The 144,179-nt window shown below is 42.4% G+C and overlaps 2 protein-coding genes and 1 pseudogene across 5 annotated transcripts; 1 reads left to right on the forward strand and 2 right to left on the reverse strand.

The window, feature by feature from the left end:
- Positions 1-21,999: 21,999 nt before the first annotated feature.
- Positions 22,000-28,397, forward strand: CD8A (CD8 subunit alpha). Its single transcript, XM_080683440.1, has 6 exons — positions 22,000-22,504; positions 22,606-22,971; positions 23,564-23,677; positions 23,865-23,975; positions 24,695-24,725; positions 27,091-28,397. The coding sequence occupies exons 1-6, from the start codon at positions 22,456-22,458 to the stop codon at positions 27,140-27,142; spliced, it is 723 nt and encodes a 240-aa protein (XP_080539566.1). The 5' UTR covers positions 22,000-22,455; the 3' UTR covers positions 27,143-28,397.
- Positions 28,398-51,701: 23,304 nt separating this feature from the next.
- On the reverse strand, positions 51,702-114,993 carry RMND5A (required for meiotic nuclear division 5 homolog A). 3 transcript variants are annotated; one of them, XM_080683943.1, is made up of 10 exons: positions 114,348-114,990; positions 94,539-94,681; positions 80,730-80,864; positions 79,146-79,246; positions 63,268-63,434; positions 62,098-62,263; positions 59,533-59,635; positions 57,170-57,324; positions 55,906-55,993; positions 51,702-55,416 (listed from the first exon to the last, which is right to left on the reverse strand). In XM_080683943.1, the coding sequence occupies exons 1-9, from the start codon at positions 114,487-114,489 to the stop codon at positions 55,930-55,932; spliced, it is 1,176 nt and encodes a 391-aa protein (XP_080540069.1). In that variant the 5' UTR covers positions 114,490-114,990; the 3' UTR covers positions 51,702-55,416; positions 55,906-55,929. The 3 variants fall into 3 exon arrangements, with proteins under 3 accessions (XP_080540069.1, XP_080540070.1, XP_080540068.1); XM_080683944.1 differs by having other exon boundaries at positions 51,702-55,412; positions 114,348-114,989; XM_080683942.1 differs by having other exon boundaries at positions 51,702-55,993; positions 114,348-114,993.
- A 14,308-nt stretch (positions 114,994-129,301) lies between these two features.
- On the reverse strand, positions 129,302-130,968 carry LOC308256662 (large ribosomal subunit protein uL4-like; annotated as a pseudogene). Its single transcript has 2 exons — positions 130,369-130,968; positions 129,302-129,929 (listed from the first exon to the last, which is right to left on the reverse strand). The product of its transcript is annotated as a large ribosomal subunit protein uL4-like (transcript).
- Between the last annotated feature and the right edge of the window lie 13,211 nt (positions 130,969-144,179).

Raw genomic sequence — 144,179 nt, forward strand, 5'->3', positions numbered from 1 at the left:
TTATTGATTTGAGAGAGAGAAAGAGAGAGAGAGAGAGAGAGAGAGAGAGAGAAACATCAATGTGAGAGAAACATCAATCAGTTGCCTCCAGTACACACTCCAACCAGGGACCTAACCCACAACCCAGGCATGTATCCTGACCTGAAATCAAACCGTTGACCTTTCAGTGCAGGGGATGACAATCAACTGAGCCACACTGGCCAGGGCTATGCTAATTTTTAATATAAGACACATTTTTATTTTATTTTTATTTTTAAATATATTTTATTGATATTTTACAGAGGGGAAGGGAGAGGGATAGAGAGCTAGAAACATCGATGAGAGAGAAACATCGATCAGCTGCCTCCTGCACACCTCCCACTGGGGATGTGCCCGCAACCAAGGTACATGCCCTTGACCAGAATCGAACCCAGGACCCTTCAGTCCGCAGGCCGACGCTCTATCCACTGAGCAAATTGGTTTTGGCTATAAGGCACATTTTTAAATGTAATAAGCCTATGCTTATTATACCCAAAAAACTAAGTTTGTGTTAGACGCATTTATGACTAATTTTTTTGAGATTCATCCATTTATTACCCTTTTCATAGCCCAAAGCATGCACAGAGGTGTTATTATTCTCCACTTCACAAAATGGCTAAGTGGCTAGTCCAAGGTCACAAGTGATGAAGTCAAGATTTTAACTCAATCTGTCTGACACCAAGCTCTATTCTAATTCTTCATGTTCCTGTTTACTCCTTTTTTTAGATGTGGGGAATGAACAGAAAGTCACTGACTGGACTCTAGTGCCAGCTCTCACATTAGCTATCTTCCTCTTCCCCTCATGGAACCTCAATTTCTCTATCTGTAAAATGGGAAGATTCAACTGAATGATCTCTAAATTTGCCCGGGCCCAATCATGCTCTGAGCCTTTGCTTATCAAAGAAGGATTCTTAACCAGATATCTTAGACAAAAGCAGGCTTGTTCCAACTGTGCGCTCATGCTCCCCCTCTTTAAAAACTTTCATGTAACTGGCTTTACATTTCAAATAATGCTAAAAGGCATGCAATTACAAAAAGAGTTCCTGGCTCTGCACACTCTCTTCTATCCCTAAAGGAAAACCTGGTGACCAAAGCTAACGCTTTCCAACTCATTAGTTTTATTTCCTGAAATCCATCTGCTTTTCTATATCATAAATGTATATTGCTATTTCTTGATTTATAAATATTAGACATTATCTATTGATTTTCTGTTATGAGAAGTGAGGATTTTTTGCACATTTATACAACCTTTTCCTCTTCTCACTCTCTTAAGATAATCATCTCCAATTTTTAGTTGTGTTTGTGCAATGTTTTTATTGTTATTGCTTTGTATATACTGTTCACTGTTAAGTGTACTGTACATTTTTTTAAACATCAAGACTTTTCCTACCCCCTCTGTGTTGGATACTCCTTATTTCTTTTTCTAATCTACTCTCTTGTTTGGTGAGGCAAATCTTCTAGTAGTTTTCTGACGTAAATTTTTCTGATACCTTGAACTTTTATTACTTTCACATGTGATTGATGTATTGATTAGGTATAGAATTTTAGACTGAAATTTTTCCTTTCTAATTTTAAAGCCTTCACCTCACTTTCTTCCATGTTGCTACTGAGAAGTGTGATGGCATTCTGATTGATATGGCCTTTTTTTCATTCTCTGGAAACTGTCAGAAACTACTTTTCACCCTTGGTGTTCTGAAATTTCTCAACAATGTGCCTTGGTATAGATCATTTTTCAATTGAGCTTTTCAATTGAAAGAAAGATGTTATTTTTTGACACGTTTTCTATTAGTTTTTTAATATTTTCCTCCCCACCATTTTATCTGTTTTATCTTCCTGTTCCTCCTTTTATTGAAGTTTTGGATTTCATGGACTGAATCTCTAATTTTTGTTGTTGTTAATCCTCACTTGAAGATATTTCTTTCATTGATTTTTAGAGAGAGTGGAAGGGAGAGGGAGAGACAGAGAGAGAGAAACATCAATGTGAGAGAGACATCCATTGGTTGCCTCCTGCACGAGGCCCCAACCAGGGCCGGGGATGGAGCCTGCAACTGAGGTACGTGCCCTTGCCCGGAATGGAACCCAAGACCTTTCAGTCGGTGGGCTGATGCTCTATCCACTAAGCTAAACCAGCTAGGGCATGAGTCTCTAATTTAAAAAAAAAAAAATAACTCTTTTCTAGGGCCTATTGCTTTGTCTTTTTTGTTTGTTTTTCTTGTTTGTTTTTTTTTCAGGTAATGTTCTACATTTTATTTTTAGGTTTCTACTTTTTTATTTTGATCCATCCATCTATTATTAACTATTGAAGTTTTTTTCCAATTTTTTGTCATTACAAATTTGCAGTTTCTGTTCTCTGCATCTCCGTGAACATTCCCATACTTCAAACTTCCTCTGAGTGGCAAACCTACAAGTGAAAGCGCTGGGGTTGGGAGTTTGCAGAAATTGAGCATATTCATTTCTTTCTTTTCTTTTTTTTTTTTTTTTAGCATCTTCTTTTTCACTAGATATTGCCAGACTGTCTCCAACATTCCCATCAACAGCACAGAAAACTTCTTTGACCATTTCCTCACTCTGCTTGATATTATCAGTCTTGTTCATTTTTGCTAACCTGGGTATGAAGTGATAGCTGTTGTTTTCATTTTCATTTTTCTTATTTAAATAACGTTTAGCATCCTATTATATGGATATTGGCTTGTTCATGTATTTTGCTCATTTTTAATTGTTATGTGTGCTTATCTTATTAATTTGTAATAGTCTTATATATTATAGGTAATGATCTTTTGTTGTTTCTATGCATTGCAAATATCTTTTCCTAATTTGAGATTTGTTCTTTAACTTTGTACTTGCTGGTTTTTGTCCCACATTCTTTTTTTTTTTTTTTTTTTAATATGTTTGCCCTGACTGGTGTGGCTCAGTTGGTTGAGCGTTGTCCGTGCACTGAAAGGTCACTGGTTCGATTCCCGGTCAGGGCACATACCCAGGTTGCAGGTTCAGTTCCCAGTTGGGGTTTGTGTGCTAGACAACCAATCGATGTTTCTCTCTCATACTGATGTTTCTCTCTCTCCCTCTCCCTTTCTTTCTCTCTAAATCAATAAAAACATATCTAAAAATTTTAATATGGTAACATATTATCAGACCTTTATGGTTTATATTTTCTGTTTGATCAAGAAATTCTGCCCTTGTGTCATAAAAATATTTTTTCACAAAGTTTTAAAGCTTTCTTTTCACATTCAGTCTCTATTCTCCCCGGAATACTCTCATGAATGGCTGAGATAGAGGCCGAGTCTTACATTTTCCCCACATGGAAAGCCAGAGTTTACAGCACCGCAGACCAAACCCTTCCCCCACTGATGGGGACAGCCACTGCCAACCTTTTCATGTGTATCTTCTGAGCCCTCCACTCTCTTCCATTGTTTATTACTGTTTAAATTACTGCAATTTATAAACTATGATATTTGCCCCCTTACCCTTCAGCAAAATTACCTTAGCTATTTTAGGTCTTTTATTTTCATATACTTTCATTTGATAATCAGCTTGTCAAGAATATGTGGTTGCCATTTAGAGTGCACTCAATCTGTGATTACCTGGGGAAACTAACAGCTTGAAGTTTGAGCCCTCCTGTCAAGTTTCCATCGGAACAAACTCACGAGCATTTGGGACAGACGGGCCTATCCTCCAACTGAGGTGACAATATCAACCCTCCTCACAACTCCTCTGGGAGAAATTTTAAAAGCGTGAGGATGTATCCTGCAGCTATAGACCCTCACACCCTTGATTCCAAATGTGAGGAACCTAATTTGTAGGTCACAAACTACTGAAATTCACCTTGATTGACCACAGCAACAAAATCCAGAGTGATACCCAAGAGGGAGGGGTAGAACCCTCAGCCCACTTCCCCCAGTGAGATTAACTTGCTTAATTTGGGGGCATAATTACAGGAAGTGATTCTGTGTGTGCAATTTCCTCTGTCTGAGGATAATTCAAAAGAAACAGAGTTTGCTGTCTGCAAGGTCCCGAATTAAATGAGCTGGATCTTATTGTAACCCTGGGCCTAGTAAATGCTATAATCCTGGCTCTTTCTATGTGTAAACCAACACAACGTCTGACTTTTCAACTATATAACCGAGAAGATCATCTATCCTGTGACCAACAGACTGTGGCCGACTCGGTGCATGTACCGAAGCCCTCTGGTCTTTGCAGGGCCTCGAAGGGAAGGTACTTCAATAACTCCTGTCCCTTGCTGCCTGCCTGGAAAGCACAGCCATGCTGAGCTCTCAACCAGAGCTGCTTGGCCCCAAGAAGCACAGGCCCACATGGTGAGCTTCCACACTTGGACCAGATGCCCTCCCTCTCCCATCAGGGGTCCTCCAGCCTTTCCTGCCACCACCACCCCAAATCCTCAGAGGCTCTCCCTCTGCCCTGGCGAGCCCTGTCTTTGTGAGCTACAGGGTGTCCACCTTGACTCAGGTTGCCCAAAGTCCTAGAGAATGAGGGAAAGGGCAGCATTGGGATTGGCAAGAGCTTGGGGACATCTCTGCTCCCTGCATCTCTGGCCTGGACCACCAGGGCTGTGGTGCCCCCATTTCAGATGAGCAGTCCCAACACTGAGGTCAGAAAAAGGTCGCTCATGTCAGACACCTCCTTCAGAGGAAAAGCACTTTTAAGCTGCTTTTATTTTTTAAGAGTTTAATTAAAACCCGAGTGCCATATTGTTAGGGGAAAAAAGTAGAAGTTTTTTGCCTTCCCAAACCCACCATCACCACATCTGTTTGTAGACCAGAGCTTTCTTTGTGCATTTACACACAGACATTTACTTTTTATGTAAAAGGTGTATAATGTCTATATTACTCTGCACCTTATTTTCCACTTAACAACAAGTGTTAGATTTTGTCTTATTCCAGGACATGTGAATGTATTGGCTTGCTTTTAACTACTGCATAGTATTCCTTTAAGTCAATGAACCATAATTTAAATTCCCACTGCCCCATTGATGAACACTGGTTTTTCTCCCAAAATTCACTTTATAGGCAGTGTTGCATCACATTGTGTACAGATGCACATTTTGAAGCATAGAGCTACACATGATGTTGCTCAGGCAAGTACTGGAAAAATATTGATAAGCAATTATTTATATGGATGGAGCAGGAAGGAAAAAGAAACAAATAACTCAATTACAAGTGCAACAAATAGAAAACAGCTACAAACCCGATAGAAATTAATCCAACTACATCAATAATCACTTTTTTCTAGTATTCTATTTCTTTTTCCCCCCTTTTTTTGTTTGTTGTTTGTTAATCCTTACCCAAGGATTTTTTTCCATTGATTTTTAAAATATTTCTATTTTTTAGTGATTTCAGGGAGGAAGGGAGAGAGAGAAAGATAGAAACATCAATGATGAGGCAGAATCATTGATTGGCTGCCTCCTGCATGCCCCACACTGGAGATCGAGCCTGCAACCCAGTCATGTGTCCTGACCCAGAATCGAAGGATGACCTTCTAGTTCATAGGTTAACGCTCAACCACTGAGCCAGACTGGCCGAGCCTGAACAATCCTTAACAGAGGATTTAATTGACATTTTAGAATATGCCATTCAATAACAGCAATACACACATTCTTCCCAAGCTCACATGGAACATTTACCAAAACAGATTACATTCTGGGCCATAACACACATTTTAACAACTTTAAGAGAATATAAATCACACAAAGTATTCTTACACCAAGTGGAATTAAGCTAGAAATCAATAACAGAAAAATATCAGGGAAAACCCCATATTTGGAGATTAAACAACATACTTCTAAATAACACATGGGTCTAAAAATACATCTCAAGAAGAATTTTTAAATGTTTTGAACTAAATAAAAATGAACACACAACTTACCAAAATTTGTAACATGCAACAAAAACAGTGCTTAGGGGACAATTTATAGTATTAAACGCATATGTTGAAAAGGAAGAATGATATAAAATCCATCATCTAAGCTTCCACCTTAGGAAACAAGAAAGAGCAACTTGAGCCCAAAGCAAGCAGGAAAAGAAAAAGTAATAAAAATTAGAACAGAAATCAATGAAATCGAAAACAGGGAAACAACAGAGGAAATCAATGAAACTAAAAGCTGGTTCTTAGAAAATAGCAATACAATTGATAAATTTCTAGCCAGAGTAACCAAGAAAAAAGGAGAGAAGGCACAAAGTACTAATATCAGAAAGGAAAGAAGGGCCATCTCCACTGATCACGTGAACATTGAAAGGAATGGGGCCACTTGTGTGTGAAAAGGTGGGGCATTTCTCCTCTCTCTTAGTCCTGAAAATAGCAAAGACTTCAGCATCCCACACCATACCCTCTCCTGCTTCCCACCACACTCTCTTTATCGGACAAAAAAATCATGTGATCTCCTTGGGCATCACTTTCCCCCATAATTCACCCCAATCACCCTAAATTCTCCCCACTAAAAATAGAGTTAAGTATGCCCCAGCCGTAGGCAGCTGCCTAGGTTGCCTTGTACCGAGGTAAGTGTCACACTGCTGGGAGAACAGCAGCCGGAAGCTGGCTGGCATCCTGGGCCTGGTTCCTACCAACTCTGTTGTTAAGTATACCAGGATGCCCGCATAATTATAAACAAACAAATAAATAAATAAATAAATAAAAATAGAGTTAAGGAAGCCCTGATTTTATAAGCTTTAGACCCCACCAGCCCCTTCTTTCTTTGGGGTCACACCGAAAGGTCTGCTCAGGTCCAGGGGCAGCAGAGAGAAATGCAGTCAGGGTGCATTTGAAGTACCTAGTTTGATAGGCTAATTTTTTTCTTTTTTAATAATGTGTTTTATGGTAGAATAAACATAAACATAATTCCTAGAAGAACTGGGAGAGATTAACCTCCTCAAGTTAAAAGTTAGAAAACAGAAGCACAAAAGTACAAGAACAGACAATCCATACCTAAAAAAGAAAATTCAACTAATCATCAGACCTCCAGGGAGTGGAGTCAACTTCAATAAACACCAAAGAAAAAATTTTAAAAGTATCCCCATTTCCTGCATCTCAGAATAACACTGTCTTGTTTCTGTTTTTTATTTTATACTGCTGATGACCAGGGTTCCGTGAAGCAAGCAGTCTCAGGTGGCAACAAACAGTGGTCATTCTTAAGAGGCCAATTTGACTTTCAAAGCTATTTCCTTCTGAAAATCCAGTTCAAAAAAAATAATTCAATGTGCATAAAAATATATATATTCCAATATGTTTATTTTTTTATCACCTTAACAGCCATATGGTTTTTACACTTCACAATATCACTTTAAAATATGGAAATAAATGGTCAAAGGGTACACACTTCCCGTTATAAGATGTAATGTCAGCATGGGCGACTAGAGCCAGCAATACTCTATTGTATGTTTGAAAGTTGCTAAGAGAGAAGATCTTAAATGTTCTCAACTCATATACACACACAGAAATGTAACTATGTGAGATGGTGAATACATTAACTATCCTTATTGTGGTAATCATTTTGCAATATATAAGTATATTAAATAATTGGGTTGTATACTCCTTAAATTTATTCAATGTTACATGTCAATTACATCTCAATAAAGTTGAAACATTTTAATAAATAAATAATGTAAAACACAAACTGTTAAAAATATAACAGTTAATGAAATAATAAAGAAAATGGTAAGTCTACAAACATATTCTGAAAACTTACAGTTCTTTCAGAAATTATCAGGTCAAGTAGATAAAAATAAAGAACATAGCAGGTTTGGATAATATATTTTACCAAGCTTGATCTAATATATAGAATTTTATACTCAATTATGCATTCAAAACTATGCTTAAAGTTATATACAAATTCAACCATTAATCAAAAGCTCAACACATTACCAAAAAAAAAAACACATAAATACAGTCCACATTCTCAGACCACAGGGCAATACAATTAAAAGCAAATGGGGAAAATCTATTCACCTGAAAAACTGAACACCTTTTAAGAACTCTTAGGGTAGAGCCTCTATAATAAAAGCCTAATATGCAAATCGACCAAACTGCAGAACAACCAGTGGAACAACCGGTCGCTATGACACGCACTGACCACCAGGGGTCAGATGCTCAACACAGGAGCTGCCCCCAGCCCACAGGCCCCAGGCCAACCAAGGCGGGTGCCGGGGGGGGGGGGGGGGGGGGGGGGGGGAGGCAATTGCACCACAGATTGGCCCTGATCTCCGGCCAAGCCTAGGGGCCTTACCCGTGCACAAATTTCATGCATCAGGCCTGTAGTAAGAAATAAAAAATTAAAATTACATTCTATTTCGAAATCACTGTGTCATAATGAAAAAGTTAATATGACCTAAATGTCTAACTAACTGGAGATTAAATGGGCAAAATATGAACAGAATGTTATGCAGATACCAGGTGAGACTCCTGAAGAACATGTTACATGTAAGAGAAATGTATATGATGTAAGGATTTTAAAAAGCAGGCTGCAAACATGAATAGGAAATATAACAATGATGAAAAATATGTAAGTTTAGGATTAAAACAAAAAATAATACAAAGTAAATGCACCCAAATGTTAGTTAAGAGTGATTATAGCCCTGTTGGGTGGCTCAGTTTGTGGGGGAGTCCTCTCCTGCACCAAAAAGGTTGTAGGTTCCATTTCGGTCACGGTCCACACACATACCTAGGTTGTGGGTTCCATCCCCAGTCCGCCCCTAATGGAGGCAACACATCGATGTCTATTTCTCTAAGTAAACAAACAAACAAACAGACAAACATATCCTCTGGTGAGATTTTTTAAAGCAATTATAGTTCCATATTGCAATTATTTTTTCTTTTCTATTTTCTATTTTCCAAAATATTTTTAACCTAAAAAGAAGGCGAACGTTTTTAGGTTAAATACTGATATTGATTGTACACAACCTGAGGCAGAGAGGGATTTAGAGATTTGCTAAAATCACAAATTCAGTGCAGGTCCCAGGCACCCACTGCACCCCCACCCGACCCCCACCCCACCTCCATTGCTGTGTCTAAGGAGCTCAGGACTTCTATGAACCACCGACATCCATGCTTCATATCACCAGGAGTACAAGGCTGGGCTCCATGGCTTGTTAGCGGCTGACAGCAGGACACGTTTTGACCACCAGGGTCAGCACAAGAGCGGGTGACAGCCGTGCGAGACCAAAGGGACCTCAGAGGGGCCTGGTTCCTGTACGTCCGAGCTGCCCCTCAGCCAGGCCCGCCGGCCTGAAGGGCACGAGGCTGGAGCCGCCTGGGACCTTGCTCTTCGCAGCGACCTTGGCGTCTTGCGCAGATCAGGACCGGACACTCCACATGCCCCCAGGACACCCTGAGCACCCCGACCCCCTCAGCTTCCTGCCTGATGCTCCCCTCCTGCTCCCCAGGCCCCTGGCCCAGAGCCCCCCTCTCGGGGCTGCAGGTCCGAATGATGGAGCGTCCCCGCCGGGGGACCCGCAGACCGCGCCCGGGTCAGTCCGCGCGGGGCTCCAGGCGCCCGGGGACGCATCTGGAGTCCGGTAGCCCCGGATCATCAGTGGGTCCCTTCTGGGTTTTCTGAGAAGGGCGGTGGGCGCGTTGGGAGAACTCCCAGCCCGGCCAGGGGAAGAGTTCCAAAACTGGGGACTCCGTCCACCAGGAAAGCGCTGACATTCCTCCTATTTCCACGGATGGGGCGTTGCCCAGGCGCTTTAGGGCTGATTGGTAGAGACCGAGGGATTGGGGGAGGTTAGGAGTCTACCCGAAATATCCTCCCGCCCTCTCTTGGGCCAGAAATCCCATTTGTTTTTTTTATTAAAGTCATTGGATCCTGTCAAAATGCAAATCCCGCTCTATCACACCCCCATCCCACCAACAGTCAGCTCGGCCGCCAAAGAAAAGTAGGACTCCCCGGGGCATAATAGGACAGGAGCGGGGAATCCTGAGAGCTCAGGCCCCGAGCCCCGCCAGGTGGGGAGTGAACGGGGCAGGTGCCGAGCCGGGGGGGGGGGGGGGGCGGGAAGAAGGGGGGAAGGGAAGGAGGGAGAGGGGGGAAAGGGCCTGCGCGCGCTTCAGTTTGGCCTGGGGTCCGGCGCCGACTGCATTCCGATTCCTCGGACCTCGCGGGGCCCAAACTGGAACAACAGCGCCACCTGCTGGACTGGACCGCGCTTTCCTTTTACTCGGCGCGGGCACAGGGTGTGGTCGGCACGTCCCCGGCAGCTAGTCCCACCCGGTCAGGGGCTCCGGAGATATTTGCAAAATGTTCCTGTGCCTGGGCCTCCGTTTTCCTTCCTCTATAACACGAATGTGTCGGGCAGAGCTTCTCTAAATTCACTTCCAAGTCCCGATTCTAGATCCCTCCTTTACTTCCCCCTGCCAGGGGCCCTCAGGTGCTTCTTCCTCTTTCCCCGCACCCCATGGCCCTGCCCACCCCACGCTGGGACCCCAGTTTCTGCTTCGGTGCTGCACGCGGAGCTCTGTGCCCTGCGGGTGCAGCTGCGCAAAGCCAGGACCCGCTGCCACCAGTTTCCTGGGGTGAGAGAGGAAATGCACTGGCTGCCCCTGGCGGCTGGCCGCTGGTGGGGGCTGCCCTGCACAGAAAAATAACTTCCAGTGAGAGCGGGAGGGAGGGACACAAGCCTTGGGTCCACATGGGTGGATATTGTAGACCTGTGCAAGGCTGGCCCACAGGGCTGTGCAGAAGGAACGACTGAGCAGGGGAGGGAGTGTATGCCCCTTACGTGGGCTGCCGGGTACCGGCTCCCACCTCCCCTCCAGTATCAACCAGCCTAATCGGTGCTGTTCCCCAAACACACTGCGTGGCTTCTGGCCGTGGCGCCTTTGTAACAATGCCCGGCTGCAGCCTGGCTCCCCACCATTCCTCCTCCAGGCCTCCTTTAAGAGGAGTTCAGGCACAGGGGCTCTAGTTGCGCGGCTCACCCCTCCCCTTCGCCCCTGAGCGTGTCAGCCTGGGCTGGGCTCCTTTTGTGCCTGTCCTAGCTGCACCCACCACATCCTGGCACCCCTATGTGGGTGGTATCACGTGTGCCCTTGTCTGCCCCCACTGCCGGGTTGTCCTTCCGCACTGGCACCTGCAGAATGGAATCGGCTGGCCATGAAGTAGGACACCAACTGCAAACCCCACCCGGCACCCCAGCTCCGCGTGGCTCCTCTCCACCTCACATCCGCGGGGTGTGGGGTGGGGAGTGCCGTGCCGTCCGAGTAGGAAGCTGTGGGGATAGAGAAGGTCCTAGTTCGTGGCTCTGCCTCTGGACACATGTAGGAACATTCCAGATGGCCAGTGTACCTGGGTGTCTGGGGTATGGAGGAAGCAGCTCATTTCTCTCCTTTGCTAACTGGAAAAAGTGGATATCATCCTGAAAAATTCTCCAATCCCCTCATTCCACCCCGCCCAAAGAGAGAGAGGGAGGAGCTGGAGGACTAGCTGAGAGGGAGGGAGGGGCAAGGGCTTGGCTGCTCCACCTTCCCTTCTTTCCTTCCCAAGTTCCTCCTTTTCTGCCTTCTTTTCTCCAGGGCCACACCTCCTCTCCTCCTCTTTCCCGAGGTGAAACTCTCCTAAGGGGGTCACTGTGCTTGGGGAGTCGGAGCCCTTCCGCTGCCCTCAGGCTCTGGCGGTTAGCTGGTGGAAACAATTGCTCTCCCCTCTTGCAATGTTTCCATTGCTGCGTCCTCCAGCTTCCACACTCAGCCCACAGGCTCCAGAAGAGAATTGCTCAGATCCCCTCAGAAAGTTGCGCGGGGTGGGGAGGAGGGAGGGGGAGGGGGGAGGGCTTCCCACCTGCAAGGCCAGTTTATAAAATGTGAGGGTAAAAACCTTAAAAGCTTTATGGTTGACTTGAAATTACTTCATGGCTTCTCAGCCAGCACCCACTGCAGAATGAAATATTTTGTGCCAAAAAAAAAATTTTTCCACTGACTTTTCTATTTGGGGTAAACTGTTTCAAGACAAACTCTGAATATCTCTCTCTCTCTCTCACACACACACACACACACACACACACACACACTAAGAAGATGAAAGAAATGAGACTTTTGACAGGTTTATTTCATTTTGTCTCTGGATACTTTTGCCAGAGCCTTAACTGTAAATATAACAGGACTCAGGATGGCTCATGAACAAAAAGAGCGGAGGCTCATTTGGTTGTTGAGATTAGTAGTGCACATCCAGGAGCACATGAAAGTGTGCGAACATTTTTTTAAAGGTTTCATAGTAAGTTAGCCTTCCCCCTCTGCTTTCTGGAAAACTGATAGAGCTAGTGGTTGGTGAGTACAGGCCAAACCCAGACTTTCTCTTGCACAGTAGATGTGGGCAGGGAAAAGCATCGCTCAGCTAGCCCTGCTGGGGCAGGACTTTCCAAAACCAGGGTAATTCTTTATAGAAATGTGAGCACTGAATTTATATATTTTTTTTGAATTTATATTTTTAATAATAAAAATTTTAATTAAAAAAAAACAGGAAGAAAACTTACATGAATCTTAAAGTGAGTGAAGTGGCTGCATATTTTTCTTCTTTTGGTTTGGTTTTTCTTTTTTGTAGAAGAGATTTGAGATGGTACTCTATTCTAATCAAAAATAATCTTTTGGCCCTGGACGGTGTTTCTCAGTGGTTAGAGCTTCATCCCCTACCCGAATGAAGGGTCTCGGATTTGATTCTTGGGTTGCAGGCCTGATCCCCAGTCTCAGTCAGGGCATGTGCAGGAGACAACCAATCTATGTGTCTCTCTCACATCAATGTTTCTCTCCGTGTGTCTTTCCCCCTCCCTTCCACTCTCTCTAAAAAAAATCAATGGAAAAAAATATCCTTAGGTGAGGATTAACAACAACAAATTATAATCAGATCATCCCAACCCCTGCCCCATCCCAACCTGATTCTACTCGGTTGGAAGTTCCAGGCCTGCTGTCAGGCTTTCTGCTTGTTGGACCACCTGGTGCCCTTCCTGCAAAATGCATTCTGTGCAGCTGTGAACTGAGGGTGAGTCTGCAAGCTCTGAAGTGCAGGCCCCACCCCAGGAGAGCAGGCAGGTCCAGCACCCAGGGATCTAGGCTAAAAGCAAAGTTTTCATCTCAGCTATGAAGGTAGGAGGAGTAGGTAGTGGGACAGATTCTCACTCTCTGTTAATCTGCCGTGACCTGGGGTCTCTGGACCACCGTGGTCCCAGGTAAATGTGAATGGATATAGGTGTGTGAGCCTGTCCTCAGCCTTGATGCTCCCCAGCCCCCACCCCACCCACCCCAGGTCAGGGCAAGCTACCTAAGGAAGTCTCCTCCCCACCCCACACTTCCTTGGTCAGTGATCATCAAATTGGAGGAGAATCCCATGGAGCATGTCAATGTGAGATAAAATGTCTTGATTGTACCTGTTTGTGGTTTAGCTGTGTATCTTTAAAAAAGGAAATAAACTTGAAGATTATTTGTCATCATAAAAATGAAACAAAAATTAAAACATTTCTTGCCAGGCAAGAAAAAAAATTGGTAATGCAGTTGTTGGAAAGAAATCAGGTTCTCTAAGCACCAATAAAATTTGTATTTTAAATGATGTGCGATCTGGAAGCAGGGACGGTACCTGGTGTGTGGAAGTTACATTGCTGATGCCCAACATGAAGCAGAGGGCAAAGAGTGCACACAGGCACTTTGCAGAGAGGCGAGCTGAATGGCCTACATGTGCCAAGATGCTCACTCTCAACCTTAACTGGGGAGATGCAAGTTTAAGCATCAGTGAGATACCACTAACACCTATAAGACTGGCAGAACTGAAAAGACTGACAAAACCAAGAGTGATAAACCATGTAGGTAAATAGTAACTCAGTAGCTACAGGTGTGGTTGGTTGTTGGTGGTTTCATCTCTTTGTTTTATTAATTAGGCACAGGCCACCTAGGTGAGGAAGTTAGTCTACTCCTGTAAGTTTAGTTTTTAAAAAGTATGATTACGATAACCTAGCCAAGTACCAGCTACGTACGTACATGAACATATTCCTTCCCACAGGCTTCTGTGTTTTAAAGGTTACTGAATTATACTATAACCAGAATCTGTGATTCCATAATAATTTCCAGGTCAGAAAATGTATTCTCCTTCCAACATCATTATCAACACACAAATAGTAAAAACAGGTTGTTTAGCAAAAAGTTTCCCTGTAAAATACAAACCGCTATAACCAAGGTTGATCTCTGGTTTGGTTCTGCTCATGTAAAATGTTACCCTGTGGGGAAGCTGGGCAAAAGGTACAAAGGCTGTCCTGTATTATTTTCACAGTTTACTCTGAGACTATAATTATTTCAAAATTATTTAAAATAAAAACAAACAAAAAATGTTACTCACGAAAATGAGAGTAAAAATTGCAGCTCGGAATTTAAAAAGAAAACCTGACTGGCTGTAGGAGAGCTTGGGAATCACCTCACAGACACGATGCCTCAGTGAGAGGACCGTGAGGCCCAATGAAAAGGCTTGTTTATGGATAGCGCTCATCACTAACTCTGGCAGGGACACCCTTACATGGTCCTGCGCTTCTGCTCTCCGCACTCCCAGACCAAGAAGGCTCTGGATTCGCTCCAGCTACCAAGGAGCAATGTGAGAGGAAGAAAGGCCCCCTAATTTTGTGGAAGCCCAGCGAGAACACTCTGCATATGATTTATTTCAGTTACTCTGCACTTGAGGCTCAATCACACCAATTACACACTCCCAGGCGAACAGTCTGCCAGGCGCCTGCCAGGGCTGGGAGCTGGGTCGGACCTAGGCCTCATTGGGTTTCATCTCGGTCCCTGCGGACTGACTGCCCCAGCCAGTCGGCCTGGCTCAGGGCCAGCTTGTCCTTCTCCTTCTGCAAGACCTGCTGCTTCCATAGCACCTGACAGTCAGTAGGACCTGCTCCTTCCATAGCACCTGACGGTCAGTGAGCACCACCGGCTGATACTTCTCCTTGAAGAGCGCTCATAGGCCTCCGCGTGCCGCCGAGGGGGGCCCACGTGCCAATGTGTGGGCAGGTGGAGGAACTCACCCACCAGCGGCCAACGGAGCCCACGTCCAGGATCCGGTCCGGGATCTCGGCCCCGGGACTGCAGGTAGCGGCAGCGGGGCTGGGAGAGGCTGGCCTGGGCATCTTAGGGCGCCTAGAGCCCCGGTGAGCAGGCGCCCGCAGCCCCGCAGCCGGGCATCTGCTGTAGGGACACTTCGGAGTCGCGTTTCCCGTGGCCCGCGCCAGCAGCGGGAGGGTCCCCAACGCATCGAGCAGCGCCTCCTCCAAGGCCGCCGCGCCGCTCAGCAACCCCAAGTGCACGCCCGCCGCCCGGGCAGCCGGCCGCTCCGCCGCCGCCGGGTCCCCTGCAGCCGGGCGGGCGTAGTCCGGGTAGCGCACCTGGCTTCGCGGCTGCCGGGTCCCTGCCTCTCCGCAGCCTCGCTACCAAGGAATCTCAATAGCTACAGGTTTGAAGAAAACCATATGGATCCGTTATGCATCATTCTTTTTTCTCATTAAACTTACGAATTCTATCCCATTTCCTCCATAGAATTTTATTCTAATGTAATAGGTTCCTTTTTTAATGTTTTTATTTATTTTAGAGAGACGGGAAGGGAGAGAGAGAGAGACAGAAACATCAATGAGAGAGAAAAATCTATTGGCTGCCTCCTGCACACCCCATACTGGGGATCAAGCCCGAAACCCAGGCATGTGTTCTGACAGGGAATCGAACTGTGACCTCTTGGTTCAAAGGTCGATGCTCATCCACTGAGCCACCCCCAGCTGGGCTGTAATAGGTCCTTATGCTTGAAGATCTTTTATTGATCATTCTTCTTTGCCAAAAATGTATGTAAGTTGAAATATTAATTTCCTGTAACCATAAATTTCTAAGTTTTAAAAAGTTATTTAGATTACACCATCATTGCCACTATTAGTAGTGCACAGTTGTTTAAAAAATACCATAAATTAAGAATCTCAAAAATTAATTATTAAGCATAAAAAGTAACCTTTGGTGATATTGTACTATAGTTAAGGCAAGATATTACCACTGGGGGAAACTTCAGGATCTCTCTGCACAATGCTTATAACTGCAATGTCAACCTACAATTACCCCAAAATAAGGAATTTCAGTTAAAAAGTAACTGAGGAGAAATTCAGCTCTTAAAGAGCTGGATAGGTGTGGGTTGGGATGAGTGGAGGGGCGGAGACCACTTTGGGCAGTGTGGATGCCACAGGCACTGGGGACAAGAAGAGGGACTCGCTGGGGACCATTCTCAAGGATCTTGGAGAAATTCATTCAAGGCTGTTAGATCACAGATAAGCTATTCAAGGTGTAACCCATTATTTTGTGAAAGAATTTGAAGAAAAACATGGTCTTTGTGAAATGCGAGTTTTTGAAAATTTGAAGAATATAATCCATGAAACAAATGAACATACTCTTCCCTAATGTAGAGAAACAATGCAAGACAACTTAAACCTTGCTCTAGCTGGTTTGGCTCAGTGCATAGAGCGTCAGCCTGCAGACTGAAGGGTCATGGGTTCAATTTTGGTCAAGAGCACATGCCCGGGTTTCGGGCTGGATCTCCAGTAGGGGGTGGGCATGCAGGAGGCAGCCAATCAATGATTCTCATCATTGATGTTTCTATCTTTCTCTCCCTCTCCCTTCCTCTCTGAAATCAATAAAAACTTTTTTTAAATCTACATTCAACAGTCTAATTGAGGAACTAAGGTGACTTTTTATTTGCTATAAACAAAGCAAAATTAAATGCAATAATCTCAAGAGATTTATGGCAAATAGATTTGAGGTACAGATAAGCTTTTCAAATATTTTTTATTGCTCCTCAGCAAAAAAGGCACAAGAGGGAAAACATCCAACTCTCTCATGTATGTCAGTGATGCTAGTGCAGAAAAGTGACAGTGCTTGCTCATGTAAATTTATGGCTTACTATCAAAGCTGCATCCTTGGCGGCATGTTGAAAATCTGATTAAAGTTAACAGAGCAGATTAAAAAGGGAGTTGGGTAGATCCAATTAGTTAATGAATCCATAGCATAATATTATCCCAGCTTTCTCTGACATTTTGGGATGCCTTTCTCTCTTTGCTTTTGATGTCTTGTGGTTTACTCTGGAATGTTCTAGAAATGGATATATTTTCTTTTTTTTAATTTCTTTATTGATTAAGGTATTACATATGTGTCCTTATTCCCCCATTACCCCCCATCTCCCATTCATGACCCCACCCCCCTGTTGTCTGTGTCCATTGATTAGGCTTATATGCTTGCATATAAGTCCTTTGGTTGATCTCTCCCCCTTACCCCCCCCTCCCCTACCTTCCCTGAGGTTTCACGTTCTGATTGATGTTTCTCTGTCTCTGGATCTATTTTTGTTCATTAGTTTATGTTGTTCATTATAGTCCACAAATGAGTGAGATCATGTGATATTTATCTTTCTCTGCCTGGCTTATTTCACTTAGCATAATGCTCTCCAGTTCTATCTATGTTGTTGCAAATGGTAAGAATTCCTTCTTTTTTACCGCAGCGTAGTATTCCATTGTGTAGATGTACCACAGTTTTTTAATCCACTCATCTGCTGATGGACACTTAGGCTGTTTCCAAATCTTAGCTATGGTGAATTGTGCTGCTATAAACATAGGGGTGCATATATCCTTTCTGATTCGTGTTTCTAGTTTCTTGGGATATATTCCTAGAAGTGGGATCACTGGGTCAAATGGGAGTTCCATTTTTAGTTTTTTGAGGGAACTTAGAAATAGATATATTTTCATTTATTCTATTTGGCACTCTGAGAACACTTGTGTCTTTAATTGTGGAGAATCATCACCCATGATCTCTTCCAATATTCCTTCTCTACATTCCCTTTATTCTCCTTTTTCTGAAACCCTGCTAAACATTTCACAGTGCTGATCCACATTTCAACAGCTTCTCAAACTGCTTCTGTCTTTACTGCTTCTGCATTTACCTCCTGCTTTACATTCTCTGTGAATTCCTCATTGCTAGCTTCCATTTCACTAATTATCCCTTCAACTATGTCCAATGTGGAGTGTATGTTTATAGCTAAATTTTTCATTTCCAGTATGTTCAATATTTATCTTCATTCAGTTGTTCCTGTTTAATTTCTACAAGCTACTCTATTTTAGACTCTGTTCAGACTGTTACATAATTTGCATCTCTTCTGGAGTGAATTCACATCCGAATTTGAGTTACATATCCTTTTATAAAAATGTTATTAATGCATATATCTCCTCCTCTTCCTCCTTCTTCTTTTTCTTTCAACCATACCATGACTATGTATTAAAGCATAATATCGGCACCATCTTGACCAAGTCCAATGCCTCATTCTAACCAACCTCTCTCCTAATTTTAACCTTATCTCCAAACCAGACACTTTGTAAAGCCTTTCATGAACCCACTTACCTGAAATCAACTATCTCTACCTCTTCTGGCTTGCTGCGCCTGCTTTTGCTTTCATTTAGCATTTACCAAGCAAAGGTTTCTCCAAGACCAAGAGGGTGCCACGCCCTCTGTTAGGCACCACTGTATAAATATGAGCAAGACAAGGTCTCTTCCTCAAGGAACCAAGGGTCTGGTAATCAAGATGGATGAACAAACAAACTGTTGCTATGCAGCTTAAGTGCTGCAGTCCAGGGATGCCAAGGTCCAGGTGGTCTATACAGCACAGCAAGGGGAGGGGCAAGGAGCTGGGCCCCATAGGGAGCAGAGGCTTGAGCTGGGTCTTACTGAGCAGAGCTGAGGGCCTTCCTGGCTTAGAGAATAGCATGTGCAATGGCACTGAAGTGGAAAGGAAAAAGGACCCTTTCAAAAACATCAAGACGCTATGCCCACTACATGTGAAGAAGGCGAGCAGGAAAGGATGGCGTTAGGGCTGGAGAGCTGAGCATGCAGGGCCTCAGGCAACTTTGGGGACTACCCAATGTTCCCCTAGGGGCCCTGTGAAGCCCTTGCAGATTGAAGCAGGGGTTTGGCAGGACAAGGTTTTCACTGGAAAGGACCAGAAGCAATGGAAGGGACCAGAGTAAAAGTGGGGTGGCCAGTTAGGAGACCATTGCTAAAGTCCAGGCAAGAGATGGCAGCAGCCTACATGAGCTTGGAGGTTCCCAGGGTGGAGGGAAGTGGGAGTGGCAAAAGTGAGATAGAGTTGACAGGTACATATTTATGGCCAAGATAAAGCAAGGCCTTTTAAAGCCTTTGTAGGGCCAAACTAGCATCTCCTTAGGCAAGGGGAGACAGCAGGCAATTTAGCCATGTCCAGGTTGTCCTTCAGCATCTTAGGGACTGTGACCTGCGACACTGAGCCCTGATTAATTTCCTACCACTGCCCCACCCAGTTATGCATTCTGAATATGTCTTTAAGTTGTGTAAATTAAAGTTATTTTATTTCCATGTTATAAGAACAAATACCTTTAAAAAAAAAAAGTCCTGTTTCAATTCAGCACAGAAACTGATTAGTCTCTCTCTCTCTCTCTCTCTCTCTCTCTCTGGATGCTTTTAAAAAATAAGGGGCTTGCTTGGCGAGTGCAGCTGTTCTCATCTCTTCATGCCATGTGAGTGCTGCAGTGTGGGGGTGGGAGCTCACCTGGAGGTGAGAGGCAGGCCAAATCCAGCCTTCTGCACACCTGGCCCCAGAGCAAGCAAGCATCCCCAAAACTTTTGCAATTGCATCTGCTCTTCTGCCTGATACACAGCGGATGTCGTTGTGGTTACATTGAAAATCCACCACTTTCTGTGAAAAATATCATTGGGGTCACAAAGCCTCCTTGGTGGGTTTGACATGCTGCCTTGGCATCCCCCACCCTTCATCATGTTCTGTACAAAGGGGGCTGCCTCTCCGAGGGCTCATACTTCTCTTAGCCACAGGCTAGAAGGCCTCCAAGTCTCATTTCCTGGAGACTGAGAGGGGACTACTCTATTTCCATGCACTGCACCCCAAAATCTGACCATTATCATACCCAGGGGCATAGTTTCCAAGGTTCAAATATCTGCAGGTTGACCCTGGCTCCCCTCCATGCTTCCTCCACTGGGTGAGGAATACTTTCATAGCTGTCCGTCCTCTTCACCATCCCCCTGATTGCATCCTTTGGCCAGCAGGGCCATCTGACACCCTTGCAGTGGGAACAGAGAAGAGGCAAAATGGCAAGCTACACCCTACCCAGTTGCTCAGTGGTTAGAGCATCGGCCCTCGGTTGGCGGATTTGATTCCGGTCAAGGGCACCTACCTCGGTTGCAGGCTTAATCCCTGGCCCGGCATGGTTGTGTGTGGGAAGCAACCAATCAATGTGTCTTTCTCACATCAGTGTTTCTCTCTCTGTGTCTCTCTCCCTCCCTTCCACTCTCTCTAAAAATCAATGGAAAAAAAGATATGGTGAGGATTAACAAAAAATTAGATAAACAAATAAAAACGGCAAGCTGCCATCTAAAATGAGGATTGGCACGTTACTGGCCTGTCTGGACTTGGCTGTTACTTTCACTTATGTGAGGTAAGGCCCAGCCCTGTGTCTATACACCCAGGGACACACACACATACACGCACACATCCGTATGCCAGGGGTCCATTTCGGTGTACCCTATTCATAACCATAATTATAAAGGGTTTCCTTCCCAAACCTCTCTTATCTTTAATGCGGAAATGTTACATGTACCGGTGCAAGTCCTCAAGGATACAGAAACATTATATCTACTACAGCCTTGCTAGTCATTACAAAAATGGAGAAACTGCTTAAATGAAAATGCACCCATTTAGAAGAATGGGGTAACTCTGCATAAGCTCACATGAAAACCTTTCCTTCTACTGTTAGATAAAAAAGGCAAGTTGCAAACATACATATACTTATTTATTTATACTTATATCTATAGTACAACGGCATGTACCTAAAACATCTGTCTTATGAACAGATAATATCTGAGGGACACACTCAAAGGTAACAGTGGTTTTCTTTGGAGAATGGATGACTATGAGAAAAGCTGAGACAGAGCACTTTCCCTCTACTCTTTTTTGTATTGGCTGAAGTTTTTCAAGAATATGTGATTCTTGTAAATTAAAAGACATTTTAAAAACAGTTTCAAGTAGAAAATGTCAAATGCTCCATGTTTTAGTAAGCATCTTAATGCTTTGAGAAGGGGAAGGGGAGCATGGAAATCAACGTCATTTTTTTTTTAAAGCCCATTGGACACTCGTTAGGATTCCACAAAGGGAGTACAGTTCGTAAACACAGCTGAGCCCAAGCTGAGATGTGACATCCAGGGGGTGTCTGGGACATGGTCCCCAACAGACAGAACTCACAGGTGGGGCGGACACATAGAACAGATAATGTGCGGTGTCTTGGCTCCAGAATTAAGCAACAGTCTGAAGTGCACCCGATATAGGATTCATAGTGGGCAGGTCTGGAAGCCCCAAAGAACGGGGAGGAGGGCACCCCCTGGGTCTGGAAGGTTTCAGGGCAGCAATAGACAAAGGGGAAGAGGCCACGAGTGCCAGGGCAGAGAGGGAAAACTGCCTGCATTCACCCAGGCATTCACCTGGCTACACCCATATCCCTCCCGGCACCCAGAACCAGGGATACAGAGAAATGAGGTCCAAGCCTCACAGCCCGGGAGCTGGCCCCAGGGCCGAAGCAGAAAGTCTTCCGAGCAAAGGGAGCAGCAAAGGCAAGAGGAGTTCAGAGGATCTCAAAGCCTGTGAGAGAGAATGCATGGGTGGGGGGCTGGGCAGGGGCTGGGGGAAGCCAGCACTCAAAGCCTCTGAGCCCAGCCAGGGTTAAGCTTTCATCCAGTCCTGCAGGTCCTGGGAGGTGGCAGGAGTGACACTCTCAGATCCTGCTATCAGATTCATGAGACTAATGTGCACAACTGGAGGACTGGCCAGGAGAGAGCCAGGGTGTGGTCCGCGGGGAACCGCCTGTCCCACGGTCCCTCCTGGGTGAACACCAGACTCCCCTGACCCAGTGCCCGAGAAGTGGGCAAGCCATTAACCCCGCTTCCTGCTCAGCCCTCGATGCCCTTTATGCACACGAAGCCCCAAGGTAACCGCGCTAGAAACACTGAGTGAGGGCAAACGGAGTGGACTCTCTCTCTGGTTGCTGCTCGCTCCCACCCTGTTTTTGAAGCCTCTAATCTCGCATCATTCTCCCACCCCCACAAGAGGTGCCATTTCCGAGGGCCGTTTCCAAGCTCTTTCCTTCAACCTCAAGCCTGCAGTTCTCAGCTGCCCCGAGCCGCCCCCAAGGCTGCCCCGCCGGCTCCTACTCAAAGGCCCCAGCCCCCTCGCTGGGCTGGAAGGTGACAACCGCAAAAAGCGGGGCGACGGGTGACATCACATCCTCCGAAGGTGCAATCGGGCTCGGTGGCCGTCCGAAGGGAGCAACTTCTCCCCTCGGTGTCCCACCCCGTTGTCTCCAGCGCCTCTTCGCTCGCTTCTGAGCCGGGAGCGGAGCCGCGCCGCGGGAGCGCGCCATGACCTCGCCAGTGACCGGGTTGCTTCTGCCGCTGGGCCTGATGCTCCGTGAGTTTGCGACCCTCGGGGATGGCGGCGCGGGGAGCGGGGCAGGGAGATGAGGGAGGCGCTGGGCTCCGGGCTCAGCCTCTCCGCCTGCATCCCCGCAGACGCTGCCCCGGCCCTCGGGTCCAGCGCGTTCCGGTTGACGCCGCGGGAGGTGAAGGGGACCCTGGGCCAGCCGGTGGAACTGCGCTGCGAGGTGCTGCTGCCCACGTCGGGGACGGGCTGCTCCTGGCTGGTCCAGGAGCCCGGCGCCGCCAGCAGCCCCACCTTCCTCATGTTCATCTCCAAGACCCGCAGCAAGCCCATCCAGGTGCTGGACCCCAACCGGTTCTCGGGCGCGAAGGTCCGGGACGACCTCTACAGCCTCACCCTGAAGAGCTTCCGCAAAGAGGACGAAGGCTACTATTTCTGCTCGTTCATGAGCAACTCGATCCTCTACTTCAGCCCCTTCGTGCCCGTCTTCCTGCCAGGTCCGGGCGCCGAGGGCACTGCACCGCTCGGGTGGGGGTGGGCACTCCCCTCTGAACCCGTTTTTCACATGGACGCCCCGCTTCCGAGCCTCTTAGCGCCCCTGGGGGCTCATTAGATCCTGTTCCCATTTCACAGACTAGGAAACTGAGGCTGACGTGCGGCTGGGTAGGGGCTGAAGATAGCTTTCTGGGTCCAGCCGATCTGGGTTCGAGTCCCGGTGCTCGTGTGGTCCTGGGCACGGTACTTAAATTCCCCGAGCCTCCGTTTACTCGTCAGTGGAGCGTGGGTATCCACCCCAGCCCACAAGGCAGCGCGCCCGGCAAGGCTGAGGCCTGGCGAGAGGCTGATGGAGGGGAGCGAGCTCCTGCGTCCCAGCTGGAGGCGCCGGGGGCACCGACGCGGAGCCGGGAAACAGAGGGCTACCGCGCCCGCGCGAAGGGACCAGCGCGAAGCCTGCACTGTGAAGCGCGGGCGGCAGCCCGTCGTTCTCGGGGCAACACCGGGAGGAGGCGTCCCCTAGGGCAGAGCGGGGGGAGGGTTCCCGTCCAGATCCCCAGTCCGGCCCCCAACCACGCTCTGTTGCTCCCGCAGCCAAGCCCACCACCACGCCGGCGCCGCGACCACCCACGCCACCGCCGGCCACCAGCCCGTCGCGGCCGGTGTCCCCGCGCTCCGAGGCGTGCCGGCCGGCAGCTGGCCCCGCAGGTGAGGCTGGCGCGGGATCCCGAGGCGGGGCGGGTCAGGGACGGTCCAGACCTCGCGGGGGGCCCTGCCAGGGCCAGCCCTGCTCCTGGAGGAGGAGCCGAGGGAAAACGGAGACGAGCCCGGGCGGCAGGGGTGGGGTGAGGGACCCGGGCCCGCTCCTAAATGTTAGCGTCTTCCGTGTGGTCAGTGGACACCAGGGAACTGCCCTTCGCCTGCGTTATCTACATCTGGGCGCCGCTGGCTGGGGCCTGCGCGGTCCTTCTCCTGGCTCTGATCATCACCGTCGTCTGCAGCTACAGTGAGTCGGGGAGACCGGCGGGGAGGCGACCGCTCCGCTACCGCCGCTGCGCAGCTTGCTCCAGGCTACCCTTTCTGGGAGGCAGCCCCGCTGGGAGGCAGCCCTGCTGGGGGGCAGCCCTTGCTGGGGGTGGGGGTGGGGGTGGAGATTTCTGGGACTCTGCGCTGCACCGCAGGGCCAGGCACAGCCCGTTTCTCCCTGGAGAAAGGACGCGGGAAAGTGCCTTCCCTCCCCTCTTCCATTCCCCAGGAAGGTTTTTAATGGAAGACAGATCCCTACCAATCTTCTAGCGGCCGCAGCGGGTGTGTTCCCTCCGCGCAGCCAGTAGTGAATGCACAGGACCGGGTTTATCACAAACGCCCGCGGGGGAGGTCGCCTCTGGGCCCTGGGACCCGTGCCCTTGCGGGTGGGTCAAAACCATCACGGGTTGAGGTTTATCCTTGATCCTCTCCCCATGAGCCCCCTACCCGGCTTTGGTTCCCACGCAGGTAAACCACATCTGTATTTGCAATGTTGTTGTTGTGTTTGCGGGAGGGAGGGGGGGGGGTTGTAGTTTGCTTGGTGTTTGTTTTTTAATTGATGCGAAGAAGGATGGAAAAGAAGCCCTCACCTGGGCTCCCAAGAGTTAGAAACCCAAAGGAACAGGAAAAGGGAAGAAGAAACCATCCTTGGGGACTATTGGGCGGCAGTCACTCCACCTCTTCTTTTTCCTTATCCAGGGAACAGAAGGCGCGTTTGCAAATGTCCCAGGTGAGTCTCTTAACTGTTGGGCCTGCTAACTGCTGGGCAGCCCTGGGCTCAGGTTCTAGCTCCCCGGGCAGCAGATGATGGGAAGCCGTCTGAGAGGCCTTAGCGGTGGAGTCCTGGGGACAGGGACTAGGCCTGGTGCCTGAGCAGAGAGGCTACAGGCTGGCAAATGGAGGAAACGGAGGCCCAGGCGGGGCTGACGCGGGAGCAATGTGACTTCAGGAAATCTGCATCTTATTTGGCCTAGCGCCAAAAAATTAAAAATCGGAAGGGTCTCCCAATTTACTCCAGCTCCTCAAAAAACCTGAGGTCTTTTTATCTGGATGATTACAGCTGTGGTTTGGTATTTTCATAAGAAAGCTTTATTTTTTTTTTTCCTACTTGCTCTATCTAGTTTCTTGAGAGTCCATCTTTTATCACCTGAACCAAATAAATGATGGCTTTGGTTCCTAATTTCCCTGTGCCCATGCAGGGCCTGGACTGGCTGCCAGGAACGGGAGTGAAAGAAAGGGGGGACCAGAGGCAGCTCTCTGGCAGCTCAAGGGACTGCCCATCCAGGTTCAGCCCTGGGTCATTCTGAATGATCACGAGGAGAACAAGGCCTCCACCTTCTCTCTCCTTCCTGCTCAGGCCGAGGCAGCCATGTGCTAATATCTAGCAAGCACCAACTCCAGCCCCGCACTGCTTTGCGGGTTACACTCAGGATCTCTCTTGTCCTCACGGCAACCCCAAGTGATAGATGGACACCGTGGTCCCATCTCACAGATCACTGCTCAGAGGCCAGGAAACCTACCCAAGGGGGCAGAGACATACACACTCAGATTATCAATAACAATAGCCACCATTTGACGAAAGCCTCCAGTGTACCCAGGACTTGCCATATAAGTATATTGGGTGTCCTCCCAGAAATGTGCACACACTTCGAATAATTATTAATTCCAATGTTTCTTCTCAGAGTTAACCCATGGGAATAAGTAATTATTCGAAGTATGTATACATTTTTGGGGACACCCTGTACTTAAATTTCAAGTTTCATAACAACTTTTAAAGCAGTTACTGTGACCACTGTTTTACGGATGGGGAAGCTGAGGCTTAGCACATGTAGTGACTTGTTCAAGGCCATCATGCCAGCAAGTAGCAGAGCCGCACTGCTGTCCAAAGCTCGGGCTCCTTCCTGTGCTTGGGGGCTACGAGAGCAGGGGGCTAAGGAAAACCAACCACATTCCTTTCAGTAGATGAAAGCATTTCAGACTTTATACCTGGGGCGTGCACTTCACACTCCTTTATATTTCTCTGCAGGGATCCAAGTTCAAGATCTTACACATCCTTATTTTTAACAATGGAAATGTAATGAATTTTCAATGCATATATTGTAGGTGATAGACTAAGAGGATAAAGGCTTTAAAAACCGAGAAGGAATTTTAGCAAGTTCAATACTTGGGGTTCAGTTGGGAGCTTTTGGAGGAGAATCCTCCCTTTTCTCTTTCTGAAAATTCCCATGTTGAAATGAGTAGCTGAGAGTAAAACTCGGCCTTAAAATACAAAGCTATGCAGATGAAACATAGCTGAGGGGTCCACACACCTGAGCGAACACACATGGTGATGACTGCAGGCAGCTCGGCCTCGGCAGAGGTTTTGGAGCATGGCATGTGCAGACAGGACACTCATTTGGAGGTGCTGGCCCAGGATTGAATTCACACACATTCCTAGTGTGGTTATCAAGGGGACTTTTTTTTTTTAATGCATTTGAAAACTTTATTGGGATTGCCAGCGTTGAAGGTTAGAGACACAACCCAGGAGACAGCATGTTAGAGGGGTTGAGTTGAGGTAAACATGTCTTCTGTGCAACGGCTGTGACAGTGGCAGGTGACACGGGGTGCTCTGCACGTGGGGGTCTTCAGGTGATGGTGCAGGGAGGGACCCGAGAGGGGGTCCCGCTGAAGACTTTTGGGGGTCAAGGGGACTTCTAAATAAAGTAGCTCTACTCAGTTGATGGTGGTGGTTTGCTCACGTCCTCCCCTGTGACCCTCCTGGGGACTGAGAATCAGGTCAACTGATGATTTGATTATCAGCTTCCTTCTCTCACCTCCATGGGGACCTTGACAGAGGTCCTGTGTTCAGATCCTGGCTCCACCACCTGCACGTTCTCTAGTCCTCATTACCAGTGTCTGCCCCTCAGTTTGCTGAGGGTTAAACAAGGTGGCACATGTCAGGCACTTGGTAGGTTGCTGGGGTCACTCCGCCAGGCCTGGGCGGTGTCCCAGGGACAGGTCCTCAGACCCATACAAGCCTGGGAGGCCAGGGAGGGTGGGTGGACATGGATGCTGCTGCACTGCACTCGCTGCAATGATGGTTGTCTCTCTTTCAGGCCCTTGGTCAGGCCCAGAGGCAAGCCCAGCCCTTCAGAGAGATACGTCTAAGATGGTGAGGGGCCCTGCGCAACAGCCACTACAAGACTTCAAACTGAGAACTCTCCTTACAAGGGGAGCAACAGCCCTTCCCTTCGGTTTTTTCCGCCTTCTTTATGTATTCATTCTTGTTATTATTACTTTCGTTGGGTGGAGGGGTGGAGGGTTACTTTGTCTTTAATTGACACAAAACAAAACTGTACGTCTACCTACAGTAGGGTTGCAATACTACCGCGCACACATATTGGGGAAAAGGGCCGGCTGTGCTCTCAGCACCGGCGGTTAGAGCTGTGAGGGCCTCCCCATCACTTGGTCCAAATCTCCTCCTGGCCCATTTTGCAGAGGAGGCTGAAGTCCAGGGAGTGGGGAGGCTTGATCAGAGTCATGGCTGGGCTGGGCCCCTCCTCCACACCCTTCAGATCATCCTTCTGGAGGCCTCTGGCTCAGCATGCGGTTCTCTGTCTCAAACCGCAAGGGAGCAAGTCATTTTTTGAGAGACCCACCACTGCACGCAGGACCCTGAGAAGATCATGACATAAGAGAACTTCTGCCTTTCAGAGAATTTTATAATGTGGCTGAAAAGTCTGCAGGTTTTTATTGTCAAGTTGTATAGCCAGTAGGGATTCCTCAAATGAAGTGGAAGAGGTGAACTGAGTCCTGGAAAATGAATTCACTCCGTCTCTAAAGAAAATCTCTGTGAAAGATTAAAAAAAAAAAAAAAAGAAAGAAAATCTCTGTGGAATCCCTAAGTGGAAGCAAAATTGTTCTCCCAGCTCTTCATTGCAGAGGAACCCATAAAAGAGGAGAGGCCACCCCTTTACCAATATGGTTTGAGCATCAGGAAAGTTGAATGGAGATCCTCTTGGATCTCTGAACTTCAGATGCTGTATTTGAACATGCTCCTGAGGTCCCTGCTGGCAGAATCGTTAGAGAGCTGGTCTCCCCTGGATCAGGTGAGGATGTGGCAGAGCAGACTCTGCCCTGGTGAGGAGTGAGGAAGCTAAATGCCTAAACTGTTGCCTACACACCCATTTCCTCTCTCACGGTGTTGCACAGAAATGTGCGCTCACTGGAAGAAAAAACTTAGACAAGGAAATAAGAATCATCCATAATTCTGTGCCTCCGGTATAATCCATTGTTAATTATAGGGTATACTTCTTCTGATTATTTCCTATGCATATATGTAAAATATATACTTTGCTTTTTATAAAAAATGGGATTGCACTATGCTTTAATAAAAAACATTTATGGCATACTCTTTAGTGGCAAAATAATATTCCATTTTTGGTTGTGCCATCATTTATTTAACTCCTACTCACTATTTAATTGCTTCCAATTTTTCACTACTATGACAACTGCTAAAACTTTGTACACATCTTTGTTTCTTTAAGATAAATGCCAAAAATAAAATTATTGAGTCAGTCCACACTTTCACCTTGAACTCCCCATTTTCACATCAATTAAGACAAATTAGGTTTGGCCGGGTGGCTCAGTTGGTTGGAGCATCTGAACCAAGGTTGTGGGTTCAATCCCTGCTTGGGGTGCGTACAGGAGGCAATAGATGTCTCTCTCTCTCTCTCTTCCTCTTTCTCTAAAATCAATAAAAACATATCCTCGGGTGAGGGTTTCAAAAAATTAGCCTCTTCTTCCATCTCCTTCTTTTATCCTTTCTCGGTAACAGATGAGCTGCTACGCCTCTCATAATAATCACAAGATACTCATTGTTGTCGTTGGGGTAAAATACACATACGGAAAAACGCGTCAATCCTAAGTGCACAGCTTGAGACACCATTAATGAACACGCTCAGCCAGTATCAGGTCAAAGACAGAGCCTTCCTGCTCTCCAGAACTGCCTCCCACAACCTTAATTTGTAAAACCCAAAAACTTTTACAGAACAGAAAGCAAGGGGAAAACATACCCCAAGTGTCCCAAAGCAGAAGTGAAAGCTGAAAAACTGCTGACAAGAAAAACGTCTAAGATGTCCTAAATTAGGTTACAGCAAGCCAGAGATGGAGAGGAAGACAAGAGTAACTCCCCAGCTGATCGCTGTGGGCCAGCGAACAAAAGACCGCTCCATATTTCTACCCCAAAACATAATATATAAAAAAGCCCTCTGCTCTAGGACAGCGGCGTGTCTTCTCCTGCTGCTGGTGGTTCCAACTGCATGTCCCGCGGCCTGGTCCTTTGTCTGGCTAGCGTGTGGCTCAAAAAAACCCTTTCTTCCAGAAAAGCTTTTGGCTGTGCAAGTTTAGCATTTCCTATGAGACAAAGTCTTGGTCTTACCCCTTCCTTCCTGAATCTATCCAGCAGGCCAGAACCAGGCACTGCGGCTCAGCTCAGAGCAGGGTCTGAGGCCTCAAGTGGAAGCAAGGCCTGGGCTCGGGGCAGCTGTCCGGGTTCCCTGGACAGGTTGAGGAGGAACATCCTGCAACAGGCACTCCCCTCCTCATGGGGGAAATGGATGAGAAGGGCTGTGGACGGACGTGAACCTGGGCCAGGTGAAGACAGGAAAGGGCACTTCCATCTCATGCAGCATTTTCCTCCTCAACCTGCAGCTCAGGCATGAGCAGCTGGGGAGCCGCACTGCGGAGGCTACAGAGAGAGTTAAGTACTTACTGATTTTTTCATATCCATCCCCTAAAAAAGGGTTTCGCTTACCATAAATAAAATGGTAAACAATAATTTGGAGATTTAAAATATCAACAAAGGAAAAAGTATTCATTAGATTGGCCTTGAGGACCAGGGAGAATCTAGAAAAGGGATGTGCAGGCCCTGAGGCTAACTTCGGCTTGGGGGCTTGCTGGTGACCACAGACACCACAGTGCAAAGCCAGAAGCCTCGGGTCCAACAGTAACATTCCACTTGCCAGTCTCTGGCCTCAAGCATCGTTTCTACAAATGCTTCTACGTGGGAGATTCTCACAACACTTGTTTTGGACCCTGAAAAACAGGAAGTAGAGAAATGACTTCTCTATTATGCCATCAGCTTGGTATGGGTTAGCTGAAATCCAGCCTCAATGTGGTAGGTTCATTTAACAAACATTCATTCATTTAACAAAAACATATCCTATTGATGGAAGAAATAAAACAGATAAATTTGTCATTTCTTTCTCTGGCTGTTAAACTGTGCTTAAGAGAGCCCACCCTATACGTGGGAATTCCCTGCAACTCTTCAACCGCAGGGTCAGAAATGGGCCTCCCCTTTCTACCAGCAAGAAGCTGCCCCTCCCTCCTGCCCCCACCCATGTGCTAATCCTTCCCTGCATATGACGTTTAGATGCCACTTAACCCACTCTTAAAAGTACGGTTTCTCCACCAAAGGGAACTAAAGGAGGCCCTGATTGCCTTAGATTAGGTTTCAATGTAGAGGCCCTGAAACCAGCTTCCAGATTCTATATTAACTGTGTCTTCTGGCAAGTGACCTAATGTTAGTCTTGATACCTCAGTGTCCCATGTAAAATGGGGGTAATAATAGTCCCTACCTCTAAGGGTTGGTGGAAAGAATATACGAGCCTTATATGTATTTTCCTAAGTGCTTAGAACAGCTCCTGGAACATAGTAACAAATGATACTGAATAAATGAACTTTACTGAATTTTTCACAACCAGTGTTGTACCATGTACACTAAATGCAGCCACCTGGGTCTGATTCTTTCCATTTTCATTCTCAAAAAGAGATACATGGTAACCACTCAAGAGTCAACAGAATGAGGAACATAAATAGTTAAAGGAACGCCCATAACGCTGAGTCTTTCAGAGTTAATCAGCAGCCCATCTGTTGGCTGGCACAGCAGGGCTGTAGCAGAGATGGTCCTTATGCTACTGAGTCTAATTGCTGATTATAACATCCTATAGGTCTATGATGATCTCGATGTTTCTGAGTTAGAACTCCTAAAACATTTCCTTTGTTTTCATGTATAAACAGAAAGGAAGTTTTTAATTAGAGTGTCCCAAAGTGGCAGCTTTCGATAATTCTTTCTTTAGAGCTTTCACAACTTGTTTCCCTACAGGGTTCCATTGAATTGAATCAGGCTGATCTGATTTTAATAAGACATATAGAGGTTGGGTCGTTCGTAAAAAGCTTGGAACCCCATGGCGACAGTATCCAGTCAGACCCAGGAATCCTCCAAGCTGTCTTGTTTTTGAAAGGAGGAAAGAATAGGATCCCTCTGGCTCTTTCAGAGTTAATCAATAGCCCATCTTTTGATATGAGATGGCCAAGGTATCTTACTTGGGGCAAACAAAATCGAAGCTTGTCCTTAGAGGCCTGATGTTCTTTTATAGCGAGCTGTTGTGTCCTTTCAGGAGTCTGGTAATGTCCTAGAGCCTACCAGTGAACCATCCACGTATTGGATTGCAGTGGAATCTCAGGGAAACTAACAGCATTAAATCAGCTTTTAGTATCTGAGAGAAACAGCTGGGACTCTCTTTATATCCCTGAGGCACTACAGTCCAAGTAAATTAGCCATCTGCCCAGGTAAAGGCAATGAGATACTGTCTTTTTCTAAAGGAATGCTGAAAAGCCATGTCATAAACTTATTACTGAAAAATGTTGGCAGTCCATGGGAATGGCTCACAATAGGGTATGTGGATTTGGAACCGAAGGATATCTGGAAATAACTATTTTATATGTAGCTATGAGATCCTGTATAAACTGCCATCCGTTTCCATTAGGTTTCTTTACTGGAAGGAGAATTACAGGGGCTCATACATGGAAATATAAGACAGTTTTTTTTTTGTTTTTTTTTGGTTTTTTTTAAATATATTTTATTGATATTTCACAGAGAGGAAGGGAGAGGGATAGAGAGCTAGAAACATCGATGAGAGAGAAACATCGATCAGCTGCCTCCTGCACGCCCCCTACTGGGGATGTGCCCGCAACCAAGGTACATGCCCTTGACCGGAATCGAACCTGGGACCCTTCAGTCCGCAGGCCGACGCTCTATCCACTGAGCCAAACCGGTTTTGGCTATAAGACAGTTTTAAAGCAATCTTGTGTAATGGGCTTAATTCCAGATAGTGCATCAGATCTTAAAGGATGTCGGCGAATATTAGGTGGAGGCAAAGTATCGTTCAGTTATTTTAATAGGAGTGGCTGACTTAGTCTTATCAATATCTGTACTGGAAAAGGCCCAAAGTTGGTTTAGTATCTCATTCATTTAGTTCTAAATATATTTCACCATCTGGGAAAAAGATATCTCGGAATCATGGGTTTCAAGAAAATCTCTCCTAAAGACAAATATCACATGATCTCACTTATTTGTAGAATCTAATGAACAAAATGAATTGATCAACAAAATAAAGCTCAAAGCATGGAGGCATGGAACAGACTGACATACCTTGATGTGGGGTTGGGGTGACAAGAAGAGATAAACCAAAGTACTTATATACTTACTAGAGGCCCGGTGCACAACATTCATGCACTAGTGGGGGAGGGGCCCTCTGCCCAGCCTGCGCCCTCTCACAGTCTGGGACCCCTCCTCTGTGGAGAGCAGGCCTAAGGTGGCAGTCAGATATCCCCAGAAGGGTCCTTAGTGCTGCTGCAGGGGTGGGAGAGGCTCCTGCTTGCCAGCTGTGAGCCCAGCTTCTGGCTGAGGAGCACTCACCCTCCCTGAGGGAGTGCACTGACCACCAGGGGGCAGCTCCTGCATTGAGTGTCTGCCTCCTGGTGGTCAGTGCATGTCATAGTGACCGGTTGTTCCGCTGTTTGGTCGATTGGCATATTAGCCTTTTATTATATAGGATGATATGCATAGCCCATGGATCCCAGCAATAGGGTAGTGAAGACCTGGGGGGTGGGGGTAGGGAGTGGGAGGAGAGAGGTATAGGGGAGGAAATGGGAGACATCTGTAATACTATCAACAATAACAACTATATTAAAAAAAATCTCCCTATCAGGTGAATTGGGGCAGATTTGACTATTAAAAATATGTTGCCCAGTAGAAGGAAACAGGTTCTGACTTTAAAAGACATTGGTTGATTAGATATCCCTACCATTTGTACAGAGCTTTACTCTGAGGGAGAGGGAACTGAATTGGGTAAGGTTAAGAAAAGATCAAGTAGCCTCAGTAACTTCCCCTTTTAGTATAATTTCAATTTCTCCTAAAGTATTAGTAAGGAGATGGGGAAATGTCCTCTCCCAGTCCTCAGAGCAGCCCTATGCTTGCTTCTGTTTTTTTCTAAATCCCATGTCCGTTTTCTACAATCCTTCTTAGGGTGACCTGGTTTTCTACGATAAAAACACACTCCTCTTTCCCTTGTCTGAAAGACCTTTGGGGAGGTCTGGCCTGACTCCTTAATTGGTGGAGTGTGTGTCAAGCACTCCACCCCAGGCTTGGTTAGGAGCTTCTAACTTCCAATCATGAAAAGCTTCCCATTCGTTCAGTTTAATTTTAGAACAGGCAGTTTCCAATGGAGCATACAGAAAAATCAGTTTGGAGGTGTCAAAACTCCCCCACTTTAGCCATCTCAAGCTGATAGCATTTTTAGTTAAATTTTCCCATCTCTGTAGATACTTGCAAATTGAGGATCCATAGGAATTATAACGTATTGCCTGTGGGGGTAGTAACAAAGTACTGGGATTCTTGAGGTTTGTTGACTTTACAGGCACAATTTCCTATGTTAATTTGTTTTATTTGGAGATCTGGGGAGTCGGAACAAATTTCTAGAGAAATTGGGTGGTGGGTTCAAGTGTGCTGCTTACAGGCTGAGCTCCAAGGGGCTGTCGTCTCCCAAATCACTTCAGTCCAGTCCTCCTGTGTGTCTCAGTTTCCCTCCCAGCTGCCTAATACAGCTGTAAGGACTCTCAGTGCTAGGTACGTAGCCAGCCTGTATATATCCCTGGACAAGCCCATCATTTCCTTATAGTTGTGTTGGAATTGCCTACAGGTACCCTTTCTTGCAGGATAGCCTTAGACACCTCAACATACATTTTTAATCACCTAAGAAAACCCAAAATTCAAGTTGGAGGGAGTAAATGCCCCTTATCTTCAGAGTTGAACACGTTTGGACTCTTATTTATCCAGTAAAAGGATTTATTCAAGACTACCAGTAAGCAGTTCGAATTGAAAAGCAGAAATTAAAAGCAGCTGCCTATTTCAACTCCTAACCTTTAGTGCCACCTGAAGGGTTTTCTAAGAACAGCTCAAATAAAGTCAGACCCTCTACCACAGCAAAGAGGAAGTCCTGGATTCCAACAGATAACTCATCCAAGTTCACCTGATGTGAAGCCAGGAGCTGGGCCCTGGCTGGTACCTAGCATGGGGTCTGGGTCCACAGGGTGATCCTGGGTGAGCTTCACTGGAATCCTGCCAACTATGCAAGTAAATGTTGATTTTTAAAAATCCAACTTAAGTTCTTGAAGAGTTTATTTTGAGCCAAACTGAAGACAATTGCTGGGAAGCAAAATCTCAATGGACTGAGAAAATGCTCCCCAAAATGGCAGTTGTACAGCTTATTTTATATATTAGAATCAAAGGAGGAGATGTACAGAGAATTACATGAAAGTCATTGATGTTAGATTAAGGAGGTGGAAGAAAGCAAAGTGGGGAAATCTCTAAGACTGGACAAAGAGTAAAACAGAGAAAAACACATTTCTTTTACACTAAGGATAGTTAGCATTTACAGCACATAGAGATGGCATGTGGGCAACAAGATAACAATGCGGTCGCGTGCTCTAGTGCTGGTGGTTGTGCCTTTGAGAGGTCTGGGAAAGATTACTCTGACCTTTCAAAGTTATGCCATCTTAGATGCACAAAGACAATAGACAATTTGAAAGGTAAAGATTGACCTTTGTCAAGAAAGCTACAGGCCCAGGGGTGTGACTTCCCACCATGATCTGCTTTTAGTCAGGAATTTCATGTTCAGACCACCCGTGTGGTTACTTTCAGTCTCCGGGTTTATAAGGCTTACCATGCAGGCCTCTTCTGAGCTTGTCAGGTTTAGTATGTGGTCCCTTTTTCATCCCCAGTCCCATAGTCCAAATTCTATACTATTTTCACTGTAGCTCTGCTATATTGAGTATTTTATAGTCTGTTTTTAATTTTTAAATTAGGCAAATAAGAAATTTTAAAATTCTCTAAAAATCTATAAGCACCTCAAAAATAAAGATACTTTTAACCTATGCAACCCAGATAGAAAACAAAGGTCAGTACCGGCAGTGAAATCAAATAGAAAGTATATTCTGGAGCAAAAGTAGAGTAGGGGTCCTGTTGGAAGTTAGGCCAAGGCACCTACTTCTAACAGGAATACCACTTGGGTCTAAGAAATGCAGTTGGAGACATATCAGCGAGCTAACATCATTTGTTTATCTGAGGGCGGGTGGAAAGCTGCATCGACTTATATGAATGAAATGTCATATTTCGTGGCTGAGATGCATATTTAAATGTGGCAAAGACTGCAAGTTGCTTTGCTAAGAATCATTCTTCCCTTCTTCCTTACTAACAGAACACTCACTTTATTACAGGTGGTAATGTGCCCAGTTAAAAGACTACATTTCCCAGACTTCTTTGCAGCCAAGTGTGGCAATTAAATCACTGGGTGGAGCCTCCAGGAAAGACTCTTCAAAGGGGCTAACTCTATTGGAAGCTTATTCTATTCCCACTCCCTTCTTTCCGCCTGGAACAGTTATGATCGGAAGGCACTTAAACAATCTGGTCACATCACTGAAGGTGCCATATGTTCTGCACTCAACATATACACATTCAAGTTATTTAACTAAGGGATTCTATTGCCTAAACCTGTGGTTGGCAAACTGCAGCTCGCGAGCCACATGCGGCTCTTTGGCCCCTTGAGTGTGGCTCTTCCATAAAATACCACGGCCTGGGCGAGTCTATTTTGAAGAAGCGGCGTTAGAAGAAGTTTAAGTTTAAAATACTTGGCTCTCAAAAGAAATTTCAATCGTTGTACTGTTGATATTTGGCTTTGTTGACTGAGTTTGCCGACCACTGGCCTAAACCAGTATTTAGCATGAAGCACATCACACTTTTCTAAGCTAGGAGGAAGCATAGCTAAGAAAGCTCAAGAATTCTTGACATACAGGAGCTCTTGCATAGACAATACTTCTGATGTTTGGATATATTATATTTACTAGCATAGTAAAGACTCACAGGAGCCTAAGAAAAAAATACTCACACATATGTTGACAGAGATTCAAAGTAGCTTTGTGAATGGATCCTTTCATCATTGTCCCCTAATGCAAGGTTTTTAAAACTGTGGATCTTGACCCATTAGTGAGTCATGAAAATCAATTCAGTCTTGATGAGCATTAAATAGGAGAGTTGGAAAATATCAGAGTGCACCACACATTTATCTTAGGTGCATTTTCAGTCTTTATTTTGCCATTACAAAAATCCTATTACTTTACCTCTGGTGCTCATCCTTCCCCATTTTAGAGGTGGGGGGGAGGGTGGAAAATACATTTTGTCATGCTGCAAATATAACACTTCAATTACCTAGATGCTCAAAGAAATACACTGATTTTAAAAATAACTGTGCACTGAAAGTTTTCTCAAAATACACTAAATTTAACTTTTCTTGATGACTCAGGACTTGGTCATCAAGAAAAGGGAAAACATGTACTCCTGATGGTCATTACATGTGATTCTTACCTGCCACATTTAAGAGGGAGGATACTTCATAAAACAGGGAGCACCAGGAGGCTCCTTGAGGGCGAGCCAGTTTGCTCACAAACATGCAGAGTCTGATTCAGCATCCGTATCTGCAAATGGGCTGAGCTCCCAGGTAATGCCAGTGCTGCTACGGAGCACGCCTTGAGTCCCAGGGAGCCCACGTGCTGCAGGGACAGGTGGTGGGATCTTTGGCCTGTCCTGCCAGGCCTTGTCTAGACTACTTGGGCCACTACCTCCAAATGTGACTGGGTGGGACCCACAGGGGTTCCCATAGGTAGGAAACCTAAAATATACAAACCTAAGAATGTACTTTTTCTTTTTTAAAAAATATGTACCAAAGCACCACAAGTATTCTTAGTTTCTTACCCTTAACTTGTCACTGAGTAGGAGGGACAACTCAGCCTCTGTCCCTCCCTGGCAACGCCGAGGGTTAACCCCACTCCTCCACAGCCTGGACAGAGCAGTTCGGGCCTTATCACTCTGGTCAGAGGGCGGGGCAGGGCCCTGGCCCTCTACAGCGAGGGTGTTTGTGGAAACACTAAGATAACCACCTACTTAGAAACCAGGGACTGTGTCCAGCAACCCCCTCTCCTCACACTGCTAGTGGTACAAAAACAGGATGAGATGGTGACAGAAGATATTTTAAATTCTTTATATGCAGCCCCTTAGCAAAGGCATTCAGCAATGCTCTCTTCTCTCCATGGCATCTGTATACTCCCTCCCTCATACCTCTGTCATATTTATACAATGTGAGTGTCCCCACCACGTCCCACCTGGAACGTGGTTCAGGTTCAGGGTTCGGGCTCTGGAGGCCGCACACAAATGAAAGAGATAAGAAAGTATAAATTTGGGAATATTGGGGGCCAGGCAGGAGCCCAACTCAAGGGGAAGGACTCCACCCTGCTATGGCCTTGCTATCCCTTTTATTAAGACTATGGGATATACCCATAGCCTTTAGGCAGGCAATTCCAATAACAGCCAATCAGCAAGGATTTACATAAAACTAAAAGGTGGAAGTTGCTTTAGCTATCATTGCCTTAACTAAACAGTGGGTGGTTGGCTCTGACCTTTCAGAGCTTCAAGGTTGACCAGCCCTCTGGGTTCCTTGTGCACACCTCTCTGCTAGTGAGGACAATGGGCGGCTTCCAACATCTCCCCCGTTTTTTTTCCTTAAAAAATCTTGCATCTGCAGACTAGAAATAAACATATGAGAACAAAAATAGACAAGCAATTACAGTTATGCTGAGAGGCAAATGAATCAGTCTATAGTAAGTTTCTTTCTGGGCCAACAGTTCCTTGAGTCCCAATTTCCATTGTCAACAGTTTTGAGTCCCAATTTCCATGTCCAAGCGTTCCTTATGTGTACATGCCAGCAATATTTCAGTTCTGGATGGTAGACAAATGGTGGCAATGCAGGTCCGACCCTCTCTGGTTTGGTCCTGGGCAACCTGCAGTGATGCACAGCTGCTGACAGCTAGCATAGCAAGGCGTCTTCAGCGTCTTCCATCTCTGGACTGTTTCTCCTCTTGTCTTCGTGGCTGGAGCAGTCCTATCAGTTCCTCTCTGGAATCCGTTGTTGCAGGAATCCACATGGGCTTTTCTGGAAATATACAAACATATTCTTGACCAAAGGTTAATAAAGGAATCTTTCTATAAATTAGACCTGGGATCCTTTTTCATTTTTGCCCAAATGATTTTCCTTTGGCTTATTTTGACACCATGTGATTTTTCATGGGTGTCTTACTGTTAGCATTACAAATGAAAATTGATTTTCCAAAGTAAAAAATTTTTTGATGTAATTTACTTACAGGATATTTCTTACAGGATATTACTCTACTATCCCACCTTTTTTGATTTAATTATTAGGAGGCTATTGGAAATTTTTACAATGCAGTCTTGATAAATTTTAATTTTAATTTTTGCACAGAAATATGACTGCTTTGGATTCATAGCGTGTTTGGCAATTTTACTGAGATGAACCATCAATAAAAATTTTTATTTAATACTTCAGGAACAGGTTTTTGTCCAATACAATTAAGTTTTCTTGAATATTCACTTATTTCAACTAGCCAATTTAAATTAATCTGAAATAAGGTTTATTTTTTTAACTTTACTTGTCCTAGGTTATGGACAATAAATGACATTAGTTAAATTTCTACAATTAGTCTTTGAGTAATTTTACATAAACTTTGTCAGGGAGACAAAAACACAAATTATTTACTTCCGTTTATGAGGCCAAATATATTGACTTTTAGTTACAACCCTTCAGATGTTTGAAGGAAACCTCTCTTTATTGCGTTCCAAAATAATTTTCAGGCTACAGAGTTTCACTTAAAATCTTTGTCTTTCGGTTTGGAACCAAGATGGTGGCATAGGTAAACACCTAAACTGCTGCCTCGCACAACAATTTCAAAACTACAACTAAAAGACAAAACGGACATCATCCAGAACCACAGGAAGGCTGGCTGAGTGGATATTCTACAACTAGAAGGAAAGAGAAAAGCACATTGAGACTCAGAGGAGCTGCAGGAAGCAGAGGTACTGAGACGTGTGTGCAGAGAGGACAGGCAACTGAGTGCACGGCTGGCTTTCTCAAGCGGGAGGGAGACAAAAGCCCCCGACTGCACTGAATTCCAGTTCCGGGTGAGACTCTGGGGACCCAGATTCATTCAGGGAGAAACTGGACTGTCTGGCAGTGGGCAGAACTCGAGGGCAGCTTTCTCTCAGAGGTGCTGGCAACGATTACCATGGGACACTGAGACACAGGGGCCTATTAGGGCAGGACTGACGGGAAACCAATGTTGTCTGTTCCGCCCTGAGACTCTGCCCCATCCAAGCTGAGCACAGAGGCTTTTGCAAGTCTAGTCTCATAAGGGTGTCTCCAGCACAGAAGTTCTCCCAGCGTAGACACAGCTGATCCTCACAGCCAATTGGCCTGGAGGTCAATTCCTCCCAGTGATACCAACAACAATCAAGACTTAACTACAACAAGGCTGTACACACAGTCCACAAAGGGATGCACCAAGAGTGTCCACCTCAGGTAACTGGGGAGGCTGAGCCACTGGGCCCTATAGGACACCTAGCACACAAAGGCACTCTATCAACTCAGGGAAGCAGCCAAAATGCGGAGACAAGGAAACAGGTCACAAATGAAAGAAATGGAGGAAAGCAAACGACTGGATATAGAGTTCAAAACCAAGGTTATAAGGTTTTTCAAGAATTTCCTAGAAAAGGCCGAAAAATTTAGCGAGACCCTCAAGGATATGAAAAAGGACCAACTAGAAATTAAGCATACACTGACTGAAATAAAAAATATTATACAGAGATCTAACAGCGGACTAGAGGATCGCAAGAATCACATCAAAGATTTGAAATACAAAGAAGCAAAAAACACCCAACCAGAAAAGCAAAAAGAAAAAAGAATCCAAAAATATGAAGATAGTGTAAGGAGCCTCTGGGACTACTTCAAGCGTACCAACATCAGAATTATGGGGGTGCCAGAAGAAGAGAGAGAGCAAGATACTGAAAACCTATTTGAAGAAATAATGACCGAAAACTTCCCCCACCTGGTGAAAGAAATAGACTTACAAGTCCAGGAAGCACAGAGAACCCAAACAAAAGGAATCCAAAGAGGACCACACCAAGACACATCATAATTAAAATGCCAAGAGCAAAAGACAAAGAGAGAATCTTAAAGCAGCAAGAGAAAAACGGTTAGTTACCTACAAGGGAGCACCCATATGATTGTCAGCTGATTTCTCAACAGAAACTGCAGGCCAGACGGGAGTGGCAAGAAATATTCAAAGTGATGAATAGCAAGAACCAACAACCAAGATTACTCTACCCAGCAAAGCTATCATTCAGAATTGAAGGTCAGATAAAGAGCTTCACAGATAAAAAAAAGCTAAAGGAGTTCATCACCACCAAACCAGTATTGTATGAAATGCTGAAAGGTATTCTTTAAGAAGAGGAAGAAGAAAAAGGTAAAGATAAAAATTATGAACAACAAATACATATCTATCAACAAGTGAATCTAAAAACCAAGTGAATAAAAAAATCTGATGAACAGAATAAACTGGTGAATGTAACAGAATCAGGGACATGGAAAGGGAGTGGACTGACAATTCTCGGGGGGGGGAGGGGAAGGGTGTGGGGGGTACAGGAAGAGACTGGACAAAAATTGTACACCTATGGATGAGGACAATGGGGGAGGAGGGAGGGTAGAAACTGGGTGGAGAAAAAAGAGGAACAATTGTAATAATTTGAATAATAAATATTTATTAAATTAAAAAATAAAATAAAATCTTTGTCTTTCTTTTTACAACATGCAACCTACAAGGTTGCTGCTTAATATTTGCTCGAGCATCTGAATAGCCATGTCACAAGAAATCTCATTACAGTAAACTTGACTACTATTTTACTGTCAGATTTGATACTCTAACAACAATCTTAGTTTACCCTGTAAATATCTGTAAAAGAGATTTCAAAATTTTCAAATTTCTTTTTATTTAGAATTTTATTTTTAAAAAGTATCCCCTTTGGCTAATTAGCATATACAGAGGGATCATGGGAGGTCTCAGTAACTTTATTCAAAGAGAGGGGTTGGCCTTTGCTGTTTCAAGATGGCGGCCCCCAGGGGAGCGCCAAGCCATGTGGCCATCATGGTGGCTGCCAAGTATTGCAGACAAACAGAAATCTCACTAGCTGTTTCTGGTGGCTTTATTAGAATTCAATTGTTTATAAAAATATTGGCTTTTCATTTAGCTTAATTTATATAAACCTTGATTATAATTTAAAAAGCTAATTTACAAAGTAATTTAAGTAGGTATCTTTAATTAAAAAGCAAAGCAAAGCAAATTTAGTAAATGTTTATGTCTGATTCACAAGGTGCAAAAGTGGCCCCACCTTCAACCTAATTAAAAATGCAGGCGGCTTTGGGCTTTTTGTCATTTTAACTTTCCGCTGTTGGATTTTAAGAAACATTTTGCCCTCCTTAGAGGCCAAAACTTTCATAACATTTATAAATAAAATATAGTTATTAATTTTTATTTGATAAAGCTTTCCATGCAATTTCAAGTATATTAGATGGGTGAAATTCAAAATATTTCCTTTAAGAGAGAATAACTTCTTTTTTTTTTTTTTTTTTTTTTTCCTTCAGAATTCTTCTTTATTTTTTTTATTTTTTTATTTTTTTTTTCAAATTTTTATTAAGGTATTATATGTGTACATATCTTACCATTGCCCCCCACCCCCACCCCACTCCCATACATGCCCTCACCCCCCAATGTTTTGCATCCGTTGGTTACTCTTATATACATGCATATAAGTCCTTCAGTTGATCTCTTATTTCCCCCACCTCTCCCTAACCTTACCACTGTAATTTGACAGTCTGTTTGATGCTTTACTGCCTCTGTAACTATCTTTTTGTTCATCAGTTTATAATGTTTTTCATTATCCCCAAATGAGTGGGATCATGTGGTATTTTTCTTTCATTGACTGGCTTATTTCACTTAGCATAATGTTCTCTAATTCCATCCAAGTGCCTACAAATGGTAGTAATTCCTTCTTTTTTACGGCAGCATAGTATTCCATTGTGTAGATGTACCATAGTTTTCTGATCCAGTCATCTGCTGATGGGCACCTAGGCTGTTTCCAAATCTTAGCTATTGTAAATTGTGCTGCTATGAACATAGGGGTGCATATATCCTTTCTGATTGGTGTTTCTGGTTTCTTAGGATATATTCCTAGGAGTGGGATTACTGGGTCAAATGGGAGTTCCATTTTCAGTTTTTTGAGGAAACTCCATACTGTTCTCCACAGTGGCTGCACCAGTCTGCATTCCCACCAGCAGTGCACGAGGGTTCCTTTTTCTCCGCATCCTCGCCAACACTTGTCGTTTGTTGATTTGTTGATGATAGCCATTCTGACAGGTGTGAGATGGTATCGCATTGTTGTTTTGATTTGCATCTCTCGGATAATTAGTGACTTTGAGCATGTTTTCATGTGTCTCTTGGCCTTCCTTCTGTCTTCTTTCGAAAAGCTTCTATTTAGGTCCGTTGCCCATTTTTTTATTGGATCATTTATCTTCCTTTTATTAAGTTGTATAAGCTGCCTGTAGATGTTGGAAATTAAACCTTTATCAGTGATACCATTTGCAAATATGTTCTCCCATACAGTGGGGTTTCTTGTTGTTTTGTTGATGGTTTCTTTTGCTGTGCAAAAGCTTTTTATTTTGATGTAGTCCCATTTGTTTATTTTCTGTTTGGCTTCCATTGCCCTAGGGGCAGTATCACTGAAAAAGTTCTTTTGGCAAATGTCTGAGATTTTGCTGCCTGTGGATTCCTCTAGTATTTTTATGGTTTCCCGTCTTATATTTAAGTCCTGTACCCATTTTGAGTTTATTTTTGTGTATGGTGTAAGTTGGTGATCTAGTTTCATTTTTTTGCATGTATCTGTCCAATTTTCCCAACACCATTTATTAAAGAGACTGTCTTGACTCCATTGTATGCTCATGCCTCCTTTGTCAAATATTAAGTGCGCATATTGGTTTGGGTCGATATCTGGATTCTCTATTCTGTTCCATTGATCTATATGTCTGTTCTTGTGCCAGTACCAGGCTGTTTTGATGACAGTGGCTTTGTAATACAGCTTGAAATCTGGTATTGAGATCCCTCCTACTTTATTCTTCTTTCTCAGGATTGCTGTGGCTATTCGGGGTCTTTTTTTATTCCAGATGAATTTTTGGAGAGTTCTTTCTAGGTCTGTGAAATACGCCGTTGGTATTTTAATGGGGAGTGCATTGAATCTATAGATTGCTTTGGGTAGTATGGACATTTTAATGATGTTGATTCTACCAATCCATGAACATGGTATGTTCTTCCATCTGTTTACATCTTCCTCTATCTCTTTTTTCAGTGTCCTGTAGTTTTCCGCATATAGGTCTTTTACCTCCTTGGTTAGGTTTATTCCTAAGTATCTTAATTTTTTTGGTGCAATGGAAAATGGGATTGCTTTTTTAGTCTCTCTTTCTGTAAGTTCATTGTTGGTGTATAGAAATGCCATAGATTTCTTGGTGTTAATTTTGTATCCTGCTACATTGCCGAATTCATTTATTAAGTCTGTTAGTTTTTTGATGGAGTCTTTCGGGTTTTTTATGTACAATATCATGTCATCTGCAAATAAGGACAGCTTTACTTCTTCTTTTCCAATTTGGATGCCTTTTATTTCTTCTTCTTGTCTAATTGCAGTGGCTAATACTTCCAGTACTATGTCAAACAGGAGTGGTGAGAGTGGGCATCCCTGTCTTGTTCCTGTTCTTAGGGGAAATGGTTTTAGTTTTTGCCCATTGAGTATGATGTTAGCTGTGGGTTTATCATATATAGCTTTTATGATGTTGAGGTATGATCCTTCTATTCCCACCTTGTTGAGAGTTTTTATCAAGAAAGGGTGTTGGATTTTGTCAAATGCTTTTTCTGCATCAATTGATATGACTATGTGATTTTTATCTCTCAATTTGTTTATGTGATGTATCACATTTATTGATTTGCGGATATTGAACCATCCTTGCATTCCTGGGATAAACCCTACTTGGTCATGGTGTATGATCTTTCTGATGTACTGCTGGATCCTATTTGCTAGAATTTTGTTGAGGATTTTGGCATCTACATTCATGAGGGATATTGGCCTGTAATTCTCTTTCATTGTGTTGTCTTTATCTGGTTTTGGTATTAGGGTGATGCTGGCTTCATAGAAGGAGCTTGGAAGTGTTCCTTCCTCTTGAATTTTTTGGAATAGTCTGAGGAGGATAGGTTTTAGTTCTTCCTTGAATGTTTGGTAGAACTCTCCTGTGAAGCCATCTGGCCCCGGGCTTTTGTTTGCCGGAAGCTCTTTGATGACTGCTTCAATTTCTTCCATAGTTACTGGCATGTTGAGCTGTTTAGATTCTTCCTGATTGAGTTTTGGAAGGTTATATTTTTCTAGGAATATGTCCATTTCCTCCAGGTTGTCCAGTTTGTTGGAATAGAGTTGTTCGTAGTATTTTTTAACAATCCTTTGTATTTCGGCGGGATCTGTTGTTATTTCACCTCTTTCATTTCTGATCTTGTTTATTTGGGTCCTCTCCCTTTGCTTCTTGGTGAGCCTGGCTAGAGGTTCATCAATCTTGTTTATCCTTTCAAAGAACCAGCTCTTGGTTTTGTTGATCTTTTGTATTGTTTCTTTGGTCTCTATGTCGTTTATCTGTGCTCTGATCTTTATTATTTCCTTCCTTCTGCTTACACTGGGCTTTTCTTGTTGCTCTTTTTCTAACTCTTTGAGTTGTTGGGTTAGGTAATTTATTAGCCCTGTTTCTTGTTTTTTGCAGTAGGCTTGTAGAGCTATGAACTTCCCTCTCAAGACTGCTTTCGCTGTGTCCCATAGATTTTGGATTGTAGTGTTTTCATTGTCATTTGTTGTCATGATGTTTTTTATTTCTTCTTTGATCTCTCTGGTAACCCAGTCATGGTTTAATAGCATGCTGTTTAGTCTCCATGTGTTTGATTTCTTTGGGTTGTTTTTATTGTAGTTGATTTCCAGTTTTATGCCACTGTGGTCTGAGAAGATGCTTGATATGATTTCTATCTTCTTGAATTTGAAGAGACTTTGCCTATGTCCCAACATATGGTCTATCTTTGAAAATGACCCATGTGCGCTTGAGAAGAATGTATATTCTGTGGCTTTGGGGTGAAATGTTCTGAAGATGTCAATTAATTCCATCTGGTCTAGTGAGTCATTTAGGATTGATGTTTCTTTGCTGATGTTTTGTTTAGAGGATTTGTCCAATGGTGATAGTGGGGTATTAAAGTCTCCTACTATGATTGTATTGCTGTCAATGTCTCCCTTGATATCCTCCAGGAGTTTTTTTATGTATTTGGGTGCTCCTGTATTGGGTGCATATATGTTTACCAGAGTTATTTCTTCTTGTTGGATTGCTCCCTTTAGTATTATGAAATGGCCTTCCTTATCTCTTGTTATGTCCTTCAGTTTGAGATCTAATTTGTCAGAAATAAGTATTGCTACCCCAGCTTTTTTTTCAGTTCCATTTGCCTGGAAAACCTTTTTCCATCCCTTCACCCTCAGTCTGTGTGCGTCTTTTTTTCTGAGGTGGGTTTCTTGTAGACAGCAGATATATGGGTCGTGTTTTCTTATCCAATCTGTTACCCTATGTCTTTTGATTGGGGCATTTAATCCATTTACATTTAAAGTTATTATTGATAGGTACTTATTTGTCGCCATTCCTATTCTTTACCCCTGTGTTACTTCTTCGCTTCCTGTTTCTTTCTTTCTTTCTTTCTTTCTTTTTTTTTTTTTTACAGTAGACCCTTTAGCATTTCTTGCATTGCTGGTTTGGTGGTAATAAATTCCCTTAGTCCTTTTTTGTCTGTGAAGCTCCTGATTTCACCTTCAATTTTGATTGACAGCCTTGCTGGGTACAGTATTCTTGGATTCAGCCCCTTCCTTTGCATGACTTTGTATATTTCATTCCATTCCCTTCTGGCCTGATGAGTTTCTGTTGAGAAATCAGTTGCTAGTCTGATGGGGGTTCCTTTGTATGTAACTTTCTGTCTCTCTCTTGCTGCTTTTAAGATTCTTACTTTGTCGTTGGTGTTTGCCAATTTAATTATAATGTGCCTTGGCGTCGGTCTTTTGGGGTTCATTTTGCTTGGGACTCTGTGAGCTTCTTGGATTTGTGTGGGTTTTTTCTTCCCTATATCTGGGAAATTTTCTGTCATTATTTCTTCAAAGAGGTTTTCTATTCCTTGCTCAGCTTCCTTTCCTTCTGGAACCCCTATTATGCGGATGTTGTTTTGTTTCGTGTTGTCCCAAAGTTCCCTTAGACTCTCCTCCTGCCTTTTAATTTTTTTTTCTAGAAGTTGCTTTTCTTGGGTATTTTTTTCCATCTTGTCTTCTAGCTCACTGATGCGGTCCTCTGCTTCTTCTAGTCTACTCTTGATGCTTTCTATTGAGTTCTTTACAGCAGCGATGTCATTTTTCATTTCTTCTTGGTTCTTCTTCATTTCCTCTTGGTTCTTGGTCATATTGTCGAATTTGTCTTCCATTCTTTTCAGCCACCTTATGACCATTTCTCTGAATTCTTTTTCTGGAAGGTTGCTTGCCTCCATTTCGTTTACTTCCTTTTCTGGTGATGCCTGCTTTTCTTTCATATGCGGGCTGCTTCTTTGTCTCCCCATGGTCTCTCTTCTCTGGGTGTCTGGTTATGTAGTTCTCTCTCTCCTGGGTTGATTTAAAGGCACAAAATACAGCACTACCAGGTACAACTCACAAGGCACTGAACAGGAATGTATTCACGATATTAATAACCTCCAATAAAGGTGACCACCAGAGAAAGGCAAATTAGGTGATAGGAGAGAAAGAAGAAGAGGAAAAAAGAAAGAAAGAAAGAAAAAAAGAAAAAAGGAGTGTGAAAATGAAATTGGGAAAAGGGAAAGTAAAGAGAAAAAAAAAAGTAAGAGAGACAAGAAATTGACTAAGAGAGAAAGGGGAACAGACTATATATATATTGGGGATAAAACTCCAATAGAACAATCACTAATCCCAGCAAATGCCAGCAACAAGTGCCTGGGGATTAGTACAAACTACAACACCAACTAATATGGAGTGAGGCAAGGGAAAGCTGAAGCACAAAACAAACAAAAGAATAAACAATAGAAGAATAAGCAAAACAATCTCACAAAAAAAGCATAAAAATTGGATATAATCTACATTCAAGCAAACAACAACAAAAGGACAGAGATAAGGACAAGTTTATGGATAACTCAGACAGCGAAGGGAGAGGTGTATGTGGACTTGGAGCAGGGGATTGGAGATTGAATATGTAAGTAGGGTGAAATTTTAACAAGGGGTAAACAGAAAGAATAGGGAAAATCTAAAGCAGTAAAAGGGTAAGACAAACAGGACACTGAAAAGGGGGAGGTTAGGAAGAGAGTGATGGCCTAAAGGTAGAGTTGAGATAGAGTAAAACGATGCTAAAGGAAAGATAAAAAATAGAATGTAGAACCCTAATCCCAAAATAAAATGAAGAGAAAATAAAATGACACTTTAAAAAAAAAAAAAAAAAAGATAAAATAGCAGTAGTAATAATACGGATTGAAAATAAAAATGTAATCATTAAAAAGGCAAAATCAAGTGATGAAAAAAGAAAAAAAAGTTTCTTGATTAAAAGATGCAAAAAATGAAAATTAAAAAAAAATAAAAAAATAAAAAAAATAAAAGGTAAAAATAAAATGTGGAGTAGTGAAGGTCATTCACTTCCTCTGTTTTTCTGTTTGGCACGCCTGTTTCTCAGTCCAGACAGTATTGCAGTTCCCTGCGATCCACTGCTCTTTGGTGTTGTAAGCCAGTCCTGATTTTAAGCAGGCGGTGTGTCTTAATTTCTCGTATTCCTTTATTTTTGATTACACAAGAGTCAATTTGTGATTCAGCCCCTGGGTGGCAGTGTTTCTGGATTGACTTCCGGGTCTATCTATGGCCTCTCTAGGGAGTGTTAGAGCCTTCTTTCCCTGTGGCACTCGGGCCTGTGGGAGTGGTCTGCCTCAGAGCTGACTCTCTGATGGTCACTCCCCGCTCCGATCCCCAGGTTCCAGAAAAACAACCTTCCCCTGCAGTCTCCCAGGGTGTCCCCAACTGGGTGATCCTATGTATTGGGCTTAGTAATCAGAAGCAAGGATTTGAAGAGGAAAAAGCCCAAGTGTGCGAACTCCGGGACTGCGAGTGAGCCCAGGCACCCAGGGAGCGCACGGGCTGCGCGTAAGTCTGGACTGTCTTAAATTCTTAGGGTGTCCCTGCACTTCAGATCAAAATGGGTTGCTTTTTAGAGTGCCCTTCTCTTAGCAGCTCTGAGGACCCCTTTCCACAGTCACAGATCACGCCAGCCCCTACAGCCACGGATTTTTCTAGGCACAGACTTCCCTGGTCCTCCAGCTCCCGCAAAACGCGCGTTCCTCTCTCCCGCCGGGACCAGAGACCTCACCTTATCCCAGGCGAAATCTGACCTTTCCGTGGTGGAGTGTAGAGCTTCTCTGAACCCGTGTGCTTGCGCCAGTTGGGGAGCGTTGTTCTGGGGCTCGCAGCTGTTCCTGGGGTGCCGCAGTTGTGGATTCTCAGGCTTCAGATAAGCTCCACTTTCCGGATCAAGATGGCGCAGACTCCGCGTCCAAGCCCGCAGCTCCGGGAGGGGACCCAGCCGCAGTTCTTGCTGCCAGGTCAGGGGAACCCCGTTCAGCAGTCCCCCACCTCCTTCTGGAATTCAGCTGTCTCCCAACCAGCCAACAAACACTCCTTGCGCGACCCTCAGCTGTTCTTTCTTTCTGCTCCGGGACAAGGCTCGGAACACGTCTGTCTATTCCGCCGCCATTATTCTCCTCCGAGAATAACTTCTTGAAAACATTTCAGGGCCTGTAAAAATGTTCCCAAATTATCCCTCAATTATAGCCTTGAAATTTAAATTTGAAAAAAAAATCAAATATATATATATATATGATTTAAAGATTATAATACTTTTTATAATTATCTTAAGATATCAATTAAATTTAAACTGGTTTTTGCATTAAAAATTTTGGTTGGGATCACAGAATTAATCCTTATTTAATTAGACCAATAAGTAACATATTTTGAATTCCTAATTATTTTCAGAGAAAACACATCTTATTTTCTCAAAAATAAATTTTTATGCTTTAGGCATTTAATTACCACAACTATATAATTTCTCCCAATTTAATTTGAATCCTGAACTTTTAGAGCTGACAAGTCAAATATTTAGCATTACTTTATTGACACTTATATTTATAAGAATAAATTTCAAAAATACAAGACATAATCAATCAATAGATTCTATTCTGTACTCTAGATTTTTCTCATAAGGAAGCAAACTTCTAAAATTTTAAGCTGCCATAACCCACATTTCTGGATGGCAAAATCGGTTCCGCAAGGGCTTAATCAATTGACTTTAAACCGAACATGTTTTTTCTGTGCTGAGAGAAGCTGAGTAGAAAGCTTGTAGGTATTCAAATGCAAAATTGTCCTTAAAGAATGGCTACTGGCGGGAAGCTGATTAACCTGTCTGCTGGGGGAAGGGTGACCACCTTTTCCTCCATTAACAAAGGGCATAGCCAGTCTTTATCTGGGTAGATCTTTATATTTTTCAACAATTTTTTGAGTTTCAAATCCAATTCCAATTATTTTAAGGCAATTATTTTACTTTGGATAAATTCTTTTGTAACACAATTCACTGATTTTCTTGAAGGCCTTAAAAGTTAGCTTTTTAACACCCTTCATTAGCATTTTAAAAACTACTCTTTATTATGGAAATGTGAATCCTGTTGCTGGAACTAGCTGGAATTTCTTTCCTTTTGGTCAAATCCGCCATTTTTCTTAGGAAAAAAACAGTGTTGGGTTTTTCATTTCTGTAGCCCTTATAAAGAGTCAAGTCCAGTTTAAGACCTATTGAATATCCGAAATTGGACCGTGCCCACATTTTGTCTTACACTAGCTTTTCTCGTTACATGTGCACAGAAATCCCAGACACATTTCTAAATTTTTAAGGTGAGAAGACTTAATTCATGGCCAGAAAGGAGACTTTAAATTAGCATACTGGGAGAGTGGGCTTCCATATTGGCTTGCCACATGTCTCCCTTCCCCCACATCCTGCTTGCTTCGGGGGAAGCATAGGAACAGATCTGGCCGCATTATCTTTTCATGCTTAATAAAGACAGATCTCAAATTTTTTCTTTCTTTTTCGCTTTCCAAAGTAATTACTAGCACCCAATTTGGCCAAATTTTGCATTTCCCTGCGAGTTCTTCTATAATTTTTAAACAAAACTTTAAGTAATCTCATTTCAGGAGAGCAGATAGCCCTGCCCTCTCCTGCCACCTTTGAATTTCTCTGCACCAGAGGTGGTTACAGCAGCAGGGTTTCATTTCTTATAACAGATTTTAGATTCCAAATACAAATTAAGATTTTAATTTGAACAAGAAACCACATTCCTTAAGCATGCAAACCAAAAGTCTGTAACAAAGTTTACTTTATAACCTAATTCTGCCCCATTAGCCTGGCTGAAAAAGACTTTCCCACCCTACTTACAGATCGAAACTTCTGTAGCTGATCGTGGGCTTTGCGTGCCGTGAATCTCCCCACCTTTTCGGTGTAATCTTCCTTTCTTCGCTCTAGGCGAAAATGTCATCCCCTCCAGAGGTCCCACGTCAAAGGCGCCAGTTGTGAGTGCCCGACATTGGGCTGCCAGTTGCGAGTGTCCCCGCCCCCCCGCCACGCCCCGCGTGGTTCAGAGTTCAGGTTCAGGGTTTGGGCTCTGGAGGAGGCCGCACACAAATAGAAGAGACTAGACAAGGAAGTATAAATTTGGGAATATCGGGGGCCAGGCGGGAGCCCAACTCAAGGGGAAGGACTCCACCCCGCTCTGGCCTTGCTATCCCTTTTATTAAGACTATGGGATACACCCATAGCCTTTAGGCAGGCAATTCCAATAACAGCCAATCAGCAAGGATTTACATAAAACTAAAAGGTCTCAATTAAACAGTGGGTGGTTGGCTCTGACCTTTCAGATCTTCAAGGTTGACCAGCCTTCCAGGTTCTTTGTCCACACCTCTCTGCTAGTGAGGACAATGAGCGGCTTCCAACAATACAAACTGGTTCCATAAGATTTTTTAAATGTCTATTTCTTTAATTTTTAAAAATACACACAGAAGTCATGTGTTTGATATAGAAATATACACATTGACAACGTATTTCTTATAGTTCCCAAAACTCTGTTTGAAATTTATAAATTAAATATATTAGGACTTTTTAAGTTAAAATGAAACCCCTGAAACTACTGGATATGCTAATGCTTGACTTTTTCCAAAATCAAATAGACCGAGAATATGAATATGGTTTGTGTTAAATAAGGTTTATTATTAGCTTTATTGCCTATTGTCTATAATATGCAACTTTATTGTGCCTTTGCAAACAGGATACATTGCTTAAAAAACTGATCAAAATTTTCCATACATATAGCTCTATATAATAGATTACAGTGCAACACTATTCTTGTTACATAATTATAGAAATACTATAGAACCCAAGAGCACAGGGTAAGCAAAAGAAATACAATCCTGAGCCATCTGAACAAGATGATTTGATGAGTCCTTGTAAGTTAGTGTAAGTTAGAGAACACAGAGGGGGGAACATGCACACTGCAGTCATGAGCAAAATACATTAAATACCTGTTCCTTGCTAGACACAGGTGGGGGTCATGGTGAATTTCAGAGACATGCACACTCACTCACACTCCCGTTTTTTTCTCCTGCTTCCCTCCCATCCCCAATACATTCACTCCCACCCCTTCCCAAAAGAAAAGATCAGGCACTAAATCCTAGTGAACCCCACATCTGCCTCGTTGGAGAATGTTACGTGACTGCTAAAATAAGAGAGTAGGTCCTCACCCATAACATGAAACAAAGCATGTGCTATTAAGTCGATTCCAGCTGCTTTTGCCTCTTTGGAAGTAAATGAAGCATATGCTCACTACGGTTGAAACTGTAGAGGGAAATGTCCTGAAAACAAAACTGTTTTCTCTCCCTATGTGTAGAAGTAAAATCCACAGTGGAAAACTCGCCCTACAACTAGTTGCCTCATCTGCTATTAAAATACATTTGCCATTCTATTTTTGGTATCTACTCAATTCTACTTCAATACACAGTCCATGAAGTTTGTACCTGCTTATGGCAAACACTATTGTACCACATAAAACCCCCACAGCTGGCCAGGCTTATGAAGTACCGAGGTGAGTGTCCTTGCCAACGCTCCCTCGCGGCCGTAGCATTCCAGTGTTACCAAAGAATGTAGTTAAGTAATGAAAGATATTTGGTTTGTGTCTTTACCTTACACATCCTAGTGATGAATTTAACCAAATCATGCCTCCACGTCTTCCCTGAAAATAACCTGAGTCTTCTGACTAAGAATACTGACCAGCTTGGCTGGCAGTCCACTCAGTCAGAGGTTGAGTTGGAAAGCCAGAGGGCTAACGCCTACCAGCAGCTTGCCTTGTACAGGTAACCAAGAGCTCTTGGTTTCTGTAGTCTCTACCATCCCAAAGCTGAAATCACTGAGGTGGAAATAACTCACAGCATAAAGAATACAGAACGTCAACGGCATAACCTGTGGGACTCCCTGGAGACAAAAAAGGATCCTCGTTTCCCACAAACCTGGTGTGGGTCCTAGTGTCTCTGTATACACAGCTGCTTCAGAAAAATCAAAACAGAAGACTGACTTCATAATTTTCTTATTTTCAATTAAATGCTCATACACTCATAAAATACTCACACATCCTATGAATGTGAGGTGGCTCTTTTCTTCAGAATTTTAAAATCAAGAGGCACCAATACCCGTTCATTTATGTATTTAGAAGTCTCACATTATCACCATTAAAACAACAGAAATGGGATCTGTGATGATTACACCACTGAGAAAGGAGATTGAAAGACAACTTCAGCCACTGCGCTTCAGACTTACTGGGAAGCACAGATGCTCTGGCTAAAGCAGACTCTAAGGACCTAGTAAGGTTTTACTGGTTAAGCACAGTCCATGACTGATGAATGGAAATGGCTCCAACAGGAACTTAATCCACCACTCTGAAATGGTTTTCAATGTACATTATTTTAAAGAGTCTGACTGTAAGAAACCTTGGTTCTATCGTGACCTTTTGCAAGTGGAAGGCAGAGCGTGGCGAAGGGCGTCCTCTAACACCGCTGACCTCCGCAGCCCCAGTGACACAGCGCTGCCAGCTCTGGTGAAGGTTACTGAAGTAGGAAGGACAGCATACTGTATTTCAGTATCTTTGGTTAAGATCTGGCCTCTTCAAGGCCACCTCTCCTTCACATTTAGTCACCAGTAAATTTTAAGTCCATGCATTTAGTTAAGGATCATAAAACATAATTTTCACGTTAAATAATCAGATCAAGAGTTTCAAATTTTTGGCCCTGGCCTCACCCTTACAAGGACCTTGCATGGAAACTGTCAACAGGATTCCCAACACTGGGAGAAGGACAAAGCAGAGCTCAGGCTTTTGTCCCTGAAAGTGGCCTGAGACAACTGAGTCTCTGGCTGCCAAAAATATTTACCACCAGCCTCTAGAGCAATGTGAAGCCTAAATGTCGCATAGGTGTCTTGAGATGGTAGGTGAGAATAAAGCTAAATCTGGCCTAGAAAAGCAAAAAAAACCCACTCTGGGTTTTAAGTCAAAAGAAAAAATAAACCAGTTTTACATCCTCAACCAGAATACTGCCTTGAATTTTCTACCTTCTTTTGGAGTCCAAGGAGCTTCTCCCCACTCTCCTCCTTCACTGCATTAGTGGAGAGAAGGGAACGTTAGAGAGGGCTGTCACAGGAAAGCAGAAACATGGCGCAAGAGTTGCTGTGGGGCTGATTCCGGTTGAACAAAGCAAGCACTCTGAGCAGGCTAAGCACAATTCCTGGCTCACCTACACAGCACACGGTAGCCCTCCCCCTGCCTGGCCACATGTCAGTCGGGCAAGGGCTTTCTGTAGCACCTCCGGCTTTATAAACAAAACCCAACTCTCCAAGGTGCGCACTTCAGGACAAACCAGCCAGGCTGGTGTATTACTGCAAGTGCTGCCACCTTCCAATTAACAGCACCAAATCCGTTCCCCCTCCCCCCAATCTAAGTCAATATGTAGTTTAAAAAGTGACGTGTCATGGTTCTCTTTGCTTGTTTTCTTCTTTTTTCGTTTTCTCATGAAAGTTTTCCTATACTGATGTTCAGTTCCATGTCAGATGAAATAAAGTTGCAAAATATTTGGTGATATCCATATAACATTCTTCTTATAATGAAGTAACATAACAGGTTTGTCAGAATTATGTCCTCGGAAGTCTTTTCCATGTAGTTCACCATACAGAGAAAGACTCTTACACATGGCTATTTCTGGGTAGTGCATTAAATGAAGATACCTCACAAGAGAAAAGGTCATTGTGTATCCATTAGAATAATATACAGGTTCACAGTCAATGAGATGATACACACTGCAGGATAGGCACTGAACAGTATACTATTTAAATACAAAAACAGCAATTAACATATTCTGCACTACAGAAAATTCGCTAGATTCTAACTTTAAGGATTTAAAGTAATGACTCTGGTGGCTGCATTTGAGGACTGGAACATGCTTCTCCCCTTCCAGATGCACAATGTTTGATGCTGGTGCACATCTACACACACAATACTGTGTCTGCATGGTATACAAATGCAATGGACAGCCAAGTCCTGAAGGCAAATTTCAGAGCACAGGGCTACTAAGACCAAGAGAGCAAATACCAACTTAACACTTCTAACTTCAGAATTTCATTTTATTGAACAAACTTTTAAAACAAGCACCTCTTGGCAATAAAAGCACAGAAACAATGGTGCTCCTTCCACTCCATTCTAGTGGAAGACTTCTCACACCAACCTGTTAAATTCATGATGGGATTTTAAAAACAGGCAGCCAGGCTACCAGCAGAACTCAAATGCAGGTCTGCTGACTTTTCAGTGAGAACAGGAGCAGAGAAAAAGATCAAAAAGCAAACTTGAAATCTATCACAGCTTTCTTCCTTAAGCAAAAAAAAAAAAAAAAGCGCGAATTAGTTTTATAGCCACAATTCAGTTTTTCAAACTTTTTCTGAAGCATATTCATTTAATTATGTACACATAACAGGAAATAAAACTTCTTCACAAACATTCCCAAAGCTTACAATTATCAAGAAAACGACAAAAGTAAAAGCAGGAAAAATACTAATCACGTGGCGGGGAGGTCAATTTCTGTTTCTGCTCTTAAAAAGTAAAAAAATCACCATATAATTAAGTACAAAAACCTGCATTGAATGACAACTGCTGGTGTATTTACTTGATCAGAAATAAAGACCAAGAATATAATAAAGCCCTATGATAATATTCGTCTGGAACACTCCCTCAGTGTGTGTGCACTAAAATGTTGGCAAAGTTTTTGGAGCATTAGTTTATATAAACACGGGAGTCCTTGGTTAGCTGCATTAAATGGAACATTCTCTTCTGAAATGCACCCACAATTCAGTTTCACTTACAAACTGCAAATTAAAATTATTTCTTCAGAAAAATATCTGTTTGGCATCTCCTGGACTTTGTTCCATTGGACAATATGGACACTTTAATCTAAAGAGAAGGGGGGAAAACCACATTGAGGGAACAGGATCAGTACTGAGCATTCAATTTCACATAGTTATAAAGTCTTTCTAACAATTACATACACACAAACTGACACACAAACGTGTCTGTATTTTGAAGGTGAGCTGTGCTTTCCCTTAATATAACAGCCAAGCTGTGGAGGGTCGCAAATAAATTCCACCTAAGCCAGACCCTAAACTGAAAGCTCTTCTCTTCAGTGGAAATCAGTAGAAACTGTTTTGTAAACAAAGAAAAGACAACTGTTCTGAAAATTGTTCTGGGAATTTTCATAAGTAAATCCAATTTTTCGTCTCTAAGATTTAGGCTGCACCTGTCTCCAAATGAGTTTCAAATCTATTGGCCACACAACCCACTCAAGTGCAGCAAATCTGATGCCAGCTGCTGAGCCTACAAAGTATGTAGCTACCAAGAGCAGCTGACATGTCCTGCAGTGGGCACATAGCCAGCATGGCTGCATGGTCTGGGAAGGGCACAAATGCCGGTGTTGCATGCCAGGGCCTCCTCTTAAAGAAAGACTTCACCACAATGGGTCTGAGAAAAACTCCAGTGAACAATCTTCCAGCTGCCTACGCTAGAAATAAGCTTTTGAAATGTTTTTAATAAAATTTAATAATGTATACGAAGTATAATCATATATACCCTTTGAATCAGCAATTTCAATTCTATGAATTTATATACAGCATATAGAGAAGGTTATTCACTTTACTGTAACAAAAGTTAAAACTCATCAATAAGGAATTGGTTTCATGATCATTATTTCCACATGGTAGATTAATCTGCAGTTTAAAAGAGAGAATGAGGACTTTTTCTGTAGCATATATAACATCTCCAGGACACAGCACTGACAGAACAGTACACACTATGCTACATGCTGCCGTTTGTGTACAAGGGGGAAGAGGAGTTGACATTGTATCGCCCACCCAAAAGGCGTTCAAGACCATGCTTATAAATATGGTCACCAAATTCATCAACAAATTAAAAAGACTGACAAAGAAATCAGATGCCACCCACTATGCCAAACGAGTACTTACAAAATCTATTTACTTTTAAATTCTAGCAACATTTATTTATCCTCATTACTTCACTTCCCACTAAGTTACAAAAGAAAAATTTTTACTAACGTTTAAAAAGTCAGACACTTACTTGCTACCATTAAACATTTTATTCAGGGCATCTCTTGATATGATATGACCACAGACCAATTTCATGGGTGGGTTGCTATCTGTTGTTTGCTGACGAAGAATGGGACAGGCGAATATGGAGTGATACCAGCACTTCTTACCAAGGTCCACTTCAATCTGGTCAAGGAAAGTGAAAGGCTCGTTACCACTCAGAACATCTTCACATGAGTATGCACTGTGCAGCCAGGAGCACCGAGAACACCTACTCCTCTGATCCTACCTTTCACAACACTCCTCTAACTCAAAAGGGACAGTCTTAGAGGATCTAGCAGTATTCATGATACTATATTAACCTTCAAAATTACCTTTTTTTTTCATAAAATTTTCATGAGTTTATTTGAGCCAAACTGATGACAACGGTAGGGAAGCAAAATCTCAATGGATTGAGAAAATGCTTCCCTTTTACTAGTAAATTATATATAACACTACTTTTAAACTAATTTCTGATGTCTGAGAGTTAAGAGTTAAAGGCAAATCAATGTTCTAGAAGTTAAACACTCTTGAAAATTCATTAGGTACACCTAACAGTAAAACCCATCAGAAAGCCTGACTGTTTCACAGCTCACTTAGCTAGATGATAAAATTCAGTGTATTAATTCCTTTAAAAGCAAACTAAACATGGTTTGCTTCCGTGTGAGCTTCAGATCCAAGTTTCCCATTTTGTGTAGAACGGCCCAGAGAAACCACCTGCAACAAGGGCCTGAAGCTAAAGTTCAGCAGGACTTTTCACAATCACAGCCCAATTATTGCTCTTTGCAGTGAACAAAACAAACAAAAGCTATGAAATTACCTAATAGTGGTTGGCATATGGGAGGGGCTCTACAAATGGTAATCCTGTTTTCTTTCCTTCTAAATTGACAATGGCTATCAATATAGAAGTCTAAAACCCAGACTCTTTCAAGAAAGTTGACAAAGTGTAACAGAAGAATCCTGAGGAAAAATGGCCAGATCATCACTTCCAAGTGCTGTATTACCCTGATGCCCAGGCGTTAGGTGAATTCAGACCTCGGCAGGCTCTTTCCTAGAGCACAAGCATCAGAGGTGCTTACAGGTAACTGGGAAACTGCCAGAGTACTGCTGCATTTGCCTCAGCAAAGCAAGTGAAAGCTCAGTTCTCTTCACTTGCTCAAACGTGCAGCAGTCAAACAGGGTGCTGCTGGTGCCATGACCACACGCAGGGCTGGGGATGCACCTGTGCTTCAAGTCAAACCAGATCTCCGAGGAGAAGCTGGGCAACCAACAACCAACAGTTACCAGCTGGAAGAACAGGGTAACTGCAGATAAACCTGTGCACAGGTGTGGCAGAAAACAGACAAAAGCCAAAAGTACGTTTTTGCCCTTCAGGGCCTGTGACAGAACCATGCAGGGATAACCCCAAAGTTGTAGTATCTGTCAGAGGCCTGGTGGAAATACCACTACAGTGACCTTTGTCACTCCCTGTAGGCAAAACTTGAGTACCTACTATGTGTACCATGTTATTCTAAGTATATCTATGTTGTCTCTAGCCTTTAATAGTCCCAAGAGAGAAGGACGGTCCCCATTTTAGAGATGGAGAAACTACTTGGGGAAGGTGGAAAGCTGGCAAGGGACTAAAACTGAGGCTTAAAACCACAGCCTGCTCCAGACAGCAGAGGACACATGGCACTGGAGGGCCACTGAGGACTGCAGCTGTCACAAGGACAACCTTTAATTTAATAGCTATGTACTTATTTTAAATGGCATTAGAAAAATATAACTACTAAATCCAATCAAAATGACTCACTGCTCTTGTATTTTAAAAAACTGTAGCACCAGTGGTTTGCCATGTGCAGAGCACACTGCATGCTACAGTATATCCCACTCTCCTGACTTCTGAAGTCTCCTTCGTTAGCTTTCTTTTTTAAAGAATCGTTTATTGATTTTTAGAGAAGGGAAGGGAGAAGAGAGAAAACATTAATATGAGAGCGTAACATCAAACCACTGCCTCCTGCACGACCCCTCACCAGAGATCGAGCTCAAAACCCGGGTATGTGCCCTGACCGGAAACTGAAGTAGCGACCTTTAGGTTCATGGGACAACATCCAACCAACTGAGCCACACTGGCCAGGGCCTTCATTAGCTTTCACTGCCAAAGTAACATTTTAAGAAAACTCCTCCAGTGCCTCCAAAACGTACTTGCTCCCATTTCCATTGTTTAATCATGTCACCATATGCATAAAAGCATCCCTGTCAAATGGCTACAATAATGTTCCCCAGTTAAAAGGCAAGACTGGCATTCTAAATCCTTAACGTTCACATTCTTCTAATGGCAAGAAAGGTTAATAATCAAGAGAAAATGGAACTCACGGGCAATTCATCTTTCTGGTTCCAAACTCCAGTGCACTGCCTCTGCTCAATCACAGCTTTAATGTTAATTAAAGCTGGCAGCGCCACGCAACCTGCTGAGAAACTGGGAGACAGAAGAGAAAATGTCAATGCCAGGCCAGTGCCAGACAGCTTGGTCCCAGAAATGTCAATTCCTCCAGACTCTGTGTGCAGAGGGCCCTGGCGTTTGGCAGGGCGCAGAGCCCTCTGCTCTGCTAAATTGGTATGTGTGTGCACATACACACATAAATACGTTTTAAATTTTACAGAACCACCGATTTAATGGGCCCTACCTATCAGTCATTAATGACACTCCTAACATTAATGACATTTTAGGACATTTTCTTACATTGTTCCTTCTAGACCCAGATCACCCCTGTTTAGGGCACAAGTGTTGGCAGTCAGTTCTCCTCTGTCCCTCTTTAGGACTGGCCTAAACTGAAGAAAGCCACCTGACTAGGGTCATATTTGATGAATGCTCTGCATGGATACAAATGCCCAGCCCTGCTGTCCCAATTTGGGCCAACTCCACAGGCCCACCAGAGCTCCAGAGCTCTTCAAGGATGGGCTGAGGCCTTTGGTTAACCTGCATCACATACATCCCAATTTTTCCTCTTCCTAATCTTTCCTAATCCTGTGCTGCTTTCATCCCCCTAGAGGGCTGATCTCAATAAACTTCTTCATGTCAATCTCCACCCATTGCAGAGTCTATTCCCCAGACAACCTGACCTGTAGCACGGCCATGCATTAAAGTTAATTACATGAGTGTCTCCTACACTCAGATGGTACACCCTATGGAGTACAGATTGTACCTTATTTATTTTTGTGTCCCACACATTGCCTGCCACATAACAGGATTAAAAACACTTGAGGAGCCTGGCCGGTATGGCTCATTGGTTGAGCGCCAACCTATGAACCAGGAGGTCATGGTTCAATTCCCAGTCAGGGCACATGCCCAGGTTTCGGGCTCAATCCCCAGTATGGGTCATGTAGGAAACAGCTGATCAATGATTCTCTCCTATCACTGATGTTCCTATCTCTCTCTCTCCTTCTCCCTTCCTCTCTGAAATCAATAAAAATATACATAAATATATATTTTTTAATCACTTGAGGAATTTAATGAAAAGAAGAGCTAAGAAAGTTATTTTTTTAAAACAGGCTCTGAAAATTTTTGGTTTCAGGTCTCCAACATGCTTAAATATAAAGGATATGAATGAACATTTGTTTTTGTGGATTATATCTATCATCACTTAGAATATCAGAAATTAAAATAAAAATTTAAAATATTAATTCATTTAAAAATAATAAACTTATTCTGCTATAAATAACATCCTTACCCGAAACCCGTATTTCCAAGCTAAAAGTCAATCTGTGAGAAGAGTGGCATTGCTTTACACTTTTATAAATCTCTTTATTGACTGGTTTAATAGAAAGCAACTGAATTCTTAAATCTTCCTCTGCACTCAATCTGTGGCAAAGGGTTCTTCTGGTTGAAGTAAATAATCCAGTCTCAACAGACATGTAGTAATTTAACTGGCTTTTCTGATAATTGTGGATATTCTTCTTTAATGCCACACCAAAACTCAACAAGCAGTAGTTTCTTAAAGGTAAACTATACCATGGAATCTGAATCCTTATCAATGAATTTTTTATATTGAGCTACATTCAAATCCAATGGTATGTCTGGTACTTAGAATGAATCTTTTACTCAATTTATGACTTTGTAAGATCATACTAAGATCTTCAAAGTATTAACTCATCTAAGTATCTAATTATGTAATATAAAAAAAAATCAAAATCATTAATATCACCACCAATCTCATCAGAAACAACCTCAAGTACCAGAAAGCTGTCATGCTCAGTATAATAAAAATTTTCAAAAATTGGTATTTTAGCTCAAAATCTTGAATTTTATCATTATGGCAAAAGATACTGTCAGTTGCTCTCCTTGATGTTTCAGGCTCCCTTTGTTCATTTTGTAGTTTGTCTTTCAAGTAAAAACTGTATTCCATGAAAAACTCAAACCACATACAGGTGCTTTTTCTGGGGATAGTCATCACATTTTGCATGAAGCTGAAGTGTTTTATGTGAACTTCTTATTCTGTCACCCAGAACATTAAAAAGGTATGTACTCAAAGGTCAAGATTTAATAAAACTAATCATTTTTAATGTTTTATCAAGAACATTCTTATATAAAATTAGCATGTCTCAACTGCAAGTGTGTGGAGTGAGGAATGCAGTGGGTTTTGAGGCCACTGCTCTGACCTGTGCTTAGGCTCCAGCAGTTTAACTCACCATGTTCCTGCACCATCAGTAAAAATGTCAACCCAGTGCAAAAGGCTCTCAGAGACCCCCAGAGGTTCACGAATTTCACCGAAATTGCTGCCCTAAAACTGTCACTGTCAATTGTGACAATCTCTTGAAATACCAACTGCACTCTTTTTCAGAAAGACAGACAATCTCTCGGCTTTAAACATCAAGAACTAAGCAACTAATTAAGAACCAACCAATGTGATGTACATTTTAGCAATAGGACCAATTCCATACCTGACACTGAGAGGGGACTCCACGGAGAGCCCCAGGAGGGCACAGGCATCCCGAGTAAAGATGTCACAGATGTCAGCCCACTGATTCGCATCAAGCAGGTGAACATATGGTGAGTTCTCAATCCCTTGTCTCAGGTACACGAGGCTTCCCATCAAAACCTGAATGTCTAAACAAAAGCAGCAGCTATTTAGAGGTTAATGATTACATCTGAAATAGAGCTGGCTTGCAGGTAATAGGCTGAGAAAGGCAAGAACCACCCCCCTCAACTGACACAGCCTAAAATACTTCATTCACAATGTTTTTTAAAATTCTTGTCTTTAAGCTGGATTTCTCCCTTCACCTTAAAGAAACAGCATAGAGAAAAGGGAGGAAAAAAAAGAAAGCACTAAATGTTGAACTTGCAGTTATTTTACCATTATAATTAGCACAGTATAATTACTATTATCTTGAGGAGTGATAATCTATACTAATGAAAGTCCATGTGGTCGTCATGCCCTCACGCCGTAACAATCCATCACCAGGAGGCTGCATGCGCAGCAGGCGCGCGAGGGTGGGCAGGGACTTGACGCTGCATGCACAGTGCAGAGGCGGGACCCCTGGCTTCGGCCTACCTCTTTGGGGTAATCCATGGAGGAGCCCCAGATGGGTAGGTGGGGCCTACCTCTTTGGGGAGATTGATCGCAGGGCTTCTGCACTGTGAAAGGGCACAGGCTAGGCTGGGACCAACCCCCGCACAATGCATAAATTTTGTGCACCGAGCCTCTACTTATGCTATAAAAGGAGTCATCACGTATATTTGACTACCCAGTTCTCCAACACTGACACTTGGGGTTAACTGCTACCACCTGGTGCACCCTGAAACACTTTGTTGTGGCACTAACAGTAGCATGGGGGTCTGGGAAGGGAGGAGCAAATGCATATTTCAACTTTCTCATGTTTCCTTCTTAAGTTTAATATGAAATCACCAAAAATGCAAGGTCTCTGACTTTTCATTTATGAGTCAACATTTTATTTTTGTTCTAGATCCCGTCACAGCCTTTTCTGTGATTATCACCTATAATTGTTTTCATTTATTAGCAAATATGTATTAATCTAGTTAAGATAAGCTTCAATTCCAGTGGTGACTTTAGGCCTGTTGCAAACATTGATAACATGTTACTCCAGACTCACCTTTTTGATGATTTAGGGCAAATGGCTGAAAATTTTTAGCATATTGCAATGCCTCTCGCTGATTTGTAGTTCCACCCATTAACAAGCTAATAAAATACAGTCTATGTAGCTTAAATTCCAAGGAGCTGTTTTGGGCTATAAGCATTTCTCGATTTGATACCGCCCACCTAAAGAAAAAGCAAAAAAGATTTTAACAATAATTAAGAGCATAGGAAAAGTGTGTTAAAAATTGTTTGAAACCTAATAACATGGGGGGAAAAAAGTGTTTGGTCTGCCATCTTGTGGAAGTTGCTGGTAACATCAATCCCTAGGCCCAGAGACTTGTTAAAAAAAAAAAAATAACCAACGGATGCAAAACATTGGGGGGTGAGGGCATGTATGGGAGTGGGGTGGGGGGGGGGCAATGGTAAGATATGTACACATATACCTTAATAAAAATTTGAAAAAAGAAAAAAAAATAAAGTAAAATATAACAATTACAACAAAGGCTTTTCAACAACTGAAAAAAAGAAAAAATGTTAGGTAACAATTACATACTTAGTATAGTTTTACACTAAGGCAAGATCAACTCTGATAAGTGACATAATAGATTTGTAATCGTGCAAGCTCATACTTTGAAGCAGGTGTCAGCCATGAGACTCACTATCCCATTGCCTAGATCCACTACTCTTTTCCTGTTAAACTGGCATGTTTATAAACGAATCACAAGATTCGGAAAGAGAACCATCTATATTTCAACTTTTGTTAGGAGCAAGATTTTGTGCTACTCACTTTGGAATTAAAAACAGAAACATCAGTATACTCTCAGGGTGCTTTCAGTCTAAGCAGGCAGATAGAGCCACATAAACATCATATAGTATATTACACTGTGCCAAAACAATTTGTACAAATATAGCGCTAACGAGAAAAAAAATTTTCGAATGATCCAAGCTACAGTGACTCGGGCCTCTATAGTACAAACAGTTGGTATAACCCAGTGGTCGGCAAACTCATTAGTCAACAGAGCCAAATATCAACAGTACAACGATTGAAATTTCTTTTGAGAGCCAAATTTTTTAAACTTTAACTTCTTCTAACGCCACTTCTTCAAAATAGACTCGCCCAGGCCGGGGTATTTTGTGGAAGAGCCACACTCAAGGGGCCAAAGAGCTGCATGTAGCTCGCGAGCCGCAGTTTGCTGACCACTGGTATAACCAATCTTGAGCTGGAGCTACCAGTTCAAGCAAAGTATATCAGCCAGCAGTTAAATTCAATTTTGCAATCAAGTTGGTAAGAGCACTACTTTGATTCTTTGAACATAAGACGTACAAGCTGTTAGTATTATATTCTCCTTTAATCTGACCTTTAGTTGGACAAATATTCCCCACCTAACCCAATTCACTAAGGACCACTGGAATCTGAAGTGGGTATGAACATACACTGAGTATCTTTACAACCATCAGAGTAAAACGCTTCACATTACTCATAATGTGATCTCTTGACAGAGATCAGACTTCACAGAGCTGCGCTTTCATGGGATCCCACCCTTCCCAAAAAGGGCTGCTGGTACACACACATACTCATCAATTTGCTGACCACCCACATCTTAAAGAGTCAAATCATGAAGCTTTTCTGACATCAAGATCTAAGTGTTTCGTTGTTTTTTTTGTTGTTTGTTTTTTAAATATATTTTATTGATTTTTTACAGAGAGGAAGGGAGAGAGATAGAGAGTTAGAAACACCGATCAGCTGCCTCCTGCACACCTCCTACTGGGGATGTGCCCGCAACCAAGGTACATGCCCTTGACTGGAATCGAACCTGGGACCTTTCAGTTCGCAGGCCGATGCTCTATCCACTAAGCCAAACCAGTTAGGGCAAGATCTAAATGTTTTTAAAAATATTAACTACCTGGACCTTGGAAATATTTACTTAAATTTAAGCAAGCCTTGGCTCCTTCCCTGGCACTAAGATGATTGCAGTCAAGTTGCAACACCAAGCCTGATAAATCATGCTACCGACAAGGTACTTCCAGCAGCTATCTCTGGTGAATGCCCAATACCTACCATCAGTACCAAAAGTACTGTGCTCCTGGCAGCTCTGGTCCATTGGGCACCTTCCTGACTTCAGATCCAAAAGAGTGCATTTAAATTAGGTCACTTTCTTAAAGTTTATCCTACCCCTTCTCCTCACAGAAACATGAGTATGTTTTCCTATTAACAAGTGAGAGAGGTAGTAAGCTTTTTATTTTTTCTGTTTCTGATCTGAGGTATATGTGCAAAAGTTTCTAGAGTCAAATAAAAAGTAACTAAAAGTTTTAATAAATGATGAAAAACCAACAGAAAGGGCAAAATCCATACTGGGCAATTCACAAAAGAAGGCAATAACCTATTTTGTTTCCATAGGCAAATGTTCATGATATAATACTAAAGGTGTCATATATAGAAAAAAGTTAACTTCAGGTTACCAGAATTGTTAACATGAATGACTCCGGAAAGGTTGGATTTCACGCATTATTTATCAGCCACCACAACACTGGCTATGACGCATCAGAACAGGACACCAACTATTAGAGCAGCACCGAGGCGCTGAAACAACCAGCCATGCGGACACCCCAATGAGCAGCAGCTAACAGTACTCCAGGTGACATGATTTTTGAAATAGTCCATGCTGTCCTATGACTTCTAAGTTTTGTGTAGTAAACATATATTACTTTTATACATAAAAAGGTAACATATTTTTAAGCTAATGCAAAAGTAAAACAAAATTTCTTATCCTCCGAATATTACATTAAGCCTAAATCTCACAAGACAAGGATTTAAATTACCATTCTAAACTTCATTCTCCCTGGCAAAATGCCATTTTCTAACCTAAGGATACCCCCAAATATGTAAGCACATTTAAGCATTAAGATAAAAACCTTACCTCTGCCTCATACCCCCAGGACTGTACCCAGGCAACCACATATATATTTTCTTAACCCCCTAATTCCTCTCCCACAATTAACTGGCCAGATAAGCATAGGTTATAAAGTCACTCTGTTGCCTCCTAATAAGAAAGTTCATATATCTTTATCTCCTTCATGACCACTTCATGACTCTACATCTTTTGTTGTGTTAAGTTCTTGGTGAGGTTGCATTCCTTGACAATCATAACATCCACCTTAACTAATCTTTGAGATCTGGGTACAAATTTCACAGCAACATTCTGATACACAGTAGCAGCTTCCCCAGGTAACTTTAGTGTGACTTCTGAGATGATAAAACTATCTTTTATTGGCAGTAAAGTTCTTCAATCTCCTTGCAATTACTGTTTTCTTTCAATGAGGCAACTTAACTTCAACACTTTCGCCTGAATATTAGCCAAACTGATGGAGGTTTTGTGTGTGTGTGTGTGTGTGTGTGTGTGTGTGTGTGTGTGTGTGTGTGTGTGTTTAATATATCTTATTGATTTTTTACAGAGGAAGAGACAGGGATAGAGTTAGAAACATCGATGAGAGAGAAACATCAATGAGAGAGAAACATCGATGAGAGAGAAACATCAATCAGCCGCCTCCTGCACATCTCCTACTGGGATGTGATCGCAACCAAGGTACATGCCCTTGACCGGAATCGAACCTGGGACCTTTCAGTCCGCAGGCCGACACTCTATCCACTGAGCCAAACCAGTTAGGGCCTGATGGAGGTTTTTTAAAACAGTTTTCAATCCAAAGCAGAAGTAAACGTTCCATCATTTAAACTGTAAGAAGCTTTTTCATTCTCCATGCAATTTATTTCTTTTTAATATATTTTTTACTGATTTCAGAGAGGAAGGGAGATGGAGAGATAGAAACATCAATGATGAGGCAGAATCATTGATTGGCTGCCACCTGCACACCCCACATTGGGGATCGAGCCCACAACCCAGGCATATACCCTTGACCAGAATCGAACCTGGGACCCTTCAGTCCATAGGCCGACACTATCCATTAGCCAAACCAGCTAGGGCTCTCCGTACAATTTATTTATTTACTTATTTTTAAATCTTTATTCAGATTACAATTGTTTCTCCTTTTTCCCCTCATAGCTCCCCTCCACCCGGTTCCCACCCCACCTTCTGCTCTTACCTCCCCCGGCACTGTCCTCATCCATGGGTGTATGATTTTTGTCCAGTCTCTTCCTGAACCCCCCTGTACCCCTTTCCCCCTGAGAATTATCAGTCCACTCCCTTTCTATGCCCCTGATTCTCTTATATTCACCAGATTATTCTGTTCCTCAGATTTTTAATTCACTTGATTTTTAGATTCACTTGTTGATATGTATTTGTTGTTCATAATTTTTATCTTTACTTTTTTCTTCTTCGTCTTCTTTAAGAATACCTTTCAGCATTTCATATAATACTGGTTTGGTGGTGATGAACTCCTTTAGCTTTTTCTTATCTGTGAAGCTCTTTATCTGCCCTTCAATTCTGAATGATAGCTTTGCTGGGTAGAGTAATCTTGGTTGTAGGTTCTTGCTTTTCATCACTTTGAAAATTTCTTGCCACTCCCGTCTGGCCTGCATAGTTTCTGTTGAGAAATCAGCTGACAGTCGTATGGGTGCTCCCTTGTAGGTAATTAACTGTTTTTCTCTTGCTGCTTTTAAGATTCTCTCTTTGTCTTTTGCTCTTGGCATTTTAATTATGATGTGTCTTGGTGTGGGCCTCTTTGGATTCCTTTTGTTTGGGGTTCGGTGCGCTTCCTGGACTTGTAAGTCTATTTCTTTCACCAGGTGGGAGAAGTTTTCGGTCATTATTTCTTCAAATAGGTTTTCAGTATCTTGCTCTCTCTCTTCTTCTGGCACCCCCATAATTCTGATGTTTGTATGCTTGAAATTGTCCCAGAGTCTTCTTACACTATCTTCAACTTTTCGGTTTTTTTTTTTTTTGCTTTTTGCTTTTTCGGTTGAATGTTTTTTGCTTCTTTGTATTTCAATTCTTTGACTTGATTCTTGTGTTCCTCTAGTCTGTTGTTGGGTCTCTGTATAATATTTTTTTATTTCAGTCAGTGTATGTTTAATTTCTAGTTGGTCCTTTTTCATATCTTCGAGGGTCTCGTTATATTTATCGGCCTTTTCTAGGATATTCTTGAAAAGCCTTATAACCGTGGTTTTTGAATTCTATATCCAGTCGTTTGTTTTCCTCCATTTCTTTCATTTGTGATCTGTTTCTTTGACGCCGCATTTTCACTGCTTCCCTGAGTTGGTAGGGTAGATTTGTGTGCTAGGTTTCCTATATGGCCCAGTGGGTCGGCCTCCCCAGTTAACCTGAGGTGGACACTCTTGGTGCACCCCTTTGTGGACTGTGTGTACAGCCTTGTTGTAGTTAAGTCTTGATTGTTGTTGGCATCACTGGGAGGAATTGACCTCCAGGCCAGTTGGCTGTAAGGATCAGCTGTGTCTACACTGGGATATTTTCGGTGCTGGAGACAGCCTCTTAGGATTAGACTTGCCAAATTGCAATAGCCTCTGTGCTCAGCTTGGATGGGGTGGAGTCTCAGGGCGGAGCAGACAGTCTTGGCTTCCAGTCAGCCTTGCCCTTGCGCGTGTGCGCGCCTGCAGACCTCTGCCTTCCCCGGCTCCCAAGTCTCCTCCCGAGAGTACAGATTCCCCCTGTAAGAGCGTGGGTCCCCAGGGGCTCGCCTGGAACTGGGGTTCAGTGCAGTCAGAACTGGGGCTCAGTGCAGTCAGGAGCTTCTGACTCCCTTCCACTAGGGAAAGCCTGTGGCAACCTCTGCAGCCTTTGTGCGCACTGGCATGCGCGCGCCACCAGACCTCTGCCTTCCCCGGCTCCTGAGTCTCCGCCCGAGAGTCCAGATTCCCCCCACAAGAGCGTGGGTCCCCAGGGGCTCGCCTGGAACTGGGGTTCAGTGCAGTCAGAACTGATGTTCAGTGCAGTCAGGAGCTTCGGACTCCCTTCTGCTAGGGAAAGCCTCTGGCAACCTCCACAGCCTTTGTGCACACTGGCGCGCGCGCCTCCGGAACCCTGCCTGCCGGGGCTCCCCCGGGTCTCCAAGTCTCCGGGTGCCTTTCTCTCTACCTGACAGTCCAGACTCCCCTTGTATGAGCCTGGGTCCACGGGGTTTCGCCCGGGACTGGGGTTCAGTACAGTCAGAACTGGGGTTCAGTGCGGTCGGGGGCTTCCTTCCCCCTTCCGCCAGAGAAAGTCAGCCAGGCTCTCAGCCGCCCTTCCTCTCTGCGTGCACAAAGACCCTTTGCTGTACCTCCAATTCTCTGTGAGCTTTTCTCTTTCCTTCTAGTTGTAGAATTTTCACTCAGCCAGCTTTCCTGTGGTTCTGGATGGTGTTTGTTCTGTCTTTTAGTTGTAGTTTTGAAATTGTTGTGCGAGGCAGCAGTTTAGGTGCTTACCTATGCCGCCATCTTGGTTTCTCTCCCAGCTCTCCGTACAATTTAAATTACAAGATGTTGAAGCAACTTTACCTTGATTTTTATGTTCATGGAACTTTTTCATGTACTTTGTACCATAATTTTATGTAAGGCCTAGGTCTTGGCATAGCTGTTGTCATTTTCAGATCTTTCTAATCATTCAATTTCACTTCAGGGCACAAGCTTGGGTTGGGGGCTCGATCCCCAGTGGGGGGTGTGCAGGAGGCAGCCAATCAATGATTCTATCTCATCATTCATGTTTCTATCTCTCTCTCCCTCTCCCTTCCTCTCTGAAATAAAAAAAAGAAGGAAAATAGGCCCACTGAGAATAGAATTAAGATAGAGAGGTGCAGGCTAAGAAAAACATGCAAACATATTCAGATAATCTGATTTAGTAATTCACATTACCATCAATAGTGATGTGTCCAGGTGAATTAAAGCTAGTTCAGATAGAAGACTTGTTTCCTCTAACTGGAAGCCTTTCTCCCAACGTAAGTGCTAGTTAATTTTTTGCAAAAATACAAACACAAACTGAAGAGTTGAGAATAGAGATGAATAATTAAAGGCCCAGGCTCAATTACCGTACTGTCTACAATTTTCCTAATACAGTAAAACCCGATAGACTAATTTGGGCGAGGGGGGTGTCTGTCAAAGCTCAAAGTCTGTTAAACAATAAAGTAGGTTTTCTGAATGCATATGTTAAAAAATTGACAAATTAGTGAGGTTGCCTGTTTTTACTTACATAGACTTATTTGACTAATTAAAATTAAGTATGTATGAAAGGTTTAATTTCACAGAAAAGTTTCCTATATGTATTGCTGTAATTTTAAACTTATACTGAATAGGTCTAGTAAATGCGTGCATTCACCAGTCACCTTGAGGAAACAAACGGGTGTGGCTTAGTGAACGTGGGAACATTGGCTAGCCATTAAAACTGCTGCAGTCACACCAGAATTCAACAGAACCAATTAGCAAGTGAGATGCGTGTGATCAAGTGCTAATCATTCGCCAAACATTGTTTACGAGTGGTGACTCTTGGATTTAAATATGTAGGCTATAATTATAGATATGCAATATTTATTTATGTCAGTGAAATTACTACAATGTTTTTTCCAACATATGGCCTATTCGCTAAAATTTCTTAAAAACAGTGAACTAGTAACAACAACAAAAAAACTGTTAATTTAATTATAAGCAAATCTTAGTTAAAGGCCTTTTAGAATTAACAATGTGTTATATTTCACATATGACATAATTTTGTCCATTAAATCTGAAGTCTGTTAAATCGAGGTCCGCAAAATTGAGGATTTACTGTAATCTCTCCACTCGCTGATTTAGATGTTCTTTATCTGAACCTCTCACATGGCTCATTCCACAATCTATTTGGTAGAATAGTTTCTGGTCTCTTAAGCTGGGGCTGTGTCTTGCTCATTTTGGCACACACACCGCCCCCTACTTTGAATGAGGTATTCAGACAAGGAGCACAGGTTGGTAGAGTCAACTATGTGTGGACTTAAATCTGGCTCTGCTGTGTGAATTTAGGCAATCTGTTACTTAATTCTCTAAAAACCTGTTTCCTTATTATAAAATGGGGCATTTCAAAGGGTTGTGGGCATTAAGGAGGGGACTAAAGTACTGTGCACAGAGACTGACACAAATGGGCATTCAATAAAAAAGCTACTTAGTATGTGTTTACTTAATGGATGAAATGTTACCATTCTTCAAAGTAAGAAAATTGTATTTAAAATTATATTCAAAAGAGTTACTTGGGTATTGCCATGTAACACCTAGTGCCACTTTGATTTTTATAGACGTAACTGGGTAGAATTTTATGACAATATACATGTATCCATTAATCTCCTTCAGAAATGTTGTATGTTTTCTTAGCTAGCAATTCACACTGAATACTTGGGCATTTGACTCCAGAGCAGGAATAGGGGTAGAAGACAGTCATGGCCTTAAATAACTTAATAGCAACCAACTCTAAAACCTACAAAGCACATGAAACTACAAAAGCACAAGACTATGATCAGCACTAAAAACTTAGCCCAGTGTCTACAAAGCACTAGAAGACGTAAGACCCGAAAGAGAAAGCCTAGTTAGAGGCATTAGAATATGGGGTGCTGTACTTTAGATAATGTCATTTCTAGCAGAAACTTTTGATTTTTAATTTTTAAAAATCAACCACCACTATACCACACTAGCAAGCTAATAAACACTCAGTTAAATTACAACTTTCCTGTGATTTTAAAAAAGACATTCTGCTCTCAGATCTCCAATGTAGGCAAGGGGAGCACTGTCAGCTTTGGAACCAGATTGTTTCAAAAAATACTATAGACAAAAGATGACATCTAGTCACATCGCAAGGTCACATTATCTCTGTTCATTGCCCTGCATCCTGCAGACCTTTTGGGCCTATTCCACAAAAAGACCCCAAAACAATAACACTTATCAGCCCACATCTACACAATTATCCCATAGAAACATTGAGCATTAATTATCCTACTTATCAGGCATCTGAAAAGACTTGGCACATTGTTAGCTCCATTTTTAGAATTTCCATGTTATTCCAAAAATAATTAAAACAAGATTCTACCTTCATAGTTAACGTTCTCCCCCAGGAAACTAAACAATAGAATTAATCTGTTTATCTCACTCCTCTCACAATTTTGCCAATCTGCACTGATATCTATTTCTGGTAATATTAAAATAAAAATGCCTCTTGCCAATTCCCACAGCACACTCCACTACAACCATCATAGCATTTTTCAAGGCCTATGAATATCTTCTTTTTTTTTTTTTTTTTTTTTTAAATATATTTTATTGATATTTTACAGAGAGGAAGGGAGAGGGATAGAGAGCTAGAAACATCGATGAGAGAGAAACATCGATCAGCTGCCTCCTGCACACCTCCCACTGAGGATGTGCCCGCAACCAAGGTACATGCCCCTGACCGGAATCGAACCCGGGACCTTCAGTCCGCAGGCCGACGCTCTATCCACTGAGCCAAACCGGTTTCGGCTGAATATCTTCTTTTTCTAGTCTCCTTTAGGGCTATGTGCTTGGGGGTAAAAGCTGAAGTTCAGGGAAATGGCTGACATTTATTTACTCCATAGGTGTGGACTTGGCTCCAACATTATAGGTGACTGAATCAAGTGCTTAAAAATTCAGAGTGGCAAAAATGACAAAAATCAAAGTTCAGCCAAAAGTTAAGAACCATATAAACTTTGCAATAGAGACGGAAATGAATAGCTAACATGTTATTTCTGAGACATTTTCAAATGATTATTTCTCAGATATGGGTTTAGTTCATTGTTGGAACTACTAACGTTTTACTCATCTCAGAACTGGAGTGATTCTTTGTCCTTCTTAACATGGTATTTAAGAAACCATACAGCCTATAGAATTACACATTTTAATCAACTTAAAAACACAATACACACACTTCCAACTTTACATAATTTTCTCAGAAATACAGTTTGTGTGCCCAGTAGTGAAATGTGGCAGGGGCCACCATATTGAACAGCACAGTTCTATACAGACTGGTGGTTTTTAATGAAATATATAATATAACACTGCCTTATTATTGCTAGTTTCCTACCACAAAACCAAGAGATTTTATAAACCTAAGTTAATAATAGATCTGCATTTTACAAGCACACACTCCAGAATCTTTCCTCTTAGTTTCCCCCTCCTGGCCTAGTTGAACTCCTCCTTTAAAAAATACGTTTTTAGTGATTTTTTTGGGGGGGTGGGGAGAGACGGCAGAGGGAGAGAGAGAAACATTGATGAGAGAGAAACATCGATCGGCTGCCTCCTGTGTGCCCCCTAATGGGGATCAAGCCCACAATCTGGGTATGTGCCCTGACAGGGAATTGAATAGCAATCTTTCAGTGCACACCAACCTTTCGGTGCATGGGAGGACGCCCAACAAACCAAGCCACACTGGCCAGGGCTCTCTTTCTTCTTATGAAGACTCTCGATTTCTCTACAGCCAAGGCTTGCCCAATCAATTCCTTGGTGAGAATGTATTCCGATAAGAGATGGCCATGTCTACTCTTCCTCCTGAGGACTACCTACTGTCTTGGGACTTCATGTAAACCTTGCCAGCAACAAACATAAAACAGGCAATAGAAAATGATATGATCATCCCAAATATTTTTCCCTCTTGGCTTTGTATTCCATTGTGTTCTCTTCTGTGTCCTTTCCATTGGGCATCTCTTTCCATTTCAACCAGCTTCTTTTACAGAGCGGCTCTTTCTCCACCAGACTTAGTGTATGGGCACAGTGAGTTAAACATGTGTCCCTCTACTCATCTCTTCTGCCTTTTCAGAATTAAGAACCCCAACAAAACAACAACAAAAACAAAAATTCAAACTCTGGGGGGAAAACCCCACTTTTTCAAATCTTCATTCCTTTTCTCCAATGGTATATCTATGCAGAGTCTTCTGTGGTTCTTCTGTGTGGCTATTTAAAAAGCCTGAGTCAGCAAGACTGCCCACCTAGGGGAAACAAAACTAAAACAGAAAACAAGACACCAGAAACTGCTTCATCATTGTCACTCTCATTCCCAAGGGTAGTCGAGGCTCTATGATCAGGTACTTTGGCTCACTCCTTCGTCTTCATTTTCTAAAACCTTTCTCTGCTTATACACTATATCTTATTAACAGACAGTACAAGACACTAAAGAGAAGTGTCCTTAGAACTACTGTTCACACACAACACTGAGAAACTACAATGGCAAGCTCACTTCACATCCCTTTGTATTTTTTATGTCTAGCCCCACCTAATCCTTAGGTTTGGAGATGGAGTCATCTCACATTTCAACAGTCTCCATCATATTGTTCATGGCCTGTCTAATATAAAACCTTTCTGTGGTGTAACTAATAAAATACTTTTTCTCCCTTCTTCTGTGAAAATCCTGGAATTTCTCACCCTTCCTTCTCCTCCCCTCCTCTCTCATAACCATTTAGTTATTTTCTGTTCCCTCATGTCATTCTACGGAGGCATTGCAAAAAGAACTGCAAATTCTAAAGGGCTAGGAGGCCCCTGGGCTATGGATATTGAAAACAAACAGGTTTCCAAATCTGCAAGGTTGAAAGTCAGATCCTAGACTGTGGCAAGTCCACCTATGCAATATTACTCTGAAACCTTTAGAAAGGCAGCCAACTGGCTTCCCCTAAAGACAAGCACTTTCTCTCAAAATGCTGACACAAGCTACAAGGACAGTTTCTCTTTTGCTATTATTTCTACATCTCTTTGTATTAAATTACTGTTATCTTCTTATTGCCATCACAGATGGTCTCTGACTTATAATGGACTGACTACTGATTTTCTTTAACTTGACGATGGTACAAAAGCAATATGCATTCAGTAGAAACTATACTTACATTTTTGAATTTTGATCTTTTCAGATTAACAACATGTGATACTCTCTTGTGATATTGGGCAGTGGCAACGAGATGATTTCACCCAACTGTAGGCTAATCCTATCTAATAAAAGAGTAATATGCAAATTGACCATCACTCCAACACACAAGATGGCTGCCCCCATGTGGTCAAAGATCCTGCCCCCATTTGGACACAAGATGGCCAGCAGGGGAGGGCAGTTGGGAGGGACCAGGCCTGCAAGGGAGGGCAGTTGGAGGCGATCAAGCCTGCAGGAGAGGGCAGTTAGGGGTGACCAGGCTGGCAGAGGAGGGAAGTAGGGGGTGACCAGGCCTGCAGGGGAGGGCAGTTAGGGGTGACCAGGCCTGCAGGGGAGGGCAATTAGGGGCAAACAGGCTAGCAGGGGAGCAGTTAGGCATCAATCAGGCTGGCAGGGGAGTGGTTAGGGGGTGATCAGGCTGGCAGGCAGAAGTGGTTAGGGGCAATCAGGCAGGCAGGCAGGCGAGCAGTTGGGAGCCAGTAGTCCTGGCTTGTGAGAGGGATGTAGGATCGGGCCTAAATGGGCAGTCAGACATCCCTCGAGGGATCCCAGATTGGAGAGGGTGCAGGCTGGGCTGAGGGACACACACCCTCGTGCACAAATTTCGTGCACCGGGCCCCTAGTGTACTATAAGTGTCCTGAGCACACTTAAGGTACGTTAGGCTAAGCTATGATATTTGTTAGATTAGGGGTATTAAATGCATTCTCAACTTACAATCTTTTCTACTTATGATGGTTTACTGAGATGTATCCCCAGTGAAAGTCGAAGAGCACATGCAGTTATTTTTGGCTTTGCTTTTCTCTACCATATGAAGGAGGAGGTCCTGTTAGTTCCAAGTTCTCTTTCAAACTATTCCATCACTTATTTGAATGCCTTCTATGAAAATAAGTACTATGCTAGGTGCCAAGAGAACTTTTAAAAAAAGATACAGTAATCTGGATAAAGATAAAAATCTGTACAAACTCAGAAATATAAAGACAAGAACAAAAAGTAGGCAGGGTCCTGAATAGATCTGTAAGTGCAATAAGCTGTTCTTCTGCCACTTCTCTCCCCCATATCACATTCTTTTCTGCCTTTTTTCCATCGTCTCGTATTATTTGCAATTACTAGCTAACACTCTCCAGACTTCCTTCTCATCTAGTCCTTCCATGGCCTCTATCCGTATTAAATTTTTTTAGGGGGGAGAGGGGTAAGGGGTTGGCCTATCTCAACTGCCTAGGTTGCCTGGAAGTAAACTGTAGCCTTTCACCTTCCTCCTCCCCGTCATGGGTGGTTCCACATGCTTCCTCCCAGAATGTTCAAACAGAAGATGCCACACAACCGAAAGATATTTTCCCCTTGCATCTGAACCAGAGATCCCCAAACTGATGTCCTACATTTTTCAACTTTTGCTACAAGCAGAATGAATTTTCTGTACCTTGCCCATAAATGATGCTGATCAGTATCTGCTTACATTCACCAGTAATAGTAAGACTTGGAGAAGTTTGAGTTGTTGTAATAGATTTATATTAAACTACCATTTTCCAAACTTATGTTCCACAGAACTCCAATTTTGTGGGTTTAATAGGTGTTATGGATGGGTTTTGGGTGAGCAAGGATTCTTTGGTCAAACATGCATGGAAAACATTGTGTTTTACAAAGTTAAATGAGTTTCTTTAGGATTGCTGATGGAGCCTCTAATATGCTAAAGTAAATCTCTTACAGGAGAGTATTAAGGAAATATCATGAGAAGCATTTATTATATAACAACCTTTAACTCCATATCTTTTTTTTTTTCAGAGTATGTTCTAGGCCTCAATTCCTCCTCTGTAAAATGAATACTTACCTCATTGGATTATTATGAGGATTATAAGTTAACACATGTAAACTGCAGGTTAAAAATATTTATGTTAAAATAAGGTATATTAAAATACATATTGATACATGTAAAATGCTTAGAACAATGCTAGGCACATAATAAGTACTCAATACTGTAATTATCACTACATTCCCTTATGCTGATATGTAACATGGCAACATTCCCAGGAAAGTGAAATGAGAAAACCTTTACTGTAGTAATTTCCACTGTTACTACCAACTGGATGGAACACATCGTCCCCTTGCCTGAAAGGCACTGCTTGAGGCTACAAGTAACAGAAAACATTTACAGAAATAATTGATATGTATCACGTAGTTATCAGTAAGAAATTTAAGAGCTTACAGAAAAAGAAGAAAGTCAAAAGGGTCTTAAAAATATTCTTCATTCCGAAAGGAAAAAGCCTTGAGTACTTTGAGTGCTGAGGCAGTCCAAATAATCAGCAGTCTCTGTTACATAGTAAGCACTCAATAAAAGTTTGATGAAAAACCTAAGAAATTAATGGATGAATGAATACTACCTTGAATAACTCAAATATTATTTCCAAATCACTATAAAACAACTGGGAAGTCCATTTTATTTTATTAGGTTCCCTCACTCTCCTTCACAGGTGTTTAATCTATATGGTATATGAAAATAGAAGAGTGGTTGCTATACTTTAAGAGGTATTAGAGGGCCTGGCCAGTGTGGCGCAGCGGTTGAGCATCAGCCCAGGAACCAGGAGGTCACTGGTTCGATTCCTGGTCAGGACACATGCCAGCATTTCGGGCTCGATGCCCAGTAGGGGCGCGTAGAAAGTAGCTGATGGATGAGGTCCTATCTCACTGATGTTTCTCTCTCCCTCCCCCTCTCTCTAAATATAAAAAAAAGAATATTTTTTTTTTTTAAAAAAAGATGTGTTAGAGGTATTTCATTGAATTTAATCTTCCAGGTGTGTCACAATCTAAAATCTGCTTTAAAAAAAAATAAAAAAAAAATTATAAAGGTACTATAACCATCACGCACAACGGTACTGTCTAGGTGATATCTATCTTGTAAAATATAGTGCATACCACCTCATATTTCTAATTTATAGAGGAATTTAGAATTTATAAATTTACACAGAAACCTATCTATCTCTACCTATCCATCTGGGCTGGTTTTAGAACTCTACAAAAATTTCTGAGAACTGACAAATGATCAGAAACAGGAAATTATGGTATAAGAATTAAGTAGGTCAGTAGAAGGAAAAAAATGTGCATTTTATAAAATCAATAAGGATCTTCCAATTATTTTTCTGGTAACAGTGATCTCAAATACTGCCAACTTTAAAATACCAGGATCCTACGGCTATGATCTCACAACAATATCACTATTTCTATCATCCAGTCTCTTCCTTTAATGAGTTTTTACTCTCTCCTCCTTCTCTCTCTCCTATCTGCATCTCTTCTCCCTCCCTGTCTTTCCCTTTCCTTCCTTCCTTCCTTCCTTCCTTCCTAATAAATAACCCAGTAATCCTCACATTAAAAAAATTCTAGAACAGGGGTCCGCAAACTATGGGCAAGGGACAAATATGGCTTGCTGCTCGTTTTGTATGGCAAATGACCAAGATGGCTTTTTACATTTTTAAAAGGTTATAAAATAAAACAAAGAAGAATATGTGTGATAAGAACCTTATGTGGCTTGCAAAGTCTAAAATATTTACTATCTGGACTTTTACAAAAATATTTGCTGGCTCTGCTCTAGGATGATATTTATCACAGCTTACTCAGTAATTCAGATAATTCACAGCAATGACAGTGCACAGTAAATAATTAAATTTTACAGTGGTAATTAGAACTCCATCATACATACCACTTAGTTCCAATTATGTTGTTTTTAGAATACTAGCACAGAACTCAGCACATTATAGAAGTTCAAATATCAAAGCTCTGCCTGCCTGAACAATAGTACTTCAGTTATGAAGCTAGTCTAAAGTGGTGGTATAGCCTGGATACAAGAAACCCTTCTCTCATGGTAGTTCAGATCAACTGATAAGTGAAGTAAGCTCTAACTATTTCTCGTATTACACATTCCCCCATATTCACTTAGCCAAAAGAAATAAAATAATTCTCCTTGATTTCTCTGAAGTCTATTCCAGGTGAGATACATATCTCAAAATCTTCAATGTGTTTTCTAATTACATTTTCTTAGAGTTCTCTCCAAGTATTCAAAATAAAACAAACTCAGTAACTTACTCCAGAGCAGGTCTCAGAACTCTGACTTTTAATGCTTCTAATATTCGATTTAACTCCACAAATGGTTCTTTCTGACTGGGGTCTACAGAAAGACCAGATTCCTGTGAAAAAAAAAAAAAGAACTGTTATTAGCACTAATCAGGATAAAGAGATACAGTAAAAGATATTCTAAATTTAATATGGGACAAACCTTAAAGATATTTCTTTTTAACATGTATTTGTATGGCAGAGACTGATGGTTGAGCCCTAGTATCATTCTTTCTCCTTTTCCAAAGTAGTAAGTTTAAGCTGGGCATATAACCATATGGAATAAAGCTGGGTATGACTACAAGATGTAAGTTCTGGCCAATGAAACATAAGCATGAATTCTTTGCCCCTTCCTGGAATCCAAAAGGTATTATAGAGTTTTCACTGGTGTCCTGCACCATGAGGACAGGGGACGCCCCAGAAATAGGAGAGCTACAAAGAGCCTAGGTCCCTAAGAGTCTCATGGGCACAGCTATACTGTATATGCTGTAGATGGCTTACTACCTCCTATTTCTGTGAAAGAAAAAAAACTTCATTTTTATTTAAACCATTAGTATTTTGGGTCTTTGTTATTTATAAACGAACTTAATACTAAATAACACAATTTAGAAAATTTATACGGACACATACACAATTCCCATAAGGTACAGAGAAAGACCCAAGTTATAGTTTAATCTGTTAAAACAGAAAAGGCTTATTGACCAACCTAACGTTATAACTACTTAGAGGTGCCAAATGTAAACTAAAAGCTTTAATTAAAGTGGTGCGATTTTGTATAACTTAGCATCAGTAGTTCAATAAATTTGGATTGCCAGGCCAAAAAAAAAAAAAAAAAGCTTAATGGTTTTGTTTACAGACTAGCTTTAAATTATTTAATTCTTATAGTCCTTAAACAAAAAATAGCACAAGGCAGCCAAGGGTAGAATTTGAATACACATAAATCTGGTACTGAATCCTACCCAGTTCCTTTACTAAGAAACCGTACGGCCTTGGGAAACTTACTGTTCGAGACCTCAGATTCCGGGAGAAATAATTTCCATCTCCCAGGATTGCAGGGAAAATTAAAGGCAGGGCTTGACTTGTGGTAAAGGGTCATATGTAGCAGCTGCTACCATTATGATTAGGTGGTATTTGGTAAACTGTTCTGAAATCCTTACACTTATGTCTAATAGAAAGAACAAATACTCATCTGAAATAAATTTTAGTTTGAAATTCATTTGATAAGCAAAATTCTACCAGCTGGGTCGGAAGAGAAGAGCAACCATAAATCTCTGTCCTTTTCTATATTAACCATCCCTATCAAAAGAGGAAATGAAGAAAGTAGTATCACTTCTGACCCCTTCACTGAGGACCTGGGACCAACGTTTTGGGGCAGGAATAAGGAAATACTTCAATTAAGAAGTTCTAGGGTTATCATTTTCACCAATTAAAAAAAGATTTCCTAGTAAAATGAGGTCAGCCCTGATAATTAAAATATTAAAAATCTAAGTATAGCTAGAAGACTCCGAAGCTCGAAGGCTGTTCTTTTTTATCTCCTTGCAGTTGGCACACTGTTACCTGGCAGAGCTCCTCAGCTACATCCAGCATTCCTTGTCGAAAGAAGTGCTCCACCATCACCTCATTGAGAAGCCGTTGGCTGTCTGCCTGCCAGCAGCCATCGATTCCCACGCTGCTAATGTCAGAGTCAAAATTCTGGGGGACGGGGGGAGATAAATAAATAAACAATTCATTAATTAATTAGGATGCATTACTGTATATGACTTTCAACCCATCTAAAAGAATGGCCTTCATTTCACTCTGAGATACCCCTAATAAGTACCCAATTCAAATTCATCTGTAGCCTATGACAGTAAGTAGTTTTTCCATTGCTCCTTTTAAAACTTGTCACTCTCATTGATTATTGTTGGAAGAGTAAAAAGGTAATATTTTAGAGAGCATCCTGCAAAAATATGTAAATTTAATGATTTATGTTAATAAATTGATTTTTTTACACTATACAACAGCAATTATTTTCAGATTGTGCCTGTAAAAGCATTTTCAACACAACATTGTCTAATAGGAAAAAAAAGCAAAAATCCATATGCTCAACATAGAATCAGTTAAATAATTTATGACACATCCCAACAACTGCAGTGCCAAGGTGGGGGATGGAGGTGGGAGCATGGCCAGGTGGTTAAGAGAGTAGGCTCTGTGGCCAATCTACCTGGGTTTGAATCCTGGTTCTATCTCCTACTAGCTGTGTGATCTTGACCAAATTATAAGGCCTTTGAGCCTCAGCTTCCTTACCTTAAGTAGAAAAAATTAACACTACCTCCCCATTTGGGCTGAATTGCATCCTCTCAAAATTCCTATGTTAATGAAACCCTAAATCCCAGTATAGATCATAAGTTAAAATGAGGTTTTTAGGGTTGGTCCTAATCCATTAAGATTGGTATCCTTATAAAAAGAGGAAATTAGGACACAGGCAGGTATAGAGGGAAGACCATATGCAATGGACTGAATGGCTGCATCCCTGCCCCCAAATTCCCGCACTGAAGGCCCAACTGCATGACTATTTGTCTGTGAGGAGGTGATAAAGGTTAAATGAAGTCATAAGGGTATGGACCTACTCTTAGAAGATAAGGAAGAAACACCAGCGTACAGTGTTTATGTTCTCTCTCTCTCTCTCCACCTCCCTCCCTTCCTCCTTCTCCCCACTCCTCCCCATCATATGATACAGGGAGAAGGCAGTCATCAGCATGTCAGAAAGGAGGTTGACCATCCTCAATAGGACATGAATCGGCTAGGACCTTGATCTTGGACTTCCCAGTCTCCAGAATTGTGAGGAGATAAGTTTTTGTTGTTTAAACCTCCCAGTCTGTGGTATTGTGTAATGGGAACACAAGCTGACTAAGAACCATGTGAAGATGCAGCAAGAAGATGGTTATCTATAAGCCAAGGAGAAAGGCCTCAGAAAAGCAACCCTGCTACCACCTTGATCTTGAACTTCCACTCTCCAGAATTGTGGGAAAATAAACATGTTTATGCCACCTAGTCTGTATAGCAGCCCTAGCAAATTAAAACACTCCCTTACTGGTTAAATAAAATGGTAGTTGCTACTATTCTAGTATTACCATTCACAATTAAAAGGTGAGGCTCATTACTGTGTATCCACTAACATGGAAAAATGTCCCTAATACCTTAGGCAAAAAAAATTAAAAACTTCTACAAAATTATGACCCCATTAAAAAAAATTTTTTTTTAAATTGATTTCAGGGAGGAAGGGAAAGGGAGAGACAGAAACAACAACGAGAGAATCGCTGCCTCCTGCACACCCCCTACTGAGGACTGAGCCCACTACTTGGGCATGTGATCTTTGAACCGTGATCTTTTGGTTCATAGGTTGATGCTCAGCCACTGAACCACACTAGCTGGGCGACCCCATTGTTTAAAAAAAAAAAAAAAAAAAAGAATACCTGCCCTGGCCAGTGTGCATAATGGTTAGTGCATCGATCGGCCCATGAACTGAAGGGTTGCAGGTCCAATCTCAGGTTGCAAGTTTGATCCCCAGCCTTGGTCGGTGCATGCGCAGGAGGCAAATGATGGATGTGTCTCTCACCTCTCTCTCTCTTTCCCCTTCCTCCCTCCTTTCCACTCTCTCTAAAAATCAATAGGAAAAATAACCTCAGGTGAGAATTAACAAAAATAAAATATACTGTACCTTCAAATATTTAGGGGGAAAAAAATCTAAAAGCATGTGCACAAAAGTATTAGTAGATTGCCAATGAAAACTACCATGCTCCACACAAAGAACAAAATTCTTTTCATAATAAACAAATTAACCCAGTTCTGGGTAAGATCAAGTAAACTCCACCTTGTCTCTACCACTGAATGCAGTTATAAAATCAGGACACAATAAATGGAGCAGCTATTTGGGGACACTAAAAAGTGAGGAGGAGTAAGTAGATTGAGGAAGCAGGTCACAGTGGTGATGAGTTTACTACTTTTCTCTCCCCAGTATCTCTCAGACTGGATGCAATGCAGCCAAAACCCAGAAATGGGCACCTGGAATTGAGTTCTGCCATAAGGAACAGGAAAGGGCTTTCCTACCATTCAGAGAATAGGGGGAATCACATGCTTTCCCCCACTCCCTCCCTCTTCTTTCACCTCTAGCTCAAGGCAGTCTGCAGGTATATTATTTTTCTATTGCAGCTTAAAACCACACAGGTTTATTTTTTCAATGTTTTTATTGATTTTTAGATAGAGAGGAAGGGAGAGGGGGAGAGAGATAGAAACATCAATGAGACACATCGATCTGCTGCCTCTTGCACACCCCCTACTGAGGACTGAGCCCGCAACCTGGGCATGTGCCCTGACCAGGAATAATAATGCTCAATCCACTGAGCCACACCAGCCAGGCAACAACACAATTTTATTACCTCACAGCTCTATAGGTCAGAAGTCTTTTATTCAAATGACTAAAGGAATGGGGATCTGAAGATGACAGAATGTATTATGAACTCAGGAATCTGCCAATAACTCCCTAAAGGTCTAAGTGCACCCTATGAGCAAGAATCATTGAGACTAATTACAAGAGTCCTCACAGATTTAGCAACCTCTTTCAATACAAATACAACGCTGAGATTTATACTTTCATTTAATGATTATTCTCCAATCCCATTAACTCCCAACCAATTTATCAGGTGTTTGTTCTGCAGGAAAGAAAGAAAACAACTTTGCCCTGGCCGGGTGGTTCAGTTAGCTGGAGCATCATCCTGTACACCAAAAAGTTTTGAGTTCAATCTCTGGTCAGGGCGCTTACGGGAGGCAACCAATCAATGTTTTATTTGGCAGTATGAATTAAAAGTCAGAATTTTAATAACTATCACCAGATCAAACTGCTCAGATCAAACAGAAGAATTCCTTCAAATCTTTCCTTTACATACCACAAGGATATTTTAATTATCTAGGAAACTCTAAAATATAGGTCTAATATTTCAACAAATTGAAACAGTTTTACAATAATGTTTTAAATCTTTTTAAAAAATATTTATTGTTGAGAGTATTACAGATGTCCCCACAATGATGCTTTTCATGTATCTTTATTTCCAATGGTAACTTTATGTACGTACCATTGTCACTACTATACAGGTAAGAAAAATCGTACAGGATATCCCCACTACATTAAAATGACATAACTTACCTCCTAGTCTTGGGAAATTCAACTAAAATGTATATAAGTAATGCATTTGATGAAAATTACTGAACTTCCTTCTATCATTCTGATATTCTAGTTAAAACCACTGAGGTAGATAAGTAAATCTTTTTCATAGATTATTTTCTGTTCACCTGTAGTAAAATTTAAAGTTAAAATTATAAAAAGAAGGTTGAAAAATGCAATACAGTGTCAGAATTCCTTTTGTTATAACTGCACGTTCTTACTATTGCATCAGAGCTAGGATCAGTTCCAGGTTCTGTTGCTAGGCGACGAAACTGGTTTGCAAGGCTGCCCAGAAAATCAGCAGCACTGCAAACCAGCCAAGAAGTGGCTAATGAAGAGAAATATCGATTATTAGCACTTCCATTTTACTATAGTTTTTCCTTTCAAAAAAAGAAAATTTGGAAAGATGTTCTTAAATCTGAAGTCAAGATTCAAAGAAGAATCAAAAGCAAAACACACATTCAAGGGTGTGTCTGCCTGGAGATGTTATGGCTTGGAAAGAGAAATCCAAGACACACTAGTTCATAAGTCATCCCATGTACTTCTAGCATCACTCACTTCTTTTTTAATCCTCACCAAGGATGTATTTTTGATTTTTTTTTTTTTAGAGAGGAAGGAAGGAGGGGGTGAGAAGAAGGGAGGGAGGGAAGGAGAGAGAGAGGGAGAAAGGGAGAGAGAGATCCATAGGAGAGTAATATCCATCAGTTGCCTCCTGCACACATCCCGACCCGCAACCTAGGTATGTACCCCAACCAGGAATTGAACCCGCAACCTTTCGGTGCACAAGACAATGCTCCAACCAACTAGCCATCCAGCAAGGGCAAGTCATTCACATTTTTTTAAAAAAATATATTTTATTGATATTTCACAGAGAGGAAGAGAGAGGGATAGAGAGCTAGAAACATCGATGAGAGAGAAACATGGATCAGCTGCCTCCTGCACACCTCCCACTGGGGATGTGCCCACAACCAAGGTACATGCCCTTGACCGGAATCGAACCCGGGACCTTTCAGTTCGCAGGCCGACGCTCTATCCACTGAGCCAAACCGGTTTCGGCAAGTCATTCACATTTTTGATGAATTAAAAGTTTTAAAATCTGAAAGCTGAAGCAGAGGAGGGGTAAATTTATGAAACTGTCTAAACAGACCATCCTGTTGCTTTAGCTATGACATGAGCATGTTTACAAACTGGTTAGACTTTAATGACTGGCTTTTTTGTTCACTATCCCAAACTAATCCATTTCTGAAATATACTATGAAATTATAATCATTGAGCACAATGATAACAGTACGTGACAAAATCCAGTATTTCGGGGTTTTTTTGCTTTTGTGTTTTAAAAAAAAAAAAAAAAAAAAATATATATATATATATATATATATATATATATATATATATATATTTTATTGATTTCAGAGAGGAAGGGAAAGAGACAGAAACATCAATGATGAGAGAGAATCATTGATCGGCCTCCCGCACACCCTACACTGGGGATCAAGCCAGCAATCTGGGCATGTGCCCTGACCAGGAATTGAACCGCAATCTCCTGGTTCATAGATCAACCGGCCAGGCCAGTATTTGCTTTAATCATAAGTGCCAATTCTTTAATACTGTAATTTTTTAAACTGCCCCATCTACTTCTGAAGAAAACTTGTTGGGCTACTATTGCACCTACCAGGAATCAATTTCCCTTCTAGGCATCCAGTTATTCTGGTTTAGGAGTGAGAGGTAATAACACACAGAATAATTAACAGAATAAAAAGATCTGTATTCTAGTTCTACTCAGTTTGAAATAACATCTATTTCACATATAACCCACAAAAGATTAGTCTCCAAAAGTTGTTTTTTTATTATAAATTCCTACCAATAAAAAAATAAAGACCAACAACCTAATATGAAGAAAATGGGCAGAAAATAAGCAAGAAACTCTCTAAAGGAGTAAATTCTAACAATCAAATATAGAAAAAGATGCTCAAAAGATGATGAAGGAGTTCAGCAGCTTGATTCATTGGTTAAGTATCGACCCATGAACCAAGAGGTTCCCAGTTCAATTCCTGGTCAGGGCACACAACTGGGTTATGGGCTTGATCCCCAGTATGGGGCATGCAGGAGGCATGATTGATGTGTTTCTCTCTCATCAATGTTTCTATCTCTTTATCCCTCTCTCTTCCTTTCTCTCTAAAATCAATAAAAGTATATTTAAAAAAAAAAAGATGATGAAGGAAACATAAATACAACTAGATACCATTTAATATCCATGTGATTAATTTAAAATTTTTAAAAAGCTGACAAAGTATACATGAGAATCTAAGAAACAGGAATTCATACATAAGGGTGAAATTGCAAATTGATTCAACCCTTTAGGGAAAAAGTTAGCAAGCCCAGTAAAGCTGATGATGAGGCACATGCCTTATGATGAAATAATCTATATTTACTAGCAGGCACAGACCAAACAGCAGTGCTTTGCAAACTATGGACTAGAAAATATATTTAGTAGTGTATCATAATCAGCATTTTTAGATACATTTTAGATGTAGATGCTACCTTTTCAGACATTCCATTGTATTATATTCATAGCTCTACTTTGATTTTCAAAGTTAAAAGCAGGTTTTTCCAGATCAAGAAAAGGGGGTGGGGAGGGGAGATAAAGCCAAATTGTTAAGCTTTTACTTTGTAAACAAAGAGGAGTAATATGGCAAGGTCAGATATAACAAACTACTCTGCTGGGCTTTAAGATCTTTAAAATTCTTCATAATGTAACCATCTGTCACACTTGCATCCTATCTTCTCACAATTATTTTGCATATTATTTTACACTAGTGGCCCAGTGCACAAAATTCGTGCACTTGGGGGTGGGAGGTCCCTTAGCCCATCCTCTCGCAATCCAGGAGCTCTCAGGGGATGTCTGACTAACAGCAGTTGAATATCCTTAGCGCGGCTGTGGAGGCTGGAGAGACTCCCGTCACCGCCACTGCACTCGCCAGCCACTGCACTCGCCAGCCGTGAGCCTGGCTTCTGGCTGAGCAGCACTCCCCCTGTGGGAGCGCATTGACCACCAGGGGGCAGCTCCTGTGTTGAGTGTCTGCCCCCTGGTGGTCAGTGCATGTGACCAGTCGTTATACCATTCAGTTGATTTGCATATTATGTTTTTATTATATAGGACTAGAGGCCCAGTGCACGAAATTTGTGCACGGGGGGTGGGGGAGCCCCTCAGCCCAACCTGCACCCTCGCCAATCTGTGAGCCCTCAGGGGATGTCCTACTGATGGCTTAGGCCCGCTCCCCACGGTTATCTGCTCTCTGCAGATCTGCCTGCTCGATGACACCACAGGCCCTAGTGTCTGCTCTCTGTGGGGGCCCTACTGTCTGCTCTCTGTGGAGGCCTACTTGCCCCTCACCGCGGCAAGGGCTAAAAGGACTGGAGGACTCCGGTGGGGCTGAGGGGACTGGGTGCCGCCATCTTTGTGACAGGGTGACAGTCAATTTGCATATTCCCTCTTTATTAGATAGGATATCTTTCCGTTCTGGTGAGCTGCTTCTATCTGAGCAAATTATAGAAATCTGCATGACTATTTTACTAATTCTCCCAAATATGGCACATACCTCTTACCATTTAGATGCACAGGAGAGAAATTCAGCTCACCTGGAATAATTCCCTCAAGAAATTCAAATTGAGAAAAACTCACAGTCTTAAAATCTGGGTTTTCATCCCAGTTCTTCCATTTGCTTTTCAGTTCTGTGATCTCAGGCAGGCTACTGAATCAGTCTTAGTTTTCACATCTAAATTTGCAGACAATAATCCCTACCTTACAAAGCCTTGGTAAAGACTAAATTAAATAAGGAACATGAAACTCTACCAGGACCTATGCCACTGTAAGCCTCCAATATACAGTAGCTGAATCTGAGAGGCAGGTCTTGCCACCAAATCTTCTATTCTACATTTAAAAGAATCCTCATTTTAAAAAACATAAATAAAAACAAAAATACAAAAGCATATTAACAAAGGAATTAATAACAAATTCATTAATTTATTAAAATCACTTGAATATAATTACAGACTGGATTAGTTTACACAGCTTAATAGGTGGAAGGTCCTTTCCCTTCTCAACCCAACCTGACTTGGATGACAAACCACACTAGCCATTTCATTTTATAGCCTCAGGCAAAAATGGGTCTGTACCAACTCCAGGTCTAGCAGGATTCTCAGGTCCTGCATCCTAACATAAGATCTGATTGCAAAGGTCCAGGCTCTCCTCTGAGGACTGAACTATATAATTCAACAAATAATTACCATTATCAACTAAATAATATCGTTTCATTCTGCTCAGAGCAGTAGTAATAAGAACAATACAGGCCCATAGCTTAGAGCTAATGATGTAATGCAGTGGTTCTCAACCTTTCTAATGCCGAGACCCTTTAATACAGTTCCTCATGTTGTGGTGACCCCCAACCATAAAATTATTTTCGTTGCTACTTCATAACTGTAATTTTGCTACTGTTAAGGAATCGTAATGTAAATATCTGTGTTTTCCGATGGTCTTAGGCTCTACAGCAGCGGTTCTCAACCTGACCGCGAGCAGGGTCGCCTAAGACCATCGGAAAACACATATTTACATTACGATTCCTTAACAGTAGCAAAATTACAGTTATGAAGTAGCAACGAAAATAATTTTATGGTTGGGGGTCACCACAACATGAGGAACTGTATTAAAGGGTAGCGGCATTAGAAAGGTTGAGAACCACTGATGTAATGTGACAGCAGAGAAAGCAAAACTCATCTTCTCTTTTGAGAATGCTCTTCAGACTGAAAAAGGCAAGACCAATGTTGTTTCTCAGACACTGAAGCCAAATACAAGTGGAGAGGCCCAGAGAGCACCCAGCTGCTTGTAGGAGTCAGGACTCTTGGTTGCTACAAAAGGAAATCTCTTTTGCCCAAACAAGCCGGGTTTATAGAAAGGCTCTGGTAACTAGGGTCTTTCAGATTCTCGCAAGGGCTACTGATCACTCCTAGGCTCACACATTCCAGACCTTCTTTCTCTAAGAGCTCTACTAAGAAAGATACCAGGGAAAGACCTTGAGACACCCATTCTACAACAAATAAATGTGGTCAAGCAACAATTGTGGCCTTGCAAATATTTGGACACATTGTCTACTACTTTTCTTGGATTACTAGCTACTAATTCTGAGGGGAGCGGATTTAGCTTGATGTTTTATTTTATTTTTAGGAAACATGTTATGTTCTTGGCTTTTTAATCACTGTTGTCTCTTTATAACTTTGTTAATTATACCTTTTCAATAATTCTAAAAATTCCACCCAAAATATATATCAAAGTATCTTTCTAGATTTCAGAAATGAGCAATTTTTCTTCTTAAGCAGAGTGAATTTTCTATCATTTTTATTTCCTTTTTCCTTTCATTAATAGTAACATCTCTCTACTACATAAGGATTTATCCATTACATTAATAACTTTAGAGCTAGTACACATCTGACCCCACCCACACAGTCTACCTAAATTACTATTTAAGGCTAAACTCAAGACATTATCTCCCACTGGTATCCTTTTTCTCCTCCCATACCCCAACCATACCTACATAAAAGGCTATATATAAACTGCTCACCAGAACTACCTTAAAATATTCTATATTTCACTTTTTATAGCATTACTCCATTTGCTTTTTAAGAGTCAGCATTTGGCCCTAGTCGGTTTGGCTCAATGGATAGAACTGAAGGGTCCCGGGTTTGATTCCGGCCAGGGACACACGCCTGGGTTGCAGGCTCGATCCCCAGCAGGGGGTGTGCAGGAGGCAGCCGATCAATGATTCTCTCTCATCATTGATGTTTCTATCTCTCTATCCCTCTCCCTTCCTCTTTAAAATCAATAAAAATGTATTTAAAAAAAAAAAAAAAAAAAAAGAGCCAGCATTTGCCTTACCAATGTAGATGCTCCATCTAGTGGCAGAAGATCAGTTAGGGCAGGGGTAGGCAAACTTTTTGACTCGAGGGCCACAATGGGTTCTTAAACTGGACCGGAGGGCCGGAACAAAAGCATGGATGGAGTGTTTGTGTGAACTAATATAAATTCAAAGTAAAGGAGCGGAGGGGAGAGCAAGAGAACCCTCCGCTCTTTCGGCTCCGCGGGCCGGATAGAACAGCCGAACGGGCCGGATCCGGCCCGCGGGCCGTAGTTTGCCCACGGCTGAGTTAGGGCAATGTGGTTTTAAAAATATTTTTAACCATTATTTTCCCCCTTAAAACATTACCAACCCTGAAATTCCTAATTTCCTAACCTTGGTTGCAGGTTCGATCCCTGACCTGGGTTGGGGCACATGCTGAAGGCAAAGGGAACGTGCAGGAAACAAGCAATTGATGTGTCTCTCTCACATCAGTGTTTCTCTTTCTTCCCCCTCCTCTCCCTCCCTTGCTTCCACTCTCTAAAAAAAGATAAATGGAAAAAATATCCTCAGTTGAGGATTAAAACAATAAAAATAAAATGCCCTAAACAGGAGAGAGTTCTACATTTTCTTAAAATGGGGGAGAAAATTAAAAATAGACTAACAGATGATTTGTTTTTACCAAAAAAACTGCCACGGGCCCTGGTCAGTATGCTCTGTGGTTAGAGAATCAGCCCACAGACCGAAGGGTCATGGGTTCGATTCCTGGTCAAGGTCATGTACCTGGGTTGCAGGCTTGATTCCCTGGCTCGGGTTGGGCACATGCAGGAGGTAACCAATTGATGTTATCTGTCTGTCTCTCTCTCTTTCCCCCCTCCCCCTCCTCTCTCCTCTCCACTCCTCTAAAAATCAGTGGGAAACTATCCTCGGGTGAGGATTAAAAACAAATTTGCCACAGAACCCAATAGCTGATACTATGTGTTTTAAACAGTGATTAAACTGTGCACATCTGAAAATAGTCAACACATTAAAGCAGAAATCTTCAACGTTTTATGTTTATAATAAAAAGCCATGAAACACCTTGGTTAATACCACAAACTTCTTTTCTGCTTACATTTTCAGAGAAGTGATAACTAGAGAATTTTAGAACACAAGAAGCATTTAAACACTAAAGGAAAAAACATCATTTAGCAAATTTACTGAAGTTCCTCACTCAGAACCAACCAGCTCACAATGGAGTCATAGTTTCTTTGCTTGTCCTCCTCTTGGGAGGGTGGGAACAAGTGTCCATGGTGCTCGCAGGCTGCTGAACAGCATTCCAGCTTATTGCTCAAGTCAGTTTGTTGTGGTTTGTAAAGGCTTGTGTCACAATGGCTTCAGCTTCATCCTGTTTTCACCACCCATCCACATAAGTCTACCCAGCCTTTATAACAGGTGGCCCTGAAAGCTTGTACAAATTGACTAGGTCAAAACTAAAGAAAAAAAAAAGGCTTTACAAGTCAATGGTGTTTTATATGACAACAGCCTACACAGAATTCCTCGTCTATGTGAGAAGCTCGTGCACAATGTCCAGGCTGTTCTAGGGGGTAACAGCTTCCTCCACAGCTGAGGCCAAGTAGATGCCAAAAAAAAAAAAAAAAAAAAAAAAAAAAAATTGAGAAAGAATGCACTAAAAGATGTTAGAGACCTGGGCTAAGAGATCCAGGGTGTATGTGTGTGTGTGCACTCTAAGACTATAATTCACTAAATACTGATCAGTATCAACTTAGTAACATCATTTCATATACTAATGGATCAGAAGAATCTAGGTCACCTAGAAATTAAACTACTTTCACAAGAACATAAAAGTACCAAAATGAAAAATTACTTGAAAAGGTCCTTGCAACTTCCAAGTACATAAAAAAAAATGTCCTCAAAAGAGAAATGAGTAAATTAAAGTATATAATTAGGAACATTCACCTCAAACCCATCTCCACACCAATTGCCAGAATTTAGATTATGCACTATGTGTTCCTTTGGTATCCATTCTCAAAGAGGTACTGCCATTTCTAGCACCAAATACATTTAAATGCTTTGTCTCGAAGATTAGCCAAAATATCTGACAACCCTTATGAATATGTGTAAAGATTTGCTAGATCAGTGGCAGGCATGCTCAGCAAATTGCCAGTAGGGGGGACAAGAGTAAAAGAGGGTCCAGATGACAATTATGATCAGACAACAGACGCACACTGGGAAAAGAAGAAACCAGTGGTAGAATGCTAGGCTGGTGACTCTGCCCAAATGCTCCTGATCCTGGGAGCCAGTAGTCCACACACTGGAGGTGGTTGCTAAGGCTGTCCCGCCTATTCCCACAATCTGTGATCTCTTCTCAGATACTTTTTCTGACTGGCTGCTTTGGGAGCTTCAGCTCTTCTCACTCTCATGGCATCTTCTGGTCCTTCTGTCCCACCCTCCATCATAACTGCAGGCAACATGGTGGTCAAGCAAATCTTGACCACCTCACGGGGGTTGAACCATCAAAGTCACTAGAATGCCTTGGCCACTGGCAGCCACTGAAATCTGAGGCTTCCTAATAAACACCACCAAATTACTTCACCCTAGAGAAACTGAGGGTTTTCTCTAGGATGCCTCACCACCATTCAAGTAAGTCCTGGGGCTAATACACAGCAATAATCACTTCAGGTAACTGAAGACTTCCAATGCCATTGCCCAGGAAGGTCTGATGCCAAAGCCTGCTCCCAAGCTGTGTTCACTCCCTCGGAGTTACCAAACAGGCATTACAGCCTCAAAGCTGTATCAGAGAACAGGCACTGCTTTCCCATCCTTTGCTGGCAACAGCCATCGCTGATCCAGAAATGGGGCTGCTGCCACCAACACCACTTCTCTGACTTCTTTTGCTGAGTTAAAGCCCTCAGCACTATGAAAAGTCACTAACACTTCTGTAAGTCACCGCTACCCAGAGTTCCCAGAGCCCTGCCACTCATGGTCCTGACATACTGCACCTACCAGTTAATGATATCTCCTTAGAAGCATACAGTTCTGACTTAGGCTGCCTCAAGTTTAGCCTTCAATACTACTGTTCCATAGGAAAATTTCTAACAGGTTTATCCACGAGTTAGAGCCATTCTCTGGATTCCATGAGTTTCTATCTACATTACAGATATTGCTCTTGTGTACAGACTAAGCAACTCACAGGACTGGTTACAAAATGACTTTGCTACAAAGAGTTCTCCCCAAAAGTTCTTCCTACTGTCCCAGAATTTTGCAATGTGTGAACAAAAATGTCCATAACCAATCACAAACTTCCCAGTGGCTGAAGTGGTCAGAAGTATCACACCTTAGGCCACTTCTCTTAAGCCCTATGAACTTTAGCACTGGCCCAGGGCTAGAAATGATAATTGCTTAGAAGTAAGCCACTAAGTCAAAGATTCAAGAGATTCTATAAGAAAAATCACCCAACACAAAAATCACCCAACACAAAAATCACCCAACACAAAAATCACCCAACACAAGTGATGGGCCTTGCTGGCTAGAAAACAACTCATTCACACATAAAAGCAACCTGGAGCAAAGCAATTAGCATGCACACAGAAAGACAACAAGAGTTAGGATGGTACAGGGGAGATGAATACAAGGGTTGTTTTCTCTTTTTTAAAATGTTTTATTGATTGAGAGAGAGAGAGAGAGAGAGAGAGAGAGAGAGAAAGGAAGGGATAGAGAGTTAGAAACATCAATGAGAGAGAAACATCAACTGGCTGCCTCCTGCACGCCCCCCACTGAGTATGGAGCCCGCAACCTGGGCATGTGCCCCAACCTGGAACCAAACTGGTGACCTCTTGGTTCATGGGTCTACGATCAACCACTGAGCCAGGCCACAGGGTGTTTTCTTAATTATCCCATAACACAGATGGAGTCATAGCCAGGAAATCACTCAGGAAGTAGGAAAAGTTACTTCTGTAAACAAACTCCTTCATAGTAAGTTAAACATTTCTTAAAACTTATTTGCTGTATTCATATAAGCAAATGGATAAATAACAAGGCTATAAATGGAAGTATTTTTTGGGTTGTTTTTATTTTTAAATAATAGCAACAGGGAATTAAGAATAGCAACAGGGAATTAAGAATAGTAAAAAAAAAACACAACGATCTGCAAAGTTATTAAAAGCAGGAATGAAAGGAACACCATAGAATAATTTGAGAAAGTTAATGTTTTCAAAGCAGTTACGGGAAATGAAGGATGATGCTTAACAATACCAAACACTCCCTTCAACACCATACCTTATCAATGGCTTTTCCAACCCGAGAAACACTGCTGTGGATGTCTTTGTGGTCTGAGGCCAATTTTTGAACAGTATCCTTTATCCTTTTACAGCACTGTGTCAATACAAGTGAAAGTGTCCCTGACAACTCAGCATCTTGGCCTATAAAAAAAAAAAAAAAAAAAAAGAGGGGGAAAAGATTGGTTACAAGAACAAACCCAAAGATGGCACGTTTCAAACAGGCCCTTCGGACTGAAAATGGAAGTGAAGAAAATTCAGAGCGTTACCTTAATATTTTTTATTTTATGGAATACATAAGAAAAATTTTTCATGAAATAAACCGCTTTTGTAGTTACTGAAGTCAGCATAAACTGGGAATAATATTTCCAAGGCATTTTTCAGAAAATATCTCAATAAGCTCATTTATTCAATCTGCTTAAACTGTTCGACTCATATTCAAAACATTTTGATTGTTACTAAATTTCCTAAAGAGAGATTATTTAGTCTAAATGTTTTATATTCTATATAAAGAAACAGAAGAAAAAGTAAACTCCTTTGGAAATCATGATGTGCAGAAATAAGTGAACGTGACCACAGCGCTGAGTCTGCTCTCCTTAGAAAGGCATGCTTGCAAGGTTGACCCTTGGCTGGCATCTGGGAACTTGAACTTCAGGAAGGTTCCCACCACTCTAACGAAAAGAATGGCTCACTGTGCCTAAACTGATGGTACAATGTGGTTTACTCTAAACTCCTACTTTCCTCCAGAGTTCGGAATTTTGGTATATGGTAGGCAGAGGAAGCCCAGATGACCAGTTCCTAACAAAACACCCTCACTCAGTACAATGTCTCTAATGAGCTTCCCTGGTAGAAAACACTTCACACTTACAATTTGATGCTGGAGGAATTAAATGTGTCCTGTGTGACCCCACTGCAAGAGGACTCTTAGAAGATTGCTCCTGGGTTCCTAGGCTATGCCCCATGCATCCTTCCCTGAGCAGATTTTGCTTTATACCCTTCTGCTGGAATAAATCTTGGCCATGAGTGTAACTACTTGTTGAGTCCTGTTTGTCCTCCTAGTGGTCAATGAACACTAGAGATGCCATCAAGGGGACTTTTGACTCACACGATAAGTGAATTGAAATTTACTATGGTTTATATCCTCTTTGCCTGTGCTACCTCCTCAGGAAAAGGGGAGAAGAAGGGAGCCTTTAGAGGATTGGTTCTCAACCTTCCTAATGCCGCGACCCTTTAATACCGTTCCTCATGTTGTGGTGACCCCCAACCATGTAACTATTTTCGTTGCTACTTCATAACTGTAATTTTGCTACTGTTATGAATCGTAATGTAAATATCTGTGTTTTCCGATGGTCTTAGGCAACCCCTATGAAAGGGGTTGCAACCCACAGGTTGAGAACCGCTGTCAGGGGTCGCCTAAGACCATCGGAAAACACATATTTACATTACGATTCATAACAGTAGCAAAATTACAGTTATGAAGTAGCAACGAAAATAGTTACATGGTTGGGGGTCACCATAACATGAGGAACGGTATTAAAGGGTCGCGGCATTAGGAAGGTTGAGAACCACTGCTTTAGAGGAAGAGAAGACAAATTAGGTTATATTTGTCAATTACCTCAATTATCTACATATCGCCACCTGCATGCAAAAGGCCTGGCTTCTGAAATCCTACTCAATATTACAAAGCAGTGGTTCTTAAACTTTTATTTGCATCACCTGGAGACCTAGTTAAACCAGTAGTTGGACCTCATTTCCAGAGTTTCTAATTCAAGAAGTCTGGGAGGATGGGGCCCAAAAATTTGAACAAGAACAAGCTCAAAAGTACAGTAGCCCTAGTATGTGCATTCATTCAACTATTTTTTGTTGAGCACTCATTATGTGATATGGCAGTAAAACAAAACCACCAAAAATCCCCACCCTAAACTTACCTTCTGGTGAACAAGATAAACAATACACAAAATAAGTCAATTATATAGTATGACAAAAGATTATGGGGATTTAGGAGTACAAATTGGTAGTTACAAAAGAGCCATGGAGATGTAAAATATAACACAGGGGATACAGTTAGTAATCCTATGTAATAAAAAGGTAATATGCAAATTGACTGTCAAGCCCTCACACAAGATGGCCACCCCCATGCGGTCACAAGATGGCCGCCACAAGATGGCCGGCAGGGGAGGGCAGTTGTGGGCGACTGGGCCTGCAGGGGAGGGCAGCTGGGGGTGACAAAGCCCGCAGGGGAGGGCAGTTAGGGGCGGCCAGCCCAGCAGGGGAGGGCAGTTAGGGGCGACCAGGCCGGCAGGGGAGGGCAGTTGGGGGGGACCAGGCCTTCAGGGAGGGCAGTTAGGGGCGACCATGCTGGCAGGGGAGGGTAGTTGGGGGGGACCAGGCATGCAGGGGAGGGCAGTTGGGGGTGACCAGGCCTGCAGGGGAGGGCAGTTAGGGGTGACCAGGCCGGCAGGGGAGGGCAGTGGGGGCAATTGGACTGGCAAGGGAGGGCAGTTGGGGGCAATTGGGCTGACAGCGGAGCAGTTAGGCATCGATCAGGCTGGCAGGGGAGTGGTTAGGGGGTGATCAGGCTGGCAGGCAGAAGTGGTTAGGGGAAATCAGGCAGGCAGGCAGGCGAGCAGTTGGGAGCCAGCAGTCCTGGATTGTGAGAGGGATGTCCGACAGGGATTGGGCCTAAACGGGCAGTCAGACATCCCTCAAGGGGTCCCAGATTGGAGAGGGTGCAGGCTGGGCTGAGGGTCACCACCCCCCCAGTGTACGAATTTCATGCACTGGGCCTCTAGTCTTGTAATAACTATGTATGATGTCAGATGGGTACTAGATTTATCAGGGTGATCACTTCGTAGGTTATATAAATGTCTAATCACTATGTTGTACTCCTGAAAATAATATAACATTGCATGTCAACTGTAATTGGAAAAAAATTACTTAAAGAAAACAAACTTTTATAGCCCTCGCTGGTGTGGTTCAGTTTGTTGGGCATCATCTGGTGCACTGAAAAGTTGCCAGTTCAGTTCTTGGTCAGGGCACATGCCCAGGTTGTGGGCTTTATCCCTGGTAGGGGGCTGGATATACAAATTTGTGAGTCACTGGCATGTGACTAAATGAAATTACCTAGTGAGTCAGTGCAGAAAGAAGTAGTAAAAGGAGCAAGTCCAAGGAACTAACTCCAAGTTTACGAGACCAGGATGAAGTGGAAATGAAAAAGAACAAGCCCGACCGGTGCAGCTTGGTGGGTGAGCGTCAACCTATGAACCAGGAGGTCATGGTTTGATTCCTGGTCAGGGCACATGCCCAGGTTGCAGGCTCAATCCCCAGCAGGGAGGGGGAGGGGTGTACAGAGGTAGCTAATCAATGATTTTTTCTCATCATTGATGTTTCTCTTTCTCCCTCTCCATTCCTCTCTGAAATCAATAAAAATATTTTTTTAAAAGAACAACAACAAAGACTACTGAAACACTAACTGTGACATAAGAGGAAAATCAAGAAAGCATGGTGTTGGGAAAGCCAAGTGAAGAAAACATATCAAGGAAGAGGGAGTAACCAACTGTGTTAAATGCACTGCTATGTCAGGTAAATGGTGGACTGAGAACTGACCACTGGATTTAAAATGTGGATGTTATCAGTTAACATGACAAGAACAGTTTCTCTAGAGTTTTAAGAAAATAAATCCTAGAAGGCTGCAGGGACTGTGAAGTCGGAATATAAAAAATCAGACTCAATGACAACCACTGAAGAAGTAAAAAGCATATAGTGCCTATTAGGGGCCCAGTGCACAAATTCATGCACCTTGAAAGGAACTGTGAGTCGCGAGGCTACGGTGGGCACAGGGATGGGTCTCGGTCCATCCTCTGCACCCCAACCTGGACCCTCCCGCCACAGCCAACATCCCATCTGCTGGCAGCCCCTCTCCCGCTGCCACCGCTCCCAAGCGCTGACAGCATCCCACTCATACCAGCTGACGGCGCAGAGCGATTGGGGCTGGTGCCAGCAGCGGGTGCAAGTGGGGCTGGCGCCGTCAGTGGGTGTGAGTAGCGACTGCTGCTCTAATCGCCCCTCAGGAGCAGGGGGAGGTGGAGAAGCTCTGAGGGGCGGTTGAGGCCAGTAGCGGCTTCTCACACCCACTGATGGCACCAAGCGACCAGGCCCGGCACTGGGCGCCACCCGCGGGTGCGAGCAGTGGCTCCAGCGCCGGCAGCAGGTACAAGCGGGGCCAGTGCCAGCAGCAGATGTGAATGCTGGGCAGGACCGTGGCGCGCGGAAGTAAAGAATTTTCACTAAGCACCAAAGGCTCGCCCCGATGACTGACCGGTGCCCTGCCTTGGTCTGGCACCCCTGCTCACTTGCTCCATCATCCTGCTGTGGCCGACACCTGCCATTTTTGCGCTCTGCCTCCTGCTGCCATTGTTCTGCCGTTTGGTTTATTTGCATTTTAGGGTTTTATATATATAGATAAGGTGCCCAATCCAATATGGGGTAGCCAAAATAGAAATTGCCCTTATCTCTAAGTACAATTGCACAAAGGATGTATCAGGTGCTTCCTACTTCTAACAACGTAATTTATGCTAAGAGGAGACGTGGTAATTCAGGCAAAAAATAATTAAATTGGACTTCAATAAAACTAAAATCTTCTGAGTTTCAAACACTACCAAGTGAAAAGACAACCCACAGAATGGGAGAAAATATTTGCAAATCATATATCACACAAGAGCTTAACATCCGGAATATATAAATAACGCTTACAACTCAAAAATAACAAGACAATTTTTAAAACTGAGCTAAGACTTTGAATAGACATTTTTTCCAAAGAAGTTGCACAAATAACCAGTAAGCACAGGGAAAGATGCTCTACATCATTAGTCAGTGGGGAAATGCAAATCAAAACTATAATGAGAGCCCTGCAAGTGTGGCTCAGTGACTAAGCATGACCCTATGAACCAGGTGATCATGGTTCAATTCCTGGTTAGGGCACATGCCTGGATTGGGGGCTCTATCCCCAATGGGGGGAATGCAGAAAGCAGATGATCAATGATTCTCTCCTATCATTCATGTTTCTATCTCTCTCTCCCTCTCCCTTCCTCTCTGAAATCAATAAAAAATATATATATATATTTAAAACTATGAGAAAGCCCTGGCCAGTTTGGCTCAGTGGATAGAGCATCAGACTGCGGACTGAAGGGTCCCAGATTCGATTCTGGTCAAGGGCACATGCCCGGGTCGTGGGCTCGATCCCCAGCTGGGGGCGTGCAGGAGGCAGCCGATCAACGATTCTCATCATTGATGTTTCTCTCTCTCTCCCTCTCCCTTCCTCTCTGAAATCAATAAAAAAATAAAAAAATAAAAGAATGAGCTCCTTAAAAAAAAGACAAAAAACTATGAGAAACTACTTCAGACCCACTGGGATAGCTACACTGAAAAAGATGGATGACAACAAGAAGCGTTGGCAAGGAAGTAGAGAATTTAAGAAACCTCACCCATTGCTAGATTGTAAAATGATGCAGCTGCTATAGAAACACTTTTACAGTTCCTCAGAAAGTTAAACATAGTTATCATACAACCCAGGAATTCCACCCCTAAGTATATACCCAAGATAACTGAACACATATGTCCACACACAAAGTTGTACATGAAGCATTATTCAAAACAGCCAGAAGTGGAAACCATCCAAATGATTAATGAATAAACAAAATGTGGTATATCCATACAATGGAATATTATTCAACCGAAAAAAGAAACAAAGTACTGATACACGCTACAACATGGATGAACCCTGAAAACATGATATTAAGTAAGCCATATACAAAAGGCCACATATTATGTGATTCTATATATGACTTGTCCAGAATAGGCAAATCTACAGACAGAAGTAGATTTGTGGTTGCCAAGGGGCTAAGGAAGAGGGGGAATGGAGAGTGGCTGCTAATGAAAATGTTCTGGTTATGGCTGTACAACTCTGAAAATACTAAAAGCTAGTTAATTGTATACTTTAAAAGGGTGAAATTTATGATATGTGAACTATAGCTCAATTTTTAAAAAAAACTTTATTTTATTTTTTTTTAAAGTTCTTTGCCCATTTTATTTTATTTTATTTTATTTTATTTTAATATATTTTATTGATATTTCACAGAGAGGAAGGGAGAGGGATAGAGAGCTAGAAACATCGATGAGAGAGAAACATCGATCAGCTGCCTCCTGCACACCTCCCACTGAGGATGTGCCCGCAACCAAGGTACATGCCCTTGACCGGAATCGAACCCGGGACCTTCCAGTCCGCAGGCTGACGCTCTATCCACTGAGCCAAACCGGTTTTGGCTAAAAAAAAAACTTTAAAAAGCAAGCCATAACTCCTATCCATCCAGACATGTTTGTTTCTACAGTCAATAGACAACAAAGTAAACAACAGATTAAAGAACATAAAAGCAGAGACCAAACTACAAGAGAGGGGTTAATTGGAATTTAACAACTGTAATTCAATGCCCCAACCTTGACATCCATAGATATTTTCAAATCTTAACAACTTACGTATCTGGGTTTTGATGTCACTATTATCTCTTCTTCCTTTACCATCTACAAGTCCCTATAGTTTTTGGTTTTCAAGTTTATAAATGATACTAGTAATATAATTAATTAACACTGAGAGTTCTTGGTATGCCCCAAGAAAAACAATTTCTACAAAGTATCTGGAAGCACAAGAAAAGTATAATAATCTGACAGAGAACCCTGGGAAAACCCTATTCAGAGAGAAAGAGTCCACTAATGCGTTTTCAGTGGAAAGCAGCCAAAGGTAAAAACTGGTTTGAAAATCACTGTAGTAACCAAACTGAGTGAAACCAAACTTCAGTCCTAAAGAGAGCGTTCTAATGGTCTGCTGATTTCTCTGTCTGAAAACAAAACCTGCTTCTAGGAGAACCTTTCTGTGAAAGAAATCTAACTGGATTCAGTTCCTAGAAGTAAAGTTGGGGGTGGGGGGTGTTACTGTGACAGCCGTCTTTACCATAACTAAACTAGATCTGAAGGGAAACACTGGAATCCAGGTTGGCCGCTGTGGTGGTCACTTTTTACCCAGGATGAAGTCCTGTTTTTTTTTCAATGTAATAAACCTCCCTGGACTCTGGCCCCTACATAATAATGAAAGAAATAGTTCTGAGACAGTGCTCATCACTTCCAGTCACCACAATATTTTATATACAGCAGGTTTAGGTTTACAACAAAATTGAGAGGGAGGTACAGAGATTTCCCATACACTTTGTCCCCACACAGGCATAGCCTCCCCAATTATCAACACTTTCTGTTATTTTTTGCAAAGGACAAACTTACACTGACACATCATACCCAACATCTACAGTTTACCTTAGGGCTCACTCTGGGTGTTGCACATTCTATGGGTTTTGACAAATGTACAGACAAAGGTATATCCTTCATTATAATATCATACAGAGCATTTTCACGGCCCGAAAAATCCTGTGCCCTGCTTATTTATCTCTCCCGCCCACCCTATTCCTGGCAACTGCTGATCTTTTTATTGCCTCCATAGTTCTGCATTTCTCAGAATGTCAAGTAGTGGTATCACACAGATAGCCTTTTCAGGCTGTGCTCTTTCACTCAGTAATATGCATTTTCAATATACATCAATTTTCATATAAAACACATTCACAAAATAGAGCCACCGCAGTTATACTAAGGTAAGTTTCTTCTCTCTTCCAAATAATGACCCCCCCCCCCCAAAAAAAGAAAAAAACAGCTTTAAACTTGGAATGAGAATTTATAGGCTTGTGTTTTGAGCCAGTTTCCTTGATTGTAAAAGAAAATTATCCTAAGGTTTAAAAAAATGAAATTCACCTCAACCTTAATACATAATGTTTTCCTATAAAAGGGTATTCCAAGCCAGAATGTAGGAAGGTAGAACATAAGGGGTGTCTCGGTCTCACAAAGTGAAAAATCCTAAAATTCCTAGTTATACAGTAGTTTTGTAAATAATATTCAATACAGTTTAGTATTTTGTATGTGTGTGCCTATCTATATATATTTATGCATGTGTGGGGACAAAGTGTATGGGAAATCTCTGTACCTCCCTCTCAATTTTGTTGTAAACCTAAACCTGCTGTATATAAAATATTGTGGTGACTGGAAGTGATGAGCACTGTCTCAGAACTATTTCTTTCATTATTATGTAGGGGCCAGAGTCCAGGGAGGTTTATTACATTGAAAAAAAACAGGACTTCATCCTGGGTAAAAAGTGACCACCACAGCGGCCAACCTGGATTCCAGTGTTTCCCTTCAGATCTAGTTTAGTTATGGTAGTTTTGTAAATAATATTCAATACAGTTTAGCATTTTGTATGTGTGTGCATGTCTATATATATTTATATAGACATACACACACACACACACACACACACACACACACGGGAGTTCAATTATTTTCCTACATTACTGATCACATAGTTTAAGAAAATCATATGTCCAACCATGTAACAAGATTTACTTATCATTTTAGGCCATTTAATACAATCAGGAAAATACATCATTACAACTGAAAACTATGTTTCTCATCCTTACTATTTGCATTTTCAATTTTGTTTAATACTTGTATTTATGATATGGGTAGGGGACCTCAAATAATTGTACACACACTGTTAAAGACAGTGTTGCTAAAACGAAACAGCTGGTTGATAGCACTGCAATGCTGTAGCTTGATATGTTTGCACATTGGCAGATAATCATTCATTTTAATTTGGTCTATAAAAAGCAACTTAGAAGTGTCAGTCACACCAAGAAGTACATGCTGCCTAAAAGTCAAGCACATGAGATGAGACCAACTATAATTGAGAGCCCTCTATAAAAAATGGTGAGGCACGACACAGAAAGGTATTGCTATGATGATAATTATTCAGGTTTCCAAAAAGGCTGAAAACCTTACTACGTAGGACTAGAATATTTTGGTATAAATAGATAACATGATACCCCAGAAATCACTAATACCTGACTTATCATTGTGAAGAATATCCTGGAAGCAGGAAACAATTTTAATATACAAGTTTATAAATATTACATATATTACATTTCAGCTCTTTTGAGTTATTAAAAGTTAACCCCCCCCCCCAAAAAAAAAGTTAACTCCACTTTCAGAAAATGGAACAGAGAGCTTACTTACATCTGGAATTAAGTGAAAAGCAAAATGGTACACACTCTTGATGTACATAAATACAAAGAACCCCATTTAGTAAACATAATCCTAACTGTACCTAAAAGAAAACTTAGATCTCACAGAGGAAAGAATACACTCCAGAGACCATTCTATGTCAGTTCCTTTAAAAAAAAAAAATGTAAAATAGAAAAAGACAAAGGATTAGGCATCACTAAGAAAGCAACAAGGGAAAAAATTTTCTACCTTATCACATTCTTATAAAAAAAATTTTTTATACCTTAAAATAAACAAAATGAAACCAAAGTCAACACAGGAAGAAAAAAAAAACACTAAAGTCAAAAGAAAGGGAGAACCATGACATTTAGATGGAATGAACATTTACTGAGCACTGAATGCATGTGTCAACAGTGTTCAGGGTACATACTGGGTTCTAGACAGATTAAGAAATTTAGGATGGGAGTACAAGAAGACCAAGATAAGAGTCTAAGATAGAGTCTAAAAGAACTGTTGATAAGGTGAGCATGGATATGCTTGCAAAGTAATAAAATACAAAAACTTGAAAAGGTAAGGTTGGTATTAAAAATTAATACAAGACCATATCATACTGTGAGTAGCAAACTAAACTGTGGCCTATTAAAGTTTTATGCTTCTCATGAGCTATCTCAGCACCTAGGACACAGTAGCTGCTCAAAAGAGACTTAAGAGTGGGAAGGAAAAGGCATAAATAGAACATGCTTCTTTTTCTTCTACAGGCAGTACACACTGAAAACAAAACAAACTTTTTTCAGTATATTAACAGCTAGCAAATCTGTCGGTCAACTCCTGACAGAAGAGAACAGTGGATTTTAATAGGTATTGTGATCCACTGCACCAAATCAGACTAGTGTGCTGCAAAACCAAGCATGGAGGGGGGTGGGGAGGGAGTTTATATTTAAGAGCTAAATTACATGGTACAGACTAATAGTGCTCCTGAAGCAGAGAGCTAGACCAGAATGACTGGCAGAAGGAAGAAAAGGTAATGAACAACATAAACTGATGAACAAAAACAGATCCAGAGACAGAGAAGCATCAATCAGACTGTCAAACCTGAGAAGGAAGGCAGGGGAGGGTGGGGTAAGGGGGAGAGATCAACCAAAGGACTTATATGCATGCATATAAGCCTAACCAATGGACACAGACACCAGGGGGGTGAGGGGGAGGGGGACGCAATGGGGGGATAAGGACACATATGTAATATCTTAATCAATAAAGAAATTTAAAAAATAATAAAGATGAGAGTACTATAAAAAAGAAAAGGAGGCTTCAAAAAGGAGACTAGGCCCTAGCTGGTAAGGGTCCCGGGTTCAATTCCGGTCAAGGGCACATGCCTGGGTTACAGGCTCGATCCCCAGTAGGGGGTGTGCAGGAGGCAACTGATCAATGATTCTCTCTCATCACTGATATTTCTCTCTCTCTCTCCCTCTCCCTTCCTTCTGAAATCAATAAAAATATATTTGGAAAAAAAAAGACTAGGAGACAAGAACTGGAGAGAGAAAGACGAAAAAGAGGATGTACGTGCAAGTTTTTAAATGCTAGACAGTCTGACTTTAAAGCGCCTACTCACTCCCTTCAATTTCAAAATGTAGAGAATTATTTTTAGGCATCTCTTTTTATCTTTGAAATAAATGGCTGAACCCCATAAGGTTTACTTTAGCATTTAAATGGGGCTTTCATATTTAAAAACCAAACTCAAATTTCTACCTTCCCCTCTCCTAAACTTCCTTTTTACTTCCTGGTTCCACCTGCCTCTCAGGCTCAAAACCTTAGATTAACCTGGCCAGTGTTGCTCAGTGGTTGAGCTTCGACCCATGAATCAGGAGGTCACGGTTGATTCCTGGTCAGGGCACATGCACAGATTTCAATTCAATTCCCAGTATAGGGCCTGCAGGAGGTAGCAGATCAATGATTCTCTCTATCACTGATGTTTCTATCACTCTCTCCCTTTCTCTCTAACATCAATAAAAAATCACATTAAAAAAACACACACCTCAGATTAACCTTTGATTTTTCTAGCCCTTCTATCACACTCTGCCAGACTCCATCCATTCCATGTACCAAGTCCTGGAAATTTCTTTCTTCAAGAATTCTATGTGAGGTGTTGATTTGTATGATACCTTTTGGTGTACAGGATGATGCTCCAACAAACTGAGCCATCCAGCTGGGGCTGTCAAATTTTTTTTTTAACAACTTTCTCACTTCTCAGTTAAAAGAACAAAACAAAAACTATTTGGTGGAGAGAGACAAAATGGCGGCAGAATAGACGGACGTGTCCTGAGCCTTGTCCCGGAGCAAATAGAGGGAGCAGCTGAAACGAGTGGAATCCAGCCCGAATTGGCGAAGGAGGAGCAGCTGGTGAGACAGTTTGCAGCCGTGAAGGGGAGAGATCCCCCCCCCCCCATAAAGAAACGATTCCTTTATTAACTTTTGGTCAAGAATATGTTTGTATATTTTCAGAAAACAACTCCAAGACCATGTGGATTCCTGCAACAGAGAGGAATTGACAGGTCTGCTCCAACCAGGAAGACAAGAGGAGAAACAGTCCAGAGATGGAAGACGCTGACGACGCCTTGCCACGCTAGCAGTCAGCAGCTGTGCATCGCAGCAGGATGCCTAGGACCAAACCAGGGAGGGTCGGACCTGCATTGCCACCATGTGCCCACCATCCAAATATCATTGCTGACATGTACACATAAGGAACTGTTTGACATTGAAACGGGGACTCAGAACTGTTGGACATTGAAATTGGGACTCAAACATTTTTTGTTATATGTTTATTTCTAGTCTGCAGAGGCAAGATTTTTTAAAGGAAAGAAATGGGGAAAAATAGATACAGAGGCAAAGAAGCATTGAACAGACTGTCAAACTACAGCAGGAAGGCAGGGGAGGTTGTGGGGGGGCTGTAGGAGATCAACCGAAGGACTTGCACGCGTGCATATAAGCATAACCAATGGATACAAGACACTGGGGGGTGGGGGGCAGGTAAAGGCATGTACTGGGGGGTAGGAGAGGCCGGGCGGAGGTCAATGGGGGGGGGGAAAAAAGGAGACATATGTACTACTATTTGTAATACTTCAAACAATTAAAAAAAAAAGAATTCTATGCATGAGTTCCCTTCATATCTCTACACTCATATACAGGGCCCTAGTTCATCTGATCTTAATCTTAACTAGTCTTGCCAAACCTCACTCCCCACTGCAACCAACTTAAATGCTGCTGATAATTGTTCTCTGGTAATACCTTTCCCTGTTCAAAAAGCCCTTCCCAACCCAAGTCATTCAATACTTTCCCCTAGTCCCATGGTCAGAAAACTACATGCCGCTCTTTGGCCCCTTGAGTGTGGCTCTTCCACAAAATACCACGGCCTGGGCGAGTCTATTTTGAAGAAGTGGGGTTAGAATAAGTTTAAGTTTAAAAAATTTGGCTCTCAAAAGAAATTTCAATCGTTGTACTGTTGATATTTGGCTCTGTTGACTAATGAGTTTGCCGACCACTGCCCTAGTCTACTACTTTCCCTGGTATCCATGACTATATAAAACCTATTACAACTTAATCTTCATTCTTTTACCTCATTTCTCCTCACCCTGGTCCTCCACTGTTCCCAGAATGCCTCTTGTCCTCTCACTCCTCTGCACCTTTGTTCTTACCAACTACTTCTCCTGGCACCCCCTCTTATCTTCCTACTACCCACATTCAGCCTCTCTACTGAAACTTACCACACGTCAGAAGAGTCTCGTCTCAAATCTTACCCCTTCTTGTCTGTACCACTCAATCAGCACTTGGCCTATATACAGAAGCTCCTTTACTTACGTTGGGGTTATTAAGTTGAAAATATTGTAAGTAGAAAATGCATTTAATACATCTACCCTACTAAGCATCATAGCTTTAGCCTAGCCTACCTTAAACATGCTCTGAAGACTTACATCAAGTGTTTACCCTAGTGCTGGCATGGCTGAGTGGAGCTGGGGCTTGCTGCCATTGTCCAGTATCATGTATCGTACCATATATCACCAGCCCAGAGAAGATCAAAATTTAAAACTTAAAGTATGGTTTCTATTGAATGCTTATCATTTTTACACCATAGTAAAGTCAGAAAATCGTAAGTCAAACCACTGTAAGTTGGGAACTGTCTGTATATGGTCTTGCATTACAAGGATTGTTTGTGTTTGTTAAAAACATGCCAGTCTCATCCCTAACTAGAGCTTGAGAATGATTGCTTGTCCTCTGTAACTCTCAAAAAACAGACTATCAGGGGTGGGCAAACTTTTTGACTCGAGGGCCACAATGGGTTCTTAAACTGGACCGGAGGGCCGGAACAAAACCATGGATGGAGTGTTTGTGTGAACTAATATAAATTCAAAGTAAAGGAGCGGAGGGGAGAGCAAGAGAACCCTCCGCTCTTTCAGCTCCGCGGGCCAGATAGAACAGCCGAATGGGCCGGATCCGGCCCGCGGGCCGTAGTTTGCCCACAGCTGGCTAGTTCCACATATAATTGGTGATTAACTACTATTTGACCAGATGCTCTCAAGTTCTCTTAAATACCCCTCCTCCCCAAGCAGTTCTTTCCAAGGGTTTCTTCTCTTCCCATTTCTCTGAACTGCTAATATTTGTACCAACCAGAAGCACTGTTCTATATTGAGCCATGGCCTTGGTTTTTGCCCCTCTCAAACATAAAAGTCTGATTGCGTTATGCCACTAAAGTTTCTTGAAGACTCTGTTTCTTATACGCTTTGAGTATCATTATAATATTAAGCAGACAGATCCCTGGTCACAGAATGGTATTTAATATACACCAGTAATAAATACATCTAAAGAGTCAAAGCATCTCCATTAAAACAGTGCTTAACACAGATTAAAGGCACAGACCTTCAAAATAACAAACATACTTTGTTTTACAGATTTCAAAGCCAGTTCACAACGATTATCTATTTTATTCCCATAACTCTGTGATATAAATTATCAGTTTACTGAAAAGGAAACAGACTAGGCAAGATTGTACAACCAGCTTTGGCCAGTGTTGCTCAGTGGTTAGAGTGTCCACCCATCACCAAAAGGTCTCGGGTTTGATTCCCAGTCAAGGGCATGTACCTGGGTTGCGGGTTCATTCTCCACCCCATTGGGGTATGTTCAGAAGGCAACCAGTCCATGTGTTTCTCTCACATCAATGTTTCTCTCTCCCCGTCCCTCCCTTCCACTCTCTCTGAAAAGCAATAGACAAAATATCCTCGTGTGAGGATTAACAACAAAAAGATTACAGAACCAGTAAAAGGCAGAGCAAAGACTCAAACTCATATCTCCTGAGCTCAAGGGCAAAAGTGTGTTTTACTCCACCAAGTGCAGGCTCATCTTATCTCCTTAATTGGCCTCCAAGCTCCTGGAGGACTGCGGCCTTTTTTTCTTAAAAAATAAGTCTCTCCCAAATAGAAAAAATAATAAGTCTCTCCTTATCTCCACCCAAATGTCTTTATATATCAGTAAGACAGTAAATCTATATGAATTCCACAAATATTGAAAACTTATCAAAGTAATACACGGTGCTCTAGTATAAAAAGAAATTACTATTCAGGCCTTAATTTCAAGTGAAGAAAGGCTCCAAACAGTGTTCCCAAAGAATCATTGAGAGCTCAGCTGAGCAATCACCAAGCCCAAATAAGGTGAAAGCATATTTCTAAAAGCTTCAAGTCCTGCCGGAGACTCTAGTGACCCAGGGGTCCTCAAACTGCGGCCCGCGGGCCACATGCGGCCCGCCGAGAACATTTATCCGGCCCACCGCGTGCCGCTGCCTGTCCTGCTTAGCAGCCAACTCGTCCCGGGCCCACAGTGCGCATAGGAATTTGTTCATAGTGGTTTTTTTTAAACTATAGTCCGGCCCTCCAACGGTCTGAGGGACAGTGAACTGGCCCCCTGTTTAAAAAGTTTGAGGACCCCTGCTAGTCCCTATTCTTGAGGCATCAGGCTAGCACCTAATCTAAGAGGAAGGCCAGAGTTTCCACCACGCTTCTACAAATTATTGGAGCTTTCTAAGAAACGCCCAGTTAGAGATCATCTCCTGGTATCTACCAACTTCTGGGAGTTAATGGAGTACCACAGGGCTCCAAGTACACACCTCAGAGTCAGGGCCCTCCACAACTCTCCCCTAAAATGCCTTTTTGGGGTGATTTTCAAATATTTTACAGATGAATAAGCAGGACACCAAATAAAAACAAGTCAGTTTTAATACCCCAAGTGAATAGTTTGCTACAACACCATTTTCACCATCCTAATAACAGAATAAAACATGAAAACAATGGAAATTTGTCTATTAGCTGTAATGTGATACTATCACAGCAGTGCTGGCAAGTTTCTCCTTGTTATTATCTGAAATTATAAACTACTTAAAAGATAAAATAACCTTAGGAAAATAATTTTATCATGTTAAGTATTGCAGTGATGTCAAATAAGTTCCCAAAGGTAACATGAATCAAGTTGTTTTCTTTAGTCTACAGATTGTCATACTAACAATTCAGTATTTGAATTATACAAACATTATAGTGAGGAAGCAAGGCAAAAACTGAGAAATAAAGGTTGGGCTACTCAGAAAACATCTCAAAGATGTTTTGATGTAACTGCCATTGATGTAACTCATATAATGTAACAATGATAATACAAGAATGGGCAAAAGTGAGTACTCGAAGTTTATTGTTATTATTATATTATTTTCCATACAAGTAACTGTAAACCTACTTTGCCCAACCCTGTATATATCTATAATAGACACCTATCCCTTCTATCCCTTTTGTCTTGGGTGCAAGTTGTTCTTTCTAGAACTCTGTACTCTCGTTGATCAACAATGGATCACATGATCACACATCTACTGACACATGGTAAGAAAGTACAGACCAAGAAGGCCAATGGACTCCGTGCCCTGACCCCAGTTACTGATTCAGGGAGAGGCTTATATGACCCAAACAAGACAAGAAGGATATTTCCTGGTAATTTTGTTGGAAATGCAGACAAAAAACACGTTCCTGTCTTTAGGGACCCCAGCCGTAAGGACGACATGAGCTCAACTGCACATCTTGACCTCCACATGGAGAAAGCTCCTTTGAGAAAAAACCAACCACGGAAAGCACAGCTGAGAACAGAACAGAAGTCCTGTCTTTACAACATCCTTTGTGCCCCTGAAGCCAGCCTGGCTTAACCTCAGCCTAGTTATGAGTCAACAAATTCCGTTTTAATTTAAACGATTCTGCCCTCTGCAACCAAAAGAATTATGGGTAACATACTAGTGTGAATGAGTAAGGTGCCTAATAACAAAGAATTACCTCCTAAATGAACCTGGAAAGGAATGGCTAACAAAGTTAAATCTGCTTCTAAACCCACTAGAAACACCAACAATGACCTATTCTGACCATCTAAAATAGCTCAAGTAGTTTGGTTACTAGTCTATTCTCCTCTTAGAGTATTTGAACAATGGCTACTGTTATCCACCCAAACTCTGCTGGCCTACTTATTTGCTACTTTCCAGATTAGATATTAAACTAGATATCGAATTTTATTTACTCAATTCAAAATTTGGTCATTATTCTCATAACAGTATCCTTTATACCAATCACAGAAATAAAAAAAAATGTGACCACCATAACTTGTTTTTTCTTTCATGCTTAATTGCCTACTTGCCTACTCATTTGCCACCCTCAAATTACTTTAAACAAAGAAAAAGAAAAAAGAAACAGTTCTTCTGCAAATAATAACTAAATTCTCTTTGATTCACCAAAGAAATAAATAAAGATCGAGGATCATGGTTTAAAAGAGTTTTACTACCAGGAGTCAGACCACAAACCACACAAAAAGGAATTTTAGAAAGTTCCCACAAATAAAGCTGTCTCTCTACCAACGTGCAAACTGAGATAATACTAAGCCTAAATCACAGTAAGTAGAATTACATGTCCAGTGCCTCAAAGTAAAAATAATGACAAATTATTATTTACCTGCATTCTCTTAAATTTTTTTCTGGAAATAAGCATCTTTGTGAGGTAGCCAATTAAGTGGTCAATGAATAAGAAGGGGGGAGGTTTTACTGGGTATCCTTTTTTGTCATTTGAGTTCATATCATTTGAATGTACTATTTACTCCAAATAAATAAAATTTAAATTTAGAAAATCCTTGAGAATCACTTTCAGAAACCACGTTAGAACTCCCTTTAATAATAGCCTAAAACTAATAATAAAAAATACTGTACAGCCCAGCAGGCATGGCTCAGTGGTTGAGTCTCAACCTATGAACCAGAAGGTCTCGGTTCAATTCCCAGTCAGAGCACATACCCAGGTTGTGGGCTCGATCCCCAGTGTGGGGTGTGCAGGAGGCAGCCAATTGATGATTCTCTCTCATCACTGATGTTTCTATCTCTCTCTCTCCCTCTTCCTCTCTGAAATCACTAAAAATATTTTTTTAAAATACTCTACAGACTTTACTCTTACAAAGGTTGTAATTTTCCCAAATACACTTTAAACATGTCATAAAACTGCTTGTCTATTCTTTAATCAAAAGTGAATTTAGAATATCAGCAATACAAGCTATATAATTCTTTTCTATATAATTCTTTTCTGTTGTCCCTTACACCACAAATGAAAATATATATTTGCCAATAGAAAAAAAGTGCTAAAAAGCATATAAATAATCACAAATAAAATCACCAAAATTTATCCATACTATTTATCTGTCAATCAATGGTTGTCCAAAGTGTGGTTCCCATACCATTGATGTGAATGGTGCTTTTACCTGTATGTAAAATATTTTAATAATTATGAACTTATTTTTAATATGTAGTTTATTATACCGAACACACCAAACCTATGACTTCACAAACATCACTGCCTAGAATGAGGACAAATCTACTTAAGTTAAATCATGAATCCATCTGAAAAATAAGAGTGCATATGTGTGAGTGAAGTTTGAGAAGCACCAGTGCATTATCCAAATTATATCAAAAGCACAGTAAGAAAGATCAAACAGCACCTACTGAATCTTAAATTAGACCAAACTTTACTTACAGGAAAACTCTCATTAAAAGGCTGGTACAACTAAAGGGCAACAGTGCTCTCCACTTCCCTCAGAGTTGGGTAAGTTAAGATAACCTAAAGTTTAATTAAAATGATTAAGGAAAAGAATCAGGGCTCAGTACAATCCTTGAACTTGTGGCAAATTAAGCTAAAAAAATGATAGTTCTTTTCCAGACCAACACCGTCTATATACATCTTCAGCCACCAGTAAACATTAAGCCCTGGACCTGATCTTCATTAGCCCTTCTTTGCTTTTGCTTTATCTCTCATGACCAAAACCAAACTCAGCAGACCCTCCCCAGGATTCCCAGCCTACTCCACCTCCATTCCCCTTCACAGGCAACCATCTAGGTCTGCTCCTTGTTCCATATTAACATTTCAACTCCTACCCCCACTATGGTTGCAGGTTGCTTCTTCCCAGGAGCTCAAAAGTGTTGCGGTGTCCAGAATGAGATGTTGTTAAGACTCCCTACCCAGGGACTAACACTTACTCTCATCTGAAAGCCATCTGGGAAAGGAAGGTGTAGAATAATGAAGGAGAGAAGGAAGAGAGGAAGACAGAGCTCCAGGAGCGCCAATGCCCTCATCTCAGCGGCCACAAGTACCTGCATTTCACCCCAGCTACCATACGTTCCTATACATAAATTTCTGTCCAGCCTACGATTTGAAAAGGCCCCCATCCCAATATCCTGAATAAGCCTATTAAATAAGGTCCTAGACATCTTGATCAGAAGGAATCATCACTGTGACTATTTTAATGTAAGCATAAACAGATCTTTAATGTTACTTAAAAAAAAAAACACAACCTTCTCAACCAGCTACCAGAAGTTAACTTTGACTAAGTGTCTGCCTCCAGGGCCTAGGGCAATACTGAAATAACCCAGATAAAATACCTTCTATAGAAAATGTGTTTGCTAAAAAAGAAAACAAATAAAAACTCGATTAAGGCAAATAACTAAAAACTTCTTCCACAATTTGCTTCAGGAAGAATTATTTACCTGCTCTTCCCCAGTCTCAGCACTGGCTACACTAGGAGGGCTGACCAGTTTAATTCAGCTAATTCTATAGGAATCATGTCAGCGCGAAGAGCTGCTTCCACATAACAGTCAAATTATGAAGTTGCAGGAGCCACTGTTTAACCCACAGCTAAGAATAACACTCGACTAATTTAAAAAATAAAGAAAGAAGAAGAAAGTGAGTCCCAGCCAAGGATGTGGAGCAGGGGAAGAAAAAGGGTCCAACGCAATTCGCCCCTTCGGGGCGGGGCAAAGGGCACCCATCCGGGAGGGCAGCAGTTTGCAGGTGCGGCGGCCGACCCCACGCGCGTTTAACATGGCTGAAGCACGAGGGTCCGGGATAGGCTTCTGCACGGATTCGCGCTCACTCTTAATTAACAACGAGGTCGGGCAGGTTCGAGGCAAAGCGGACAAGACGAGGAGGAAAAGTCACAGGGGACTGAGGGTCTCGCACCTCGGGGAGGCGGGGAACGAACTCCGAGGGCACCCCTCCCGACACCCCGGGGCCTGGGGGGCGCGGGCGGTGAGCCGGGCCCCGCGCGCTCACCCGGGCCGCCCTACCGTGGCTCTGCAGGATCTCGTGCTTGAGGCCGCCCGTGTAGTCGATGAGCTCCTCCAGGCCGCGCTCGCACAGCTGCCCGTAGCCCGAGAACTTGTGCAGCACCTTCTCCAGCTCGCGCTCCACAGTCACGCACTGATCCATCTCGGAGGCGGCGGCGGCGCTCGGCTCTCCGGCGCCCGGGCGTCCACAGCCGTTCGACCCGGGCCCGGCCGAGGCCGCGTCCTCCGCCTTGTCCCCCAGGCGGGCGGCGCGGGCGGCTGAGGCGACGGGCACGCTAGCCCCGGCGCCGGGGAAGCCCCGCGAAGCCCGTGCCCGGTTGCCCCATGGCGCACGGCCTCTGGCGCGTCGCAATTGCGCCGGCTTGCTGCCCCACCCGGCCCCGCGTCTCGGTCCCCGCTCGCTGCGTTCGGCTACCCGCCGATTGTTTTTGTTTTCACGGGAACCGGCCGATGACCTGGTTCTCCTGGGCGGCACCAAAAGCCGCCGACCCGAGATGGGGGGCGGGGGGGTGGAGGGAAGAAGCCACCCCAGCGAGGGAAGGAGGCGGCACGGGCCGTACCAAGAGCACCCGCGAGGGGGAGCAGCCCGGCGAGCGAGGGCGGAGAAAGGCGGGCGTCCGCTCGCGCTGCCGCTCTACAGGTGAGGGCCGTACCACGCGGGAAGTGTGTGCGGGAGAGGTCGAGGGTGGAGCCAGGACCCAATTGGTCCAAGGAGCTAAATAGGGAACTTTGGGGACAGCCCCAGCGCTCTGACAGCGCTACAATTACGCGCTTCGTAAACAAGAAGGTGGAAACCGTTCCCAACCACTCCTTCCAGAAACCGGGCGAACGAACCTATGGGAGCGAGGAATACGGAGGAACCAACGTGCTCCAATCCCGAGCCGAGGCGTAAACCTCCAGCCAATCAGGGTCTAGAGGCCAAACCAATAGTCTTGCTGTTGGAGGGGCTGACTTGGAGAGCAAACCGGAAAGCAAATGGTTTCTGCAAAGCCATGAGATAAAACAAGATAGAAATGAAAAGGTCTATTTTCCATGGGAGTTCTTCCTAGCCATCCGTTAGTCCATCTCCCTGTCACTCGGGGGTACTGTCATTTCCGAAGTTTTATTACACGAACTCACCGCCGCGGTCGAAAACCCAAGCCAGGCCGGGCAGGGGGCGCCTACTAGAATTAAAGGCGAGGTGATGGGGGCGCCGTGGCTGGAGCTACGTGCCGGCCGCGCGGGATCCCTGCCAGGAAAGTCTAGGCGCGGCGGGCGGTACTGACGCCTGCGACACCACTAGGTCCCATTCTGCACCCCCAACCCCCACGGGCCTCTGCCCTTTGGCCCAGGTCCTGGAACCTTTCCTGATGGGTTGCCTCACCCCCTTGCCATGCACCCGCAGCTTCGTGGAATGGAAACTCGTGCAAAAGCCGGACAGCCTGGCCTCTTTCTCTTAGGTGCCTTAGTCCACTGAATCGGATCGACTTCCCCCTTTGTGTAACTCCTTCCCCTGATTTGGTGTCGTCTCCAACCTCCCCTTGTTCCCTAAGCTTCATGCAGTTGCACCAACCTTAACGTAGATTCTATAGTCCAACTAGTACTGCCTCAGGGCCTCTGCGCTCTTATCCTTTTCCTTGGCCAGGAAAACTTCCACCTTTCCCCTCCTAAAGTTCTCAGCTCATTTGACCTCCCCCCGCCAGAGGGTCCTCCCCTGACCACACTAATATAGCTTCTACTCTCTCGCACACCCTCCTCCACTGCTGTATCATATTTATTATAATAGTAGTGGCCCAATGCACGAAATTCGCCCGAGTAGGCCTTCGCAGCCCCAGCAGCTGTCTCCATAACAGGGCTGCATCCGGTCTAATTAGCATATTATGCTTTTGTTATTATAGGTAAATTATATCACTAATTTTATTATTTTCTCACCACTTATTAAATCTGAAGTGATTTGATTCATTTATTCGCTTGCTTTATTTTTTTTCTGTCTGCGCCTCATCCATAAAAGCTCCATGAAAGCAGGCCCCTAACTGTCTTATTCTGTGCCTAGAACAGAGTTTGGCAGCATAATAGACGATCTTTTTATTTAATTACAACAAAACCTTTTTGAGCTCCAATTTCCATTTTTATAGTTGGAATTAATAATACTTCCTAAGATTCTTAGGAAAATTAAGTGAAATAACATATATAAACTAGAGGCCCGGTGCAGGAATTCATGCACCAGTGGGATCCCTTGCCTGGCCTGCAGGATCGGGTCGAAACAGGTTCTCCAACATCCCCCAAGGGGTCCTGGATTGCAAGAGGGCGCAGGCCAGGCTGAGGGACCCCACCAGTGCATGATCGGACTGGGGAGGGACGTGGGAGGTTGGCCAGCCCAGGGAGGGATTGTGGGAGGGCTCCAGGGCCTGTCTGGCCATCTCACTCAGTCCCAAAGGGCTGGATCCCAGCAGCAAGCTAAACTACCAGTCAGAGCATCTGCCCCCCTGGTGGTCAGTGCATGTCATAGCGAGCGGTTGAGCAGCCTCAGCATATCATTAGCATATTACACTTTGATTGACTGAAAGGCCAACTGGTCAACCAGACACTTAGCATATTAGACTTTTATTATATAGGGTGCCCATAATATGCACATGATAGTCACAGGATAAATTGTGGTGGCGGTGTTTGTTAATGATTGTAAGTCCCCATTTAGCCTTCTTAGATGGATGGTTTTATCCCCAGGTTATATCCTCAACCTTCTCTTTTCCCTTTACCTACTGTCTTGGGAGAAAAAATTACAATTGACCCTTTCCAGCCCTGATCTGCTTCATAAACTCCAACTTCACATTCCCTCCAACCAGCAAGACATCATCATCCAGAGGACTGGTTACCTCCAATCAACATGCCAAAAGCAGAATTTGTATTTCCCCTCCAAAACCAACTTTCCTCTACTTGACGCCTCAGTTTTTGTCAGCATTGCCTTAACTCTTCCAGGTTTCTTTGCCACTTCTTCATCCTCATCTTTAACTGTAGGATTCTTTCTTTTAAAAAAATATATATATTTTATTGATTTTTTACAGAGAAGAAGGGAGAGGGATAGAGAGTCAGAAACATCAATGAGAGAAACATCGATCAGCTGCCTCCTGCACACCCCTCAATGGGGATGTGCCCACAACCAAGGTACATGCCCTCGACTGGAATCGAACCCGGGACCCTTCAGTCCACAGGCCGACGCTCTATCCACTGAGCCAAACTGGTCAGGGCACCTGTAGGATTCTTGAAAACCTTTTCTCTATCAGATTGCTCAACTCCACTAAACTATTTCCATTGCCACCCATCTACATCCTTTTCACTATCTCTTTGCTAAGTCAGTTGCCTTCATTCACCCCAGAATCATTGGTGTTCCCCAGGATTCTGTCCTCATGAGTATCCCTAGAGATAAAGATTGTCTCATTCCCTTTTTCATTCACCCTTCCTCTGTAGTCAGTCATCAAGTTCTATTGAGTGTAACTTCCTAATGTCTTCAGTGGGGCTCTTTAATTTCTACCTCCTCACCTTTATTAGTACCTTTGACATGTCTCCAAGATTATAATTGTTTCACTTATCTGCCTTTGATCTCTTACCCTTTATAGGGCCACCAAATGCATCTTCATTTCCCTGAAAAGGTTGTTATAATTAGAGGCCTGGCCAGTGTGTGTCAGTTGGTTGCAGCCTCGTCCCACCACTGGAAGGTCATGTGTTTGATTTACAGTCAGAGCACATACCTAGGTTGAGAGTGGTCGGGGCGTGTACCGCAGGCAACTGAGTGATGTTTCTCTCTTCTCTCTTCTCTGTCTCTCTGTCTCTCTTTCTCTCTCTCTCTATTTCTCTTTTTCCCCCTCTCTCTTCTCTTTCTCTTTCTCTCTGCCATTTTCCCTCTCTAAAATCAATTAAAAATAATAATTACATGAGATAATATATGTAATCCACTCAATAATGCCTGGCACATGGTAAGAACTATTATCCATTGATCAGAAATAATTATACAAATACCATTGTTATGTTGTACATATGAAACTAATGTTATATGTCAATTATACCTCAGTTTTTTAAGAAAAAGAAGTAACAAATGACTTCCCATTCTAGCTCTCAGATGTATGGTCTGTACAAGTGTAACAACCCATCATAATTCCTCATCCAAACACTGGGCACTTTCACACACCCGTGTACAAACACTTTCATACTTTCAGTGTGAATTGAGCATAACTCATTTATGCTTTTTCTTCTCCTGGAATGCTTTTCTTTATTAGCTATTCAAATCCTCCCCTTTCATAAAGTAACAGGAAAAGTCCTACCTTAACTTTTATACCTCGAGCGTGGCCTGCACTCTTCAGTATGGTAATTACTAATTATATATATAGCTATTTAAATTAAATCCAAAGTTCAATACCTCAGTCATACTAACCATATTTCAAGTACTCAGGAACCACATGTGGCTAGTGGCTACTGTGCCAATCAGCACAGAAGGAACATTTCCATCACGGTAGAAAGTTCTATTAAACAGTGCAGACCTAAACCATGACTACACAGTAAAGTTAGCAGCCACTCCTTGAACTGCTTCTAGTACTTCTCTATGTTAAGTCATTTAATGCCTAGGTCAGTGGTCGGCAAACTCATTAGTCAACAGAGCCAAATATCAACAGGACAACGGTTGAAATTTCTTTTGAGAGCCAAATTTTTTAAACTTAAACTTCTTCTAACGCCGCTTCTTCAAAATAGACTTGCCCAGGCTGTGGTATTTTGTGGAAGAGCCACACTCAAGGGGCCAAAGAGCCGCATGTGGCTCGCGAGCCACGGTTTGCCGACCACTGGCCTAGGTGAACACTGCCCCTCTATTTTTTGTTAACTTTTTTAATATTTGCCTTAGCTCAATTCGATTGTTAGCTCCTGGGTCAGGGCTGACTTTTCTTTTTTATCCCCATAATTTAATTAGCATAGAAAAAGTGTTAAAGGAAAGAGAATAGACAAGTAAGAGAAGAGGCCTCAAATTTAACAGGGAAGAAAAAATAGTACCTGTATGAGCAGAAATCTTTGTGTTCCCTCCTTCATTTATACCGGCCTTTTTCACCCAGTGCATAATTGCTTCAAGCCTAAACCTTGATTTGTCAGAGAAGGTCTCTTGAAATAAGAGGGGGAAAATTTAGTTTTCAGAGCAACTATAAATTATATTGTTATGATCGTCTTTCAGTACACAACGAAAAAGAATTTACACACACAACACAAGCACCACTCCAATATCAAATGGACTCCTGCCCACATTCTGTTCAATCTGGAGAACCGTTCATTTGCAATCATTCTGGACCTTGCTCTGGTCTTCCCTCCACGCCAGATTCAATCCTCTGTAACATTTAAGTAAACATTTTAAAAAGGGAGACCAAAATACATATCCACAGTAAAAAAAACTTAGAAAATGAAAAATAAAAAAACAAATCATAATTCCATGAAATCCCAAAACCCAGGAAGAAACTCAGTTTTAACACTTAGGGTGAATTTCCAGAGTTTTCCCTATGTATACACATATATATCCATATATGCATATATGCATTTTTATAAAAGATAGCTCTTATTATACATAACTATACATAACTATTTTGTAAACTGTTTTTGATATCCAAACAAAATTAACAAAAAAATTCATAGAACTGCTTTTGACATCTTTTTGAAATGTTTAATAGCCATTACACATAACTACCGTGTTTCCCCGAAAATAAGACAGTGTCTTATATTAATTTTTGCTCCCAAAGACGCGCTAGGTCTTATTTTCAGGAGATGTCTTATTTTTCCATGAAGAAGAATACAGTACACATTTATTGTTAAATGAAAATAAAGGAAATTTATTACCTGTATACGGTACGGTACTACGGTAGTTGTCAACACAAACCAGACAAACTGTGAATCCTACAGTATCAAGAATTTACTCATTTATTCAATGACAATCATGTCATCATCTTCTGGAACATCATCATAACAATCCAATTCCTGAATTTCCTGGTGAATTTCTTGTGACTCCATTTCTTTCAGAATCAGTGGACCAAATCTCTCATGTTTAGCAATAGCACTGTCTTTAAATGAGTACTTCTTGTCAAGGTAGCCTGCTCGCAGTGCATTTGCAATGCAACTGTCAGTGATTTTCTCCCATGGATTCTTCACCCAAGTCACAACTTCTTGCAGTTTAGGTTTCACAAAGTTTCCACACTGATTTCTCTCCATTCTATTTTCAGTGTAGTCATTAATTTCCATGCGCAAATTGTCTTTGAATGGCTTGTTTATTGCAATATCAAGAGTCTGGAGATAGGCCGTCATTCCTGCGGGAATCATTATCTGATCTATTTTTCTTTCGTGAAGAAATGTCTTCATGTCTTTAGCTCGGTGAGTGCTGGCTGCATCCCAGACTAGCAGACCTCTTTGGCTCCCTCGCATAACAAGTGGCAGCATTAAATCGACCCACTTCCTTATAACTGCTTGTGTGGCCCAGGCTTTTTCAGTTTCAAGAATAAAAACGCCCAAAACACGTTCAATCTTTTCCTTCTTGCCCTTAGAAATGATTAAAGGTGGGATTTTAGTGCCATCCAGACGAATTGCCAAAATACAGGAAACACGTGCACTTTCGTAAGCAGTGGAGGGAATGTACGCTAAGGAGGCACCCCACTGTTCAATTGTTATTTGAGATGATTGGCCCATAAACACTGCAGTTTCATCCATAGCAATCATGTTGGAAAGATTGTATTTAGAGAAGTCAGCATCATCAATAAAGGACTTGAATGCAAGTGCTCGCTTAATAACTTGAGTATCTTCCAACCTAAACAATGTTGTAGATCTTCTTAAAGACAGTTCACTTTGCTGAAGGAAATTATCCAGCCAGTGTTGTGATTCTTTGAAGTCTTCGGGGGCTATGTCAAACTGTGGTGCCATTGCAAGGGCAAATTCTTGAATCTGAGCCCTATTCACAACCAAAGCCTTTGCTCTCCTGTCAACAACCCATTCACAGATCAGGTCTTCCAGCTCGGAAAATAATGGTTGCCGACCTGATCCACACTTGCGCTTTTTAGCATTTCCCTTGTCCACTTGTTCAATGAGGTTACCATACTCTGCTCGCCATTTTCGGACCAATCGGATACTCAACATCTTCTCTTTGCAGAAAGCAGTAAGATTTTGGCCCCAAGAGTCTTCCACGATTCCTTTCTTGTACTCCACGGAGCAGCTTTTTCTTTTTGCACTCATTTCTAGGGGTAAAAAAAAAGGAATTGGGGTATCAAGGTGGGGGGAGGGGGATCACTCAAAATGACACAGGGGGGATCAGAGGGGGGAATCAAAATGGCACAGGAGAATCAGAGGGGGGATTACCATTTTAGTAACCCCTTTTGATCCTCCTGTGTCATTTTGATTGCCCCCTCTGATCCTCCTGCGTCATATTAAGTGATCCCCCTCCCCCCACCCCTGTGCCACTGAACACCTTCACCAGACATCCCCCCTACCCCTTTATCAGACATTTACCCCCTGGGGCCTGCTGGGGACTGTCACTGGGCTTGCTGGGGCCTGGATCTGGGCTGGAGCAGGGTCTGCCACTGACTGAGAACCTACAGTCATCATGAAGGCGGCCGCGAGCATCAGGTAGTGTCACCAGAGACAGACCAGCACTCACCACCTTCGCTGCGTCCCGTCCGCTCTAATCCTCCTGTTCTTCTACACGCATCTGCGAAAGTCTCCTCCTCTCTCCCGCCCCGCGCTCACCGCTCACTCCGACCTCCGCTCCGCCTCCACACAGCAGTGACATCAGGACTCCGCGTAACGTCACTGGTTGCTAGACGCAAGTCGGGGCGGCCCTAGCGACCAGTTTACGGTAAATTAATTTTCATTCTGAGACAGAGCCTGGGGCCTTATTTTCGGGGGATGCCTTATATTTCACTCAGAAGGAAACCTGTAAGTAGGTCTTATTTTCAGAGGATGTTTTATTTTCGGGAAAGCACGGTATATATTAGCACACCCTTATTCAATATATCTTATGTATTCTTTTCTTATTTATTTGTTTATTTATTTACTAGAGGTCTGGTGCATGAATTCGTGCAACTGGGGGGGCTCTCTCGGCCTGGCCTCTGGGGATTGGGCTGAAACCAGCTCTCTGACATCCCCTGAGGGGTCCCAGATTACTAGAGGGCACAGGCCAGGCCGAGGGACCCCACTGGTGCATGATCAGGGCTGGGGAGGGGCCATGGGAGGGCTCCAGGGCGTGTCTGGCCCCTTTCGCCCAATCCCAAGCAGCTGGACCCCAGGAGCAAGCTAACCTACCAGTTGGAGCGTCTGCCCCCTGGTGGTCAGTACGCGTCATAGTGACTGGTTGAATGGTTGAACAAACGGTTGGACACTTAGCATATTAGGCTTTTATTATATAGGATTACTTAGTTACTTATCTTTTCTTTTTTATTATTTTTTTATTTTTTTTTATTTTAAATATATTTTATTGATTTTTTTTTTTTACAGAGAGGAAGGGAGAGGGATAGAGAGTTAGAAACATCAATGAGAGAGAAACATTGATCAGCTGCCTCCTGCACACCCCCCACTGGGGATGTGCCCGCAACCAAGGTACATGCCCTTGACCAGAATCGAACCTGGGACCCTTGAGTCCGCAGGCCGACGCTCTATCCACTGAGCCAAACCGGCCAGGGCAAGTTACTTATCTTTTCATCCTTACCCAAGGAGTGAGGATTTTTTTCTGTTGATTTTTAGAGACAGTGGAAGGGAGGGGGAGGGGAGAAAAGAGAGACTGAGAAAGAAACGTTGATGTGAGAAAGACATATCGTTTGGTTGTCTCCCACACATGCCCCAACTAGGGTCAGGGATCAGACCTGCAACCTAAGTATACACCCTTGACCGGGAATCAAACCTAAGAACCTCCTGGGGGAGCCAGGTGCTCTAACCACTAAGCACACCAGCCAGGGCTCATTTTGATTTATTTTTAGAACCCTGAAACTAGACAGAGGCAAGATAGAAAATTTCAAAATTTCATCTTTTTAGATTTGAGAATTTATAAAATACTAGAGGCCTGGTGCACGAAATTCAAGCACGGGGGGGGGGGAGGGGGGGGAGTGTCCCTCAGCCCAGCCTGCACCCTCTCCAATCTGGGACCCCTCTCACAATCCAGGACTTCTGGCTCCAAACCGCTTGCCTGCCTGCCTGTCTGCTTGCCCCTAACCACTTCTGCCTGCCAGCCTGATCACCCCCTAATCACTCCCCTGCCAGCCTGATCGATGCCTAACTGCTCCCCTGCCAGCCCGATTGCCCCTAACTGCCTTCCCCTGCCGGCCTGGTCACCCCTAACTGCTCTCCCTTGCAGGCCTGGTTGCCCCCAACTGCCCTCCCCTGCAGGCCTGGTCCCCTCCAACTGCCATCCTCTGCCGGCCTGGTCACCCCTAACTGCCCTTCCCTGCCAGCCTGATCGCCCCCAACTGCCCTCCCCTGCAGGTCTTGTCACCCCCAACTGCCCTCCCCTGCTGGCCTGGTTCCCCCCCAACTGCCCTCCCCTGCAGGCCTGGTCCCCTCCAACTGCCCTCCTCTGCCAGCCCGGTCACCCCTAACTGCCCTTCCCTGCCAGCCTGATCGCCCCCAACTGCCCTCCCCTGCTGGCCTGATCACCCACAACTGCCCTCTCCTGCTGGCCATCTTGTGTCCACATGGGGAGGGCCATCTTTGACCAGATGGGGGCAGCCATCTTTTGTGTTGGAGTGATGGTCAATTTGCATATTACCTCTTTATTATATAGGATTATAAAAAAAGACCATGTGGAGCCCTAGGTGGTTTGGCTCAGTGGAAGGGTCCTGGGTTTGATTCTGGTCAAGGGCACATACCTAAGTTGCAGGCTCCTCCCCAACCTGAGCCCTGGTCAGGGTGCGTGCAAGAGACAACCTATCAATGTGTTTCTCTCACATCGATGTTTCTGTCTTTCCCTCTCACTTCCACTCTCTTTAAAATCAATGGGAAAATATCCTTGGGTGAGGATTTAAAAAAAAAAAAAAAAGAAAAGACTATGTGGAAAAGACCTTGCTAATTTACTAACTATTCTAGCTGACAGCCAATATAAAAGCAAGGATCAACTGACAAAATGTGTTATTATGAAATATTGAATTATAAAAAATATCATTCCTTCTTATTTTTAAAATTAAACTTTATTTTCAAGCCAATAAAATAAAATCTCCACATGAGACATTTCTCGAAATGGCTCCTAAGATCAGTTTAAGAAATGGGTGAAAACACAACTACTACCAAAAAAATATTAAAGTGAATATTTTCTACTTCTTTTATAGCTCCTGTGTGGTTTGGGGCAAATGGCCACTTAAATGATTGTTTGATGACTAGCTGAATGCCACTTGCCCCCATTAAGACCTACTAATAGGAATTGGATAGGCAGTGTTGACAATAATGCCTTTTCTTCTATATCTACCGCCCCCTTCCTACAGCCGCACTAACGTCTGTAGAAGACAGCCTCTCTCACCAGCAAAGCCCTGCCAGTGTAGCCTTCACCACACCCGAAGGCCAGGCGCTTCCAATTGGCTGCCTACCAGTAAAGCATTGCCCTCATTGATGGTGTCCAGCCTGAAGGGGGTATTTATACCTTTGGACCTGCTCCCTCCGGTTTTACTGGTCTGAATCTATTTCTTTCTGGAGTCTGGGTGTCTCTGTATACTTTGTTTTCTGCTTACTCCTTGGTGTGCTTTACCAGGTATAGCAGGAAGGGCACTAGCACTGTAACCCTAAAGTAATTTGTTCAACCTCGCCCAGCCTCAGTTTCCTTATCTATAAAATGAGAGGCTTGAAACAGAGGGCCTTTAAGTCCCTTCCAGTTGAAATTACAGAGATGCAAGTGTTTATTAAGCAACATGTGAGGTGCTGCCCAACCAAACAGGAATGGACAGATGCACACCCCCTGCTTCTGTAAGCTTTGAGTCTGAATCATTACTTCCTCATTATGGAAATGCAATGGGGATTTTTTTTTTGCTTTGTTTGTATTTAATAATAATAATAACAGCTAACATTTATTAAGCCAGGCACTTCGCTTTAAATTTGTGATTATCCAAAAGAAACTTTTAAAGTAAATATTGTTATCCTCATTTTACAGATGAAGAAATTGAGGCACAGAAGGGTTAAGTAATTTTTCCAAGATTACACAACCTAGACATGCTGGAGTCGGAACTTGAATTTGAATCTACCTGATGTCAAAACCCATAAGATACTGTAACTCAAAAAGACAAAATCATGCTCCATGATTATTTGTCAAACATGGGATTGCTAATAGAACAAATGATCATTTACCCTAGGTCAGTGGTCAGCAAACTGCGGCTCGTGAGCCACATGCGGCTCTTTGGCCCCTTGAGTGTGGCTCTTCCACAAAATACCACGGCCTGGGCGAGTCTATTTTGAAGAAGTGGTGTTAGAAGAAGTTTAAGTTTAAAAAATTTGGCACTCAAAAGAAATTTCAGTCATTGTACTGTTGATATTTGGCTCTGTTGACTAATGAGTTTGCCGACCACTGCCCTAGGTAGTGTGGTTTGGTAATAGGAGCCCAGGGCTAAAATTCACAAAATCATAACACTTCTACTTACCAGCTTTTCAGCCTTAGGCAAGAACCTTAACCAAACAGCTCCCTTAAAACAAACAAAAACAAAAACAAAAACAAAACCCCAATACCTACTCTACCTACCTTGCAACATTGTTGAGAGAAATATATATAATAGTAAATGCATACATTTAGTTAGTAAATGTATAGAGAAAATGTATATAGAAAGTGCTCTGGCCCTGACCAGTTTGGCTCAGTGGATAGAGCATCGGCCTGCGGACTGAAGGGTCCCAGGTTTGATTCTGGTCAAGGGCATGTACCTTGGTTGTGGGCACATACCCAGTGGGGGGTGTGCAGGAGGCAGCTGATCGATGTTTCTCTCTCATCCTCATCGATTTTCTAACTCACTATCCCTCTCCCTTCCTCTCTGTGAAAAATCAATAAAATATATTTTTTTTAAAAAAAGAAAGTGCTCGCCCTGACCGGTTTGGCTCAGTGGATAGAGCGTCGGCCTGTGGACTGAAAGGTCCCAGGTTCGATTCCGGTCAAGGGCATGTACCTGGGTTGCAGGCACTTCCCCAGTAGGAGGTGTGCAGGAGGCAGCTGATCGATGTTTCTCTCTCATCGATGTTTCTAGCTCTCTATCCCTCTCCCTTCCTCTCTGTGAAAAATCAATAAAATATATTAAAAAAAAAAAAGAAAGTGCTCTGTAAATCATGAATCCCTATATAAATTTAGCATGTTATTTCTTTTTATTAGGTATGCATTTGATTTGTCTGTTTACATAATTTACTATGCATCTGTTCAGGGCAGAGTCTAGGTTGTAAATTGCTAAAATACAAAATTCACGACTTTTGACAACCTGGGGGAGACTCTGGGTAGTAAATTAAGCAAGTGTTTAAAAAATGGCTTTCTGAGGAGACTTCCAGTTCCATTAACATGAAGTAATTCCATTTCTCCAGCTCATTCCTAAAAAACCTGGACATAGCATGGGAATTTTTTTAATCTGCTAAATATAACCTCTGAGTCATTTGTGGGTCTGCTTCTATTGTTTGTATTTCTTTTAACTTACCAGTAATAGTCCCATGCTTAATGAGACATATGATGAGACAAGTGACTATTTTCAAAGCTAGAAAGAGGTTGGGCTACATAGGGATCTTGGCACTTGAGAAATGACACAGTGGTAAGTTCCTGGGTTTCTTTATTTTTATCATATCTCAGACTGGAAAAGCCTCAAACCCAAGAAAATAAAAGCTGCAAGAAAAGCCTCTTGGGGGGGAAAGGGTGACCTTAGAATAGAAAACCTTATTAGCAATATCTGTCTTACTCCAGCCCCGTGGTCGGCAAACTGCGGCTCGTGAGCCACATGCGGCTCTTTGGTTCCTTGAGTGTGGCTCTTCCACAAAATATCACAGCCTGGGCGAGTCTATTTTGAAGAAGTTGTGTTAGAAGAAGTTTAAGTTTAAAAAATTTGGCTCTCAAAAGAAATTTCAATCGTTGTACTGTTGATATTTGGCTCTGTTGACTAATGAGTTTGCCGACCACTGCTCCAGCCAAACACAGGGGAAAAAAAACCTACACCCTCTCCCCAGCATGATTTCAGCAGAACTGCACAGGGAAAGATTTTTGCCTCTAATCCACGGATGGGAGAGGCAGCACTCCAGTTCTTCTGCAGAATGGTTTTGGAAAAGCTGAATGGGGAACTGACCTTCCATCTTCTGCCTGGCAAAAGCAGGTGGTGCTCCCATTCCCTCAGCAGGTGGGATCAGCAGATTGAGCATGGAGCTGAGTTCACACCCCCATTCAGAGGCAACAAGACAATGGGAGCTGATGATGCTCCACTTTTCCTGGGAGGGTGTCAGTGGAACAAGGGGAGAGCTGAACTTCCACCTCGCCCATTTGCAACAAGGCAGTGTGATGCAGTGCTCCACTTTTGCCAAAGTGGTTTTGGAATGGACCAGAGAAAATCTAAAATACACACCCAACAGCCCATGTGTTAAATCTCAACAGGGGACTGCCTGCTAAAAGAAAATAAAGATTAAATAGTACCCAGAGCCTTATAATATACTACCCAAAATGACCAGGATATAATAAAAAAAAATCACTCATTCAAGAACCAGGAAAATCACAGCATGAATGAGAAAAGACACTCGATGGATGCCAACAATGAGATGAATCAAATGTTGGAATTATCTGATAATTATGTTAAAGCAATTATCATTAAAAAAACCTTCAGCATTCATTTACAAATTCTCTTGAAACAAATTGAAGGTAAATAATTCAGCAAAGAAATAGAAATTATCAAAAAGAACTAAAAGGAAATTAAAGAACTGAAAAATACATGAATAAGATACAATCTTGCTGTATGAGCTCAATAATAGAGTATAAATAACAGAGATAAAATCAATGAACTTGAGGAACAGATCAATAGAATTTACCCAACCTGAATAACAGAGAAAAAATAGTCTGAAATAAAAGGAACAGAGTCTTAAGGACGATAGGATTTTTTAAAGATAATAATCATATCATTTCAGTTACAGAATGAAAAAAAGTATGAAAACGTATTCAAAGAAAAATAGCTGAAAACTTCCCTAACTTGGTAAAAAAAAAATAATAATAAACCTACAAATTCAGGAAGTTAAGCAAATCTCAAATAAAACAAACTCAAAGAAATCCACTCCAAGACATATGACAATTAAACTTCTGAAAACTAAAGATAAAGAAAATACCTTGGAAGCAGCCAGAAAGAAATGATACCTTAAAGCAGAACACCAATATGAATTACAGCAGATTTCTCATCTGAACCAAGAGGGTCAGAAGGAAGTGGCACAACATTTTTCAAGTACTAAAAGGAAAGAATTGTCAACCAAGTATCCTATGTCCAGTGAAAATGATTTTTTCACTGTGTTTATTCAAAATTAGTTGTCCAAAGTGATTTTTAAAAATATATATTTTTATTGATTTCAGAGAGGAAGAGAGAGGGAGAGAAAGATAGAAACATCAATGATGAGATAGAATAATTGATTGGCTGCCTTCTGCACACCCCTTACCGGGGATCGAGCCTGCAACCCAGGCACGTGCCCTTGTCCAGAATCGAACCCGGGACCCTTCAGTCCCCACTCCGGCGTTCTTTCCACTGAGCCAAACCGGCCCAGTGGTCCTCAAACTTTTTAAACAGGGGGCCAGTTCACTGTCCCTCAGACCGTTGGAGGGCCGGACTATAGTTTAAAAAAATAACTATGAACAAATTCCTATGCGCACCCGGGACGAGTCGGCTGCTAAGCAGGACAGGCAGCAGCACCCGGCGGGCCGGATAAATGTTCTCGGCGGGCCGCATGTGGCCCGCGGGCCGTAGTTTGAGGACGCCTGGCTAGGACTATCCAAAGTGATTTGACCAAATTTAACTTTATGTTACATGCTTCTTTTCTTCTGTGGGAGGTTTCTTTTCTGTGGGCTCACTTCTTGGTAGCTGTAACCTTTTTTTTCCCACCAAAGGTTTCTTTTGCTTCGTAACACCAACAGCCTTCTTTCCTTTATTCCCTACCACAGACTTCTTGCCTGGAACCACCTTCTCTTCTGATTTGGCGTCTAGAACTGCTGCTTTATCCATCTGGAGCTTGTGGTTCTTGGCCTATGGAGAATGATGTTTGGCTCATGGTCTTTGCATACGGGTTCGGGTTCAGCTTCAACATGACTCTCTGGTTTTTCAGTGGATTCTTCTTCAGGACTGCGGTGAATCTTCTTGTGCGGTGCTCGGAGGGCTCTTTGGATCTCCAGGGTTTTCAAGATTCTGCTCAGGTCTATACTGAGCATCTTGTGCATGGGAAAGCTGTAGTTACTCTTGAGGGAGGCAGCTTTGCACCAGGTGCCAAACAGATCACCTAACTGGCAGAAAAGCCCTTTCAGTCTAAACACAGAAATGGCTCACATGCCCATGGGAGCAAGGTTCAAAATGTTCTGTTTGCTTACATTAAGCAGAGTAATTCCATCACTAAATCTCAGCATTATTTTCTCCTTTCTCGGCTTCCTATTTTCTATAAAAACCTCATCAATATAAGAAACAAACACCTGTTGATAGCGGAAGGCAGGGGACGTTGGTGTGGGGGATGGGGGCTGTAAGAGATCAACCCAAGGACTTGTAGGCATGCATATAAGCATAACCAATGGATACAAGACACTGGGGGGCGGGGGCAGGTAAAGGCATGTACTGGGGGGTAGGGGAGGTCGGGGGGAGGTCAATGGGGAAAAAAAAAAAGGAGACATATGTACTACTATTTGTAATACTTTAAACAATAAAAAAATTACAGTATCCAGAAAAGAAACAAACCTGTTGATAATTTTCATGTTTATTTGAAAACACATTTTTTTTATTTAAAAATTAAAAAGAATTAATTTTAGCCAAACTGATGAAATACGCATGGGAGCAAAATCTCAAATGCTTCCCCAGGGATGTGTCTCAGGTTTTGATGATACCATAGTCCGTGTTGTAGATAATACAAGGTCTCTGCATGGCACGGCTTCTCATTTTGCTTTGCCAGCTCTCATTTGCTGAGAGGCATAGACCTTTTTGATACCATTCCAGGCCTTAAGTTTCTTAAGAAACAAAACAGACTTTTGGTCTTCTCGTAGGCTTCAACTTTATCTTCAACTACCAAGAGAAGTTCAGGAACTTCCTCAATATGATGACCTTTAGACATGACCAGTGCTGGTAAGGCCGAGGCAGCCAGGGCAGAGCAGATGGCATACTGCTGCTGTGTTGTGTTCACTCTGCGTTGCCAATGGCGCCAGGTTTTGGTCGTGCAAATGTGCAGCCCCCACACGCATATGTCCAAAAGCATCCTGGCCAGAATGATGATTTCCTCCACCTCAAACTCTAGGAATTCGAGCCACAGCTCTGTCAGTACCCCAAGACCCAACACTGGTTTGATGACCTGCCAATTCACTTCCAGCATAGGGCTGTCTATTGTTTTTGCACAAGTTGGTGTGAAAGTGACATTTTTTGCCAGATGATTCCCTCTGTTCAGAGCACACTGATATCTGTGACCACACTTCTCTCAAGCTGGTGGCTCCCATAGGAAAAGGGAAAATATTCTTTAATAATGAAAATGAAGTCAAGATATCCCAGATGAAGGAAAATTAAGAGAATTTCTCACAAGCAGACCTACCAGAAACAATGTTTTCTAACAGAAAGAAAAAAATAAAAGAAGGAAACTTATAACATCAAGAAGAAAGAAATAACATAACAAAAAACATTAGTGTATATAATACAGTTTCATTCTCCTCTTGAATTTTCTAAATTAACAGTGAAAGCAAGAACTATAACCATGTTGTATGTAAATATGTTGCCATAAGAATGTCCATACCTGTAGAGAATTTTTATAAAACTTTATTTGAATCAAATAGAGGATACACATGGAAGCAAGATCTCAACAGACTGAGATAAGTGCTACCAAGAATATGACAGTTGTCAGCTTCTTTTGTGCATTTGAAATTAAGGAGGGAGTATAAGGAAGATTACAGGAAAGTGGGAGAAAGCAAGGCACGGATCTGATTTCAGAAAGGTTAAGATTATGTTCTCTCCTGAAGGTGGTCAGGCTTTAGTAAGAGGGCTCTCAAAAGAAGCATTTCAAAGGTGTGTTAACCTAGATGTGCAGAAACAATGGACAGGGCTGCTTAAGGCAAAGATAAACCTTTTACTAAAGAAGTTATACTAGTAGACCTGGGGCATGACTACCCACCATGACCTGTTCAGTTAGGAATTTATGATCAAATCACCCTGTGAGGTTACTTTCCATAGAGCCCCTTTTATATTATATTATAAACAGAGAGAACAAAGATGTAAATGAAGGTAAGATTTCTATACTTAACTTGAATTAGTAAAATGGTGACACGAGTTGATTGCGACAAGTATACATAATGTAATACCTAGAGCAACCACTAAAAAAAAACCTATACAAGGGTAAAATTTGGAAATACTATAGATAAAGGGGAAATGGTGAGTTACTGTTCAAGAGGTACAGGTTTTATGTTTGGGACGATGAAAAGTTTTGGAAATGGATAGTGGAGATGGTTGCACAACATTGTTAATGTATTTAATCCCACTAATTTGTACACTTAAAATGGTTAAAGCCCAGCCAGCATGGCTCAGTAGTTGAGCATCAACCTATGAATCAGGAGGTCACAGTTCGATTCCCGATCACGTCACATGCCTGGGTTGCGGCTTGATCCCAGTATGGGGCATGCAGGAGGCAGCCAATCAGTGATTCTCTCTCATCATTGATGTTTCCAGCTTTCTCTCTCCCTCTCCCTTCCTTTCTGAAGTCAATAAAAAATATATTTTTTTATAAAGGTTAAAATGGTAAATTTCATGTTATGTATGTTTTACCAAAAATTTAAAAATCCTATATAATAAAACCCTAATATGCAAATCAACCAAAGAGTGGAACAACTGGTTGCTATGATGCACACTGTCCACGAGGGGGCAGACGCTCAACATAGGGGCTGCCCCCTGGAGGTCAGTGTGCTCCCATAGGGGGAGCGCTGCTCAACTAGAAGCCAAGCTTGCTGCTCCTTAGCATAGCTGCAGTGGCGGGAGCCTATTTGTGGTCTTATTTTATTCCATGTGAATTCTTGGAGAGTTTGTCCTAGGTCTGTGAAATATGCCCTTGGTATCTTAATGGGGATTGCATTGAATCTATAGATAGCTTTGGGAAGCAAGGACATTTTAATGATGTTGATTCTGCCAATCCATGAACACAGTATATTCTTCCATTTGTTTATGTCTTCCTCTATCTCTTTTTTCAATGTCCTGTAGTTCTCCCAGTACAGGTCTTTTACCTCCTTAGTTAAGTTTATTCCTAGGTATCATAAGTTTTTTGGTGCAATGGTAAATGGGGTTGTTTTTTTGTTTGGTTGGTTTCTCTTTCTGTGAGTTCATTATTGGTGTATAAAAAAGCCACAGTTTTCTGGGTGTTAATCTTGTATCCTGCTACATTGCCAAATTCATTTATTAAGTCTAATAGTTTTTTGATAGAGTTTTTGGGGTTTTCTATGTATAATATCAGGTCATCTGTGAATAATGACAATTTTACTTCTTCTTTTCCAATTTGGATGCCTTTTATTTCTTCTTCTTGTCTGATCACTATGGCTAGCATTTCCAGTACTATATCGAATAGGAGTGGTGAAAGTGGGCATCCCTCTCTTGTTCCCGTTCTCAGGGGAAATGAGTTTAGTTTTTGCCCATTGAGTATGATGTTGGCTGTAGGTTTATCATATAAGGATTTTATTATGTTGAGGTATGATCCCTCTATTCCCACTTTGCTGAGAGTTTTTATCAAGAAAGGATGTTGGATTTTATCAAATGCTTTTTCTGCATCAATTGATATGATTATGTGATTTTTGTCTCTCAATTTATTTATGTGATGTATCACATTTGTTGATTTATGGATAATGTACCATCCTTGCATCCCCGGAATAAATCCCACTTGATCATGGTGTATGATCTTCCTAATGTAATGCTGAATCCGATTTGCTAGAATTTTGTTGAGGATTTTGGCATCAATACTCATCAAGGATATTGGCCTGTAGTTCTCTTTTTTTGTGGTGTCTTTATCTGGTTTTGGAATAAGGGTAATGCTGGCTTCATAGAAAGAGCTTGGAAGTGTTCCTTCCTCTTGAATTTTTTGGAATAGTCTGAGGACCATGGGTTTTAGTTCTTCTTTGAATGCTTGGTAGAACTCCCCTGTAAAGCCGTCCAGACCAGGGCTTTTGTTTGCTGGAATATTTTTAATCACTGCTTCAATTTCTTAGGTAGTTATCGGCGTATTCAGGTTTTTTTATTCTTACTGATTGAGGTTTTTTTTTTAATTTTCTTCAGCAATGCTTTATTTCCTAGCTGTAAACTGTAAAGCACTGTATCAATTTTAACTATGATTATTTTTTTTAATTTAATAAATCTTTATTGTTCAGATTATTACAATTGTTCCTCTTTTTTCCCCCCATAGGTCCCCTCCACCCGGTTCCCACCCCACCCTCTGCCCTTACCTCCTCCACTGTCCTCATCCATAGGTGTACGACCTTTGTCCAGTCTCTTCCTACACCTCCCACACCCCTTTCCCCCTGAGAATTGTCAGTCCACTCCCTTTCTATGCCCCTGATTCTGTTATATTCACCAGTTTATTCTGTTCATCAGATTTTTTAAAATATATTTTTATTGATTTTTTACAGAGAGGAAGGGAGAGGAATAGTCAGAAATATCGATGAGAGAGAAACATCGATCAGCTGCCTCCTGCACACCTCCTACTGGAGGTGTGCCCACAACCAAGGTACATGCCCTTGACCAGAATCGAACCTGGGACCTTTCAGTCCGCAGGCCAATGCTCTATCCACTGAGCCAAACCAGTCAGGGCTGTTCATCAGATTTTTTATTCACTTGATTTTTAGATTCACTTGTTGATAGATATGTATTTGTTGTTCATAATTTTTATCTTTACCTTTTTCTTCTTCTTCCTCTTCTTAAAGAGTATCTTTCAGCATTTCATATAATACTGGTTTGGTGGTGATGAACTCCTTTAGCTTTTTCTTATCTGTGAAGCTCTTTAACTGACCTTCCATTCTGAATGATAGCTTTGCTGGGTAGAGTAATCTTGGTTGTAGGTTCTTGCTATTCATCACTTTGAATATTTCTTGCCACCCCCGTCTAGCCTGCATAGTTTCTGTTGAGAAATCAGCTGACAGTCATATGGGTGCACGCTTGTAGGTAACTAACTGTTTTTCTCTTGCTGCTTTTAAGATTCTCTCTTTGTCTTTTGCTCTTGGCATTTTAATTATGATGTGTCTTGGTGTGGTCCTTTTTGGATTCCTCTTGTTTGGGGTTTTGTGCACTTCCTGGACTTGTAAGTCTATTTCTTTCACCAGGTGGGGGAAGTTTTCGGTCATTATTTCTTCAAATAGGTTTTCAGCATCTTGCTCTCTCTCTTCTTCTGGCACCCCCATAATTCGGATGTTGGTACGCTTGAAGTTGTCCCAGAGGCTCCTTACACTATCTTCAAATTTTTGGATTCTTTTTTCTTTTTGCTTTCCGGTTGAGTGTTTTTTGCTTCTTGGTATTTCAAATCTTTGACTTGATTCTTGCGTTTCTCTAGTCTGCTGTTAGGTCTCCGTATAATATTTTTTATTTCAGTCAGTGTATGTTTAATTTCTATTTGGTCCTTTTTCATATCCTCGAGGGTCTTTCTAAATTTATCGGCCTTTTCTAGGAAATTCTTGAAAAACCTTATAACCTTGGTTTTGAACTCTATATCCAGTCGTTTGCTTTCCTCCATTTCTTTCGTTTGTGATCTGTTTCTTTGTCTCCACATTTTGGCTGCTTCCCTGAGTTGGTAGAGTAGCTTTGTGTGCTAGGTGTCCTATATGGCCCAGTGGCTCAGCCTCCCCAGTTACCTGAGGTGGACTTTCTTGGTGCACCCCTTTGTGGACTGTGTGTACAGCCTTGTTGTAGTTAAGTCTTGATTGTTGTTGGTATCACTGGGAGGAATTGACTTCTGGGCCAATTGGCTGTGAGGATCAGCTGTGTCTACACCAGGAAAACTGTGCTGGAGAGAGCCTTATGAGATAAGACTTGCAAAATTGCAAAAGCCTCTGTGCTCAGCTTGGATGGGGCGGAGTCTCAGGGCAGAGCAGACAGCCTTGGCTTCCCATCAGCCCTGCCCTATGAGGCTTCTGGGTCTCAGTGTCCCGTGGTAATCACTGCAAGCACCTCTGAGAGAAAGCCGCCCTCGAGTTCGCCCGCTGCCAGACAGTCCAGATTCTCCCCCAGTGAATCTGGATTTCTAGATTCTCACCCCGAACTGGAGTTCAGCACAGTCGGGAGCTTCCGTCTTCCTCCCACTAGAGAAAGCCAGCGGCACACTCAGCAGTCAGTCCTCTCTGTGCGCACTCACGCGTGCGCGCCTCCAGACCTCTGCCTTTTGCGGCTCCCTGAGTTTTCGTGCGCTCCTCTCTTTTCCCGACAGTCCAGACTCCCCCCATATGAGTCTGGGACCCCAGGGTCTTGCCCGGAACTGGGGTTCAGTGCAGTCAGAACTGGGGTTCAGTGCAGTTGGGAGCTTCCATCTCCCTCCCGCTAGAGAAAGCTAGCCAGGCACTCAGCCACCCGTCCTCTCCGCGCACTTGTCTCCGTACCTCAGCCTGTGACAGCTCCTCTGAGTCTCCGTGTGCCCCTCTCTTTCCTTCTAGTTGTAGAATTTCCACTCAGTGGTTCTGGATGATGTCTGTTCTGTCTTTTAGCTGTAGTTTTGAAATTGTTGTGCAAGGCAGCAGTTTAGGTGTTCACCTATGCCACCATCTTGGTTTCTCCCCTGATTGAGTTTTGGGAGCTTGTATTTTTCTAAGAATATGTCCATTTCATCTAGGTTGTCCATTTTGTTGGAATATAGTTGTTCATAGTATTTTTTCATAACCATTTGTATTTCTGTGGGATCGGTTGTTACTTCACCTCTTTCATTTCTGATTTTGTTTATTTGGGTCCTCTCTCTTTGCTTCTTGGTGAGCCTGGCTAGAGGTTCATCAATCTTGTTTATCCTTTCAAAGAACCAGCTTTTGGTTTTGTTGATCTTATGTATTGTTTTTTTGGTCTCAATGTCATTTATTTCCGCTCTGATCTTTATTATTCCTTCCTTCTGCTTACGCTGGGCTTTTCTCGTTGCTCTCTTTCTAACTCTTTGAGTTGTAGGGTTAGATAATTTATTACCATTTTTTCTTGTTTTTTGAGGTAGGCCTGTAGAGCTATGAACTTCCCTCTCAAGACTGCTTTTACTATGTCCCATAGATTTTGGATTGTTGTGTTTTCATTGTTGTTTGTTGCCATGATGTTTTTTATTTCTTCTTTGATCTCTTTGGTAACTCAATCATTGTTTAATAGCATGCTACTTTCAAAGTGTATGTTTTAATTGCACAATAATTAAAATCTATTGTTCTTGTTCCCAAACCAGTCAGCCAGGAAATATTTTTTCTCTCCTTTAAAACATTGGGATTTTAAAAACAAACTTAAGTTTTTAGGTTTAAATTATTGAAATAAAAATAAATAAATAAATGCATGTATTCAAGCTATTTTATCTATCAGGACTAAAGACCCTATACCTTGTTCTGATTTACCCCGCCCCCCAAAAAAGCATAAAAATAGGGATCTTTAGAATATTAGCATTATTTTTTATGAAAAACTATGAAGAATATTTTTCACACAAAAAATCAAATAGTATATTATAAATAATGAGTAGTTCTGTCCATTGACCACCAGTCTCCTGAAATAGCACTTCTAGGGATCTCCACGCACTGCCCCCTTATTAAATCCAATAACCTCCCTTGTCTTGCTCACTACTCACCCATTTGGCCTCAGAACTACTTCCCAGCATGAACCTTCAGTTCTGATCTCAATTGGTCTCATTTTCTCTACTCACACTGTTCTTGCTTCTGTCCCATTCCTCTGCGAATCCAATGTCCTTCTCTCAATCCCCTGAAGTCTAATCCTACGCCTCACAGGCCAGTTTACCTAATTTTCCCTCAAAGCCTCCACACTTCATGAGAGCCCTCCTGGATCTCTCCCTTTTGTGGATTTCTCTTGTAGATAAAACTGTCAGTATTTAATGTGTTTCTTAACCAAATATTCTAGTTTTAGTTATCATATAACCTTTTCATGAGTGAGTGTCCATCACAAAGCTGTCACCTTATGATATTTGTTTTGCAATTTTATTTTTTTATTTTTTTTTTTTTTTTTTTTTATTTTTTAAATAAATCTTTATTCAGATTATTACAATTATTTCTCCTTTTTTCCCCCATAGTTCCCCTCCAGCCATTTCCCACCCCACCTTCTGCCCTTACCCACCCCCCACTGTCCTCATCCATAGGTGTATGATTTTTGTCCAGTCTCTTTATGAACCCCCCCATACCCCTTTCCCCCTGAGAATTATCAGTCCACTCCCTTTCTATGCCCCTGATTCTATTGTATTCACCAGATTATTCTGTTCCTCAGGTTTTTAATTCACTTGATTTTTAGGTTCACTTGTTGATAGATATGTATTTGTTGTTCATAATTTTTATCTTTCCTTTTTTCTTCTTCCTCTTCTTTAAGAATACCTTTCAGCATTTCATATAATACTGGTTTGGTGGTGATGAACTCCTTTAGCTTTTTCTTGTCTGTGAAACTCTTTATCTGCCCTTCAATTCTGAATGATAGCTTTGCTGGGTAGAGTAATCTTGGTTGTAGGTTCTTGCTATTCATCACATTGAAAATTTCTTGCCACTCCCGTCTGGCCTGCATAGTTTCCGTTGAAAAGTCAGCTGACAGTCGTATGGGTGCTCCCCTGTAGGTAACTAACTGTTTTTCTCTTGCTGCTTTTAATATTCTCTCTTTGTCTTTTGCTCTTGGCATTTTAATTATGATGTGTCTTGGTGTAGTCCTCTTTGGATTCCTTTTGTTTGGGGTTCTGTGGGCTTCCTGGACTTGTAAGTCTATTTCTTTCACCAGGTGGGGGAAGTTTTCGGTCATTATTTCTTCAAATAGGTTTTCAGTATTTTGCTCTCTCTCTTCTTCTGGCACCCCCATAATTCTGATGTTGGTACGCTTGAAGTTGTCCCAGAGTCTTCTTACATTATCTTCAACTTTTTGGATTTTTTTTTTTGCTTTTTGCTTTTTCGGTTGAGTGTTTTTTGCTTCTTTGTATTTCAATTCTTTGACTTGATTTTTGTGTTCCTCTTGTCTGTTTTTGGGTCTCTGTATAATATTTTTTATTTCAGTCAGTGTATGTTTAATTTCTAGTTGGTCCTTTTTCATCTCTTCGAGGGTCTCGTTATATTTATCGGCCTTTTCTAGGATATTCTTAAAAAGCCTTATAACCGTGGTTTTGAATTCTATATCCAGTCGTTTGTTTTCCTCCATTTCTTTCGTTTGTGATCTGATTCTTAGACGCCGCATTTTCACTGCTTCCCTGAGTTGGTAGATTTGTGTGCTAGGTTTCCAATTTGGCCCAGTGGGTCTGCCTCCCCAGTTAACCTGAGGTGGACACTCTTGGTGCACCCCTTTGTGGACTGTGTGTTCAGCCTTGTTGTAATTAAGTCTTTATTGTTGTTGGTATCACTGGGAAGAATTGACCTCCAGGCCAGTTGGCTGTAAGGATCAGCTGTGTCTATGCTGGGAGAAGTCCGGTGCTGGAGACAGCCTTATAGGATTAGACTTGCCAAATTGCAATAGCCTCTGTGCTCAGCTTGGATGGGGTGGAGTCTCAGTCTTGGCTTCCCGTCAGCCTTGCCCTTGCTAGCACGTGTGTGCCTTCAGTTCTCTGCCTTCCCGGCTCCCGATTCTCCGCCCGAGAGTCCAGACTCCCCCCACAAGAGCGTGGGTCCCCGGGGGCTCGCCTGGAACTGGGGTTCACTGCAGTCAGAACTGGGGCTCACTTCAGTCAGAACTGGGGTTTTGTGCCGTCAGGAGCCTCTCACTCCCTTCCGCTAGGGAAAGCCTGTGGCAGCCTCCCGCAGCCTTTGTGCGCACTGGCGCGAGCGGACTTTCAGTCTTCCGCCTTCCCCGGCTCCCGAGTCTCCGCCCGAGAGTCCAGACTCCCCCCACAAGAGCGTGGGTCCCCGGGGGCTCGCCTGGAACTGGCGTTCACTGCAGTCAGAACTGGGGCTTACTTCAGTCAGAACTGGGGTTCTGTGCCGTCAGGAGCCTCTCACTCCCTTCCGCTAGGGAAAGCCTGTGGCAGCCTCCCGCAGCCTTTGTGCGCACTGGCGCGAGCGGACTTTCAGTCTTCCGCCTTCCCCGGCTCCCGAGTCTCCGCCCGAGAGTCCAGACTCCCCCCACAAGAGCGTGGGTCCCCAGGGGCTCGCCCGGAATAGGTGTTCAGTGCAGTCAGAACTGGGGTTCAATGCGGTCGGGGGCTCCCTTCCCCCTTCCGCCAGAGAAAGCCAGCCAGGCACTTCGCCGCCCTTCCTCTCTGCGCGCACAAAGACCCTTTGCCGTACCTCCAATTCTCTGTGAGCTTTTCTCCTTCCTTCTAGTTGTAGAATTTTCACTCAGTCAGCTTTCCTGCGGTTCTGGATGGTGTCCGTTCTGTCTTTTAGTTGTAGTTTTGAAATTGTTGTGCGAGGCAGCAGTTTAGGTGTTTACCTATGCCGCCATCTTGGTTTCTCCTGTTTTGCAATTTTAGACCTTCGGAGATTAATATGAAGTTTGAGTTAGTCCTAACATATGCTGTACAATGCTACCAAGGGGTGGTAAACAGTACTGCAAATTCTTGAGATTGAAGGGTTCAGGAGCAGAATAATGTGTCTTTGCTGAAGTAAATGGTGGGTTTCTGCATGATCTTTTATCAAACTTAGATTTCTAAATAACAGTACAAAAATACACTGAAACATGAACAGTCACCTAAAGCTGATATATCTTCATAGCATTTTACTATAATAAGTGTATGTATATATGAGTGTTCATATATGTGTATGTCTGTAGTATTCTATGCTCCATATGGATTTCTTTCCTCATGGTTTCTATTTAAAAATTCTTTTAATTTTTCAATTACAATTGGCATACAATATTATATTAGTTTCAGATGTACAACACAGTGATTAGATATATATGTAACTCACAAAGTGATCACCCCAATAAGTCTAGTACCATACAGAGTTTTTGCAATATTATTGACCATATTCCCTCTGCTGTACTTTGCATCTTGTTTGGAACTCTATGAGCTTCCTGGGCTTGTATGTCTATTTCCTTTACCAGGTTAGGGAAGTTTTCAGTCATTATTTCTTCAAATAGGTTTTCAATTTCTTTCCCTCTTCTCCTCTGGTGCCCCTATGATAAGAATGTTGTTATGCTTGATGTTGTCCCAGAAGCCCCTTAAACTATCCTCATTGTTTTGAATTCTTCATTCTTATTTTTATTTTCTTACTGATTTGATGGGCGGGGGGAGGGAGAGACGGAGGGGGGGAGAGAGAGAGAGAGAGAGAGAGAGAGAGAGAGAGAGAGAGAGAGAGAGAGAGAGAGATTGAGATTTATGCATTCATTGGTTGCTTATTGTATGTGTCCTGACTGAATTCTTTATTCTTTTTGCTGTTCTGATTAGGTGTTTTCTGCTACTTGTATTCCAAATCGCTAATTAGATCCTCTAATTCATCTAATCTACTGTTGATTCACTCTAATGCATTCTTCATTTCAATTATTGTATTCTTCATTTCTGGCTGGTTCTTATTTTTATGTTTTCTAATTTAACTACACAGAAACTCTATTTCTTTAACATGACCCTTTCTCCTTTCTGTCTTCTTGATTCAGTCTAATGGCACCATGACTCTCTTTTTTTTTCCCCTTCTACCTTAGAGCCCTTAGAACATCAGGTTCTGGTCAGTGTCAAACTGACTTAAGCCTCAAGTCTGTTGATCAAGGGAACCAAGTTTTAGTCAAACTAAAGATAACAACTTAATCTCAGTTGTGATTCAGCCCCAGGCCCAGGAAAGTGGAATGATGCTACCTACCACACCCTCATGTACCCAGACAGACTGGAGCCATAGCTGATATTGAAACCTGATATAATGATCAACTACTCCTTACCCTGGCTCCAACAAATCAGAAGAGCCTATGACCCCAACTCCCTTAATTGCCATGAATAAATCCCTCCCCCCACCCCCTTAAAATCTGTGCCATGCAGGCCAGGAATTGGGAGAGCCAGGAATTAGACCACTAGTTCACCTGTGACTCTGGGAATGGCGCAATTTCCTTAAATAAACTTTTACTTTGGTTTGCATTTGTTTGGGCTTTGATGCAAATAGGGGAACAAACCCCTTCAAATTTGTAACACAAATTCCATTTTTATGTTTCCTATCTTTTTGTTTAAATTTTCACTGAATTTATCTACTCTTCCCCTAAGTTCATTGAGCATATTTATAACACATGTTTTGAACTCTGAATCTGGTAGATTACTTCTCTCCATTTCATTTAGTTTTTTTTCTGGAGTTTTGTTCTGTTCTTTCATTTGAGACTTGTTTCTTTGTCTTCTCATTTGTGATGCTTCTCCATCTTTGTTTCTATGTATTAAGTAGAGCTGCTACAGCTCCCATTCTTGGTAGAGTGGCCTTATATGGTAGGTGTTCTGTGAAGCCTAGTCTCCCTGATCAACTGAGCTGAGTGCTCTGGGGTTTCCCTTATGTGGATAGTGTCTGCCCTTCTGTTGTAGTTGAGCCTTGATTGCTGTTGTCACAAATGGGAGGCTATTCCCTCAGGCTGATTGGTTGTCTAATTTAACAGTCACTAGAGGAGGTGAGTGCAGCGTTTACCTGCTTCGCCATCTTGACTGGAACTCTAGCTCTGAGCACTTTAGATGTATTAATACATATTATTCCCATAAAATCCAACAGGTAGGTACTACTAATCACCCCACTTTACAGATGAAGAAACTGAAGCAAAAGGAAAGGAAAGGAAGGGGAGGGGAAGGGGAGGGGAGGGGAAGGAGAGGAGAGGAGAGGAGAGGAGAGGAGAGGAGAGGAGAGGAGAGGAGAGGAGAGGAGAGGAGAGGAGAGGAGAGGAGAGGAGAGGAGAGGAGAGGAGAGGAGAGGAGAGGAAAGAGGGAGGAGAATTGAAGAAAGTAAAAAGAGTTTAGGTAATTTCATCAAGATTACCTAGACTTTAAGTTAACTAGCTGTGATTTAAACTCCAACAATCTGGCCCTGGCCGGTGTGGCTCAGTTGGTTGAGCATCATCCCATGCACCAAAATGTCTCTAGTACCATGCCAGTTAGGGCACATGCCCAGGTTGCAGGTTCCATCCCTGGGCAGGGTGCCTATGAGAGGCAAACCATAAACATTTCTCTCTCACATCAATGTTTCTCTCTCTCTCTCTCTCTCTCTCTCTCTCTCTCTCTCTCTCTCTCTCAAAATCAATAAAAACATATCCTCAGATGAGGATTAAAAAAATAAAAAGAAGCAGCAGCAAATTTCAGAATGAAAAGTAAAATACCAATTTATTAAAATTATTTAGGCGGTCTCCCTCTGGGGAGCAGGCCCGCACCTTTCCCTTTCTCCTCTTCTTCCCCCCAGGTGCATTACCTTTCCCTTCCCTCTCAAAAGCTCCAAGGGCCCTTCTTCTGCCTCTGTAACTTGTTTCCTGAGACTGTGCAGCCCAGCTGGCTCATTTCTACTACCTCACTACCTTTCTAAATAAACTTTCTTTTATAATTTGAAAAAAAATTCTTTCAACATACAAAACAATGTTTATATAAATTATGGATAATAAATACTTAGTGCAATCCAACGTTAGCTGTATGGGAATGACATATTGCCAGTTTAGGACAGTGGTTACCTCAAAGGAGAAAGGGAGAGAAAGTATGTCAGGCATTCAAATGTATCAATAATGTTATACTTCTTTAAGAAAAAAAGGAACTAATAAAAAATGGCTTCTGCCATTATTTAAAATATTGAAAAACTAGACACTGTCTCCGTGATCAACAGTAAGCAAATCCAACATTCTACCTACACCAGGTTGCTGAAAACTTCTGGGGCAAACCACACCAGAAAGCAGGGTGGTGTCCTCCAAAATGAATGATTTTCATTTTCTTTAAAATATATATATATGTATATATATATTTATTTATTTTTTATTGATTTCAGAGAGGAAGGAAGAGGGAAAGAGAGATAGAAACATCCATGATGAGAGAGAATCATGGATCAGCTGCCTTCTGCAAGTCCCCCACTGGGGATCAAGCCCACAACCCAGGCATGTGCCCTTGACCGGAATTGAACCTGGGACCTTTCAGTTCGCAGGCCGATGCTCTATCCACTGAGCCAAACCAGCTAGGGCGATTTTCATTTTCTATTGGGGTTTTAGCCTTCCAATCTCAAAAGACAAAATGGCTCACTTCCTACCCAATCCCTCTGTAAGCCCATTTCCTACTCCCAACTCCAGGGTCCCATTCCATCAATTATTGCTTCACTCCAATGCTTGTTCAATCTCTTGCTCTCCATAGCCTGTAACCAAGCTCAAATATTTGTTATTTTAAGAAAGAAACAAACAAAAACTGACTTTAACTTTGATACCATTATCTTTCTTTTTATCTGCAGCTAAATTTTTTGAAAGGGAAATCTAATTACCTCCATCCATTTCTTAAACTCTCTGCAATCTGGCTCTCACTCCTATCACTTGTTTGAAACTGCTATGGGAAGCTCACCAATTATCTAATTTCCAGATCCAGAGTTATTTTGAAGTTCTTACCTCACCTACCTCTCTGTAGGTTCTCTCTTTTGAAATG

The sequence above is a fragment of the Plecotus auritus genome, assembly GCF_963455305.1.
Source record: "Plecotus auritus genome assembly, chromosome: 8".
Lineage (NCBI taxonomy): Eukaryota > Metazoa > Chordata > Mammalia > Chiroptera > Vespertilionidae > Plecotus > Plecotus auritus.

Bases quoted from the DNA above. Each gene is read 5' to 3' on its own strand.
- CD8A (XM_080683440.1), top strand. From the start codon at position 22,456: ATGACCTCGCCAGTGACCGGGTTGCTTCTGCCGCTGGGCCTGATGCTC. The intron at 22,972-23,563 runs GTCCGGGCGCCG...TTGCTCCCGCAG, and splicing joins CGTGCCCGTCTTCCTGCCAG to CCAAGCCCACCACCACGCCG. The intron at 23,678-23,864 runs GTGAGGCTGGCG...CCGTGTGGTCAG, and splicing joins GCCGGCAGCTGGCCCCGCAG to TGGACACCAGGGAACTGCCC.
- RMND5A (XM_080683942.1), bottom strand. From the start codon at position 114,489: ATGGATCAGTGCGTGACTGTGGAGCGCGAGCTGGAGAAGGTGCTGCAC. The intron at 79,247-80,729 runs GTAACAGTGTGC...TTTTTTTCACAG, and splicing joins TAGCTGAGGAGCTCTGCCAG to GAATCTGGTCTTTCTGTAGA. The intron at 63,435-79,145 runs GTAAGTTACTGA...CTTTTTCTTTAG, and splicing joins GTTCTGAGACCTGCTCTGGA to GTGGGCGGTATCAAATCGAG.